The sequence below is a fragment of the Mytilus edulis genome, chromosome 1 (genome assembly GCF_963676685.1).
Source record: "Mytilus edulis chromosome 1, xbMytEdul2.2, whole genome shotgun sequence".
Lineage (NCBI taxonomy): Eukaryota > Metazoa > Mollusca > Bivalvia > Mytilida > Mytilidae > Mytilus > Mytilus edulis.
In genome coordinates, this window is record NC_092344.1 from 73,550,701 (window position 1) to 73,672,306 (window position 121,606).

The 121,606-nt window shown below is 31.9% G+C and overlaps 2 protein-coding genes and 1 long non-coding RNA gene across 3 annotated transcripts; 1 reads left to right on the forward strand and 2 right to left on the reverse strand.

Moving 5' to 3' along the window:
- Positions 1-9,488: 9,488 nt before the first annotated feature.
- On the reverse strand, positions 9,489-45,064 carry LOC139489706 (uncharacterized). Its single transcript, XM_071276440.1, has 20 exons — positions 44,978-45,064; positions 43,869-43,965; positions 39,716-39,925; positions 38,145-38,369; positions 37,620-37,820; positions 36,065-36,238; positions 33,220-33,420; positions 32,090-32,224; positions 30,356-30,461; positions 29,235-29,302; positions 28,291-28,358; positions 27,217-27,415; positions 24,703-24,834; positions 24,338-24,450; positions 19,047-19,107; positions 18,098-18,179; positions 17,225-17,414; positions 16,261-16,401; positions 11,131-11,246; positions 9,489-9,719 (listed from the first exon to the last, which is right to left on the reverse strand). Exons 2-20 carry the CDS (start codon positions 43,921-43,923, stop codon positions 9,638-9,640), a joined length of 2,559 nt encoding a protein of 852 aa, XP_071132541.1. The 5' UTR covers positions 43,924-43,965; positions 44,978-45,064; the 3' UTR covers positions 9,489-9,637.
- Positions 45,065-59,498: 14,434 nt separating this feature from the next.
- LOC139489721 (receptor-type tyrosine-protein phosphatase F-like) lies at positions 59,499-121,144 on the reverse strand. The gene is made up of 27 exons (XM_071276460.1): positions 121,029-121,144; positions 119,974-120,071; positions 102,766-102,975; positions 100,823-101,047; positions 100,442-100,642; positions 99,193-99,366; positions 97,957-98,157; positions 96,704-96,838; positions 93,238-93,375; positions 91,484-91,601; positions 83,373-83,440; positions 82,221-82,462; positions 78,290-78,377; positions 77,811-77,878; positions 77,386-77,422; positions 76,094-76,191; positions 75,104-75,241; positions 74,462-74,607; positions 74,077-74,212; positions 71,290-71,439; positions 70,506-70,605; positions 69,511-69,584; positions 68,931-69,056; positions 66,817-66,927; positions 63,626-63,774; positions 61,796-61,931; positions 59,499-59,966 (listed from the first exon to the last, which is right to left on the reverse strand). The coding sequence occupies exons 2-27, from the start codon at positions 120,026-120,028 to the stop codon at positions 59,895-59,897; spliced, it is 3,396 nt and encodes a 1,131-aa protein (XP_071132561.1). The 5' UTR covers positions 120,029-120,071; positions 121,029-121,144; the 3' UTR covers positions 59,499-59,894.
- Positions 84,448-87,670, forward strand: LOC139489715 (uncharacterized). Its single transcript, XR_011656227.1, has 2 exons — positions 84,448-85,296; positions 87,101-87,670. It is a non-coding gene; the product is annotated as an uncharacterized lncRNA (long non-coding RNA).
- Positions 121,145-121,606: the final 462 nt, after the last annotated feature.

The window sequence follows — 121,606 nt, forward strand, 5'->3', positions numbered from 1 at the left end:
AGAAACATCTATTTTTAATCTATAAAATAAAATCAAACAGACCTATAAAAATGCAATTGCACGTGTTGGTTTAATCTATTCGTATCTTTATTTTTGTTTACATCGCTTATATGGTCATCTGAGGTCAAATCGATAGTTAATTAGATGGCGTCTGGACTAAAATACACACGAAACGAACCGTTATATTATCTACCCCATGCTCTTTAAACTGTTTATTTTAGACTTTTGATAGTTTGGATAAATGTTTTACATTGTTATAAACCAAATATGAGAATTTGAGTCAAATCGGTTACAATGAATTTGACGGCTAGTGCCCCTTTAATATTCAATGGATATCTTTCAACTTTTGATTTTGTGACACAAAAAGTTCAATATAATGATAAAATTAAAAAAAAATATGAAAAATACCATTTGGGTGTGAAAACTCGGAACTGAACGGAAAATTAAGTAACATAAATTTGCTTGAAAAGACTGCGGTCAGATTTATTCAATATCTTTAACTGTTTTCAATCATTCTCCTTGAAATATGAATTTTGTTATAGGAAAGGTATAATATATCATTGAAATTATAAAGAATTTTATCGAAAATATATAGGGATTATAGGGGTAGTTGTATTTAAACTCGCAAAACATTGTTTTCCTATTTGTTTCTATTTTAGACAAAAGTCTATTGAAGAGAACGAATGACTTTATATTTATACAGGAACATATTTGAAAAGAAAGTACATTGTTATTGATGAATCCTGAACCTTAAGGGAAAAAAAAGGAAGATTGTCCGTTGAAATTATTCAAACTAATACAACTTGCTTAAACTACATTAATATATATTTTATTCTTATTCTATAGTAAAGCTGGTCGTAAACTGCTTTATTTATAAAATGAAAGTATTAGTATTGCTTCCCCATAAACCATATGTAATTTAAAGAGTTCGTCGATTGGAATGTTTTAATTACATGAACGTGTGCCGGTTGTAATTCACACCTTGTATTGATAGTAGGTGATAATTGGATCATTAGTCTAAATAAACATTTCACTTTAATCTTTTAATTGGATAATCACTATATCTTACACGAACTAAACATTGCTCGGTCACCAATTCAAGTATAAACTTTACAAATTAGAACATACTCACCCCTTCTCGTCCAATGAAAAGTCAGTTTTTTCCCCCTCTAATTTTCATAGTACTTGGTTTTCCATGCACTATGAAATGCTATACATGAATGACTTTTCATTGTCAGTTAATTATGAAAGTGAACTCTTAATAACTGCACTAATGAAGTGTACAATCCCCTGAGGCATTTTCCCTGGGAAAAGAGCCTACTGATTAAAGATGAAAGAGCAAAGGTTAAAACAAAACATTTTGAATTTTACAAATTTTTATAATTTTTCTTATGGTACACATATATAGAATAAACAAAAACAATATGGGGGTAAGGATGTAGGTAAAATAATATTTATTTATTATATACCGGGCATTTGAGGGATTTTTTTTTCTTTCAAGAAAACAATTCCAGACTGCTGATATAGAAAGCAAAGGATTTTTTTTTGGAGACACATTAATACATATAAAGTTATCAATAAAAAAGTAAGCATTTACCACTGAATGGTCTGGATTTAAATGCTTATACAGAGTTTTATATTTATAAAAAAAAATCAAAAAGGGGATTTATATAACATTGTGTTGCTTTTTAAAATAAAAAAATCTCAAGATATATAAGTATTAAATTTTACCTGAAGCAGAAGAAAAACAATTTATCCATTTATCATCACAAACTATGTCAGTGCTATTTCATTCCATCCATTGAAATGATGATTACCTATGTTTTACATTTGGTTAATCATAAAAAGTGAACTCTTATTAAGGTTTGAATATTACAATGGGAAAGCTAATTTTGTAAGGTCACTCGAAAGTGTGAATATGTTCTAAATTGGTCAGACAATACTTGGTCATGTTTTATGAAGATTTAAGCCCTCGGCTTCGCCTTGGGCTTAAATCTTCATAAAACATGACCAAGTATTGTCTAACCTATAATTAAAAATATAAGCATATATCAAATAATCAGTGAATTCAGATCAACGCTCTTACTTTTTATAAATAGTCAACTTTGAATCGTTTTTTAGTCAGAATAAAAATGTCTCTTGCATTGCCATTACCTTTGCTAAGATGACGTGTATAATTTGGTTTTATTGGCTTATCATTTGGAAGGATTTATCCATGAAGTGACTGTATTTCCAGACTTAACGTCAATTATTGCTTTATCAGATATGATTTCGATAGTGAACCAGTTGCTGGATGTGAATACCACTGATGATATTCCATTCGTGTTCTTTTACGATACAACTTTCAAGCTTGGTGACTTTTATGTGTCACCGCTAGTGTTTCGAAACAAAATCTTTGAAAATGAACCAATCATGCCAGTTGCATTTTTGATACACGCGAGAAAGAAGGAAAAAGTACATTCAAAGTTTTTCGACATTGTAGCATCGTTATTTCCGAAATTGAACAAGAAAGCTATACCATTCGTAACTGACAGAGAGCCAGGACTGGTTAATGCTATAATGAAGAACTTTTCAAATTGTGACGTGGTAATGTGCTGGAATCATCTTATAAACGACTTTAAGTTTAATCTACAGAAAATGGGAGCTGGTTCTGATAATATTGCCGTGTACGTTTCTAACGTAAGGGAACTATTGAGATCATCCAGTGAACAAGGCTATGAAGAAAGAAAAAAGTTATTACTGAGCAAGTGGTCACAAGGTGTATATTCGTACTTCATGAAAGTTGAAAAAGACATATTAAAACATTGTGGCAAATGGATTATTGAGAAATATCCGAATTTGTATGATCCTTTTTCCGGATTAACAAATAATCCTTGTGAAAGCATGAACGCTGTGATCAAACGCTTAAATAAGTTTAAAGAGTTACCAGTAGATTGTTTTGTTTTGAGTATGTTCTATTTACAGACCTATTATACAACAGAAATTCAGCGTGGATTAGCTGGGGTTGGAAACTATTCACTTCGGGTACAATATTTGCATGCTAAAATTCCAAAAAGATGAGATATCAATTCCCAAACATTTGTTAAAACCAGACGATATTGTGCAACATGTTATGGGAGAGATTGACACGATTAGAGAAGATTGCACTACAGAGCAAGACTCGAAAAATAAAATACTTACTAATACATGGCTTTGCTCAGACATCATAAACACTTGTACCGATATTGTACAGTTTCCGGGAATTGCTGGCTTTCAGGCAACTACACTGGCACCAAGATTCAATGAAAATACAAAGAGTTGGACTCAAGACTTTGGAACTTTTCAGTCAAAACAAGCCCCGTGTGTTGTGCAACATGTTATGGGAGAGATTGACACGATTAGAGAAGATTGCACTACAGAGCAAGACTCGAATGCTGACAGAGAAAAAAAATCTGATTCCGTAGAGAATGAATTGGTTGACACTGATTTGGTTGACACTGATATAGTAACGACTACAGATACCATATTACAAAGTGAAGAGGTTGAAGAAGGTAAAATTGTTTCAAATGAGAACACTCTGCAGGATAAAGACCTTACACAGAAATCTTTAGCCAGATTGACAGTGGAAAACGGACACGTTACTTTTGTTCAACAGCAGCGAGCCTTCATGGTTAAAGGAACACAGGGAACAAACTACGCCGTAACACTTTTACCGAAGGAGACATGTCAGTGTCCGTCAACCACACATTGCTATCACATTATTGCAGCAAAGTTGTTTATAGGAGATGAAATTGACAGCAAAACAAAAATTGTCAACCTACGAAGGTTAAATAGGAAAAATTTAAAAAGAAATGATAAGAAGTCCGGAAGAAAGAAGCCTAGAGCAAATGACTATGACATTGATGTGGTACCAGCTCCAGATTCTGAGGCAGTCGCAACAGAAATTTCATCTCCTCCTTGCAGCCCTGTTAGTTTGTCACCAAGGACACCTAAACAGCTTAAAACACCTACGGTAAAAACTCCATGTACAGGAAAACGACTACGCTTTGCAGACAAACAAGCAGATATACAACCCATTTCACCTCGATTTACATGCCCACTACCAGTGAAAAAAAGAAAACTTTCGATGCAAAATTTTTCAGATAAAACACCATGGGTTAGTGGTCTTACGCTCGAGCACAAAAATAAAATACTTACTAATACATGGCTTTGCTCAGACATCATAAACACTTGTACCGATATTGTACAAACACAGTTTCCGGGAATTGCTGGCTTTCAGGCAACTACACTGGCACCAAGATTCAATGAAAATACAAAGAGTTGGACTCAAGACTTTGGAACTTTTCAGTCAAAACAAGCCCCGTGTGTGCAAATACATCACACAGGAAAATCACACTGGGTTACTTCACTTCAGCAAACAAGAGACACCACAGTTTACGTTCTAGACAGTCTTAACTCTTTACACACCATAACAGCGAGTCTAGAAATACAGTTGGCAGCAATATATGGAGATAAAAAAAAAAACTTCAACGTGAAAATACCAGAAGTGCAACAACAATCGAATGGAAATGACTGTGGATTATATGCCCTGGCTAACTTATTGGAATTTTGTGTGAATCAAAATTTTAACCCTCGTTTAAAGATCGATTACGACGAACAATCAATGAGAACTCATCTTGTAAGTTGTTTGGAACAAGGATCTCTTATTGAATTTCCCAAGATGTTAGGCCTTCCTTCTGACATTCATGTTAAAATACATCAGAGAAAGATTGAATGTGTTTGCTTATGTGGGAAGCCTGATTTATACGAAAATATGATAGGGTGCGAAGCAAAAAGAGGAAGAGTTACATGTAGCAAATGGAGTCATCAAACGTGTGCAGGGGTTACCAGTGATTGGTTTTGTGATGAACATAGGCAGTGTATTTAACTTCATGAATATACAAATATTATATTAGAGTAAGAGTCAAGTTATATGTGATTAAAGTAGACTGTGAATAATATTGCATTTTAATGTTTTTTAGTTTTAGTGTACTTTTACAGTATGTAAACGCATTTTTCTAAAGGCAGATTTTCTTAATTTAATATTTTAATTAAGTATTTTTTAATACGCAATTATTCTAAAATATTAACACTTTTACAGAAAGTTGAGTCACTCAGTTTTCTTTTTAATGAACAAAAATCATTTTTTGAGTATTTTTAAGAGGAATATTAATCTAGGATTAAACTTGTTTTAGATTTGTATTATCATTTTGTTTTTATAAGCGTAATTACATGACAATTAATAAATTTGTTCTATAATATTTGTTTCAATTAGTGTTTTCATTGTTATTTATAATGTGATTTAATTGTGTATAATCATGTAATTATGTGTAACTGATAAAAAATCATTTTAAGCTAATCGTTAACATTAAATATTTTTATCACAAGTTGCTTTTGACTCTTCTTGAATGAAAATGCAAATGTTTTATAAGCTATGTTGAATTAACTATATATATCCAGGTTCATTCAGGACTTCATTTTTCATTCAACAGGTCCGACGTTTGTCACAAAGTGCAGGTTCCAGACTTGGGACACCACAAAAATTGTGACGGGGTTATTGTAGTTTAAAGACACCAAACCTTTTTTTCAATTATTTATTTCTATGGTATATCTCTTTGACTTATAAGTTTTGACATCCGAGTTTTGATTATTCTTTGGTATCTTCAATCTTTATCATATTAGTATCTTCTGTCAATAAAAATTAGAGAGATGTGGTGTGATACCAATGAGACAGATCTCTACAAGAGACCAAATGACATCGAACATGAAAAGTTATCAATCATATTTTTCGTCTACGTTTATAATTTTCGTTTTAAAATAATGTGGAATTTTAGGCTCATTCAGATTTTGAATTTTCCGTTCAGGTCCGAGTTTTGACACCCCAACAATATTTTTCACATATTTTTTTTCATATTATCATTATATTGAACTTTTTGTGTCACAAAATCAAAAGTTGAAAGATATCCATTGAATATTAAAAAAAGTTATTGTAGTTAGAATTAGTCCGACATAGATTTTCAGGTCCCTTCAAGTCTTTTCATTTCTCCGTTCAGGTCCAACTTATGGCATCAAAAAATTGTTTTTTATTTAATTATTTTAAATTTTAATGAAATATAAATATTTACAATAAATAAAATTCCAACTTGAAGAAATTCCATCCAATAATAAAAAAGTTATTGCAATTTGAATAATTTTAGTCGTATATTTTCAGGTCTTTTCAGGTCCACTTTCAGGTCTTTAGTGTAACCCCGTCCATACACCTTATCGCTATTGTATGTATGTATGTATGTTCCGTATCTCCCTCCTTTAGTAGGAGCACCACCATGGGTTATGCTGTAAAAAGGAAGACATTTAACACACTGTATCGATACAGATTTAATGTGAGCATTTGCCTATCCAGTTTCCCAGCCTGGCCGTGACGGGTCTTACTACCAGAAAGTTAACCTTCCCCAAAACAATAAGTACAATGTAATAAAGCATACGAACACACCCACTCACCTGACTCGCTCATCCTCAAAAATATAAAAAACATTATATACAAAATAAAGGATAAGGTCACCCCGGATGCCGCACAAATGCCTAGACAACGAACGGGAAACCGGAGAGGACATACTTGGAATCCAAACCGATACCGTTAAATGCCCAGCTGTATTCCTGGTAGAGAAAAGCCGAAAATCCTATGATAAAGGATCTCGGAAAGAAACTACCGATCCATTAGGGGAACAGCTAAAACCCTCAGACATCAAATAGATTGGTCTGATAGTTACCCACATGGAAACTACTAATGGATCCCATCTGACTACATGTCTCAAACAAACCTGAAAATATCTGCAGAAACCTTTCTCAACAAAAAAATATAATCCAAATCATAAAATATACGATGTAAGGATAATAATATTTATCCATGAAATCAATTTGACAAAACAATTTCAATGATGTTGAAGGATTGTCTCTGCAAAAATTTTCACGTCCGCTCTCATCGGCATGCTCGACTATCAAAAAAATTACTTTAAAGTTGAACGTAAGCGGCCCGCGTCAAAGGTCGACCGGATTCGGAATCGGTATCGTAAGCGGTTATTTGGGTTGCACTAATGAATGGACCGAATGACAGGACCGAATGACAGGACCAAATGAAAAATGATAATAACTTTTTCATTTCTCAAAGGATTGATCTCAAATTTGAAATATAATAAGATTTCATCATTAGATAAATAGATTTAAGAAAAATTTTTGTAAGAAACTTTAGAAAACGTGACATGACCAACTCTGATAATGACAGGACCAACATCGAGAATGACAGGACCAAATAAAAATGCTAATAACTTTTTTATTTTTCAAAGGAATTATCTCAGATTTGAAATATAAAATGATATGTCATATTTTGAAACCAAAATGTTATAAAAAAATAGATTTATTTTCAAAAACTTTCGAAAACGTGACATGACCATCGCTGACTGACAGGACCAACCTCGACAATGACCGGACCAGAGGAAATTGCTAATTTCTCTTTTATTTCTCAAAATATTTTTCTGAAATTTGAAGTATAATAAGATTTCATCATTTGATAAATAGATTTAAGAAAAAAATTTAAAAAAAATATGTAAGAAACTTTAGAAAACGTGACATGACCAACTCTGATAATGACAGGACCAACTTCGACAATGACAGGACCAAATAAAAATGCTAATAACTTTTTTATTTTTCAAAAGAATTATCTCAGATTTGAAACATTAAATGATATGTCACATTTTGAAACATTTATGTTATAAAAAATATAGATTTATTTTCAAAAACTTTCAAAAACGTGACATGACCAACCTCGACAATGACCGGAACAAATGAAATTGCTAATTACTCTTTTATTTCTCAAAATATTTTTCTGAAATTTAAAATATGTGAAGATTACCATTTTATATATAAATATAAGAAAAAGGTATAAAAAGCTTGCTGAAATGTGACCTGGTTAACGTTGTCAATGACATCTAACAATCCTCGACAATTAATGACAGGACCAAATAAAAATGCTAATTATGCATAAAATTTGTCAGAATATTCCTCTCAAATTTGAAATAATGACAATTAAGATCATTTCGCACATCATATAACAAAAATATAGAAAAAAACGTATTGAAAGCTTGCGGTTGTGTGACCTGTCCAACAGGCTATGATCTGGCCGATGAAAAATCATAATTTCTTTCTTATTTTACTGAAATTGTTCAATTCTGATCCATAATAAGTAAGATATATCTTATATATTCAGGAAAATATATTCTATTGTGGTTAAAAATCTTTACCTAGCTACTAAACGTATGTTGGCGGAGAGTCACAGGACAAAAAGACACGAATGATCACTATATTTAAGAAAGAGATCTTGAAATATTTATAAGTTCCCAGACAACATGAGTATGTTGGCCCAACATTGGCGCAACGTATATCATTGCATTGGCCCATCGTTGTATTTTAACGTTGGCCCAACGTATAAGTGCAAAGTGGGCCTACGTTGGCCCAACATGATGGCTTCATGTTGGCCCAACGTTGTACGGTTATATGCAATACATAGAGCCAACGTTGGCCCATTGTATGAAAAACGAAACTCCATGTTGGCACAACGTAGGTCCAACGTAGAAATATCTTTTCTTATGTTGACACTACGTTGGTCCAACGTAAATATGTCTTATTTCTGTGTTGGCACTATGTTGGTCCAAGGTAGATATTTCTCATTTTTATGTTGGCAATACGTTGGTCCATTGCATCAACCAAATCACAATGGATGCTGCATGAGGAGCTGGATATGATAAATATACCGGAGCACATGATATTTGATCTTTTTTTGTGTTCCAAACTGCCAAGGTTTAAGGTAGCAATTTTGTATTTGTGTATTACTTATTGTTGTTAATGTCATATTGTTAATTATACATATAATCATTTTACAGTTTAAGAGATAGTAATATTTCTTGACATCATGAAGCCCAATTTAAGCCACTTTGGAAAGGTATCAAACCTTTTAAAGTAGTCCGTGAAAATGTTTGATTCAGTATATATTTTATAAAATTATTTAAAACTACCAAGAAATCATGCATGCAAGGGTCGGATATACTTCAAGAAATGTTTATTTGTTTATTTATTATGAGGGGGAAAAAACTATCAAGATATACCCTGCATATACTCAAGCATACATGGAAATAATTATTTACTGTTCTGAAAATATTAATAAAACAACGACATGATCATCAGACAAACAAAAAGGACCAGTAGAAATGTCCTTTTCTGTTGTCTTAAGGCGTTAAAACCCCATCTAATGGTATGCTGTATCTAAGAAAATGGATATTTTTCAATTTTCACATTTTGTACAGATTAGTGCTTTATATATCCTCTCTGATTTTAAATTAATGTCAATATAAACTTCACCCCTAACTAGCTAAAACAATCAAATCTAAAATAACGATATTATAAGCTATTGTCAATAAGACGTATAGTTCCAGTAATTTTATTAAATCAATTACAAAATTCTAGCAATTGCAGTTCAAAGATAAGCAACATATTTATATGTACAGATTTTAACATTAAGATAATTGGATCAATTTTGGTATAATATTATTCCATTATTTTCTAAAACAAATCACTTCTTTAAACTCAAAAGTCTTTGTTGTTGGTATTTCATCTTCTGGACTATTTCTTTAAACGTTGGTCGTTTTGTTTTACTACAAACACAATAAGAATACATTTAAAAGTTAGCTGTTTTTTTCTTCAAAATCTTCAACCTATTACACATTGTTTTCCGTTCTATATATATGATGAATGAGTTGACAAATGCATTGCAATTTTAAGAACCACCAAAAAAACAAGAATGTGTCCCAAGTACACGGATGCCCAACTCGCACTTTCATTTTCTATTTCAGTGGACCGTGAAAATGAGGTAAAACTCATTTGAATTAGAAAGATCATATCGTCGGGAACATGTGTATTAAGTTTCAAGTCGATTGGACTTCTACTTCATCAAAAACGACCTTGACCAAAAACTTTAACCTGAAGCGTGACGAATGGAAGGACGATCGGACGAACGAACAGAAGAACGACCGAACGGATACACAGAGCAGAAAACATAATGCCCCTCTACTAGTGTAGTTGGGGCATAAAAAAACGTGCTTGCACCGTCACAACAAAGGCTTATTTCATTGACTTAAAAACCCCACTTAATATTATACAGTTTATATGGAAATTATGTTCCTGTTTGTTTAATTTTGTCTATATTATTAATTGATATTGTTCGCAAAATCAACCATACCAGAACTTTTCGATTACAATTCAAACGCAATTTAATAGTGCGTCTAATACACACTGATAAGTTACTAAAACCGTGAGAAACACATCAAGTATAACAGGAAAACAAACGAACAACAGGAACATTGAAGTGACCATTCTCCTGCTTACATATATAGAAACGAACTTATTGATAATAACTGTTATATTTGTAACTTTTTACATAACATTTTAAGGAAAAATTGTGGCTTGAACTTGGTCTAATAGCTAGTCAAACGTGGTCTAATAGTTTTATGTAAATGTTACAAAATATCGCTGAAGTTCCAAAACATTTATAAATCTTACGTTAAGCATCACATTTTATTAAGCCTCGCGAGGTTTTTATAAACTGTACGATGTGTGCTGTTTGACAATTTGTCCATTAAAACTAGCAATATCCGTACAAACAAGGTATTTATTTCTTATAGACGACTTCTGTAAAGCTGATAGTGCAATTTCGTTTAGGGTAAGGTTGACCTGAAAAATGATTATCCTGGCTATAAAAACTGATATATTTATATTGTGATATACATGGGTTCGAATCCCGGCGAGGGAAGAACCAAAAATTTGCGAAAGCAAATTTACAGATCTAACATTGTTGGGTTGATGTTTAGACGATATATATGACATCTCAAATAACATTTCATACTTAATTGACCATGCTAATTCATACTATTTGATATAAGCTAAATTAGCTATTTTTGACAAAACTGAAGATTACTAGTTTGCAATGGCTGCTGACAAATAATGGTTCTAGTCATATCTCTTCCTTCGTCATACGAATACTAAAGAAATACCACACAATTCACTTACTCATATTGCCAGCACTCTAACATAATTTCATAAACTTGTTCATCACAAATATCTGGCTTCTTTAACCTCATCTTGTCGTCTACCAAAAACTTCAAGATATCATTTCCTTTCATTGTCTGTAAAAAATCAAAACATTAACATTTAAAAAAATGTGACTGACATGTGGAAAAAATGGGTATTGTAATAGAAAAATGACGTTACATAGGAAACCCGCACTACTTTTTCCTTGTTTCCTTGTTGGGTAAAAACAAAGCATAACACACAAGTGTAAATGCCGTGAGATTCCAATCCAATATGTTTTTATACATTAAATAGGATATCAGATTTTTCTGTCATTAATTTTGCGGTTTTTTTTTTGTGGAATATAACTTTGTAGTTGTTAGTTGTTCAAACGTTTTACATCTGAACATAGTTTTGTGTGGACGTAGCGCGCGTCTGACGTATAAAAAATTGTTGTAACCTGTTACCTTTTGATGGCTATTATTCGTTTGCTTCTCTGTCCTATATTTTCTCCCATTTATCGATATGTTTATTTATTGTAACCCTGTCTTGTAATGTTGTCATTTTAATGTTATAATTAACACTAAAGCGGGAGGTTTGGCATGCCACAAAACCAGGTTGCACCCACCATTTTTTCATAAAATGCCCTGTATCAATTCAGGAAAATGGCCATTGTTACATTATGGTTCATTTCTGTGTGAGTTACATTTCGGTGTTGTGTCTCTGTTGTTTCGTAGTTCCTTTATATTTGATACGTTTCCCTCAGTTTTAGTTTGTAACCCGGATTTGTTTTTTTCAATCGATTTATGAATTTTGCACAGCGGTATACTACTGTTGCCTTTTTTCTGCATTATATATTTAACTCGAATATAATATAATTGAAGTCACGCAGTGGTACAAGAGACAATACAATGGCTTAAAGTTATGATACTTGAAGGTTTTTCTTTCTTTGATGGTCTATAGATGTGCATTCTTTTTAATATGTGCACCATTTTGTTTTGTTGAAAGCAGGTCATTTACAGTAAGCGTGTTTTTGGTGTTTTTTTTTTTATATAGATAACCGGTTATCTTAATACAATTTGATGTACCAATAACAGCTTTTAAAGTACTTTTTGTTGGTATAGTTTTTAAATGCCGAAAAATAGTCTTCACGAAATTAACTCTATGTTTTTTGGCCATAAAAGTTTTGTGAAGGCTATAAATTTAATCAGACATATCCTCAAGACATTGCAAACCTATTGTTTTGAATTGAATATACGCTTTTTATCTGATAATTTGAGTTTTTAAAGCTAACACTTAGCACAAAACTATCGATCTTACAATTTAATAAATTGTCTGTCAATTCTTTTTTTAACTGAAATATTACAAGTTTCCAAATTAAATTTCCCCTCGGACATTTCATTTCATCCTACTCTTTTCAAAATATCTATGCAAATTTGAAATTGGAGGCAGCCACGTAAACCATTACTGAAAAACATCACATCATAAAACGTTCATGCAAAAAAAGAGTAAACGGTTTTTTTTTCTGATATTCTGTGTCTTCCGATGCCAATGAATATAATATTTGTATTTTTTCTCTATCATAATGTGAAAATGTATTTTCATATATTATTTGACATATTTATTTCAGCATATCTAAGAAAACTTTCCTGTCAAATATTAACTTTGCGCTATTTTTTTTTATGGTAGTAGCAATATCTAACGTTTCGACAGAATTGTGAAATCCGAAAATTACAGACTTTTCATATGTGCAGAGGCCGACTTTCAAACGTAGATTTATATCAAAAGAAGCTTATTGTTGCGTGAAGTACAATTATGTACATTTTGCTAACATATTGCTGATGCTGATAGTCTGGAACAGTGACCATGTATTTTACCTACAACTAGTAACATATAAATCAAATGGGATCATCATTAATCTAAGGGACATGGTAAGGGACGTTGTGTTTCTTTTGTGTCGTTTGTTTCCTGTTATATTTGAGTGTAAATTCACATTATTATAACACATGTCACGGTACTTTTCTATCCCAAATTCATGTATTTAGTTTTGATGCTATATTTGTTATTCTCATCGGATTTTGTCTAATGTTTAGTACGTTTCTATGTGTGTAACATTTAAATGTTGCGATAGGATTCTGTTCTTTGAAAGGAACAATTTCTTTCACAATGGAAAAGAGTTATAAATGAAAATTTGCAAGTTAAAATAATGATATTTTTTTTTTTACAATATACTTTAAGATCAAACTATAAGATGTGTTCTTTCCCCTAAATTTTTCAATTCCATTATAAAATATTTAAAATAGACTGTAAATGGAAAGTTGAAATTTAATATAGGTGATATAATTTTGATTGAATTATATTCCAGTTAATATGTTTTCAACAATTATTTAACATTTTTACTTTTTCATGAAATAAAACCCCTAGCAAAATTACATCTATTAATAGGTTAAATTTATACATTTTCTAGTATATTTATATATAAGATGAATGCATTAAATAAATAATTATCATCATTCTTTAATATCAATTAGAAACTTGAGCCAATAACAGTGATTTAATAGCAGTAGTCTTGTAGAGAGTGCCATCTGTTTTCAATTAACCTCAGTCTGGACAGGTCACAGGAAGTAGCATCTATACAGAGGTTGATCATGAGGCCATTTGAAGGATAACACATTTCTAAATACATATATCTGCAATAACTATCACTTTTATTAAACATTTCATAATTGAACAAATTAATAATTGATTTTCTTTTTTTTAATATATCACATATTCAAAATTAAGACATATGCAAGAAGTCATAAGAAGAAAAATTTTCACAGCTCCTCAAACAACCTCATGTAATGCAATACAACAAAATTTGAATTTGGAAATAAACAGGAAGATGTGTCTTCTTTCTTGAACAAAATGAGAATTTAACTTTGGATGTAAAGCAAATGTTTGGAAGTAGTTCTTTTCACATTAAATAGAGAAGATTGATCCTTATGACTGGTATCAATGGCAATTTAGGAAGATTGTTGTTTGCTTGTAGTTTGGATTGCATATTCTGGTAAGTACAATCTGACATGCTCTTTTTTCTTCAACATATTGATGAAATGATTACAACATTATAAAAAGCTTAATTTTTATTTTTGAAGAGTAAAAAGAATTAAAAAAATACTACATTAAATACTTAATTATGCAAAATATTTCAGTTTAAGTGATTTTCAAAGCTTTACCTTATTTTATGCACTTTAAATTTATTTAGTCTTAATATATAATTATGATAATTATAACCACACATTTTTAGGCGTAAGCATTTAGCTTCACAATTCCTTATTTCTTGATTTTGCCAGTAAGACAGTAGAAAAAAGAAAAAGAAATAAGCAGTATATGCATAATGCCATCTGTTTTTTTTTTATTTTCAGATTATAACAAGGGATGCATATCAAATCAGAAGAATCCACCATCTGAAGAAAAACTACACAGTAGTAATCAAGAGGGAGGGTTCTGCGGGGATGGACCCCCACCTCATTTTTTGTGGATCAGTCCCTGCTGAGATCCTCTTTAAAGGTCAAACAGAACTTTTTTAAGTCCAGCTGAACTTTTATGAGTTCAGCTGGACTTCTTAAAGTTCAGCCGGACTTTGTAAAGTCCAGCTGAACTTTATAGAGGCCATATTTTTGCCAGAAATGCCGGCTGGATTTTTTCAGACGTACTTTTATGAAAGTCCAGCTGGACTTTCTGAACCGGACTCCTGCTAATTTAAATATTTCGAGCCGGTTTACGGCTAATTTCGCTGAAAGTCCAGCCGGGTTATCCATTATAAGACATTCAAAGAAAAGTCCAAATGATTATTATAAGTACGGTTCTCAGTACGGCTACTGTCCAGCTGAAGTACGTGTCATGTTTTTCGTACGGGTATATCAAGAACTTTAAAATCATAAAATCATAGCATTTACAAGTTAAATTATTTGTTTTATGACCCAGGGGGTAGGCAATTTTCTATGTTTTTTGCCCCTGGGGCCTCAAATTTCTTAACTCATTCTGCTGTTTCTAGCAATTTGGAATATTTAGTACATATTCAGGATAGAACACACTATTGTAAGTTTTCTTGAGATATTTTTGTTTTTCTAGCTTGTATTTATTATGCCGTGGTGACAAAAAAGCAGTTTTAGGTGTTGCGGCTTACTTTTGGGTTATCGAAAGGACACAAATACCCCATAAATAATATTCAGGAAGGATCTATGAGTTTCAATGACTGCGAAGAGTAAATATAAGCACTTCTTAACAATTTAACTTACAAATATGCAAATATTATGATTTAATTTTGTATCCAGGACTTAAAGTAAACTATGCATACTGTAAACTGTGAATTTATGCTGAGTCATCATATTTAAGGCCCAGGATTCTATCAATCTTCATTAAATATTTATAAAACTTCTTATTTGAGTTAATTTCTTTAAAATCTGTGAAAAAAAGCACATTTGGTTAAATTCTGAATGTTCCCCTTTTTCACCCTATATAGGTTGCATTTAATTTCTGTAAATATTGACAATCCAATTTCCCATAGGAACTCCTTTTACGGCTAAAACTGTACCACTTTTACTATGAAGTTTTGAAAAAAATCTTATCCTAGAATTGAAAGTTCATATGCACCACAATTTTTTTCAAAGGTCAAAATATAGGGCTGTGCGGCATATTTTCAACGTTTATATGCCCTGAACTTCTCAGAGTTTAAACTTACACTAATTTTCTTAACTACCCCTACCTCGAATGAAAGGTTACCACAGATTTCAATGTAAACAATATACACGTGTTTATTTACTGGAAACATTCCCAAGTTCCGTCTCTGCGATATGGAACACAGAGAGCATAACTGGGAACCAGTATGTAAACAAAATTATTTTTCTATGAATATTCAATTACTCCCCAAAAGAGGCGTGTTTTGAGAAACAGCTGTATTTACAAAGTGCAACCTAAAGGCATTCCTTATGACTTAAAATAATACCTTTTGAAATTGAGATGTTGTTTGGTCTGACAGCCAGTCGACAAGGTGACATTTATCATATCGTAGGCCTACATTGTAGTTTGAATTTCTTGCAACTCAGCTTAATATATCATGGCGTTAAAATCAACCTTACCACTTACCTTGTAAGGTTTTTCCCCATATGAAGTTGCTTCCCACAGGGTAACGCCATAGCTCCATACATCAGATTTTGCGTCAAACTTCCAAAAGTATACACATTCCGGAGCATACCACTTTAATGGCCATTTACCAGCTTCCCGGGCCTGTATACGATATACACAATCGTTAGAAATTAATTGGTTGATAACATGACATCACATTTCAACCTTGAAGAAATGAACACTAGGTAGCAAACGACACTAAACCACCTTCGTTAACATTTCTCGATAAAATTATTATAAGTCAATATAATAAATCTAAACCTCAATGTTACAATCTTATTTAACATGTTTAACAATAATAATATTTAGAACTATAAGAAAAGAACAGCCTCAAAACAATATTAAGATCGTCCTACTTTTATTAGTAGGCATCTTATTACCCAATAGATCGAATTGTTAAGAAAGAATTATATAATGTGGTCTTTTGGTACCTTAAAAATCAATACAGACAAAAAATATAGTGTATAAGTCATTCGAACTTGTGTTCGTTACAGTTCGTAGTAGATTTAAACACTATACAAAACCGTTTTTACTCACTATTTATCAACTGGTAACTGAATTCAGACAGACTTTAAATATCACCGAAGTTTGAAACATTGGTTCAGATTGGCCTTCATTTTAATTCCTATATCAATTTATATGACTGCATGCCATTCTTTATTTACTAATGAAATGTTGTTTTATATTAAGTAAAATGTAAAATATTTAACATGTGACCATGCATAATGGTCAGTCTTAAATTATAATTACAAATGCAATATTAGTTGACTCAATGCTAACGGAAATTATTATATCAGATATGGTTTTTAATTGTGATTCTTTTAATTTCAAGGACTTTTCCATAATTTCAAATAAACTAAAGAAAATCTAAAAATTAATTCCTCAATCTGATAATAATTATATGCTATTGTAATTTCATATTTACCTTGTAATAATCGTTTCCAATGTTGAATGCTTTGGACATACCAAAGTCACTTATTTTAGCCGAACTTTCGGACACCAATAAAACATTTCTGGCAGCTAGGTCTCTATGAACGTAATTTTTAGAATGAAGATAAGCCATGCCCTGTGCTACCTGCCACATTAAATGGACGACTGCTGACTGTTTCATTTCCCTGTAATTGTTTTATTTGATTTAATAAATACAGATGTTAAAAATTCACATGATAGTCATTTTCATTTTTGATTATTTCTGTCGTTCTGTTTTTCTTTATTTGCTAGTTGAGTATTTGAATTTATGTTTTTTTTTCAAATTAATATGTTAATACACGAATGGTTGTTTGGGAAAAACTTGAATTGATATGGTTTTATTAACATTTATGTAATTATCTGTACTGGGGGCATAATGTTTTGAAATAGTGGGAATGTGAACTGTCGTTCAATAAAAAGCAATAAATAAAGGCAACAGTAGTATACCGCTGTTTGAAATTCATAAATCGATTGAAAAAAAATCCGGGTTTCATACTAAAACTGAGGGAAACACATCAAATATAAGAGAACGACGACACAACAGAAACACAACATTAAAATGTAACACACACAGAATCGAACTTTGATATAACAATGTTAAATAAATATTTTTTATTTTCATTCAATTAAAAGCAATAAATCTTTTTATTGTCAATCACGCATTAAAAATTCGGTTTCTAAAATGCATCAAATTGACGACAAGCATTGATTAAAATTTATAAATTTCAAAATTATAAACAACTAAAGTATATTATTTTCTTTATCGACTGGTTTTTCTTGATTAACACTATATATGTGAATATATAAATCCTCCTTCTACTTTACTTACTTGTGTTTAGCTAAAAATGAATTTAAAGGTCCGCACGGACATAGTTCTAACACTAACATTATACAATCCGCTCTACATAGACCTAAAATAATCAATATCTAAATTTAATTCCAATATCAAATAATTGTTTCCAAAAATGTTACTTTCTTAGAAGCAGCAAATCAATAATTGTCAATCGTTGCAGAACCAAAATATCAAATATATCTAAGAAATCATTTTCTTTTTTTCTAAGTTTTAAAAGTTTCGTACTTGTAACATGTGTAAGTAGCGAATGTTTTGTTACAACGATTTACCAGTCTTAACTCGATTTGAAAAAAATACCTAACGATAAAATGATCACGAAATATATACGTCTTATTTCAATCCTTGACTAATTAGGAGATATCTGTATTGTATCTTAAGCTTGGCCTTCGTAAAACGTAGATTTTATTGTCGCAAATTGAGTTTACCTAGCTACGCTGAGCGTAGCTGGTAAACGGATATTTGCGGCAGAAAAAGCAAGTTTTACGAAGGCCAAGCTTAAAATACTATACAGTTATCTCCATTCTAATGCCACAAATTAAAATAAATTCCATTTTATAAAAATTTTGGGTTAAAAATGTCATGAATTGAAAAGTCCGCGAAACTGTTGCATCGTCTTTAGCATCTTTACTATGTGACGTCATGTGTATACTCTGGATTTCAAACATAAACACTAGACGTATTTTTACTTTTCGTACGCTTCAGAATTGTTTCAATATTAACATAAAGATGATTTTAATGCTTAAAATGTGACTTTCTTGCTTATCTTTTGCGAAATTACATACTAAATAGAAATTAAAATTAAAAATGGTGGCTTTCTTAGTTACGGACTGGTAGAACATGGAATCCAACCCTTCAAAATATTTGTCAACGTCCAATGAATATTTTCGTCAAGAACGAATTGCATTGATTTACACTTTCTTCTCACCTATCATTCGGACAATCCTTTTGTGAGATAAATTTTTCATCACATCTGCTTCTTTTAACATCTGCAAAGTTGAATTTCCATCCATTAAAGAAAAGCAATTAATATTAAGAGTTCATCAACTTGGGACCCATTACATTTGGATAGTATTATAAACCAAAGGGTTTCTACGGGGGGTCATATAAACATAACAACACTAATTAAACTTGAAAATGAGGTAAAAACAAATCTCCATAGAAACCAGGATTAGAATTTTATATTAACGTTAGACGCTCGTTTCGTCTACAAAAGACTCATCAGTGACGCTCTAATAAAAAAATGTTAAAAAGGCAAAAAAACAGGTACGAAGTTCAATAGCATATTCCTAAAAGTTTTTCCAAATACAGCTAAGGTGATCTATTCCTGAGGTAGAAAAGCCTTAGTATTTCAAAATTTCAAATTTTGTTAACCGGTAAAAAGTAAAATCACAAAAATACTGAACTTAGAGGAAGATCAATTGGGAAAGTCCATAATCACATGGCAAAATCAAATAACAAAACGCATCAAAAACGAATGGACAAAAACTGTCATATTCCTGACTTGGTACAGGCATTTTCAAATGTAGAAGATGGTGGATTAAACCTGGTTCTATAGCGCTAACCCTCTCACTTTAATGACAGTCTCATCAATTTCCGAAAATTTTACATTGATGCGTTAAATAAACAGACACAATAAATATAATAGTCAAAAGATGGGTACATCAGTCATCATCGTTTAACAACTTTAAAAGGGACAATTTAACAGAACACAAAAACATCTACTATCTACGAACACATTTATTGATTTGAGTGTCTGACGTCAGAAAATTTTATACGTCACATAAATTTGTCGTTCAATGTACGTACAAACAATTTTAAAATATTCATGGGAATGTTAGCATACAGGGTTAAAAAATCAAAAGTATGTAAGAATAAATTTAAGAAATAGACCGAGATTTAAACTAGTCCAAAAGTTATATATAGAATTTATAAGAATCCAAAAATAGTTAATTCCACTACGCGATTGAATGATTTTGACGTTTGTGGTTCAACGTATATTGTATTTCATAACAGAAATATATCATAATGACATATAAATAGAACAATATCATACTGACGGGATCTTTTAAAGTACAGAGTCACATTATAAGAACAAAAGAAATACAGAAAGTCGCAAATACAAAACAAACCACAAAAAAATGAAAGCCGATACAAACACATTGACGAGATGTATAAGTACCGAGCCACGTGAAACGGAAATCACATGAAACCATTCAACAGTAAAAGTAATATTAATAATAGAACAAAGACAAATGAAAGAACTATAAAACACGTTGTTAAGATGATAAACAATATCAGTACGAAGAATCTATACATCAAGACCATCGTGTATTATTTGAGAAGTTGATACGGAATATTTATCAACAAGGTCTTGATACCTTCCGATGAACTTTTTTAGAAAAAGAACGAGACGTTCTTTGGCATATCCCTGTTTCATCAACTTTCTACTCAGACACTGATGACGTATTACAAAGTCTGAGTAGGAGCTGCAAGCTCTTGAATATCGAATAAGTTGGGAAATATATGTAGGACTCTAAAGTGCGATGGGGACGCTAAAGTACGATGGTCACGCTAAAGTGCGATGGTCTTCGCTAAAGTGCGATGCCTCCATACGCTAAAGTCCGATGGTCCGCGAAAGTATAGACGTAAGAAACGCAGTTGGATTATGACGTTTTCAGTCTTTTATATAAACCAAAAATGTGCATGCCGTTAGATAAATTCTAAGAATATTTGATCAACATATTTTTTAAACCAAATGTCTATGACATTATTTTAAACATAATTGTGATTTGGTCGGCTGAAGCAAATGCGTTTTTTTTTTAGTGCTAATAGAAGGATCTGCATGTATCCTGCAACCGACCTGGCATTTTACAAAATAGAATACGCATAGGTTCCCTGTGTCCTGTTTCTATTGGAAGCGAACAGATCCAATTATATCTAGTAAACGTTGCAATTTATTTTGCGGTCCCCTTTAAAATACTGTCGATTTTATTGAAAATTAAGCGTAAATAATAAATTGTCGGCTAAAACATAGTTTGTACATTGTAGGTAAATAGAACATGTATTTGTACTCGTTACGAATATGGAGAAAGCTTGGCGAATATTGATTTTTTTCTTGCATTTATATTAAAGCTTGTACAAATGAATATTACTTATTCCGACTTTTGTATTTGTAATTTACGATGACGACTGTAAAAGGGGAAAAAAGGGGGGTAGACTATTGATGAACTGTGAACTGTGTGAACGGCAAGCTACGTCAATTATCAAAATATTTCCAAATACGCCTTAATTGTAAAAAAATGATTTAACAGGAAATACAGTATTTTGTCACAGTTAATGTTTTTTTTAGCAATTATTACGTTGTTGGTCTTCTATAAACAATCATTTCATCCTACAGTCCAGTTTACTATAAAGCCTACATGTTTTACATATGTTTTGCCCTAACATACTAACCATTTTACTTTAGATACAAAATAAGTATGTATTCTGCTTCTGTTTGAAGTGAACGGATACATATGTATCATTATAAATATTACAGCTTACTTCGCGGTTCACGTTAAAATATTGCCAATTTTATTGAAAAGTAACGGCAGTAAAATAAAGGTTCATGTTTTCATTGGTAAATTGTAAATTGTCGGCTAAACATTTATTTGTACATTGTAGGAAATATAACAAGTAAGGCCTACTATAACAAGTATATGTACTCGATACCAAAATTGAGAAAGCTCGGAGACAAATAAATTTTACGTATGCCGACAATGATCGATTGTGTTTGTATTTGTAATTTTCAATAACAGCTGTAAGGGGAGGTGTTCACATTAGTGATAGACTGTGTGAACGGCAAGCTACACCAATTATCCAAAATGTCCGAATTGTTAATAATCATTTACAGGAAATATAGATTTTTTTTTACACTTAACTTTTTAGTAGAAATTACGTGGTTGGTTTTCTAAACTTTGTTGGTCCATCGCACTTTAGCGTAATACACCATCGTACTTTAGCGTAATACACCATCGTACTTTAGCAAACAAACAACCATCGCACTTTAGCGTGAGACACCATCGTACTTTAGCGTAGACCTTCGCACTTTAGCGTGACCATCGCACTTTAGAGTACCATCGCACTTTAGAGTCCTACATATATATCCCATATGCAGGTGAAGTTGGTATATTGCTACTAAGGTGGGGGAAATTTATGATTTCAAAATTAAAATCGTCTCGTTTGTCATAGATTCTGGTACTGAGATGACTGTGTAAGTCAAATTCGAGATACAAGTCTAAAAATGAGGCGGAGGAAGCCGTGCATGTTGTTTCTTTAATCTCTAGTTCTGGGGGATATATTAATGGAACCCAATCAGAAAAGTTCGGATTGTTTATGGAAAGAACATCATCAATATATCTGAAAGTGAAATTAAATAATCTGGTTTCTTTGATTCTCTTGTTTTTTACAAGTGTCTGGAGGAACTCATATGAAAATAAGAAGAGGTCGGCAAGAAGAGGCGCACAGTTTGTTCCCATAGGAATGCCGACAATTTGTTGGAAAAGTCTACCTCCAAACTCAACAAATATGTTGTCGATAAGAAACTCCAGCATACTGACCACTTGTTCTTCTGTGTAGCATATTTTACCTTTTTGTTTGTCACTATTTACGAAATATGCCTTATGAAATCCCAAAGTAATAAATTTATAGCGTATGCTACCATTTTTATGTTGAAAGGCATTGTGGATTATTTCTTTTAGGCGATTTTTCAATTTCACATGGGGAATGGTGGTATACAGGGTTGAAAAATCAAAAGTTTTGATGGAACTAATTTCAGAAAAAGACCGAGATTTAAAATTGTCTAGAAGTTCTTTAGAATTTTTAAGAATCCACATATGGTTAATACCACTACGCGAGTAAACAGTTTCACAGTATTTCTGAAGACCCTCTTTCACTGCGGACAGAATTTTAGTCAATTTAATGGACAATTCTTTAGTAGAACATGAAGATGAGCCAGCAATATACCGTTGTTTGTACGGAATTTTATGAAGCTTTGGTATCCAATACAAACAAGGTAAGTCCTCCGATTTGGTGTTCAATGCAATGTTTATTGAAGCCATGAAGGACTTATGATTTGCTAAAATCTCATCCTTGTCAAATGATATGTCTTTGTATGTGGGATTACCTGAGTGCTCCTTTATACCCAATTCTTTTGCAAGACATTCGTAGTAATACGATTTACATACAAAGACAATATTATTTGAAGCTTTGTCCGCAGGAACAACAACATACTTATCATGAAGAGTTGATAGACATTTCATGGCCTCTTTGTCTCTGAAAACGGACTTTGGTCGATCGTTCACACAGTTTTTCAACTTGTGAACTAATTTATGATTATGAACATATCAATGATAACTCAAGTCAACACAGCGACTTTACCACGACCTCTCTACGACCATCTCGTTCTTATTGCATTCAAAACACGCTTCAACGACGACTATACCACGTGTATACCACGCTTATACTACGCTGTTTACGATCATATTACGGTTTTAGTACGCCTATGCCGTCCTCATCGCGCTGTTCATACTACGATCATCATACTCTTTTTCATTATAACATAAAATTTATAAAAACTCTCCAGCTTATGTTTGTCTGTATGTATAATTTTGAACCTTTTGTCCTTTAACGCCAACGGCTCAATCATTTGTGTCATTCCTACCATCGTTCACTAGAGAAACGTCATTTGATCTTGCCGGCACAGCAATAAGTTGTGATTCAGGTTGGATTGGTCGCTCCGACATATATATATATATCTTCTGGATCAAGATTAATTACTATCAGATATACTATCAGATATCCCTCTGTCTCTCCCCTCACACCTACGTAGATTTTGGAAGTATGACTGCGTTGTTGACGAGAAACTCTACGTTACAATAAAAAATAGAAGGAATGGTCGTGGTAAGATTGTGTTGCAATTGAATAAATCGTGGTATGGTCAAAGTGATGAACGTAGAAAGATCGTGATAATCGTAGTGAGGTCGCAAAATAAGCGTGATGAGAATGTAGTATAATCGTAGCGGGATCGTTGTAGAAGCGTACTGCGATCTCATCACGATCTGATTTTATTTTAGATTGCTGTGAGCGTGGTGCGATCGTGGTCTAGTGGGACTGGGGCTCTAGATAGGTACATAATTGTTCTCTCTCTGATATCATTTATTTAGATACAAATATTACCTCCTCTTCTGCTGACTTGTCATCACTTTTCAGTTTCTTTACAGCCACAGGAAATTTTCCTTTTCCTTTTAATGTACAATAACCCTTCTGTACAGATCCAAACTGCCCAGATCCTGTTTACATATTTAAATAGAAATATTTCAAATTGATACATAAGCAGTATAACTGATCTTGTCTCTTATTTCAACTTTATTGACATTTAGCGTATCTTTCTTTAAAAACTTGTAGCCTTTGTTACGCATACACCTATTTATTTTTGTCATATCTACATATAAATTTGCATAATATTTGTCACTAGCCGTTCCTGAAGCAACAATCAAGCAAACAAATGTAAGATTATGCTTCCATGGTTTCGTAATTATTACCTAGTTCTTCGTCTAGTTCAAGCTGCGATTGTCTAATGCTAAAAGTCTTTGTAGTTCTAGGGAGGTTATCATAAATATTTTCTAATTGTGAACTTTCCATATCAATTTCAATTGTGTAATAATGGTCATCATCTACAAAAGAAAACATTACTTTAAATTATTGCATTATAATTCACAATTGAAAACATGAAAATGATCCCAAGAAATCACAACATATCTTAATGCTCCATATCTTGTCAATTTTTCAATATAATATTTATAAATGGTTGTTGACAGCTACATTTTGCCATTATTCGTTTTACATTATTTCATAGTGTGGATCTTTTAGCTTAATTTGGGAACCTGTCGTTAAATGAAACTAGTGTAAGGCAAATTTAAAAATTGCTGTACAACAATGGCGCTTTTAAACGTTTTAAGCCGTTGCACTTATATGCACTTGTTCAAATTCAGGAGACTGTTGTTCAGAGGTTGGTGTTAGTCGGTAAGGGTTAATTGGTATGTCTCGTTTTCCGTTGTTATATAGATTATACCGTTGATTTTTTTTTATGTTTGAATTGTTTCAGGATAAACATGTTAGTGCCGTTCATTGGCTTGCTGTTGAAATGTATGTATGAGCCAATACCCTGTATTGATGGCAGTACTTTAACCTATAATTATTTATCTTTTATACATTGACACTTAAATGGAGAGTTTTATTATTGCCATTCACAAAAAAGCCGTATTCGCTCATGAATACAAAATATTCATGTTTTGTATGCTTGAACTAACCGGACGGATCGTTAAGTATAAGATAACTGTGTACCATATTTTGTAGTCTAAGATAGCAAAAGAAATGTAAAGTTCATGTTCCGTATTTTGTTACTATTTTGATAAATACCACAGTCTTTCTGAGTTGTACTTTTTATTATTTACTTTTTTTGAATATTAGTATCAATTGCCAAGAACGCTGATGATTTTTTTTAAAAAAGAATGGTTACAATGTATGATTTCAAAAGCTTTGCTGAACAAAATGAACTACATTAGCACTGATTAAGTATTTGAAGGAGAAATAAAGAATTTCGTGAATATGGATAACAACACATATGTACTGAGAACAGAACAGTTCAAATATGAATGTCTGTACTTCCTTCATGTTTTGGTTTATACTTAGTATAAAAATCATTCAACAAAATGGTTACAAAACAATGTATAAATTTGCTGTTTCTGATTGGCATGTTATAGATAGATTTTCGTTCAGCTGTATAGGTCCTCGACCCGTTTAATCTCGAGGCAAATACAGCCGTCATTAAATCTATAAAAGAAATACAGAAACCAGAGGCTGTATGATAACATTATAATATATTAGTTTATATTTCATTGAAATACAGAGGTTTTTTTTCTTTAAATATGATATAACAAAACAGTGAAAGGAAACGATCTTCGACAACAGCTGTTGTCAAATATCAAACGCACACTTTCATCCAGAGAATGAGGGTAACAGTTTATCGCTGATAGTAAAACAATATACAGCTATGGCTCGCTGATCATGAGGAGTTGAACACCCATAATTGTTAACCGGAGTAAGGATTATTCAGCGATGGCTTTAGCCCGAGAGATAAAACCGTTATTCGGATTGACAATTTTAGATATTCACCTACTCAATGGGCTATAACTGTTTTATTGTACCGAACAATCAATTAAAAAACTGTAAAGTATTGTAACAGATTGTAGACTCTTCCTGTACCATTAAGAAGACCCTGAATAGGGCCGTTTACAACAGATATCCTCGGCACACGAATGATTGCTAAGTCTTGTTTGATTTTGTTTGTTCGTCACATGTTTGGTTTCTAACCTAGGTGTTGTCATATTTGTTTTTTTTATTTGACGTTAAGTAGCGTCTTACTTTAAATGGATTCAACACGTGATCTTTAAGGTACGACATCGGTTATACACCTGCGAAATAATAGGGTTGCACGATGGAGGCTTCCATTTGTCGGTTTGTTTTTTTGTTTTCAATTTTTTTTCGTAACACATCAAATTAAACTATGACACGTTTTTCCGTATCAGCCAATCAAATAAGTAATATTTAATTTAAGAAATGTTTATCATTTTAATCGACTGTTCCCTACTGACAACTTAAATATTGACTGATTAACATAAGTTGATGTATATTATTGTTACACATGTTACACGGTTTGCATATATAACATAACTGATTAATCAATGATTGCTCTACACATTGTGGCAATAATTTAGAAAGCACATTTTTTTGTCAGAAATAACCAACCTGCATTTTTTAGAACACTATGCATTTTAAAAATAGCCGTTTCTTCATTAATAAGTCAGAATGTTATAATATCAACAACATATAGAAGACTTTGAAACAACTTAAAAAAATAATACGTATGAATATGTGATAAAAGGTTAGTTCTTGTTACTATATATATATATATTAATCAATTTCTAAATAACAAAGAAGTTGAAATATTTTTATCCTATATTGTATAAAACCTGTTAGCTACTGAATAGCTGTACCTGGTTGTTCCCAGTTTCCACCTGTCCAATTTGTCCTTTCTGCTCCAGTAGGTAGTGGGTTAGGGGATCTCCCTTTGATACCTGATATAGTCCGTGAAGGAGGAGGTTGTGGTGCTGACTCTCCATGAGGAGGAAGGGACAAAGATCGATCTTGAGTAATGTAAGACCTAGATTGGAAGCTATTAGCTGTAGGAGAAGTCTAAAATAAAGAAAACGTTTGAATATTTCCTTCAAGGCTATCTTAGCATATCAAACCATAAACTAATTCATATCATAGAAATAAGAAGATGTGGTATGAGCACCAATGAGACAACTTTCCATCCAAGTTACAATGTGTTAACGGTAAACAATTATAGGCCAATGTCTAGTGAGATATTGAAAGTATTTTATCAAAAAGTACTGGCATATGTTACAACTAGGACATCTGTAATTTATATGTTTGGTCATCCTGGTATGCAATTACAATTAATCATCTGAATGATGTTTGAATGATCTTTATTTTCTTGTTATATTTCTATAGCCCAAAATATTTATGATGGGTATTGTAGAATTTAAACAAAAAAATGAAATATACTGAAGAGAAATAAAAAATGTGGAGCATCGTTTAGACATTTATAATTTTCCCGAGGGATGAATAAGCAAATAACAATAGATATTTCTCTGTAAAAATGACAAAAAAACATGTGACTGCTTTAGTAGTTCATATTTGTCTCGTTTATCAAAAACTAAATAATTCTATATAGGTTTCAAAGTCTGATATTATCCTGGATATTTTCCATGGTATTACTGCTCTTAGTATATGACATGGTGAAATAAACCGAGATGTCCTCAATGTATTAGGATAAATCCAGATGGTCTGTTTTTAATGACCTTTAGTTAATTTTCTGAGAAAATCTAGGGTTTTTGTAACTGTGACCCTTATGATAATCAAGGATTATGTTAAGAAAATTTAACATTGTGTTATACATTTGTACATGTATTAACAACGATTTTTAATAAAACTGGTGACTGCGTGATAAATATCATCGTTTTCCGCTGATTAGTTTTGTCTTTGTCGTTCATCTGTATAGTTACCTCATCTGCATCCGGTGTAATTACTGCAAATGCATATTCTTCTCCATCCTTAGTTTCTCTTTTTCTATCTATAAATAATATTCTAACATTAAAATGACTGTATTGTATCATAATAATTATTGTTTATTTTCATATAAAATGAAGAAATAGAATGAAAATAAAATGTTAATGAAGCAACCCCAACAAATAAATCATAGAAATAAACTAATTTCTAAAACGAATCGATACCAGTTCACGTCAAACAAAATACTGCCATTTTGTTTTTAGAAGACTGTAACATGTGTAGTAAAGTAAGTTTAAAGTGCAATAGGTCACCTAATATCTTTGATTGTTTGTCATACTGTATATATATATATAGTCAACAGATAATCAATATTTAAAACACACACTTTCATTAAAAACAACTGGATGTTCAGCAACCAACAATCAATCAATTATTTAAAGTGGAAAAGAAGTTTCACTCAATGTCATGCAAATTCTACCACATTCGTATCTAAATACTGATTAAAATGCAATGTCTGTTGACATTAATGAAAAATAAACTAACGTCAAACACGTAATAATTGTCTACAACAGGTCACATATGAAATTACAATCCAATCAAAAGAGCATTCCTCTATACAAAGGATGAGCAATTCTAAACGAACAATTCCATGCCAAGTGGATTGGTATAATAATTCAAGGTATCATCAAATAGAAAATGACTGCAAGGCTGAACTGAAAATAACTTATAAGGTGGATTTCTAATTTCAGATCAAATATTTAATCCTTAATTCAGAATAAAATGTAACGTAAATAATGAATGAACGAAAACATTACCTGATTGAAGCTACTGAATACCACCCATAAACATATTTGTATTTATACATGATATATATCTCTGCGGATTGCGTAAAGATAAAATTGTCTTGCTGTAAATCTTTAAAATTGTTACATGGACTTACTAAATGTAGTCTTTGTTTTTGGATTCGATTTGTCTAAATAGTTATCTTTTTTTGCTTTTGAGTTGCGTCTGTAATTAAATAATAACACATTACAACATGACGAAGAAGTTCAAATGATTATTTTGCCTACATAGTTTGGTAGTTTAGCAGTTTTGAATATTATCAAGTGTTGTCCAAAACATGATCATTTCGATTTTTATGTTCCATATTTTGTTTAGCAAATTGCCTTTTGATGTTAATTTTCTTTGCCTTCACCTCATTAGTCCATCATACTTCTGCATCTTAGAACGGTTTGATTAGTCCACTTCAAGGCCATCATAAAGGCAAACTTTGTAGTATTTCTCCCATTTGCCAATATATATTTGGTATCATGTTAGACATTATATATCAATCTACTAAATTTTGTGATTGGGTTAAATTAAAGTTCTATTCTTTTGACATTCATAAGACTAATCTTTTAATACTAATGTTCGTTGTATTGTTAAGAAAACAATCAATGTACGTCATTCACATATTGCAAAAAGCCACACCGTACGGTTAAGCTTAGGGAAATTCTGTCTACAAAAGGTATTTCTTTATGTTAATTGATCTAAAAATACACCAAAAGGTATAAATGTAACGAAAAGCTTCCATAAATAACGTATATGAATTGAAGCATGAGTAAAACAATATTTGTAAATAAGTCTAAAACCTATTACAAACGTTGCAAAACTGATTAAGAACCCACGGTATACAAATATATGGACAAACAATTACAGCGATGCATCAGGGAATTACTTTTCTTAATTTCAAATAATGTCCTTGAGAAAGATTTATTTTATAAAAGCTATATCCTTATCTTCATTCTATTACCGAAGATCTTGACGTGCTCTACTACATTATTCAATTAAAGCAATGGAAATCACAAATTGATATGTTAAATAAGTACATGAGAAGCTGTCCATTAAAATGTATAGTCATGCTAATATTCATGTATATGTGTAATGCGAACTAAATTTACAACTGTATTATGCTAATCTATACTTCACTAATGCATTTTTTCCCGAAAAAGTTTTTTTTTAATCAAAAACTAAAACGGTTATACTTTTTCAGATGTTACTTTCCATAAATAATAAACTTACTTGTAAAACACAAATGCTATAATTATCAAAATAATAAACGAAACAGAACCAATGGTCCCACCTATCGCAGGCCACCCTCCTACTTCTTCCTGCATTTCAGATCTCACTGTAATAGAACAGCTATGATTACCGATGATAGTATTTTATAGTAGATTAGTATATACAGCATTTTATATTGATCCTAACCATAATGGCCTGATACTATACAGTTCGTTGAATGAAAATAGTGCTGTGTAAAGTTGACTTTTCAAATGTGATAAATGAAGTGATAGTTTTTCATTATATCCTTAAAACATAAAAATCGACCTAAAGATGTTATTATTATATTATTGTCACCTTTTTTATCCGCGAAACTTTACTTTGACGTTTGATCATTGATACTTATTGAAAAAAACGAACCCAATGAAAAATGCGATGTATCAGGATTGCAGTACATGCAGTTCTGACTTTAAAGTGGTGCCCATCAGTTTGTTCGTTACAGTACAGATTTGATGATATTTTGTCATCCGACGATGTCACTGTCGCGTAAAGGAGAAAAGTAATGTAACGCCAATAGATATGGTAGACTTATGATTGAGACATTTCAGATCATAACCACATTGAAAAGTAAATGTGATCAATGTCGTGTTGCTCATTGGTCTGAATGTCTATTTATTACTCTATTCATAAATCAATACGCATAAATATATCAACCTTTTGTACAATTAAATCCATTCCAGTCTTCATTACACCCACCAATGCATTCTCCAGTTATATGATCACATGTTGGCGTTAAACAGTTTATTGAACAATTTAGAAGACACTCACGTCCATGAAAGCCAGAGCTACACGCTGTAAATTTAAATTACTATTTATTGACCTATTGTCACGAAAATAAATGATTTTCAATGAAAACCATTATGAAAATACTGTATTGTCTTTTTTCTGATGGATGTATAAATATAGATATATGAGGTAAATCAAATGACCTTCTTATACTTTTCGATCCCTAACATCATTGAAGAGACATTGATTGTTGAAATCCGGATATGGTGTAAAACAATTAACGACTCATGCTGTGGTTTACAATCTTTGCCGCAAGTGTATTGTTTTCTACTTGGTATCAGATTAATATAGAGATCCATTTTGTTACACCTTGTGGTAAATTTATTTGGCACTCGTCAATGGCAGTCAGTAGGGTTTAAGAAAATCAGTTGTTCAACCTATTAGTCAAATGCGATTTGTTAAAATATATTTTTTTACTCTTTTGGTCTTTTGGAAAATGTTGTTTGTGCTGTATTAAGACCCCTCTACAACGAAATTTGTTATATGCACACGTCTAAAAATTGTGGTTTTTATCCAACTCAGTCATAAGTTTGAACGTCGTTTTCAATTTAAACTTGTAAATATATATATAGATATATAAATTGTAGCTACTATCGTGAACTTTCATTAAATGCATGATTTAGGGTAAAAGATTCATTTCAGTTGGCTATGAACATTAATGGCACATCGTTGGTGTGACAAGTACTGGTAACAAATAATGTGTTTTGAAGTTTAAAGTCAATTTCAAAGAAAAGATTGTTTAGATATGGATAGCTATATGGTTGGAAATTGTATTTGTAATATACATGAAATTGTAATTAAAATATTCTTCCCTCCTGTACTTTTGATTTACACTCACATAATTTAAAATAAATTCAAATTTTAAACATTTTACAACATATAGAAATACAATATATGTTATTTCTATACCCTGATCACATATTTCACCAATCCATCCATTTGCACAGCCAAATAAGCATCTTCCAGTATCAAGGTCACACGGTCCACGACATTTTGCTGGACATGTTCTTTCACAAAGTGCGCCATACTGCGTAGAAGGACATCCTTTAAAGCAGAAACAATCAGATGTAATATGGTTTTGTATGATATCTTTAATTGTATAATTTCGATGAGCCTGTTCCTTATTCATTGTGTTCAATAACTTTTAGCCAATAGGTCACAGCTTGTATTTTTTTAGATAATGAACAATAAAAGAACTAAAGCTTTGACATGCAAATGATTAGTTGAAGTAAAACAAAAGTTATATAGTTATACAATATTATAAAATTATAGTTTGATACCAGTTTTATACGATCTTATATTGAACTGAAAGCAGCATATCAGCTGAGGACAAAGTCAGCGATCTATATAATTCTTTTGGTCAATATATCCAACCCACTTCTTTATAAATATGAACAAAGCGTCGGAACAGGTACCAGTACTATTTTATACAAAAAGTACATACATGTATGTTTCTAGTAGCAGAAAATGTATTATACAGTTAAATTTTTATAACAATTTGGCTTTATGAAATACTGTTACAAAAGCGTTTCAACTAATTAACATATGCTCATTTTAGATAAAAAAAAATATCGTTTTATCAAAATAATTCTTAACTATATAATATTACTTTCTCAGCAATATAATGTAGATAATGGCTATTTATGTGAACATATTTTTGGACATAATTAAAGTGGTATGTACATGTAGCTACTTTGCTTTTTTAATCAAATAGTCATTATTCTGAATAGTTTCGCATTTAAAATGCATGTGTTTCTTTCACAACTGTCAAAATTAAGGAAGATAACACAGTTTCCAAAAATTTCGAACACAGTGGACAGATTTTAGCTTGATTGGTTAAAGCCGACTACAAATGTCGAGAAACGAATCAAAGATTAACTTTGAAACGCACATCATGTTTTCAACAAAATAGTATATTTGATTTGTTTTAAATGATTTGTCTTATTTGATGGATTGTGTAACGTAATTATGACTGCAACCTTTTAGTTCTTCATTAATATTTCAGATGTTATATACTTCGTGTCGATTTCTATACTCACCAACGATCCCAATGTCACACATTTCAAGTTCTAGTGATGCAGTCTTAATAGCTGGAATATATGTCAGGTATCTGAAAACGGCATAGGTTTTGATATTCTGTGGTAAAAATTTTCCTTGATACAAAACAGTTCCCTTTTCCGGCTCTGCACTAGAATTTGAAGCGTAAAATCTATGCATAAGGCCGTTTGTTGTAGTGTTCACTGAAAACATGATATATAATTTGAATATGGAAAAAGATGAAGTTGACCAGTAGCTTTTGTAATCACAAAAAAAACACCCGCGACATCGCGTCTAAAGTATTAATGCCTTAGTTTTAGTCATGCTTATTGAAAGGTGCCCAATTTTCTTTTTTTAAATATTTTGTTTTAACCCGTCCTGGTTTTCTTACTGCAATAACTTACTATAAATTAAATTTAAAATTGTTAACTAATGGTATCGGTATCAGATTCGACCCGTTACTTGTTAACTATATTGCTTTAATTCATTATGTGGAAACCAAAAGGGACTGGAACGGCGTAATCTTTACACAACACCATTGTCCTATATTTTCATATATGAAGTTGAATTCTTTGATTTGTATTTTTTTACGTCATGCCGGCTAATAAATTGGACCTTGTCATTTTAGTATTATAGATAGATATATAGATGATTTAAAGTCACTTAAATTTTGAAACTAAATAAACACTAATTCTTTATTAAATATTCTTTTTGCAAATATTGATATCGAAATAGATAAGATATAAAACTGACAATATTAGTCATGGACTTTTTCGTTCCGTCTGTTTCAATGGGTTGTTTTGCCGAGTCTTGTCCAAGCCACCCCAATGCAAAGGAGAAAAACTTTAAAATGTTGAAAATATTAAATTCTTTACTTATTTAAGATTATTTTAAAAAATAAACATACATTTATCTGTTAAAAGGAAGTCAATCATAAATTAGAATAAAATCAACGGTACCAATTTTGTTGCACCAGATGCGCATTTCGACAAAATATGTCTCTTCAGTGATGCTCGTGGCGAAAAATGTTACTGTTGTGGTATAAAAATTTAGAACATAACCATATCCTAAAATATTACAACTTGTTGAAATAAAAATTGAATTAACTTATACTGAATTGGATTGTTGTAAGTTACCTCATTTGATTTTATATCTGTCCTTTATTTTTATCAAATATTGTTCACCACAGATGTAAATCCCTACGTTATCATTATTCAATACTTTAAATTTTGATTTTTTTTCACCTGATATTTTTTATCAAAACTATCTGCTTCAATTTTATGACATTGAGAAAATCCCTTGAAAAAAATGTCGTTTGTGCTTGATTTTTCTTTTTTATTTTAATTTAACTTAATTTATTTTATTAATTTGCAAATCAAAATGAAACTCATACAAAAGCCAAGCCTAACATCAACTGTTCATATTTGGCTGAAATAGTATTGTTTAGTCCGCTGTCATATATCATAAAACAATATTCATTTCCCTATCTCAAAGAAGAATTGTATTCACCTGATCCAAATAGTAAGAAGAAATCCGAAGAATCTTTGTGATGAAGTACTAATTTTTATTATCATTATTTTTAGAATACACAATAACTTCTGTATTGCTTAAGATTTCAACTGTAAATGCATTTTACTATTTGCGTAACAAGAATCAAAATTCAACGTTGTTCTTTGTTCATGAAGATTTCATACAACAACTGAAGCATGAAGAGTGTAGAAAATATTCAATGCGTATAGCATGGAGTACAAAACAAAAATGACAAAATTCAACACATCATGTGAACGTTCAGAAAGAACTTATAAATCAAATTTCTAAAATGTCTTCATTATGGTGGCCGGTTAAAGCCATTCGCGTTTTCGTGTTTTCACGTTTTCGCCCTTCATAATCTATAGGGCAAAAAAGCGAAATCGCGAAGTCGTAAAACGCAAAAACGCGAAAAGGAGAAATATTTTTTCTTTTCGATTTCGCGTTTTCGACTTCGCGATTTCGCATTTTCGTTTCACGATTTCGCGTTTTCGCCTATAGTATACGAAGGGCAAAAACGCGAAAAAGCTAAAAAGCGAAATGGCCTTAACCGGCCACCATACTTCACGTATTCCGGCTTATTCTATTTTACACGAGCATCAAGACAGAAACCTGATTTTATTCCTGGTTCTCATGGGTTTCGTTTAAAATCTATAGTTTATTGTGTAATTTTCTGCGGACCAGTATTGTCTTTCCGCCCATTTTCACTTGAAATGGTAATCAGTGATTCTTTTGCACTTCTGATTGTAAAGTTGCGGTGAATTTAATTTTCCCGGTTTAAAATCTTCATTTTGAGGTACGACCAAATAAATCATCCACAGTCCTTTAGATTCTGAGACAGCGAATTGCTTAACTAATACCTTTTTTTTAAATACCAGATGATAATATTATCAATACTGTATCGATTGTCATTGTTCATCGTGTTGGGACGTTCTTTTGCTCAAAAACACCAACGTCAAAATCAAGTTTTAGTCATTCAACACTTTGAAATACATGTATGAGGATACTTAGTTCAAACATTTTACTAGTATATTGTTTATAAATTAAAAAAAAACAATGTAGTAAATGGTAAAAAAACATAAATACAGAACTCCAAGGAAAATTTAAATCGGAAAGTGTCTTATCAAAGGGAAAATCAAACACATCAAACGAATAGAAAACAATTGTCATATTCCTGACTTGGTACAGGTATTTATGTATGTAGAAGATGGTGGATTAAACCTTGCTTTCAAGGTAATTGAAGTAAACAATAATATTGTAGTGGTAGTTGATTTATATTTGATTTAAAATTGACCCTTTAGAAACTGTTAAATGATATACCATTGCCTGTAACATATAAATCTGTCACAATTCTTATTTCCGTCATATCAACCTGAAACCATACGTCAGTTCCCTTTGTTTTGGAACATGTTGATTTATCTCCATCCTTAGCTAGATTTGCCGATTTTAAACCAATAGGATTCTGTGATACTAAAGCGTTGGTTGCTATGTTATCTAAAATAGAGAAATTCAGAGAAGTAGAATGGTGTTTGCGCATGAAGAGATTTCAGGTAATATCCCTATATAACCTGTATGTGGTGGTCTGAAAATCCACCAAACGAGACTGACAAAGAACATCAATGGTCTGTTTAATAAAAATATCATGACCAAAATTAAAACATAATTATAAAGTAAAGCATTACAAAGTTCGTGTCTTGGATATCCCATTGATTTTATTTGACAACTGGTAAGTCTTTCCAAGAGTTGTTATCACATCACGCTTTATTTCACACATAATAATTGAACAAATGTTTAGTTTCCTAAGACTGTGTACGATTTACAGCCTTAAGTATTTATATAGTCCTGTACAGTTTTAAATATGTCTTTTGTTTTTTTTAGTCGTTGAGGTTGCTGTCATATTAACCTTAAATACCTTACATCTCCCTATTTATAAATAGAAAGTGTATTCTTTTTTACAGAACAAAGTACTTGAAAACTCGATGTAAAAGACGGAATTCCCTGCTTCCTGTTTGCTGACCTTGAATCAACTCAATCGAAAGAAACTTTATAACATTATTAAACTGAAATAATATTTAGCTTTGAAGTTTCACGAAACTTAATCAGTGATCTACTGGTATTGTGTGTTTGTCTCAAATTTAGTCATCTATAGATACAAGTGAAAATATCTGCCGCAGTTGGATCTGTTAATAATGGTTTTAAAGAATAACTACTTCAATTATTTTAATAGTTAGTACAAGAAATAAGAATATAAAATTATTGGTGGTTTTTGTTTTACTTTAAAAAAATCAATGTTTTTCATTTCCATCAATTTAATAACTATATAATAATGCAGCATTAAGATGGATGAAAAGCTCTGCTTAAACCGAAGCAATCAAAATCATGGTTTGAGATTCGGGAATGCTTCTGTCTGGATTAGGAGCAGTAACTTGCACGAAATTCTATGATACAGTACAGGTTAATGTTTCTATTAATTTAGGTTCAAGATATTTCAATATATTCTCATAAGTCGAAAATAAACTGACAACGCCATGGCTAAAAATGAAAAGGACAAACAGACAAACAACAGTACACAAATCACAGTCAACCAACTCGTGATGGCTTCCGTAAAACATACGAATAGATGATTTTAAATTCTCTACTTGGATCTCTTGGTTTTATATCCCTTGTGAGCAGCAGCTCTCTATAAAGGAAATTTTGATAGGAAATACAAGCCCTATAATATCGTATCAACTAGGAGATATATACTGTGCATGCAGGCGCTGCTGGAGTGTTGCTACATAGAAATGGACAATTCACAATTTGGAAGCTGAAATAATCTCTTCTATCGTAAGAGTGCTATGTGATGTCGAAGTGGTTTTTTTTTTAAATTACTTACATTTGTTGCAATAAATTCCAGTTCGTGTTTTCTTACAACCGTAAGTACAAATTGAAGTATATTTATCGCACATATCATTCAAACAGTTTTTAGTGTTACATCCCCATACACACAAACCAGTTTCAGGATAGCAATGTTGGTCTATACATGTTTCTCTACAGAACTTAGCACAGTTACTTCCCCAAAATGTCTTCTGACAACCTAAAATATGTTTAAATACTGAAAATATTGAGTTATTAAACGTTAATGATACGAGTTGATTTGACGTTGATTGTTGTAAATATTTAATGAATGTCCTTCTTGTAAAAAACATAGTCCATAGGCGGAAAATTCTTAAAACAAGCCCTCTATCTTAAACGGTGTTCTTTGAACAATAAAGCAAACCAATCAACTTTAAATATCAATAATAACATTTTCTATCATTTTATATTAAACTTTTGGTTTGACATATACCTCACTCATACATGTATACCATTATTGTTTTGGAGAATTCAAACCTTCTATACACAATAATATATAACTTACCATTAATGGAAACATAACATAGATCAATAATACTCCCAGTTTCCCTTGGTCCCGGTACATCATCATAATAAATTACATATTGTCCAAGTTGATTGCATGGAATAGTTTGAATAACAGCTGGATAAGGACCACCTAGAGGATCCTTGTAGCAGAGATCAGAGGCAGAAGGGGGAGTTGTCGATGAATTAGACACATACAGTTTAAATCCATGCATCCGTCTTGCAACTAGAAGAATATTATACAGTACAATAAAAAAAAAGAAGATGTGGTATGATTGCCAATGGGACAACTATCAACAAGAGTCCAAATGACACAGAAATTAACAATCTGTAGGTCACATTACGGCCTTCAACAATGAACTATGCCCATAATAGCTGGATAAGGACGACCGACGATCCTTGTAGCAGAGATCAGAGGCAGAAGGGGGAGTGGTCGATGAATTAGACACATACAATTTAAATCCATCCATCCGTCTTTCAACTGTAATAATATATACATATTCTCCACATTAATGTATGTATTATATATATATATGTCGTGCCATACACGTTTTATACAAGACACCAGATCAGAACTATAACGGGGTTACGTTCTATCATAAAATGTACGTGTTTAAATCGAAATTTATGTTTCTACAATATTCTTCACAAAATTCGCCTGTTTATTAATATATGAAAAAAGGGTATTTCTTGAAATTTACGATGACGTTGTTTACCAAGCCTGAATATTTAGATCCGATCCGGGTAAACCTAATTGTTAATTCTTTAAATAAATGTATTCTAAAATCGAGGTTACAATTACCATACTTTTATTAAATCTTTAAATCTATTGGAAGTTGAATGTGTTAAATAGTTGTTATTGTTTTTGAAATAACTTTCAGTAACTACGAGTATTCTCAGATCTGTACTAACATATTCCCCATTTTCGTTCTCAATTTTATTAGCGTCTTTTATTTTTTGTTTTGGGAATATATAAATATATTGTCCGGTCTGTGTTTTTGTCACATGTGTTTCTGCTTTGTATCGAAAAGATGTTTATATAGTTTGTTCTTATGGTGTACTGTTACACCACTGTCCAAGGTTTGTCTTTCAAACATGTTCAACCATCCCACATTCTATGTGTGCCTTTCCAAAGTCAAGAGCCAGATTCTTTCAATGTCGTTCGTTCATATCTGTCATTTTGATGTTTCTTAATTTGTTTTGTTATTCATTAAACCGTAAGTTTTCTCAATTGAATGGTTTCATATTTTCCATGTCTGGGTCTTTTATAGTCAACTATTCTTTAAGGGTTTTGTTCATTGTTATAGGCTTTAAGTTGCCTACAATTGCTTAAACCACTTCAACTGTGTATCATTTATAATCCTACCACATCTCCTATTATTGTTTAAACATGTTTACTTTTAGGACTTTTCGGTCCCCAATGCTCTTTAACTTATTACTTTGTTGGTCTTTTTTACATTTTTTGATTCGAGCGTCACTGGTGTATATATAAAATTTTAATCCTGGTATCTATGATGAGTTTATTATCAACACCATAAAAATATGAGTAAAAGTAGTTTTATGTATACATACAGCCTTTTCTATAGTATATAGTAATATCTGTGATAAATACAGTTCCATACGAAATATTAAACATCCACCAAGCTGGAGTTTGATTAGGCGATGTGTGTGTACATTTTGTATAACCCCATTCATTTGATATAGGTGGGTTAACTGCATTTTGTGAACCAGCAATACCATATAGGGAACTCTGTGTAGCAATACCAAATCGAGCAAGGTTCTCTAGAACAAACAAAATAACTATTAATTCAAAAATATTCCCTTAAATCATTTTGAATGTTAATAAAAATAAAATAGTCCAAGCGTGAGAGTATTTAAATATTCGTACACTTTGATTTATCAAACTGGGTAATATCTGAAAAGTATTGCAGTTCACCGTGAACCTAGCAATACATAACATACCTGCTGTCAAAACACAGGAACCTCGAAGTTTTCGTATATTATATCTTAATTATTTCGTTATTTGGAGAGTTTGGTGTGAATGATTGCAGATTTGTATTGTTTCCTTTAAATTTGTTTACAAATGTTATCAAATCGGTACGTGTTTGAGCCTGAAATATTAACTTCTGTTTATTATCTAAGACTGTATGTTCATCCTTAGATATATTATTAGTTTAAAGTCGTAAGGCCGTCTCGTTAATGTATACCTCAAAACTCCTTAATACATTCATATGAACACATTTACATATATATAAACAAAAATGTTGTATGATTGCCAATGAGACAAATCTCCACAATAGACAAAATGAAACAGAAATCAACAACTATAGGTCACCGTACGCCCTTTAACTATGAGCAATCCCCAATTGCATAGATATATACATTTATACTGCAACTAGTTGTGTTTATTTCCTAAATAAAGGAACACAGTTATAATCTGTGCAATGTCAATTTTATCATGAAGCACCTTTTCTACAGTAAGGGGTTTTAAATCAAGGGATGAAAATAAGTTTAAAATGGGTGTTCCACTCTAACCAGCTATCAATGTATTAATTTAAGTTTCAGTAGAAAAAAAAAATTAAGTCAATGTCAGAAAAATATTAACTTTTTGTACTCGGCTCAAAACTGTGGAAGGGCTCGATAGAACCTCGCCCTACACAGTTTCTCAGCCTCATACAAAAAAGTTTATATTTTTCTTTCATTGACCTAATATTGTATATTTATCCTGCAATTGGGTGTTCTACTATACAGATACAGCTCTACAGATATTGCTATGCTGTATCTGTATAGTATACAGATATCGCTTTAAAGCTCCACCCACTGCCGGACTGAGTATTGTATGAACCTGCGTGTGTATTGCAGTCGCTTTTCCAATGACGTATCAATTGCGAATTAGCGATTCCTTGTATACCTTCTGTTTGTTTTCAAACATTTGTTTAGAGCAATAAGAATCTTTAAATATCGCTAAAAGCTTCCATACACCTTGTTTCCTAGCCTCGTACAAATACAGCTGATATGTAAAGACACTAAACAGTTATTGTCTATGTATAAATGCTGAATTCCATGATGAAAAGCGGCAATCAACAACCAAAGGCTATATTTTATTAAGCTTATATTGTCCGATGATCTGGTAATCTATGGTGCTGGTTTAAGTGCAGAAGATGTTCTTACGATGTTACAAAAGCATGGGTCTCCCGCTCATGAGGCACACACAATATCAAATTCTAGCATGATTTTTGCTTCATTTACGACAAACTATATTTATGTATTTTAGAAATTTATGATTTCGCCAAGTGGAATGGGGAATATGAAATGTACAGCCGATTTCATTGAGTGTGTAGGCAAAGGTAATATCTTTGGTTAGCTTGCTTTTTAGCTGAAACGTGAAGTCATTATTAGGTCAGATATACTACTTTCCTTTCGATGTAGCTGTAATACATTTATTTAAATGTATTCTGAAAATGTACATCTGAAAGCTTCCACTCTTTCTTTCGATGTCAAAAAGATTTTAAAACAAAACTTTGATGAGTCTGTTCAAAAACATAATTTGTTCGTTTACCTATAGCTACCATATAACGTCTTTTTTTCTTCTTGTGATATTTCAAATTTCCTGCCCCTCTTTCCACTGAACCTTACATATTCTATCTATTTAATTTATTAATAATTTGTTCTCGTTCTGAATTTGCATGACATACTTGTCACTGTACGTACGTCAAACAACAATCAAGGAATCTTTAAATTGGCCACTTCTTACAAATCAGAAATCAAAAACGTTAAATCAAAATAACACAGAGACACTTTGTACATGACAGACCTGTGATTATACCAAATTCTACTTTTATTTATTTGTATATTTTTTCTATGAATAAGGAGATGGAATGCTTATGATTGCCACTAAAACAATTTCACACCAAAGACCAAAGACAATGATGTTTGCAATTATAGCTAGGTTACAGTAAGACCTTTGCTAATGAGCAAAACCCATACCGATAGTTAGGAAGAGTAAACAAGTTTGTCAAAGCTGAGCCACATCCTTACTTAATATAGTAGTGTAACAGTACAACCTAAGATCAAACGGTATACATCCATTGGAAAGGATTGTCTCTTCAGTGGACACATAGTATAAAGTAAACAAACAAAAAGCTAGAAACACAAAGTACCGATCTAACAATCTTACAAAAAAGTACTAACGTACAATTTATATGTGGTGACACAATCCTTGAATTAATAGTTACCAGTCTATCATTGAAATCTAAAACGCAACCACATACACAGGCTAAGCGAGCAAGTCGTGACATACATGTATCAAGTGTATGCACACCGTAGAAGGGCAAAAAAATTCGCTGTATGTAGTAGGTTAAATAGTTCCGTCTCAATTTCAGAAATTTTTTATCATTTAAAGCCAAAATATCATCAATGTAACGCTTAACTTTAAATTCATAAAAGTGTGGTAACACAGTTCTACTATTAATGAAGCACAATTGGTTGACACAGGAATGCTTAGGTAAACTGTAGTGCCTAGACTTACATAGATGCTGTCAAGGAGAAAATGCATAGCCTTAATTATCTCATCACAGTTTTAGTTAAATAATCTAACATAATTTCATTTAATCAGTGCAGAAAAATGAAAAATACAATAAATTGTCAAAAGAACACAACAATTGTCTGTAATGTATACATTATAGATCAACTAATATAAACCGTAAATATAAATAAAATCAGTTTTTCAATGAATTGATGTATACATGTATAGGCATGTACAAAAATGCATACCGGAGTCGCATACAATCTATAGAACGTATGATTACAAAAAGAAACATGTTAATTAACCCTACCGCTTGTTTTTGCGCTTGTTTGTCTTGGTTAGTCGTATATGTTGGGTTTTTTTTCTTTTTTACTTATATATCTCGGAGTTTAGTGTGACAACCATTTACGCTGAACTTATCTTAGTTCTTAGTCTTAGATGCATGATTTGTTTTATTGGTTGTTAGTGGCTTTGAACTAGCAGTCAGATAACCGTGAGTACTCTCAGATCTGTTCCTACTGTCTTTTTTTGTCGGGATGTACAAGTACCCGGCCACGTCCACTGGTATTTTTGTCCATCTGATGAGTTGAGCCTTTTTCAACTGATTTTTATAGTTCGTTCTTATGTTGTACTGTTATACCACTGTCCCAGGTTAGGGGAGGGTTAGGATCCCGCTAACATGTTTAACCCCGCCACATTATTTAAGTATGTGTCTGTCCCAAGTCAGGAGCCTGTAATTCAGTGGTTGTCGTTTGTTTACATTTGTATGTGTTACATATATGTTTTTCCTTCATTTTTTTATATAAATAAGGCCGTTAGTTTTCTCGTTTGAATTGTTTTACATTGTATTATCGGGGCCTTTTATAGCTGAATAAGCGGTATGGGCTTTGCTCATTGTTGAAGGCCGTACGGTGACCTATAGTTGTTAATGTCTGTATCATTTTGGTCTCTTGTGGACAGTTGTCTCATTGGCAATCATACCACATCTTCTTTTTTATATTATACATAAAAATTATTTTCATTTAGTGTCCAGCTGAATCCCGTCTCCGTGTTCAGGATTTTCTCTCTGTGCTGAAGACCGATTCTATTTTAAAAAGCGGGTCTTTTCTTAAACTTCTTCATTCATCGATTTGTTACGTTTGCGTGAAAACAAGAAACATGTATTAAGTGTTTATATTTTACAATATAATAAAAACTTACGTTGTGCTGTAACAGTCAACACGACAGCCACGTGTAGAAGTAACAGACATAACATAGTACCAAATCTAATCACGCACGTGCTACCAAAACGTACTATCTGCTAATAAAAAAGTATGTAATAAAACTATGCAATAATGATATATGTAATGGGTATGGGTTTTTTACTACTTCAAGATTGATATTATATACAAGAAGTTGAGAAAAAAATAGTGTGCATGCCTATGATATAAGTTTTGATTAACCTTTTACATGATCGGTAATATCGTTCGATAAACTAGTACTCGTCAATTCCATACATAATCTAAATGTTAACACATGCAATGGGTAAACTTTCTTTGTTCTTGCTGTGCTATAATCTGGATAATGCATAGCAAAGGTGTGCATTAACTACATCAGATATACTACACAGTTAAAAAAATACTCTGATCTTATGGGGCGGACTCTGGACAGGACAAATACATACATATGTCTTCTTTTAGAGAACCACTAAATGGAATAAAACCAAACATGACATGAATGTTCCTCGTGAGGTGCTGATTAAATGTTGATTCTTTGTTGCAGATTTACTGTTCAAATGGCCACTATGATTTTTTCTTTAATTGCGGGGCCAAAATTAAACCAAATTTGGCCTCAATCATAATTTGGGTATCTGTCATAATTTTTAATTTATTTTTACATGATTTACAATACCAAAATAGAATCAGATGAGCAACAAAGGCTCTCCAGAGCCTCTAGTTACATATCCTGGTACGTCAAGCATGCCTCGGTAACATTAGTTTCTGACTCGTCAATTTCACTTTCACTTAAAATTTAATAATTTTTATTTGCATTATAATACTCACGTTATTTGAATTGTTGGACTAGATATTCTTTTTACTTCTATTGTTCATTTCCTACGTTGGAATAGACCCCTCCCCCAAAACAAAACCCAAACCTAAACCAAACCCCAAAAATGTAATTCTATAAATAAATGTTCCGAGACAGAAACTGCACTCTTTGATATTAACTATATATTTAATTTATAACCTCAAAAGCCTATTCAGATTATTTAATAACAATATTTATTTTCTTAAATTGACTTAATCAAAGATGTTTAATTGATTATTTACCTGGCATCCAGATACTTTATCATCACGTATTAGATAAATAAAGTCACAAGATAATATTTTAACTACTACAAGAACCACTTGATTAGGTGAGACACTTTTTGATAGAAATCTATATATTTACTGAAAATTTGAAGGGAAACTGGAAGATTTTTATCAATTACATTTTGCGAAACACTTGAGAGTTTCATAAACCTAATAATAAACTCTTCCTCGTCGTGTGTGAGAATTTTCTTTATCTAATTTTAAAACAAACACTTAAAAATATTTTTTTTTTAAATTGATGAGAGTATGTCTCCAATACCAAACGGAGTTACATGTTTGTATGTAGTTCGTTCACAAATGTCATTAAAAAATGATTTTCACTTTTTTCCCGAAAATCTAAATTCCTCAATGACCCAGATGAATAATTTTCAAATTAGTAAAATACTCGAGGACTTTAGAAATGCTTTAAAGCGCAATTTTGTTATGTTTTTGCTTTTTATGCTTTTTATGCTTTGAAAAATTCATTACCTATTTATAACTAGAATGGGGTAATTGAACATACCGGATAATTTATGTCGCACCAATTTCTAAAAGCGACGTTGTCACCAATGCATATTTTTGTAGTTTATTTTCTTCATGTTAATCTTTTAATACTTTAATTAGAAATACATGTTGCATTTCCACATTGCTCAGACTGAGCAATACAAATCTGAACCAGGCCGTTAGAAGTTTGCAGGCAGGAATACGTCAACATGTCGTTGCTAAAACTGCTGAAGTTTTTGGATGTCCTGGCAGAAAGATTGATCAAATACGAATGTAGTTGTATCCAATATACTTTAATGTCATCAGTCGACTACTGTTAAACATTTTAGAGCTTACAGTTAAAACAGCACAACTACACAAATTCCAAAGCAGACTGCAAGATAGATGCATTATCCGATGTAACAAAACAAAACGCAATGCATTGCCGCAAAGAAATAGCTGAACTTGTTGTCAATCCTTTAGGAGTTACTTACACGTACAAAAAAAATGTAGACTTCGATGTTGATGGTGAAACATATATCGACTATATTGATAAGGAGAGTAGATGTGTGTCACTATAAACAAACAACGTGATGCATTTGATTTGACATTCGAACTGTAAACGTTATTAAAAAATGAAGTGATGAATGAAATTTATACATATAGTTTCTATACATAATTTATAAAAATTACAAATCAATAATTGAAAATTTGAAATGAAGATCAAAAAGTATAGTCTATGTACATGTACTATAACAACATGGTTGTGAACAGTACTTTTAATCCATCCTTATTCGAACGCTTATCAATAATGAAACAAAATGTAGATAACAAGATGTGCCACAATGCCCAGAGGGTGTACGGAGGATCTAAATGACAGTCACTATGTATATATATTCAGGAAAAAAACATCCGTTGATAAAATGGTAAACAAAAACATATAGATATACGTAATAATATTATAAAAATGTACATTAAGAAATAACAAATGTTTAATAATGGAATAAAAAGCTGAGACCCTTTAGCCCATTAGCCCAAAATTACACAGAAACCTAACACACTATTCTAACACTGAACAATGGAGGAACAAAATATATATGATCACTACATTATGTGCCGCAATGCTGTATTCGAAGCATAATGAGGACTAGAATCTTACAAATATGCTTGGCAAAATACCAGAAAAGTTGGCACTACCAGCTGATGCTCCCTGAACTACATTTTAAAGAGATATTAGTTGTATTTGTATGATTTAATATGTTTGAAATTAAAGTGTGAAAGTAACATGAATTTAAATTGTTAATTTTGGCTGTTACATGTGTTTCAATTAATAGTGAGATACTGTATCGAAAACCAAACTAAAAAAAATATTATTTGAACAAAACAGTAATCTTTACATTTGACTGCAAATTTAAAAAAAAAAATCCATATATCAATTAAATGACTTTGTACAACACAGGTGGCATTCGTTATAATAGAGCTTTCTTACAAATTGACGAAAGGTACGTACGCTTGACGAATCATACGTTAGACTCGTTTTAGGGATCCTTTATTTTGACGACATTTAAATTAAAGCCATGGAACCATTACCCTACATGCATCGACACTTATTAAATAAGATTTTTCTTGAGATATATAGGATTTCGAGATGTTTGAAAGGCGGCTACAGGCTACAGTACAATACCACCAGGTGGAAAGAGATAACTCTTTAAAATATCCTAAATACAGGGTAGTCAGAAGAAAAAAATGCCCCTCAAAACTAAAAAAAAAAAAGTGTTTCAACCCCCCTTCCCCCACTCTTCAAAATAACATTACCTTTTTTAACATTTAAGATATTACAAAATCTGTTTTTTCTAGATTTATTTCACATACCTTTTTCAAAACATTGTAGCATCATTGTTTTGCAAATCTCGAAATTCCACGTTGACAATTTACTGATAGTGTACTATAAAAATTAAAAAAAATGTGAATCTTGCCGTTAATTTAGACTTATGTACGTCAATAATGCCATTTAAATTTTAATCGTGAAACTCGTGCTTAAACTATTCCCGCGAAAATGTGTGTACTCGTGGTTTACGTAAGTAACGTATCGGACGTACATTGTAAGTGTATTAGACTCTATTTTTCTTTGTTTTCTTATATTAAAAGCGTGTATTACTTTCGATATGCTTATTTTTGAAAGATAAATTCGATTTAGAAAAGCATTCTGTTTTACCGGAAAAAAACAAAGACTCTAAATTGTTATTGTGGAAATGAAATACGCGCTCCCTTTACGTTCGTTCGTACCTTTCGTCAATTTGTAAGAAAGCTCTATCGAGAGAAAAAAGATCGTGAAAGAATACTTAACAGTGGACAAGTATTACGATTGAATCGTGAAAACTCTGGTACATAAGTATCGAGAATTCAATCTTATCGAGAAGACATATGCAATATCAACTACTTAATCTAATATAATGAATTATACGGACAAATTTCCAAAACTGTCAGTCATAATGGTTCAACATAATGATCAGGGCCCGTATGCATAAAGCTACTTAAGTTAAGATTTTCCTTAGTAAACACTTAAGTTAAGGAAACTCCGCCCTTTTTATCTAAGTGGTATGCATAAAAAATCTTAAACTAAGTATTTCCTAAGTATAATCTTAGTTGTTTTAAGTCACGCCCACAAAACTTAAGTGGTATGCATAAAACTCCTTATACTAAGGAAACGCCTAAGATAACACTTAAGTCTAAGGTACCTATAGAGCTACCTTAAATTTTCAAAAATAGTTAAAAATCAGTCGAAAGTATGCGTTTTTGGCAGAACATTAATAGGTTACCTTCAATTTAATTGATTAAATAACTATATCAGTAATAAAATACTAATTATTCGTTTATTTATTGCTAAATATTAACGATCATCGTAATTTTCTTCAAATCACGTATTAATAACAAATCAAGAGATAACATTTGGGTAGTTATATATACTATTTCCCAATCTCGTTGTTATGTATACCGAAAAGTACTCAGTTTTTACACTCATGTAATTCATGGTAACTTTTTTTCTTTTGTTAAACCGGTACGTATGCACGTTTTCTTTTTTAAATTGTTAAATACACCGCGCGGTGTCAATTGTCTCACCGTAAGTTAAAACCGAATTAAGGAATGAAGAGAGAGAGCATACAAAACCACATTTTATTTATGTGTGTGTGGTTTTTTTTTTAAATTTGTTTTAGGGGGGGGGGGGTGTCATTTGAATTTTCAATTTAGTTTTATTCTAAAGATGTAGGGCATGACCTAATATTTTTTCACTTACAGGGACAAAATCGAAAAGTTTTAAGAACTACCCAGAGGTGGATTTTTTTCATAAGGGGGAATGGGGAAGCATGGACCTCTATTTTGTTGCAACAATTAGGTTGATTGTTTAGAATCACTGTTAAGGCAGTCAGCAGTCCCTAATTCTACACCCCATGGAATTCCACGTTTATATAAGGTATTTATGATACCGTACTCGTATTAAATTATTTTTTCATCGATATCCTTATATATTCAGTGAGATATATTGCGGTTTCGAAAATATTGCTAAGTACGTTAAGATGTTGAGAATATACTTACTGTAATAATTTGTTTTAGTAAAGACTGTAGGAGTTTTGAAAAATGCCTTAGTTTGTATATGGATTTCTGGAAAAAAAATTGTACCCGCCCCCTTTTTTTGTTGTAAAAGGGAAGTGATAAAAATGTTAATTTAACATCAAAATAGATTTTTTCTAAACCATAAGCAAATGTAAGAAAGGGGTCTGGAAAGGGAGATGGCAGTGCATAATAAGTTGAACGATTAGTAAACATTTTATTCAAAAAAGTGTTTTGTAAATTTATTTATTACCACGTGCTTACAATGCTACACTCAGTCTTGTGCTACGCCACTGAAACCGTGATCATGTTTTGTTAGAGTTTAAAACACATTGTTGTTTCCAGAAAATATTACGCCCATGAAAGATAATTAAAGATTAAGTAGAAGAAAGTTTTGGATTACCGAAATATATCAACCTTAAAAAGCGTTGTCTTATATGCGCCAATTGTTCATCATTATACTATGTTACGTTCTATTGAATTGTTTTACATACCAATATCAATTAACGCCAGCTCTTTAAATAAAAGCATGCGTTGATCAATAAATTTAAATAATCATAACAAACTTTTACACGGATGAGTACATGTGATGATAATATATATACGGTAACTAGAGAAAGGTTCCGATTTAAGTATTCCTTAGTTAAGTGAAGACTTAAGTAAGTTTATGCATACCACTTAAGAATTTTACTTAACTAAGGAAATTCTTAGTGAAATCTAAGTTTAAGGAATACTTAAGTTAAGATGTTTTATGCATACGGCCCCTGCAGTATCTGATAAAAATCAAGTTTTAAAAGTTCAATGACATTAAATATGTAAACAAACAAAATGGTTTTTTCATAATTCGAATGACTAAACACTTTTCTTTAAAAAATGTCAATCCATTTTAATGATTCGAATCATGGTTATTACAGTTATTTTTTTTTAAAAGAAATGGAAATATTTACAAAAAAATGATTTTATGGATCGTGAAACATCGTGTACCGCTTTTTGAAAAATCGCGACAAGGATCGCTAAAGATCTGATGCTTCGAATACGTTCAACTCATTATTTAATTATATGGACAGGTTATTTATATTTTTAATTGGTTAAGCAAATAATTGATTTCCATGACTCATTCCGGTTCTCTTTTGTTGGTGAATAAGGCTCATAATAATCGTCCAATACCATTAGATCTGATTGTCTTACAATACCAAACCGACTAGGTGTCTTACAGCAAAATCAGTTCTGTTTTCTATCCTTATATAATTAAACATTTATAAACAACCAAAAACCTCAACCTTTCCCCATCATTCTTGTGTCAGATAAAAACCAACATCACTCCAAGAGAGTTTATGGGAGTAAATTCCGTATAACAACCATGACTTTTTCTAAAAAAATCAACAGCAGGTGGTTTAACAATAAAATGTCGGTCTTCACAAATTGAAACAATCTCAGAATTTTGTGGGTTCTACGTACATGTACCAGGATCACCAGTCCTTCACCTTTCATCCGATACCTTAATTACTTAAGGAATGACTGTAATGTTTTTTCTGTCTGTGAAGAAATAACATAAAAAATTTGGTGCACACTGAATAACGCGCGTAGCGGGTTATTTAACAGTGTGCACCACATTTTTTTTATGTTATTTTGAATAGACAGAAAAAATATTACAGTCATTTCTTATAATTTAATTCTAAATTCCATTTTAAATCGTAGAAAAACATGAAAAAACGTTGATGACGTCACGGTCACATGACGTAATTATGTCTATGGGCTGATAATAAAATAACGTCAGCAAATCAGAAGACGCGTTACATCCAAAATTAAATTATTAAAATATATGCCCCATTGTTTAAGATTTACACCTACATGACTTATTGGTAGGAACTATTTTGTTTTAAATATGTACTGTTTTCCAGTGTGTTCTTTTTTGAACGAGCCCGATTAGGGGGTGTTACACCTTAAAAGTCTATCAACATTATTTTTGCAAAGAATTCCGCTAAAGCCGTCTTAAATTTGTAGTGAGGTGAGAGTTCTTTTGCTCCATGTTAAAGGCCTCACTGTGATTTTGAGATGAAGAACAGCAATAAAAGCGCTCTTCCCTTGCTTTGTGTGTGTGTTTTATTTTGCTATGTATGTACTGACTGTGTATTATGGAAGCTTATTAAAGAATTTCGGTCAAAATTCAATTGTTCTATCCATAAAACATTTCTCTATCGTATACCGAGAAACCGGTAAATTAGACTTGCGAGCATTTACATTACATTTGCGCGCAAAAATCTTTACGTTTGCGCACAGTTTTTAATTTGCGTGCATTCAATTAGAGCTTAGCTCACGTAAATTAGGAAGAGTATTCTTATTTATTTACCTAACTATTATTTTCGAGCAGGATGAGTCCGTTTTATTACGCATACGCACTTAGTCCTTGAACGTTAACAATATACAGATCAAAATGCAGAAATATAGTAAATCTAAAGATTAAAAGTACTTATTTCACACGTAATAACATGTTCAAAAATATACGTTGTGCTGGATGCTCAAAGACTTGAAGGAAAATGGGAATCAGGTAAAATACCTATGAAATTATTTACGCTGCATTTCTATGAAATATACTATAGATCTATACGGAAAGTAAATCCATCGCACACAAATCATTCCCCCTCCCCCCAATTTGTTTCTTACAAAAGAAACTAAATGTGTGAGTCTTGATGCAATTTGGCAAACTGAATTAAATCATTCATTAAATTGCCATTCGGTGGAATAGTGAAAGAGAATGCTATTTATTCTGAAATATTCGCAATTGTAAGCAAAGGCGGAGCTCAAACGGAAACAGAAAGTAATCCCCAAATGCACACAAATCTTATCAAAAGTATACTTTATCCTTAATAATATAAAATTGAGAATGGAAATAGGGAATGTGTCAAAGAGACAACAACCCGACCATAGAAAAAACAACAGCAGAAGGTCACCAACAGGTCTTCAATGTAGCGAGAAATTCCCGCACCCGGAGGCGTCCATCAGCTGGCCCCTAAACAAATATATACTAGTTCAGTGATAATAAACGCCATACTAATTTCCAAATTGAACACAAGAAACTAAAATTTAAATTTCTAAGACTACTTTATCTGAAAATTTTATTTCTGAATTTCGCGTTTATTCTGATGAACTTTTAAAGAATATGTGAACATCTTTCCAATGTCTCGTAAATCGTGTTCAGGTGCATCAAAGTTAAAAGCGCAAATGTCCTTTACGTACATTTTTTTTTACGTCTTACAGGTTTAACAAACAGCACAAACATCCTGTGTATTTCTGTTCACGTAGTGCCTTTCACGATCGAGATAAAGCGTTGCTTGATCTTTTACCAATAATTTTAATGAAAAATCAACAACATTTAGTTTTTTTTTTAAATAAACTTTTGCGTGTTTTTGTTTTACTTTTTTATCTGTAACAACAAAGATTCATTTTTAAATATAAATTATCATTATATTGGAATGTAGTTATTATAGTTACAAAACGTGTTCTTTTTTAATGAATCACATAGACTTGTGTGGCGCCTTTTGTGTTTTCTAAAAAAGTACTGCGTTTCTTTTTTTTTCTCTCCTATTGCACATTATTAATAAGAAAGTTGAATCATTTTGATAAACTTTGTTTTCGGATTTGTTCCGCGTTTTGAAAATACAGCAGATTTTTCACAAATTTTAAAGTAGCATTTACATTAATTACATTCACGATCCGATACCAGATCGTTCACGATCCGGTCTCAGTACTTGACCACAGTAAGATATTCTTTCACGATCATTTCCCTCGATATAATTATTGACAGCCGTGTATAAGTTTCGGTCGATCAAGCAAATCAAATCTGTGCTACTACATGTATCTAAATACCATTTTTAACTCATTTAGCTTAAAATGAGGTTTTCCGACCGGAACACTTTTCCGTCGTCGTATGTCGTCGTTTATTTTCCCGCAACAAATATAATAAATAGAGAATATCATATGGCTTTTTCAATATCGCATCCGTATCAACCCGAGACACCAATATAATCCCAAGAGCTCTGCTCGAGGGATTATATTGGTTGAGGGTTGATACGGTGTGTGATATTGAAAAAGCCATATCATATACACTTTATTATGTACATATACCTGAAGTAGATGTTTTTTATGTGACATGACGTCATACAGATAAGGTGGTTTGAAATGACGTCATACAGATTATAGGTTTGACATGACGTCATACAGATTAGGGATTTGATAAAGCCTTTGCAACAGTGACTGCAATCGATGACGTGACGTCATACAGATTAAAGGTGTGATAAAGCTTTTACAACCGTGCTGACATCGATATCATCACGGGTGGCTGATACAGCACTCTTGCCTTGTATTACACATACAATTTATCTGTATTTACTACTAAGTATCACTACAAACCATTAAAGTCTGAAATGGCCTATATCTGTACTCGACTGTACTGATTTTTACTCGACCAGTCTGAATTGGTCTGATTTTTACTTGACATTACTCAACCCCAGTCTGAACCATACTTGACTGTACTGAATCGTACTTGACCCTTATCTTTGCCGTTGAAAATAGTCTGAACTATTACTCGACCAGTTTGAAACAGTCTTAACCCATTCTTGACATGTACTCGACCTATTTTTCCAGTCTAAACCATACTTAACCAAAGGTCTGAACAATACTCGACCAGTCTGAACCATACTAGACCAAAAACCCTCTACTTTTTTAACTGTTTAAATAAATTTCTTTTTAACTGACATATATAACAACAGCCAACAAAAATTATAAAAGAAATATATCTCTGATTATATTTAGGATAAAAAAAATATATATAACTTATATCAAAAAGGGATAAAATTAAATAAATAAATAAATTATTTTTCTGATTAGTGGTGAAATATAAAGTATAACCTCTGCTTGGGGTAAACTCATAAATAAGATCACACCTGGTCAGAGGTATTAAATTCTAAATAACATTGATTCAAAATTGCAACATCCTGTTTAAATCAAATAACAAGGCCTTTCGAATATACATGTATGTACTAGATAAGTAATACACGAATTTAAGAAAATAGGGCTTTCTTTTTACCTGTAAAACACACATGTACTGAGTTTATTAGAATATATTAAAGTCCTTTATGTATGCCATGTTAATTTGATAAAAAAAATACTTAAATTAATTTAAAAAAATTTTACTGTTACTTTGGAATACATTTCCTTTTTTAAAAAGGTTGTCAAGGATTGCTAGGGAAACATTATTATAATGTTTATATTAAATTCTTTGTTTAATAAAACAAAACAATTAAGCTCTCATTTTTTTTAAATTTATTAAGTTGTTTTATATACTATTTTATATATATCTTAATAAAAAAACATTCACTGCATTATAAACTAAAGTCAACTCACAACATAAATCTATACTAGGCTTAAGTTAATGGTGAAAATAGTCCAGTTACCATAAAATACTTCCGAAATATTCATAAAATTTGAATAATATTGAAAATATTTGTCACAATTCATTTTTTTAGATTATTTGATCAGCTTGTTTTATTCATATTTTAAAAGTTGATATATATCATTATGTAAGTGTTGATTAATATTGAGTTGAAGTTATATTATGATTGATAATGGTGAAATTTTAATTTCAATACTGTATTGAATACATTTTTAATTTCAAGTTGTTGTTCAAATTTCATTTTTATTAAAAAAATTCCTAAATTGATAAAACTCAGTTAATAGATACAAAGAATAGGTCGAGTATGGTTCAGACTAGGTCGAGTATGGTTCAGACTAGGTCGAGTACGGTTCAGACTAGGTCGAGTACAGTTCAGACTCGTATAAAACGGTTAAGTACTGGTCAAGTACACATTAAGACTGTTAAGTATGGTTCAGACTACAATCGAGTATTATCAAGTAAATATCAGACGAATTCAGACTGGTCGAGTAAAAATCAGTACAGTCGAGTACAGATATAGGCCATTTCAGACTTTAAATGGTTTGTAGTGTATATAATAAAAAAATATATAAACTATCGAGAAAGATAGAAAATATAGTCGGTCGTTCATCTGCAAAGTATATAATTGACAATTAATTGTCATAATCAAAACCATGAAAAATATCTCAAATCGTAAGTTTGATAGGTACATGTATAGGATGTGTGTTTATACGTGATCTTACGTCAGTGAAATTAAAGGCAGGAATCTGGAAAACCTCTTGCTATATAACATTGCAAGATTTCTATCATTTTTCGTCATGTAATAAAATTATTTTATATGCACGAACATTCCATGGTGTGATTTCAAGAGTCACGGAAAAATTTGTTTAAAATTGAGCAATTTACTTAATCAAATTCATCGATTGGCCATAACCAGTCACAGTACATGTAGGTTCAATTTTACACTGAGTTACTTACTTACAGCCCGTAACAGAGTAGTGATCGAATTCGCGTTTCTTTACCGTCAAAATAAGTTACGTTATCGACAAACTTATTTCAGAAGTGACATAATTTAATTTTCTTCATCGACAAAATATTTCATGTCCAACGTGTAAGATTTCATTGTTTAAGTCGAAGTTTTTTTTAACACAGTAAAACGTTTTTTTATAATCAACCTCTGTCATTGGCATTTTCATTTTAACGGTAAAGATAATGTTTCTCAATGTAGATATTATATACTGCTTGCACTTTGAATATTTATGGGATTCAACACTGTAATAGTTTTTCTTTCGTCTAATACAGAATACCCCATATCTTTTCTTTTTCATACCTAACTGTTTATTATGTCCCCGGGATTATCCCAATCATACATTGTTGCAATACCGACATGCTTGTACTTTGTCGCAGAAAAAATAAATTTCCTTCAAATCGAAGTAAAAATATATAAATATACCCTTTAACATTTGAAATGTTGAAGACAAAATTGCTCTAAATCTTAAGTTATTGACGAATATTTGAAATTTAAACCTCTATAAGATGTGATGTACGGCATTTCATTTTATCTTTGGTAATGATCCATATCTGACAGAGAAGAAATATTTATAATTCTCAGAAAGTTTTCGTAAATATTGTTAGATACCCCTAATCGTTCCAACAATTAAGACAACAGAGACAAACAGGGGACAAAATATGAAAATGAAAAGATATGACTTAAGTGTTAGCATGTTCAGGGAGACGGCATTCAATTTACAAAAAAAAAATTGACGTTTTAAGGAACTGTAGAGGTCTCCACAGGTTTTCAACAAGGATATGAAAGCCTCGAAATCCATGATACTTTTTCTGTGCGGTAGTTATATCTACAAAATCCAATCATGAACACAACATATAATACCTGTATATTCATACATGTATATTTATATATTGGGAATTTATTTTTGCTTCCAAACAGAATTATAAGGTTATGTATAAGTGCCTCCGTTCACTGCACAATTGTAATTGTCTTCCTAAAGACCAGCAAAAATAAATGGCACAAGTTCACGAAAAGTCAAAGAAAAATGTTTTCCCCGATACAAACGTTTGGTGAACCAGCTTTGTGTAACCTTTAGACAAATTCGACTGTATATAGGGAAGTTAATATGTTTACTCTGATTTGAAATTATCTTTTAGAACTTTTTTAGTAATTGCGAACCTATGTTGTTTATGGGTAATAGGTGAAATGTTGCATGATCCCTCAAAATGACAGCAAGCGGAGTTTTCCGGACGATTTTCATTTGTACACTGCTAAAAACTGTCAGGTCCTGGCCATGGTATATTTTGGAGAATTTTTTTTTACTGATTTTTACTAAACAAATTATTCTCTGTGTGTGCCATTGCAAGAAATAGTTTTGCTCGTTATTTTGTCATATAAAAAAAAAACTCTCAACAAAATTTTCCTGTTTAAACTGTACTAGAAAAAAGTTTGGCATGAGAAACGGACGAAGACATATTCTAACAGAAGTACAAATACCAGTCCCTTTTGTGTATACATTTGAGAAAAATTTCAAAGTTATTGATTACATTCAAATCCATCACACATACGGTACACATTGTAGTCCGAAAAAATAAAGGACTTCATTCCTATCAAACACCTTTTTAATTGTTCATCACTATATTTCTTTTAGTTTTGGGTAAAATTGTAAAGGAAATAATACTATCAAGACGTCCTTCCATAAATCTTTTGTTTCTGTTCTGACTAAAGAAATGACTACTTTTCGCCCAATCGAAATGGTGCATGGACATATTTTGTTTCATATTATTAGAATTATTTTCAATAGTATCGGTATTAAACTTGATTATCGTTACATGAAAGTTAGTCAGCATTGTCAATATTTTTAACGTTAAAGTACCAATAGTTCGGTCACTACTCAATTAAGTTTGTCGATAACGTAGCTAATTTTGACGGTAAAGAAACATCAATTCGATCACTTCTCTGTTACGGGCTGTATGTCATTTTAATTGTAATCTTCATTTTAAGAAATCTTCGTAAGATTTTAATATTATGTGGGATTAATTAAAATTAACTTACGCTTTTTGCCCATAATGTCATCAAAGTAAGAAGAATACATTTACCAATGTTGGATATAAGTCAGTAAGACATTTTGACCTGGAACACTTTGTTCTGGTATCTTGTTGTACAGGGGACGTTCAATTCGTCTGTTTTGAATATATTCATGGAAATCCTAATTGCATCTTTTCTTATTCGGTAGACATATTATAGAGGAGGCCATACTCGTTTTACGCTTTAGTATTGGTATGCTTGGCATATTTTGGAATCACTATTGATTCAATCATATGGACCTTTTATCGTTAATAAACACATTAATTCTAAAACCATTTGTTCGCTTTTATGATACTAAACCCCAACGGTCAGGGATGTGCTTGATTTTCATATGATGAAGAAATGCTATTTTAATTGATTTGGGGAGCTGGCATGTCAGTAACTGCTAGTAGTCCTTTGTTTATTTATGTATTATTGCCATTTTGCATAATTTCTTATCTTACTTATTCTCACATCGGTTTCGGACTTCTTTTAAACTGAGTTTATCTGTGTATTGTTGAAATGTGTTTGTTTATTTTACATTGACTAGATGTGTTGACTAGAGGTATAGGGAAGGGTTTAGATCTCACTAATCATGTTGAACCCCGCCACATGTTTGCGCCTGTTTCAAGTCAGAAGCCTCTGTTAGTCTGGTTTGTTGTTTTTTTTTTTAATTTTAGTTCATTGATTCATTTCGAAATTAAGTGTGACTTCCGTTTTCATTGAACTAGAACATATGTGTGTTAAGGGGACAGCTGAAGTCCGATCCCTGTAGCGGGATCTTCTCACTGTGTTGAAGTACAATTGGTGGCCTAGGGCTTGTTTCTGCGTTTTTTTCTATTGATTTCTATTGATATGATTATCTTACAAAACCCGAAAGAAATTATGATATTCAAATGTTGGTGTCCATAAAATGTGAATTGTAATAAAAACAAACAAGAAAAGATTCACCCAAAAGGTGATCATCAAAAATTATCAACAATACCAAAATCTTGCCTGGATCACTCTTTTTACAGCTACTTATATTCGTTTTAAATTGGATCTCATGTTACTCTAACGGCCCAGTTTTTCTTCGACACATACAATTTTTTTTCTACGTCAAAAATGAAATAATAAGGTTTAGATACATATTGACATTATGAAAGTCCAAAATAATCTACAAGTACCTTCTGACTTCATCATTATTTTTTACTTATTATAAGCGACATAAAAACGGCTTTCAGTAAATGATGATCTTAGACGCGAGGTACTTGGTTAAACCGTCTCAAGCTATAATACTGATAACGTAACATGAATGGAAGGAATGAATGGTTTAAAAATAACTCATCCAAGATTATAATTTAGAAGAAAACAAAACGTGTTTAATAAAGCTTTTAATTAAATAAATGTTTAGTAACAATTAAAACAAACCTCCATAGAATTAACTGCTTGTTAAAATGATGCAAATTAAGGAGGACGCAATTTAATGTGTTCGTTTTATATTCATATTTTCTTTATTAGTTGTTATTGTCTCTGAAATAGCTTTTAGAAACTGCGAGTACTCTCAGATCTGTATATTTTTTTTATACTCTATTTTAGTTGTTTTTGTTTTTTATCGATCTGTTGAGTAAAAACCTTTTTCATATGTTTCAAAAGTTTGTCATAAAGTTGTGCTGTTACAGCACTGTCTTGCTTTAGGTAGAATTGAGGGCACACAATCAGGTTAACCACGTCAAGTTCTGTATGTGCCTCCTGCCCAAAAGCCAGTTGCTGTCATTTGTTGCTGTTTATTATATTTGCATTTTGTTAATATGGGCCTTCTAAGATTGCTGTTCGGGAAGGGTTTTGCTTTTGCTCATTGTTGCTCATTGTTGAAGGTCAAACTGTATCCTTAAATAACGCCAATAAAACAACAACTCAACGACATCAAATATGTTTATTGTTTTACTTTCCCTTATTTGCAAAAAAATAAATATTGTTTATTTGTTTTAATGTTGTATAAATTATATTTTGTATACCCTGTTTGCACAAGTTACCAGAATTGTAACACCCCCTTTTTTCATTCAGTTACACAAGTTTGTCGTAAATATATCTGTCAAGCTAGCTCGGGTTAAACTCTGTTGATATTTGTAACCTCATTCCAAATTCTAGAAGTATAAAATTATCGAATACAATCTGTTTTACAAACTTTGTAGCCGTGTTATATACCAAAATGTTATATTAAGTTGTAAAAAAATGAAAGTCGATAGCTAAATCAAAGACAGCCTGCTTGTGTCTTAAAAATAAAACGTTTATGTAGCCAAGTAAATATTGCATCATCAAGTATTTGCATACAATGATTCTCCTTCCAGATATTCTTTGATACACCGGTAGCAGTATTCATACTGTTCCTAAAATAAAAAAAAGTGCAAGTTAAAGTACATGTTACAACACATTTAAACTATAAGCAAAGATCACAAATTAAAATGTTTACCAACACACATTAGTTATACGTCATTGTTTAGGACGTTAACTATACGTTCTTGGCTTACCTATGAATAATTTGATAAAGAGAATTATAAAAAAATATTGCTTCCTAAAGTGATTTTCATAAAACGGATGTTTGCCTTACAATGTTGCTGCGATAGAAACATACCAGAAAAAAATAAAATGGAAATGAGGGTTCTGTCATAGAGACACCAACCCGACCAAAAGAAATAACACAACGAAGATCACCTATGAGTCTTCAAACCAGCTAGAAATTCCTGCAACTTTTGATGAGCTTCATATGGACCTTTAAGTTAACAAAATCTGTATTAGTTCAGTGAAAATGGACGTCATACTAACCTCTTAATCATATAAATGAACTATAATCAAAAACCACTCAGAGTTTATTTTAGATACACTTGCCATGTGTACTGGAAGTTAACATGATATAAAACAATGTGGAAGATATGTCGGAGAAAAATTTAAAACGTGATGACAAAAATATTAATATGACAATAAGAAAAACAGCAGTTTACAAAACACTACATCGAAAGGTACTAAATGAGGTTCACCTTCAACTGGGTGTAATTACAGGTGGTGCAGGTGGTGCAGGTGGTCCAGCATGATTAAAAGATTATACTCAATATTTTACAACCGTCATGTTAGTTTTTTATAATAGAGTTGCGAAAGGTACAAGAAGAACAGTGATACTCATAGATCGAAAACAAACTGACAACGCCACGGCTAACAAAGAAAAAGACACATAGACAAATAATAGTACACAAGACACAACATATACAACTAAAGACTAAACAATATTAACCCAACCAACAACTTAAAACGTAAATACGTTGACAATTCATGTTAGAGATTTTCAATAAACTGGCATTACTTGATATTACCAATCTATCTAAAGGTATCTCAGCATTTTTGTATCTTTCATTAAATTCTTGATACGTTTATTGACAGCCACCTTTCTGGTTCGTCCGTTCGTTCGTTCGTTCGTTCGTTCGTCCGTCCGTCCGTCCGTCCGTCCGTTAGTCTGTCCCGCTTCAGGTTAAAGTTTTTGGTCGAATTACGTACGTATGTCATGTTATTCGAAATATTTATCAAGTAATTACGTACTAAGTAATTACGTATCAAGTAATAGTGGGTTCTTGATTAGCTTGTTATCTTGTTTGCGATATAAGAAAATGCATGTACCAAGTCAGGAATATGACAGTTGTTATATACAATCGTTTGATGTGTATGAGCTTTTGATTTTGCCATTTGATTAGGTATTTTTCTTTCTAAATTTTCCTCGGAGTTCAATATTTTTGTAATTTAACTTTTTCCAACAAAAAATTCAATAACCATATAGCTATGGTGATTTCAAGTGCTCTGAATGGATAAATAGACCCTGCTACATATTGTTTTCACTGTAATGATGATCAAAGTATGTACAAATTGGGTAATTCGTCTAAATCGTAGTTGTCAAATAGCGTCTTGATATCAGAAACCTTGTAGAAGTGTAACCACAAACGAAACAATAGATCTGGGTTATAGTATGAAAGGAGAGATACAGACTCTATATCAAGATGATACTAAATATTGCTATAGTACAAAATAAACAGTGAAACTGGAATATATTTGTTTATAAATATACTGATGGGTAGTTATGTTGAATAAGAAGAACAAAAACACTATTAATTGATAAGTCGTCAAAGTAAAGTGCAAAAAAAATTACGCTATAATGTGTGGAACGGTTACTTACACACATCTTCAAGAATTCTGGACGTCTAGTTTGAATATTCCTTACTACTTGGAAGATATCGATTTCTTCGTCTATTGCCATTTTATCCAAAATAAGATAAAGTGCAACAAACAACCCACTTTTGGTGCATCCGTCTCTAAAAATGTTACAGAAAATATAATAAATCATAAAATAAAAAGAAGGAATGGCTACATTATGAGGTAAACACGAACGCTGTCGTTTACTATTTATATTTACCCATATAAACACTAAAATATTCTAGACGTGCAGTGAGAATATGCTTTACTACTTGAATGCATTAATCTCGATCAACTTCTAGTGTAATAAATGATGTTCTAAATATGAAGTCCTGTTTTATACGTTTGAATACTATGAATTTTCTTTAATGAATACCAAATTTTGTGATTTGAGGAAAATTGTTTTTTGTGAGTTCTGATTTCGGGGTTTAAAAAAAAATATGTATTCCAGTTAAACGGTAATTTAAATCAAAACAAACACTAACATGCCTGATACCACGGAATCAAGGAATAAAAAACTCTTTATGTTGTTTCCAATATGATGTATGATTAGTATATATTTAACTTTTTAAATGGCGTCAGGTTACAGAGAGATGTAGGTGATGCCAGAAAATGTTTTAAAGCGCGAGGAGATGAACCAACAATGGACGCTCTATCTGAGTGAATCAAAGTTGTCCGGTAATGATCCAGAAATGCATTCAATATCGTCGAGATTAATGCCATTTTCATGACGCCTACGGTTGAAGAAGTTTTATCGTCTCAGTATGACAAACATTTCCCTGAGTCATAGTTTTAAACAACAATATTTTTAATGCAAAAAAACATGATTTGGAATATCACACTTTACTTGGAATTTTAGTAAAACTAGGATTTCTACATACATTTTTACATTATTCACATTAGAGGATATATATCTGCCCTTTCTCCGTTTGCTTAACATAAAAATTTAGATTCCAAAAACTTCATACTTCATATCTTGATTATTTCCTCAATTTTAATATAGATTGACGGCTTCAAGCAATGATTCATGCCAAACGTATTGAATTCGACATTCCAATTGACAACGTCTATTTCTCATGTGTCATAGATTACCCTCTGTAAACATCGTACGATGCTTACATACCTTTTATGCAATATGATCGTGCCTGGTCACATATAACACATTATCATATGAAGTTCGTTAACAGGAGTGTGCTCCTAACAAATAAACTAGTACTGTTCTAACGGAGTAATTGGGAAACATTACTTAAATCGACACTACATCAGTTGTGTGGTCACGAACTGGTTGACCAATACGATAAGTCAGTCTCTTATTTCAATAACGAAATGTTTTCGCGTTCTTTAAATACCACCTTTGCATCCGATCAGTAAATATTTCATTGCGTTCCGCTTCTCATTGGGATATTTTGACTAAATGTTAATTCGCATGGCAGTTGATATATGCTTAGTAGCAGACGCATATCCGTCGACGCAACCTGTGTTATTCCTTTAGTTCAAATGGCTCGTTTTTTATTTGTTTGTTTTTTTTTTATCCCAGGCATAGATAACCTTAGCCGTATTTGGCATAACTTTTTGGAATTTTGGATCCTCAATGATCTTCAACTTTGTACTTGTTTGGCTTTATAAATATTTTGATATGAGCGTCCCTGGTGAGTCTTATGTAGACGAAACTCGCGTCTGACATACTAAATTATAATCCTGGTACCTTTGATAACTATTTATACCTTGAAGTGTATCTTTAAAATTGATTTTAAAGATCTAAATCTGGATCAACTCTTGTCAACTTCATATATAATATACAAAAAGTGGGTACCTGCATACGACCGTAATAGGACCATTCTGTGATTTGGAACAATTAGCAACACTTTTCAGAAGATCCAAAATAATTCTAGTTGAAGGTATTGTTGCACTTTGCCAGTCGCTCGTCTTCAATACTTTTATTATTCTTTTAACGTGGTGTTTCTAGAAGAACAAAAATGTATAACGAATTAAAAAGATTATGGTGTTATATTGATGTATGTGCTTGTAACTTGCCTATGCAATTACAGTTTTTCTCTGATTACATTTATAAATGACAGACTTTGAGGTCTTGACAATCCCTGTAGGAATTTTTTAATGATTCTACTTCTCATTGTTGTCGATTCATGCATACAGTACTACCTGTGACTTTATCTTATTAATGGTGGCCATAAAAAATATGTTCACCATGGTGGCCCTATATGTTCATCATCATACCCCCTGTTGCTTTTTTAATACACAAGGTATTAATCAAAAACTAGTCATGGATAAAGGGAAATCTTGAATGCATTGAAGTGTTAAAATTATGTAACTTACAGGTCATGTCTCAGGTAAAATATACATGTATGTGTTTGCCAAATTTAATAACTGTGTTTATGACAAGAAATCCAAAAATAAAATGAAATAATAAAACTAGGTGAACAAACAGCTCCAAAAAAAATAATTGTCTCATGACTATTAGTTTTAATATTAGACCTTTTAAATAATTTTTAATCAATTTAAGTTATTTTTTATATTAAGTCTATTTTTTGGAAGAATAAATGAATATCATTTTCAAATATAACTGCACACATTTACAATGCCTGCCTTTTTCTAATGAAAAGGTGTTTCTCAAATTAATTTTCTTAAATCAAAATTGTTTATTATTGTAGATAGACTGATCTGCATTCAACATTGTTTAACATATATATGTTTAAGATTGTCTTTAGGACTTACGCTAAATAAAATTTAGGCAGTTCATTTTTTCTCTATTAAATAACATATAAATATTAGAAATATTCATTACAGCAAAATTTGATAATATTTTTATTGTCATATGATATTTTAAACATAATCCATGTTTTAGAGGTTAAGCATTTCTTTTACTTTTTGTTTTTGGGTAAGAGACATTATTATGAGAAGGTAAATAATTTTCAAATAGATTATCTCGAAGTTGTTTTGTTAATTTTACAATCAAGGAATAGGTGTTTTCGTTGACCTACAAGAGACACTGTTTACATATTCTATTCTTTCTAGGAATTTTATATTGTCCATTATTTTCCATTTCTAAATTATGACCAAAAATTCTACCTCCCGGTATTGACACAATCAAGTTTACAGTTTTTATCATAAGTTTTTATTCTTAGATTTTTCTTTAAATTCATTTTTTATTAAGGACTTTAAAAGTCTTAATTCATTCAAGTCCCTGCAATTATTAACTTTATCTAAAAGGCCTAGGTTGAGTGAAATATTCTTTGCAAATGTATTCCAAGAATATGTATCATGGCAGTCCAGTACTTTCGGCAATATAATACACTGAAAAAAAAATATGATTTAATTAATAGACCATAAAAGTGTCACCATTTTTAGAAGTGCACATTATTTTTTCTGGAGACAAATTTTGAAAGAAATTAACCAAACTGAAGATAACATATTTAATAAATTTCAAGACAATTTCTTAAAATAATTTCTTTTCATAAGATTCACTTTATTCAGAGATAAGAACATTTTTTATTATGATTAGTATTTTCAGTGATTGTTTGTGCACAACTCCTGTTTTGAGATTTGAAAAAAATGTAGATAAACAAAATTAGTTTTTTTCCTAAACCATATAATGAAACTTGTAGTTTTCCTGAATAATATTAGATGTTATCAAAATTTGTTGTAAAAGAATTGATATTGATCATCTTATTTTGTTAAGAAACCGACTTGTTAAATTACTTTAATTTTTTTTAAATATCATTTGCATGATTATTAGTTATTATTAATATGTTAATAGTAATAACTCATTTAATAATGCTAACAAACAATTGAATACAATGTACATCATGTACATTTATATAAACCTTATATAAACCTTCTACTTAAAAAAAACATTATTAAAAGTGTTTATTGCAAATGCTAGTCAATAACTTTATCTTTGACTTTTTGCCATTTCTACTCAAGATTCTTACCAAGAAGAAATTGAAAGAATAAGAAACAAAAAAGTAATGAAAAAAACATACAAAAATGAAAAAAATAAAAAAATAAAAAATTTAGATAACATTAAAACAAAAAAACAAATAATAAATTAAACAGACTAAAACTATATTTTATTCTACAATTTCAATAAAAGGTGAAATGTCAATTTTAAAAGAAACCTTAGTTACCTGTACAGGTAAATTTTAATGAAACATACCAGCTGAAAACTTCAACCCTGATTGATTTTAACAGGTAACATAATGAGATAAAAAATCTACCTATGTTTTATGACCCCCAATAAATGGCCAACATCTCAAGATTGAATACCCCAATAAATGTTCACCATTGGATGTTGACCATGCAAGAGGGTGGACATAACTAAGAGGATGTCACAGGCTGTACTGTAGCTTAACAAGTCGACATATCCGGTATCGTTTGGTATGAAGTTCATATAAAACCCTCAGATTTTTATTATACCTTGTTTTTTTGTTATCAAAATAGATGTACTAGATATGATTTATGCTATTGTTTACTGGAGTTGTCAGATTATCTTTGACTTATGAGTTTTAATATCTTTTTGATATCTTTTATCCTTCTTTCGAAAAAAAAAATCATTCAAAGAAAAATCCTTTTATCAGTCCACTGGCAATTATCAAGCTGATCATCAGAAAATTAATGATACACTACAGTTCATTGCAGCTTATAAAGTCGAATAATTGGATTATTTGCAAATAGCGCTACATGTGTGTTTACGTATGACTATCACAATTATTTAGTGGTTTATTGTTTATAAAACGCTGTGAAAGAAAAGAACTATGCTGACCAATATAATCTATTAACTTAGATTTGGATTTGACACATTTAAGGCAAAAATGAAAAATGAGAAAAAGTCACAGACTGATGGATATCAAATTCAGTAACACTGCATACATTTCTATTTGACAGCGTTTTATTATATGAAATAGAAATATGTATATACATATAAATTCAAAATTCAACATTCGCAAACACAAATAGTGTATAAACTGCATATTCAATATTGTTTACCTTATGAAACAAAGAAATCTTCAGTTCATCCTGATCTGACATTCCTTCTTGTGTTATGCTAAAGTTGTCAAATTCTAACGATTCTAATCTTCCTAACCATAACTGTGCATTCTAATAAAAGAAGATTAAACAAATAACATTACAAGCAATGTTTAAAATGCACAATAAAATCAATAGAATACAAGTACACATACAATGTTTCCGATATAAATAGTCAAACATGGGATTTATTTTAACATTTGTAATCGTTTCACTCATAATTAAAACAAAGTGAGTTGGCTGGATAAACAAATGTTTTCATGCATACACTATGTACAGCTACATCTATGAGGCGTTTCAAAAGTGAAATCGTGCAATAAATGACAGATAATGTATGGGGACGATTGTAAACAAAATTACTAGAAACCCAATACTGACCAAAGTATTGAGACGAAAAAGTAAACAACGGAACACAAGTATGTAACTGGATTTTTTAAAAATAATTGAGCAACGGTAGTCCTAATGCTATTCAAAGTGACCTATTGTATTCACGAAAGGAAAGAGGATCATACAACCTAGTTGTGGAAAGTGAAATCCGTCATGATGCTCATAGCTAGTTGAAAAATTCCAAGACTAATTGCAGTTGGTGATTACTTTTATTAATCAAATAAAGAGGACATAGTAGCTTTAACATGTAGAACATATCCATTCTTATCTAAGATAAAAATAAAATTGTTTGCTGTCAGTCATCATCTTCAATTAAAGTTTAAGGTTCTGGACACCAGGTTGAAAGTACTTTTCTAAATTTAAAGTTGATGTAGATAGTTTAAATTAATTGCTACATGTACGTTATAATGGTATTCAATGCAAAAAAATGGAGTTTTTATTATTCTCTTCTCTTTTTACATTAAAAAATGGAAAAGAACCGATTATGATTTATAAAATTGAGAAAGGAAATGGGGAATGTGTCAAAGCGATAACAACCCGACCATAGAGCAGACAACAGCCGAAGGCCACCAATGGGTCTTCAATGTAGAGAGAATTCCCGCACCTTCAGCTTGCCCCTAAAAATATGAATACTAGTACAGTGATAATGGACGTCATACTAAACTCCGAATTATACACGATTATGATTTGTACATTTTATTCTACTTGAGCGTTGGATGTTCTTACGAGAGATAACCCGATTCATTCTTGATTCAAACTAAAATTTAAAGATAGCAAAAATGGACTTTTCAAAGTTTCGAAAATACTATCCACATGTTCTACAAAATGATAAATAGGCAAAAGTTTCATTTTATTTGTGGCACAAAAGTCTAGCACAAAGGCAACGTTTCAAGCCTGATATCTATGATAATATAAAAAAAGATGTGGTATGATTGCCAATGAGACAATTATCCACAAGATACCTAATAACACAGAAATTACAGGTCACCATACGGCCTTCAACAATGGACAAAGCCCATACAGCATCGTCAGCTAACGGCCTTATTGATGTACAAACAATGAACAGAAAACAAATATGTAACCCGACAACAAACGTGTATTCAAAATCAAATTTGAAGAAGGAATAAAAGAGTGGCGAAAGATACCAGATGGAGAGTCAAATTTAATTATGAATGCACGTGAGTTTTAAGTGTTGTTCTTTTGTATATTTTTAGTAATTTCTGTGATGTTTAAACCGGTAACAGCCGTCTCTATTTTTGTCATGAAATACTTTTTCAAACAATTCACACTCGGTCAATTTTCAGGGAAAGACAATTTATATAACCGACGGGTATTTGGTGCTGTCTTAGGATAACATAGTCAAATACCAATCCACTATTGCATAATGACTAATCACGTGATAATACTTCACGTTATTTAAAGTAGTAACACGTCGGGTGTCGCATGAAGAGCTGTAGTTTGGGTGTCCCGAGTTAGCACCTTGGTTACAATATTCGTTATATTTTTAAGGTCTTTATAAAATTGCAGACACATATAATATCTGTCCTTACAACATATGTAAAAAATATACAAATGAAGATGTTAAGCAAGAAACCAATATCTCTCTCCTCCCCCTCAAGGAAACAAACAAAAAACGAACGTGTACTGAAAAAAAGACGTTTTTAAAACCATAGAAAATGTCACCTTACTTTAAAGACTTGATCCAATAAGACAACGATTCTGGAATTATGGTCGTATATCATTGTCCAGAAATCCACAACAGTGTCTTTCAAGGGAGATTGTGTTACGAAAAATGTACTTTCTTCTCGGTGTCCCTAAAAATTATTAAAAAGCAGAATTATAATAAAACATAGCTAGGAAATTGATTTAGCTTTGTTTTGATTACAGGTAAAATGTACCTATAGAAAGGAAATGTTCAAGTTGTCTTTTAAATCAGCACCATTGGATAAGCAATTCAATGTTTAAGGCGACACCCAGATATCATTCACACGTTTTACAAAAGATTACAAATAATGTTATTACTAAATATCAATTCAAGAAGATGTGGTATGACCAATGAGTCAACTCTCCACCAGAGACATAATGACATGGAAGTTAACAATTATATGCAACTGTTCAATCGTCATCAATGATTAAATCTCTACCGCATAGTCAGCTATATTGTGACCATTTCTTAGTTTTGAATCTAACAAATATACAAAATCGCCAATAGGATTTACTTTCCTTTAGTTTGAAACGTTCGAAAAAACGAATAAAATATAGACTCACAGGTATTATTACTGCGTTTATGTAATCAGTTCTTGCTCGTCCGTATGACATTAGGTATGGTCGAAAGTTGTCATCTTCAATAAAATGTAAATGTTTATAGTTAAGAAATGAATAATTGATTGATTTAATAATTAAAGTCATACAACAAGTTGTATGTTCATATGCAGGGCAATAACAAAGTTGAAATTATGATTTTTTTTCCGAATTCCAATACTTTTCTTCATTAATTTAACTTTTTTTTTATCTGTTTGTCTTATTAATTGTTTCAATTCCAATGCAAAAGAAAGTACTTGGTATCACAGTTTTTAAACATTTGCTTGTTAACTTTCGAAACATTATACAATTTGTCAAATATTTTATATAATTATTACCAGAATGCCAACAGAAGCAACTAGGTAAAGTGTGAATTTTTACAACGGCGGTACACAATGAAAGTCGAGCTAATCGAAATTTCCTTCTACAAAATATGCACTCGTCATAATTTTTTTTTTGTGGTGGAGTTTTGCCCTGTCGTTAGTTTTACGTTGTGTTTATTTAATGTTATTACTCTTAAGTTGTTTTTATTATTTTTGTCATTTCATGCAGATTGTTTTTTAATTCTCTTTGACATATTTATATTTTTTAGATGATAAGACGTTAAATAAGGAATGGTTTATGTAAGCTGTATAGATCAGATAACCCAAAAAATACAACATACAAAAGTTTAGCAGACGCCATCATGATTTGATTTACCGTTCCTGAATATCTGCGACCACATAAATATTCTACTTGTCGTAGTCGAAGCCCCGTTCTTATTCCTCGAGGGTCATTTAAAATATAATTACACAAATACGTTGGTATCTGGAAGTAATCTCAAGTATGTCCTTCGATTGCCCAAAATGTGTTGAATACTTTATACCTAATATACTAAAAGCTAAAATGAGTAAACTATTGACAGAAAATAACAACCTCAATTTATACGGATACTCAAATAAAGTCAATCGACGTGTACTTACGTGGAAGTATATTCACTACCCAATTTTTCGATATGTTTTCTTTCAATTTTGCAGCGGAGAATTTAGATTCATGATACGCTGGCCGCAGAGTTTCTAGTCTCTAAATCAGAAGATAATATTGAATAAAACATTAAATTAAGGCGTTAATGAAATAAAAGAACTTTAACACTTCGTAGACCACATGTAAAGAGTGTTCAATTTGACTTAATGGCACAAATTCATTTGTTTTTGGACTCTTTTTATAATTTGTATTATTCTTTCCGGTTGAATCGTTAAAATGTGTATAGATTGAAAGCCTCTAACGTAGGATAAGACTTTATGATGAAAATTATAGCGTCACATGTTGAGCAGATTCAATTTACCATTTAGGCGTACCCAACATCGAACAGCATCGAACAGCAATTTTCAGTAGGGTTTATTTTGCTCAGTCTCTAGTGCTTTGTAGATAGTTTGTCTCTTTGTTGCCATGGTGCTGTCGATTTATTTACTCTTTCTGGTGTCTTGTGGTATCTTCCACTTTTAATGGTTTAAGATTTGGTCTTAAAGAAATCTGTACCGACATAATTTCATTTATATTGGTTTTTACAGCTTGTTTTATTTCTTGGTGTAAACAGTAATTGCTCAAACAAGTGATATTCTAACACTGTTCTTGTTTGTATGTTAGCGGTTATATAATACCATTTATTGCATTTTGGTGACATAACTCTTTTATTGTCTTAGAATGTACATTTGGTAGTATGCAAGACAACTGCTACAAAAGTATTGAGTTGATTATTTCGCTTACCTGAAACTCTAATTTGAACATTTTTCGGTTTTTTGGTAAAGTCATACATTCTTGATCACCAACGTGTTTACAGAAAACACTTTTTTTAATTGATGTATTTGGTACTGTAAATAATTCTAGCAGTGCTTCGAAAACTGTCGCATATTGTTCCTGCAAAATTCTAATCAGCTTTACTACATGAAGTAAATAAAGACAACAGTAGTATACCGCTGTATAATGCATTCTTCTAACAGAAAAGACAAACGTGATATAAAGTTAGCCGTTATCTAAATTATCATTTACTAATATAAAACCTATGACACGATTAAGGTTGTATCTGATATAGCGAACGTGACGAAGATGGTAGAAAAGCATTATTAATGTCCAATGTATATTACATACAATCAATATATATATAAACTTGATTTAAACTAAGTCTATTTATAAGTAAAATACGGAAAAACTTGATTTTATTTTTACCAAATTTACGTCTTGAAATTTATCGTTTGATCATAAACACATGATACATATAGATTCTACCACTGCATCAAGTGTTATACTATATTTATCCACTTGAGACAGTAGAAATCCAGGATAATTTAAGAAAGTTATAAAAAAAAATTAAAAACTTGAACCACAGAGTGAATATTTGTGGACGTCGCTGGCGGTGGAATTAAGGTTGGTTCGCTATGTCTCGCTTTTGCGACAAAGGTAGCAGGCTCGACGAAAAGGAAAAGAATGTCAACATTGAAAGTCAAAGAAAGGGATAGACCATTAGTTGACTTATTCAATCCACAAAAAGATCGTTCTTATACAGGTAGAAACGATGATAAAATTTTGTTGCAGGTATATAAGCTTTAGTTTGGAGGTCTTGAAAAACTCATAAAAAAGAGACACACAGAAACACGGAAATATGAAAATGTGACTCCTAACGCCGTCAATTTATATAAATTTGCTTGTGAAGAATGTCATCTTCATCGCAAATGTCTGACAAAAGAAGTCATAGTTAAACCTATTTTGTAAAAGAAATTTAACTCATGTCATTGGCCAAGTTGAAATGCAAAGTATGCCTGATGGAGATTTGAATTTAACAAAATTGTGAGATTTTAAGAATTATTAAAATCATTTAACCAAATTTGACATAATCTAATGTATATCTTAAAAAACAGCTGCCTAAGTTGCCTATAAACTTCTTAAAATGTATTTCTCAATTTTAGATTGATATCATTGTCTTTCATGCTGAAAATGATTGTTAGGGAGTTTCAAAACTTATAAAACAACCATTTTCAAGTTTCAATTCACAAACACTAAAGTGTATGCACTTTTAATGTGCCTTATAATCCTAAATCCTCAAGTAAGCCCTTAAAATCCCTACCCCTTTACTTTCTTATTTGATGTCTTGAATTATGTCTTTAATTTTTAAACAAAAATATGAAGTTAGTAAATAGCTGTAAAAATGACAAAAAAAATCAGTGAATACCAGTAATCACTGAAACAACTAGTAAATACATGTAATTACTAAATTGACTAGTAATTACAGGTATTTACTGAAATGTTTAGTAATTACGTGTAATTCCTAATTTCACCTATTTACTGTAACATATATATATTTAACGGCCTACATTTTAACATATAATCATTGATTAGCTATCAGTGTGATATTCATGTAAAAGTTGATATTTTGGCTCCCGACCTCTCTCTTACAATCCAACTAAAGAAACATTAAGGTCACTCCAAATTGATACAGATTTTGTTTTGATTTGCTCGCACCAAGATTTTGGAAACATGCACATTATCACGGGAATTCTCTGAATACTTCCTGAATCATCGCTTTTTTAAAATGAAATCAAGCAAAAATATTTTCAAGACGTTAATTCTCGCCATTTTCGCAAAAATGACAAAAACAATGTTTCTCAAAATATCTCTCAATCCCGAAACATTGATCGAGAACATTACCCTCCTTCTTCTCATCAAATTTGGATATTGATTGTTAAAGTACTGTTTAGGTCAGCATTTATTATTGCAAATCATTAACCACTCACAAAAAAAACGAAATTATTGCGAGATAAACATCTTATAAGGAATTACACGCCTGGAATTATTAATGTTATGGGTTTTGTTTGCTGTTTCACAGTACCAATTTTACCACTAAAGATGCACATGCCGACTGTTTTTGTCTCTTTCGTCTCTAACAATTTTTTTCATAAAATCCCGAAAGGCAATCAGAACTATACATGTGTGAGAAATATTCCCTTATATGCGATGATTTAAATAATAGCAAATATTTACTAAACACTATCGTTCGCCCAAGGCACTACCAAACTAATTTCATAACTGTTAATACCATAATGAACTAACAGCTTACTCGCAGAGTTAAAGGTCGAGTAAAAACATTTAATTTAATGTTTACAATAGTACGTGTACGTGTAGATTGTGAACACTTGTTGATCCTTTAGATGTGGTCGAGGGCAATAGATTACAACAAAAATTCCCGATCTACAAATACACATTGGGATATACGGTTCTCGTTAAAAGTTAATCAAGACTTGAAAAAAAGTAGACACTGGGTTAGTCAATCCATCAACGTATTCCACAATATTAATAAAGGTGTTCTTCTTTCCATTATTTTATAGTGCATTTTACTCATTATTATTTCAATAAGTGTGAGGAATAAAGACAACAATAGTATACGAACTATAAGCTACAGATAGAAAACAATTTCTGATTTCCACAAACTGCACAAAGTGTTATTGTTTATTTGTGACATAGACACTCAACATATGTATGGCAGGAAACAAGGCAACTTACATGTGTTTGAATCATATTCATTCTATCCTTCCTCATCATCTGAACGTACTCCATTATATTAACATGTTTGGTCTTCTTTCCGTTCTCATATAGTGCATCTATAGCAATAAATGTCCCCGTCCTTCCAATTCCAGCGCTAAAAATTTTTTATCGAAACACATGAGCAAAATAAAATAAAAACTGTTAGTGCTTAAATTGATTCTCTACAAATATTTACTCATTGTATATCTCTTCTACAAATTTATCTTACTCATTTACCAAAATGAAGTATTAGATACTCAAAACGGCCGTGAAAAAATGTTGTTGCATTTAATAGCTATTATTTCAGTATGGCAGTATTTGTTACGCATGTCTGAACCATCCAAACTAAATGTCAAATTCTTACCTGCAGTGGACAACCATTGGTCCATTTTGATCACAATGTTCACTTTTCACGTTCCTGTAAAAATGGACCAATTTGATGCTGTCAGGAACACCATGATCTGGCCATTGAGTGAAATGAAATTGGTGAACTTTTCTTTCTGTTCGATTCTGAAATAAAGGCTGATTTTATAAAATATATTCAGGAATATGTCAAAAGAGAAAAAAAAGAGACTACACCATAACAAATAACTAAATATAAAAAGAAAAAATAGAAAAATGACGATTGAACATCACTGACCGAGTGAAATACTTTTTTGACGATTATACGACATGGATGGGTAGACATTATTAGATCTTGCACAGAAGACGAAGTTTATGATACATACATGCGTTGGTTCAAGAGTTGGATTAATATTATTTTCAACCAGTCACTCGGTTCATATGGCTTTAATGTCACTGTTTGATGAATACCTGACGGTGAATTAGAGTACGGGAAGACATCTGAAGATTTTAGAAAAAAGAAAGATTAAAATTAAACAAAAGTCAATTGTAGCGTGTTTCTTTTTTTTTTTTTTATCAAAACTACGCTATTTTCATAAGCATATTAAATATGCTCCTCTTTTAATAAGAATCGAAGGATAATATGACTAACATTATTCATTACCGTATCATTATGGTTGAATATCGTTATAAGTCTGTAAACATAAAGTGTATGCTCTTTTTCTTTTGTCAATGTCAGTCGGTAATTATCTACTACCATTTGTTCATTGACTACATCAGGCCAATATTGTACACATTTGTTCTGAAGAAAATTGGTAAAATTGAATATACATAACATTTATAACAGTACAAAACAAATGAATTATACATTAACAGACATTTTTCTTTTCGCATTTAAACAGGCATTGTTACATTTCTTTTTTTTATTATTATTCATATAAGCGGTGAAAACATTAGACGAAACTGATAAAGTAGTATCAAAAGACTATTCTTAATAAAAAAAGGCCTTTTAACTATAATCGTTATTATTGTTCTGTCTTTTATTCAGAAAGGAATTTCATATTTCTCTGGTTTTTAGTAACAACATATCAATACACCTCTGCTTGATATCAATAATGAGTTAATATTTATGTATATAACGACTTTTGTTTATTCGAACACTCATGAATAATCAATCTCTGAAATGTTCAACAGATAACGATGGTGAGTTGGTGTTTAAAAACAGATATTGTCAAATATACCATGCTTATTTGGACGAGAACATGTTCGTGATATATTTGCCCTATACTAGATAGAAACACTAATTCACTATAAGGACGCAAATAGATATCATCCTACCAGGACACATTATGCCAACGCCAACTAGTCTTTATTTCTTACAAATGAGTAACAGAAAAGTAGAAAATATCAATGTTATGGTCTGGTCTTACACGACCGGCAATCCAAGCAGCAATTTCCTGCACTCTAGTGTAAACGATACGTAGAGAATAACATGATAAAACAGCTTTTTTAAAGCACAACAAATCATGTTGTATACTACCCTAAAAGCCGAGTGTTCTAAATTGGGCTGTTGTGAAAATACTTTATAATAATCAAATTATATAATTGTATTTAATTGATTGGATATAATTTATGTGATAATGCATTTTTTTACCCTTCTTCCCTCTTTCAGCTGTGTAACCATAACAATTTTACCAACATTTTCTTGCCATATCATATGCCAGAAATCTCTTACGGTGTTTTTCTTTGGACCTTCATATTAAATAAAGAACTATAGTTTAAATATTAAAGACAAGCACGAACAGATGTGCTAGAAAACAACCATCGCAAAACCATCATAAATATTGGTTTTAAAATTTCAAACCTTAATTAGTTTGTAGATCTATTTATTGATTTTCAGATTATTTTCAATAGAAAAACAGTCTAACATAACATAACAAATATGTATCCTCTCTTTGATTATAAAACTCACGACCAGTACCAGTAGCGGGACAGAGACTCTTAACCTTTTATTATGGAGCACATCAAATTGTGATACAATATTATCTGCCCTCGAAAGTGTTTTTTTTTCTTTCTATGCCTTGTACCTGTCATATCAATTTTATTTTAAATTTCACTTTATAAGAAACGAAGTATTTTTACCTATTCAAACAATAAGAATTATACTTGTGATTTGTGTTTTCACACGTAAATACATTTCAACAACATATTGTGGATGATTGAGATAATACACAATTGAAACACACTATAGACACCAAAATCTCTAAAGATCTGTAAGTCCTTGATAAATATTGTATAAAATTCAAACTATAAAATGGCATAACAATAAAATCTCTCAAAATATCAGGCGCAATCATTACTAAAATAAGACGTTAGGGTGTAATTATAACCGTTATATGCAGAATATTGGCATTTGTGTATATGATAATGACTTTATCATCAAGAATATCAAGTGAGCCCGCAAGGGCACGCTGATATTTGAGCTGATTAAGACAGTATAAAAAAAACATGCCATTTTTCTTTTTAGTTTTTTTTTCTCTGATATTTGTTTTGACTATGTTTTTTGAGAATATGCGGTAAAATGAGATAGTAAGTGAAACTACTTTTACACGTACAAAACATTTGGATAGTTGTTCGGTTGTATGAATGAGTACGTGTGAATTTCTTGTGGATTTAAATGAGGATGTGACGTTTCTGCACAGATACATGACTCAATTGCCTAAGACTCCCGAATATCAAGTCCTGTCCATGTTCTTCAAAACATTCGGCAGTAAGATCAAAAGAATAATGTTCAAATTGCTGATAAAAATGTCTATAAAGCAAAACGCCAAAATTCTAAGATAATTCCTAGACATGTTTCCGTTCTAAATCAATAGTATCGTTGATCTTTGTGTAAAGAACTCGCTTTTAAAGACTTTATAGATATTAAACTAAACCTTTACAAACCTTGGGTTGCTATGTAGGCCTTTTCTTTGTCGTAATTCTGGAAAAAAACATAGTATTTCAGTATCAAAATGATGAGGTTTAGTGCCTAGAGGTGAAAGGTATTTATGTGATCAATAAACGAAATTTTCAAATGATTTGACGATTAATTACGAATTCGAATAATTGGATAACAATACTGCTCAGTTGAAAAGTTAATAAAAAAAATGTTGGATTTAAATACAAGAAGAAGAAGAAGAAGAAGAAGAAATGCGTATGTGACAAAACTGCATTATTAGGAAAGTAATTGTATTTTCTTTTTATTGGTTTTAAAAGATTTTTATCAACCTTGCTATTGAAATATTTTTATATGTTAGTTAGAGGTATATGCCTATATATATATTATATATATATAATATATATTGTAGAAAAACAAATTGAAAACCTACATTAATATAATTAGCATTAATATAATCCGTCTTTTTGTTTCCTTTCAATACAATGCGTGAATGGTCATCTACAACATGTACAAGAAAAAATTAAATAGAAATTAATAGATCTTGCGTCATGTACAGTAAGTTTAATAAAACAGGGAACGCAAACTAATATGTTCGAATAGATTTCATTTGTGTCATTAACTTTAGATAAAATAATGTGTTATCATCTCCAAAATAATGTGTGAGTTTTACGTATTTCATTCAGTTGATATGAACTGTGAATTCATGTTACATTTGTGCATTTTGACCGACTTGATAGATTTGATAATCTCACAATAATATGGCAACACAAATAAAAAACACACACCAGAGATTTGACTTATGTATGTGTACAAATTGTATTGTATAATTGTATCTGATTAAACATAAATTGTTCCAGTATTGCAATTATTTCAATTGTATTTTTTTTCAATTAAGGTATTTCAACATACAAGGCCATAAGTCGCGGAAACGATTTTTGTCTTTATTTACTTCGTTTGAACCTTCTACGTGTGCGTGAATAAGCCCTTTAGGTAATATCTGCAACAAAAAATGAAGTGTTAATATTTTAAAAATTCAATAAAAAATTGTTAATAAAAATAAGAGGTTTTATAGGTAATTAATACAAAATTGTTTTTCACAAAGAAGTTGACTAGTTATAAAGATGCATGAACCCACCTAAAAAGTATGGTGTTAGCTCATGTGCTCTGTAAGGGTCAACAATCCCTGATTTGCAAGCGATACAAGCCGTGCATGTATTACCTCTTTTCAACAAAGCAACAGTAGTATGCTAACATACATATAAACGGACTATTTGATAACAACTGCCATATTCCTGTCTTGGTTAAGGACATTTTAAGAAACAAATGGCGGGTTCAACCAGATTTTATGGCTAGCCATACTGTAATGTTAACAATACCGCTAAAGATACTACATTTTGTAACAGTACTACAGTACAAATAAAATCAAGAACACCCAGGACAGAAAAATACATAAATGAATAAAATAATAGTACATAACAACATGTAAACCCAAGAATATGATGATCATCATCATGATTCATAATTGGGGATTAAGTTTTGCACCGGTATGTTAAATTTCTTTAAAATATCAAACATTTAAGAATACACTTGAACCGCATATTTATACATCAATCCTTTGATTAAACACTTCATATTTCCTGTTTCGCAACGAAAAATCGCTGTTTCTAAACCCCCAAAGTCATCACTGACATTTTTTATTTTTTCTAATTTACTAGATGCATATGTCGTTAGAAAAGTCGTTTTAATTTCGACGATTCTCATTAGCATATCTATTCTTATCGTATCTACCTACCAATTGATAACCAAATTTCCGTTATTCTTAGTCGATTTATCTTTTTCCTGATTTGTTGATTTTTGTATTTAATGAAAACAAAGAAATGGAAAAAGCAATATCTGATTTAAATAGAAATAAAGCAGTTGACTACTTTGGCATTAATGCAGAAAACATCATACATGGTGGAAAACAACTTCAACAATATTTACAATTACTTTTTGATAAATCATTTGAATTTGGCTGCATATCTGACATTCTCAAAATTGGAATATTGTTCCCAGTATATAAGAATAAGGGTGATATTAAAAGTGCTAAAAACTACCGTGGTATTACCGTAACTCCAACATACTCCAAGCTTATAGAGAAAATAATCAAGATAAGGGAAAATCCAGTTATCCTGAAAAATCAGAATCCACTCCAAAGAGGATTTACAGAAAACACCACCCCTCTATTATGTGAACTTATGATCGAAGAGTTTGAACGTGAGAGCAAAGATTTAAAACTTCCAACATATATAGCTCTTTTAGATGGTAAATCTGCATTTGATGTAGTTGTTCATTCAAATTTAATACGGAGATTATATCAAGCCGGTATTTCAGACCAATCTATAATATTAATAGATAGCTTATATAAAAATGCAACTTCATGCGTAAAATGGAGAAACAACACTTCACAGATCTTTGAGATAGAACAGGGTGTACGACAGGGTGGAGCCATTAGCGCTGATTTATATAAACTGTATGTTAATCCGCTATTGAATATTCTAAGTGGAACAGGACTGGGTGGACATATAGGTGACATTGGATGCTGTGCCCCAACTTGTGCTGATGATGTAGCCATAATTTCAAACAACCCTATGGAACTTCAAATGTTGATAGACATTGCTGCCAACTTCAGTAAGAGAGAGGGCTACACGTTGCAACCAACAAAAAGTGTAGTCATACCAATTAGTACCTCTACTAAATCTATTGAAATCGATGAAAACTATTGGAACATCAATAAAAATCCGATGCCAGTTGTAGAACATTCCACACACATTGGAATACAAAAATGTCAAAAAAATTCTGCAAAACTTACTGCTGAGGAGAACATGAAAAAAGCAAGACGATCACTCTATAGTCTTATGGGTACAGGTCTACATGGAAAGAATGGTTTGGATCCTGGAACAGCTATAACGATCCTATATACTTATGTCATGCCTATTTTAACCTATGGCCTTGAAATCTTACTTCCATCTGGCCGTATTTTGGATACTATACATCAATTCCATAAGAAAATGATAAAACAAATACTGTCATTAGCCAAAAATACAGCTGATCCTGCGGTATACATTTTAAGTGGATCTCTACCTATGGAGGCTGAACTACATCTCAAAGCATTATCTCTATACGGAAATATTACAAGAGCAGATAGATCTACCATTGAATGGAGACTAGCAGAAAGACAACTACATTTAAAGACAAACCAAAGTAATAGCTGGTTCATCCAAATCAAGAAAATATGTTTGAAATATGACATTTTGGACTGTCAGGATTTTTTAAATAACCCTTTAGGAAAATTACAATGGAAAAGTTTAATCACCAAAAAAATACATACCTATTGGAATGACAAAATTAATAAAGAATCAGAGAAATACTCCAGCTTAAAATACATATCTGGTGAATATATGGCAAAAAGAATACATCCAATTCTTACAACAAATACATCAAATTGTAGAGACATAATCAAATTACCCATTAGGACCAGATTTGCAACTGGCAATTACATCTTACAGACAAATAGAGCAAAATTTAATCAAAATGATGTATCTGCCGTCTGCAGAGTTTGCGGTAAAGAGGATGAAACTATTTCACATTTTCTGATTTCATGTACACCTTTAGAAGCTGAAAGAATGTCTCTCTTGAAATCTCTCCGAGAACAATATATCAAAGTGCTAGAACTACTAAACATTAATATGCATGATATAGATGTAGACTTCATCCATGTTATTATCAATCCATATCATCTAGTAAATTATTGTGGTACCTCTCTAACCAGTGAACTTTGTGCTTTTATTAACATCCATATAGAGCCTGCTTGTAGAACATTAATATATAAGCTTCATTTACACAGATACAAACTTTTAAATTTAGATCAGAAAAGATCTAGAAAAAATAATTTAAGATCATAGCCCTATTTAATGAAAAAAAAAAAGTTGTGTGTGGACTGCAAATCCCATATTTTCTATTAAGGACTCATTTTTAGATTTTATAGATGAGAACGTGTGTGATTTGTGTGTAAAGATATACCGACATTTGTAAATAGTGTACATCGTTATATATATTCTATTGGTGATTGGATATTGTAATTCACTACTGTATGACATTCTATTGGTAAAGGGATATATTGACTTCATACTGAAGGTGTGCCTATATTGGCAGAAAATATACAGATACAGATACAGAAAGCGTAGAGTGGTTCGTTTGTTCTCATTTCGTTTTTAATCAAATGTCAATTACGACTTCATATGTTTTTTTCTTTCCTCCGAATTTTTTATTGCCATGTCACGAAAAATGCGTTATTGTGATTTTTTTGGTTTTATGTTACTATGTATTTAATAAAAATGAAATCGTGTATTAAACATTATTATCAAGTGTCAGAAACGGATAACTCAGCTCATTTAGTTGGCATAAGATAACAACTACATGCGTCTGTATATACTTCAAATGAGGGGCGATGTACATGATCAACGAATGGTTCTTGAATAAACGCATAATTATTAATCTTCGAGTATTTGCTCTTCAATGCTCTACAACTACGTATTTTTTTGGCCTTTTAAACATTTTTTTGATTCAAGCGTCACTGACGAGTTTTGTGTAGACGAAACGCGCGTCTGGCGAATATATAAAATTTTAATCCTGGTGTCTATGATAAGTTTTTTGCTATTAAAACGACGTGTAAGCGATGCCAATTTGGAATAAAAACCAATAAAAAATATATTTGCAGCAACCACATGTCCTTTGTGCTACTAAAACCGATGACAATATGAGAAATATCTTATTTCAAATATGATATTGCATGTCTAACCTGGTATTCTTTTTCGAAACCTTCATCTTTCTGTTTTTCAATAATAGCCTCTTTCATTTTTTCAATGTGTATCTTGTTGACAGAATTTTCAATTGGTGTTTGTCTGTGCTCAAAAGTATCTCTTTCATGTAATAGTTCAGTTTCTTCTGTGGTGGCTTCAAGGCGAACAGTTCTCGCCCCTGTATCCGATGTAATGGCTGCATTCACATATTCGTGGACATGATTGCTTTCTCTATTCCTATCTATATATAGATTTTTAACAGTTTCGTTGCACATATTTAGAAAATGTATTTATATTTTCCCTCTTCAAATTATTGATGTCTATTTTCATTTAAAAAAAACACGTAGAAATAAACAAAAAATGTTCGATTGCATGGAAAAGTTTCATTTAACAAGAAGTGCAAATTATATCGCCATTTATTTTGAGACATTTAGGAAAAGTCTTTGCTGTTGAACGTTTAAAAAGTGATAAAACATCAAAGAAGAATTGGTTGTCTGACTAATTCATAACTTACATACACGGTACAACATAATATTATATATAAACTAATTCATTTAAAAAAACTTGAACACGTCGATACAACAATTATTCATGTCTAGTTTGTCACAAAAAAACAAATTATCGCAAAATACAGATAGGTGCGGTCCTATGGTAGGACTGGCTCGAAGTTAATTTGTATCAGTAGCGGACCTGATTCCAAGTAAACTGTTTCGGTAGACATAAAACAGTTCTAGAACCAAGTTTGCTTTTTAAGTTAACTAGATTGAGGTCCTATGACTAGTCAGAGCAGTCTTAAATGCTGTCACTGGTTAACTTTGACCAGTTCAAATGACAGGTTATCCAGTTAACTTGCTGTAGAGGTGAGGACTGCACCCATCTGTTGGACATTACTGCTAGGTAGAACTGCAAATCGGTTATTATATATAACAGGTACAAATAGGAATTACAGATCAAATCCACAATGTTCCTAAAATCAAAACAATATGACTTTTAAAGAAAATTTTACTGGAAAGAAAAAATTAAAGGAATGAATTAACTGTATAACGCCCAATCCTTAGGTGGATGTATAATACATTACAGATATCTCTAAAATTTGTGTAAAATGCAAAATAATAAAGTAATACATATCTGACAGTGTGACTTTCACTTACTTAAGGTACTCCGTAGACTTGATTTTGACTGGTCTGAATATTTATCTTTTGTTAATTTTTTGTTGTCTCTACAAAAACAGAAATAACACATTACAACATGTTCAAGTACATCTATAACTTTTTTCATTAAATTTTGATTTTGTTTTTGTTAACTATCGGAATATCTTGGGTTGTCTTAAAACTAATTTAATTTTTCTTTAATTGTCATGGTGTTTGAAATTAATTTCTATGCAAACACTTATTTAGTCAATCGAACTTCTGAATCTTAGACTGTTTCATAGCTAGCTATATATAGTTTTTACAAGTAAATTTTCGGTCATTCTGATAAGCGAGTTGATAAGAGTTCTCGCCAATATGCTTGAAATCATTATGTTTATGGTGAATATATACAACCATTTATCAAATTTTTCATTGGCCGTAATTAAAACTTCTAAAGACTTAAATGAGAAGAAAAGTCTATAAAAAAATCATTTGTTTAAATGACCTGAAATTACATCGAAATTTAGTAATGTGACTGCACTCGATGTGCACATTTCGACATACTGCGTCTCTTTTACTGATGCCAGAGGCCAAAATAGTGGAACATTTAAGTCTAGAGCATAACACAAACCGGTTGTAGAGCAATTAAAGGATCAGCGGTATATATGTACATTGTATATGTATGAGTGGCCGTTCGTGTCATTGGCGGTATGAACATACCGTATGAAATTTTCAACGCGTTGGTTTTTCATACCGTATGCATTACGAATCAACTCGTTGAAAGACCAACGCGTTAGAAGTAAAACCAACGCGTTGAAAGTAAAAACCAACGCGTTGAAAATTTCATACGGTATGTTCATACCGCCAATGACACGAACGGCCACTCATATTTATGAATATCAGGACACTTAATCAGAGCAATGCTTCAGTAAAATGTTTTTTTATGTTAAATAATGGCTTAAAATGGTTTTATAATATCAAATTTCATATAGGCTGGCCCATTTTCCAAAGAGACAAGGTAAAGTTCAAGGTGTTATTTAACATAACTGAACAAGATGGTGCCCCTTAAAATAAGATTTATAAATAAATGACTTAAGGTGGCTCACCCCAATAGTGACCCCCGGTAGAATTTTTTTATTTTCACATATTCTGTAGATTTTTTTATGCTGAATCCAAAAATGCAAAGAAAAAAGGGGGTCACCAGGCTCGTTTTCTCCTCAAATTGAAGCGAAATGTGCGACTTTGACCCTATTTCCAAACATGCCCACCCTTCCAACAATAACCGTTACATCAAATTCAAAGACTTTTAAAACCAAGTCAGTATGATTTTTATGTGAAAAAACATTAGAATTTGAAATGTAAACCTTTCCCTTGGTTGTTTTTGACTTAAAAATCCTTTTATTTTCAAATTAATGTCTAAATTTTGCATTTTCTAATTTTAGTTTAAGGCAAAAAATATTGGTTTAATCGATTTTTCGTAAAATTTCCCCGGTAGATTTTTTTTAAAAACAGATATGTCAAAGCTATGAACTTTTCGAACATTTTAAGGTAAAATAAAATGGGGGTCACCAGGCTTTTAAAAAAGTTACGAGCTTTTGTTTAACCCCTCTACCCCATAAGGTCTGATTTCATTGCACTCCATTAATTACTTAATTGTGAATTCTTTATTGATGGCTTTAATAAAATAATGTTTGTAATTATATCAATAAACGATTGCTGAATATAAATGTGGTTATCGTATTACTGTTTGTTATCAAAAAGTGAAATTTTGATTATTTTGGTGAAATACGGTAATTTTGTCTGGCGCGAGTTGCTTCCCTCTAATTTGGCGCCATTATCGGACCAGAGGAATTTCAAGGTCGCCATTGCCGAGCAGCATACTATATTGATGAATACGACCATGTACATGCATAACAGACATTGTGGCGAATATACAACGATGAAGGTAGAGTTATTACATAAGAAAACATAAATTTCGATATATTAGGCAGCCAAATGTTATCAGTATAACGAAAAATACAAACTTGGGGGTTGTCTCAAAATACTCGCTACTGTTGAAAATCACTGCGGCTGAAACCTTGCACGGGCTCAATTTCTGTTCCATGTTTAATATTATAGATCGTCATAGCTGGTATCTTATTTATGTGTTTATTTTACCTTTTACAGACAAGTTGTAAACTTGTCTGGCCAGTTTTGCAAAATATCCGTGTGCAAACGGCCGAAGAGGAAGGGATGACATCTACTGTCATTTTTACGCTACCGTTAGCAATGGTTAGTGTCAATGAATTAGTCTTTTTTAATCATCATTTTTAATAACTTATTTCGTAGCCAAGTTAGGTTCATATTAGTCCGAGATTAGCCCCAGCTTGTCTGGCAAAACAGCCGTTGGACGTCAGAGAAATCTCGGACTAGGGTCATATCTATGTGGGGTACCCCATAACTTCCATCGGGACAGTTTCTACTCCTTGACCCCAACTATATTTCCCTTCCCATTTTATTCTAACCCCCCCTCCTTTTTACTTCAATTCTTCCATCTCCTTGCCCCAAGACAAAATATATTTCAAAGATACCCCCTTTTCCCTGATCCCTCATTCCCCTGTCTCCTTACCCCTGTCCACCCCTCTATTAAGGTCTGGGTTTGATTGACTTCTTTATTTTCTTGAGAATATGATAAAATTGGCCTAATTTGTAAATGATAAACCCTACAGTAGGAGGCAAACGAAGGATTCATCTTTATCAATCACAATTTGTTTACCATTAACCCCCCCCCCCCCCCTAATTCTGTTAGGTATACAAAAATGTCTTAAGGTCTAGTAATAGAAGTATCAGGGTTAAACATGTACAGAATGCGGCCATAAGTATTTGTCACTTGAGATTTTTAGCTGTTCATATATATTGTATATAATATAAAAAAGAAGATGTGGTACGATTGCCAATGAGACAACTATCCACAAAAGACCAAAATGACACAGACATTAAAACAACTATAGGTGTATACATTTTTTCAAAAAAAAATTATTTTGGATTGATTTTAAGCATCCTGGTACCAATAGAAGCAGTATTATCACAGGTTTATTTTTTGGTTATATTTTTTTTGTGTTTCATTTTCATTATTTTCTGTTCAGAAATTCGATATACATGTATATTCAACCAAATTAAATTATAAAAAAATGTTTTATGTTTTCTCAAGGGAAAACAAAAATAAATGAAAACGAACCTATTATCAAATAAACACATATTAATTTAGACCATTTTAGTTCTTTTAAGGTTACCCTTGCATTGTCAGTCTTATCAAACTTGCATGTACCTCCCAAATTTGGTTTCTGTTCTCCAACTTCAGTTTGCCTCTACCAACGTTATGAAACTAATACACAATTAATGCATATATATATGCTTACTACATTGTACCAACAAACACACATGAAGTTTGAATTTTTGGTGGGGTCGCTTTTACTTTTCTAGAGTTATGCCCCTTTACAAATTAAAAAAATGCGGAAATTTTGTTCCTTTCTTTAACACAAGTTTGCTTCATCCAAATGTTCTGAAACTTATATGCAATGCTTACTACAACAACACTCAGATCAAGTACAAATTTGGGTGGTGTCACCCTTTTCATCCTTTATAAGCAAGCGGCTGCTCATCTGTGTCCCATGGACACATTACCATTATGAACTAGTCTACATCTATATGCTTTTGAATGTCAATAATTGTTGATTTTCTGACAGAATTACTCTGATATTTAATTTCAGGCTGCAAGTACATTTGTACATGTACATTGCAAATGGAAGGAGTGAGCTTGGAATGTTCAACTTTACTTGGAAACTATTGGCAAAGTACTGACAGAATTTCATGAGAAGCCAGTATCATATTCTAGTCTTGCAACCAGAAACTATGCGTAAAGTGCTGAAACTTAAGAACAACATTCTACATGTATATATGCAATATATGTTGCCACAATCCACTTAAGGAGCTAAGATCAACTATAAATTGGAACTACATGTATATGCTTTAGTGCTGTCAAAATCCTTTAAAAAAATCAAATCAAAAGGACCTACTTCACCTATATATATAGCTACCTGTCCCAATGATGAATACAGATCATATATATGAGTCTACTCTTATAAATAAAACAGTGAAGGAGAATAAAAATAAAGAAAATATAGAGCTGATCAGCTAATGATTGTACATGTACATGATGTATAAATGGCAACAATTCTTACATGTATACTAGTACATTGAAATTAATTATATTAATAGATGTTTTATAAATTTGATCTCATAGATATTAGAGGAATAAAATCAATCACGTTTCAAAAATTTGATTTAGTTGAGCCTTTTTTTTAACACCAGTTTTCAGGACATATTATGGTATACCATTGACTGTCCGTCGTCAGCATGTCGGACATATACTCAAAAATAATAAATACTAATAGGTACATGTACATGTAGTAGTCAATATTGTGTAATCAATAGGTCATATTCATGTATATTTGGTGTATGAAATGATTATTAAATGTCTTATCACAAATTAAAATATCAAATGAGAGGATGTGATATGATTGTAAATGAGACACAACAGACCAAATAACACAGAAATAACTATACCTGTAGGTCACCATATGGACTTCAATAATGAGTAAAACATATTCTGCATAGTTGGTTTTAAAGGTCTCGAAATGACAAATGAACAATTTAAAACATTTAAAATGAGAAAACTAATGGGTGATTTATGTACAAAATAATAAATGAATAACAAATATGTCTGTCTTGCAGGGTTTATCTGAACTTAACCTCATTTTCATGGACTTGTCTGTTTCTTGAATTCTAAATATGTTTCAAAATATTTGGTTGATGGGATGATTGTTACAGAGTCTGACATAGGGTGGGGGCTCATTGGTGGATTATATTGCAAATAACTGAAGCCAGCCCCGCTTTGGCAGTCAGTCCCCACATTGCCACTAGAGAAATAAAATAACTAAGAAAAAAAAATTAAATCACGATAATTTCCTGTCGATATGCACATCTACATAGTATGTCCTTATTATCTACAAAGTTTCCTGAAATTCTGTTGTGTGGTTTCAGAGGAGTTTCGATGACAAGCTGTTTGCAGTTGTATACTGCAGCAAATAAGTTCAAAGGGGCATAACTCCTAGAAAAATAATTCGTAATTTCCTGTCGATATGCACATCTACATGGTATGTCCTTATTATCTAAAAAGGTTTTATGAAATTCTGTTGTGCGGTTTGAGAGGAGATGCAGTGACAAACTGTTGCAGTAGTATATTGAAGCAAATAGGTTCAAAGGGGCCTTACTCCTAGAAAAAAAATATGTATATCTAAATAGTATGTCCTTATCTAAAAAGGTTTCATAAAATTCTATTGTGCGGTTTGAGAGGAGATGCGATGACAAACTTGCAGTAGTATATTGAAGCAAATAAGTTCAAAGGGGCATAACTCCTAGAAAAAGTTTGAATCATAATTTCCTGTCGATATGCACATCTGCATAGTATGTCCTTATTATCTAAAAAGGTTTCCTGAAATTTTGTTGGGCGGTTTGAGAGGAGTTGTGATGACAAGAAACAGGACTGATAGACTGGCTGATGGACGGACGGACGTTCAAAAATGTTATACCCTGCGCCTCTTTCTTGTGTAGGGTATAAAAATAGGAAGATGGGGTGTCATTGTTTATGAGGAAACTCTTCACCAGAGACCAATTTACATAGAAGATAACAATTATGTCCCCGTACGGACTTAATCAATTACTATAATTATAAACTGATATACCACATAGTCAAACAAATAAAAGTCCCAGAAATTACGTTTTTTTATATGACTGCACATAATGAAAATTAAAGTTGTGCATACTGAATGATCACTGGCAAGTATTTCAAGCATAATACGGATGAGAACATGCAGATAAGTATCAATTATGAAAGTTATGCAAAGTAAGACGGGAGCTAGATATATGGACTGCCATAAAAAAAAAAAACGAATGGACAATTACGCTTGGTGCATGTGTAGGCAAAAATCCCCCTTTTTACCCTACGAGGCTTCGTATGTATACATCCAGCTGTTTGAACACCCTGTATAATCAAGGGGTCATCTGTCAGATTAGTCATATTTCTATGTTAACCATACGATATGAAAATAAGCAGATGTGGTATGATTGCCAATGAAACAACTATCCACCAAAGTTCATATTTAAAATTCAATATTATAAATTAAAAAAACATTATCTCCTTTTATCATCACGCATAGATCGATGATTAGTTATGCATTTCTTTGCCACGGTAAGATCAAATCAGTGTTCACAAACAAAATTGTCATTCACATTTTTTGCCGCATTGACATCACTCAACTATATTTGTGATCATTTGTTTTAATCAAGAACTTTCCTTATTAGCTTACCTTTTAAAAAGCATTTCAAAAATTAAGATTAAAGTTAAAGTTTGCCAACATCACCGGCTAATATAGCGTTCTTCAGGGAGTAGCTTTTAAATTACAATGCAAACTTTTCCTGAACCTAGTAGTAGTATATATTTTTTTTATATATAAAGTCTTTTGTAGTGTTTAAGACTGCCCGGCACGATGCGGGTGTATGTCCTAGCAAAATCCCGACATGGTGAAACCAAAAATTTTGCGGTTCTCCGCAAAGCGTGCAGTATTTAGGAATTATATCATAGACCGATATATAAGGTCGGAATACTAGGCCAGTCCCGGTTACTTTTGACAGTGATGCATCCAGGGGGAGAGTTCCGGGTTCCCCCCTTTTTTGGACGATCAATGCCTTTGAATGGGGAAATATAGTTGGAACACCCCCTTTTTGTCCTGGGTTGGGAACCCCCTTTTAAAATGGCTGGATCCGCCCGATTGATCGTTGCTGGTTCCATTAGTCTATTTTAATAACATTCAGTGCTCTGATTTAATTATTTTAGTTTTAATGCTGATATTTCTTTTTTTTTTTAATATGAACTCGGTTGACATATTGATAGATACAACAGAAAATTGAAAATCAACAAAATAACAATTCACAAAATAAGTAATAGAAAAGTATCATAAAAATAGAAAACATTGGTCCCGATGTCTTAGATTATAGGACTAAGTCTAGTGTTCCGGAAATCATGGAATTGTGATACGAGAAAAATTATCAGATGATTTTCGTGCAGGTAAACATATCTTTAAATGAAAATGTTAAGTATTAAGTCTGTTAGAAAATTGACATGTTTAAATTTGTTTTGGTATAACTATAATTATCAAAATTTTGCAGTGGAAAAATATATCGCATACTCGGGAATAAACTCCTAAAGATACTTGGAAATAAAGATATTTCAAGTTTTAAATATATTTATGACAGAAACAAACTGTTATAAAACGCCAAACGGATTATATCATGATAACAAACCCGCCCCGAGGCGATGTTTTAAACCATGTATACGGGCAGAGACATATATACACATATATGTCTCTGATACGGGTCACAAGTTTACCTGTTTTTGAAAGCTGTACGATGACATGAAGTTGTTTACATCGCTATCATTTGTTTACAGTTAATCATTGTGTCATTGGCAAAACATTTTCAAAAATAAATATCCACGACATCATTTAATTCAACTGGTATTTAAGTGAATTCAAAATATGGTACGAACGGACCCAAGAGGCGACCGTGTAAGATGAGAATGCGTTTTGGGAGCGAAGCGGCACCAAATACCGTCGACGTCATACACGTGACTTTGTCAGTATTTATATACTAGTATTCTTTTTTTTAATGTTATGCTTAAATCATGTATATTTTTCTCCTTTTAAACTTTTATGCGAAAAATGAAGAAAGCACTGTGAATTTCTGACCGTTCGTATTTCCTGTTTTGAAGAACGTTTAGCGTCACTTGTTTACATCGTCAAGGGTGCTTTCATACACGCCCGCGTTCCAAGGTCGTCAAAGCTATTTTTGAGAAGACCCCTTAAAGCGACCGTTTCCAAGGCACTCGTCGTAAGAAACATGCGTTAAAATATGCGCATTGGTAAAGGGCCGAGCCACCTTAATTGCTAAAACTTTTATTTAATTTAACAAATGGTCGTATTACTGTAACAAAAAATGTGATTTAAGATAGAATTATCTATAAATGATAAACTTACTTGTAAATACCAAATCCTGCGAACATAATTAAAATAACTGCAATCATGGCACCAATGCCGCCGCCTATTGCTGTCCCGTAATATTCTCCCTGCAATTCAGATCTTACTGAAACAAAACCTACAATAAAAGCATAAACATTCAATGCATACGACTTGTGATGAAAGTAGAGAATCAAATAGCATATATGTATCAATCAGCAATCCCTGGGTGAATCCGCAACTCTTCTTCTATTCAGATGAAGGTACGGAATCGGTCGAGTTGTGACAAATGATATATATTATCTTGTATGTCATAATTTAATTCCGATACTGAAAAGTAAATACATTTTGTAAATTGTCAAAATGCGCACACAATTAAAACTGATATAGTAACAGTCATTTTCAACCCAAAACTTGTGTTACTATTTAAAAAAAGATAAGAAAGGCCAGTGGGATGGTACTATAGCTACCGCATAATATGGCTGTTAAAATCGTATAACTGTAATTTGTTTTGTTTTATATCTTTTTTTTCATCTATTTCATCAACAATTTAAGATAGAACTAACTCTTCATTTAAGAATGACATGTTTTAAATATCATTTCACATTTTTCTTATCCATGAAACTTTGCTTTCATTTAAAAGTTGATTGTCCTATTAAAAACAATTTAATTCGAAATACACAGTCATATTACGTACAAGATAGGCGAAAGATACTAAAGGGATATTCATTCAAACGCTCATCTTAGTCGAAAATAAAACTTCATTGCTTAAAACGAAAACGACCAACAGACAAACAATAGAGTAAACAAAACACAACATGAACAGTGTTAAAGTAACGACATTAGGAACATATTAGCCATCATCTGGTAAACAGATATTAAGCAACGGTCAACCAGTTGATGATGACTGCCGTAAAATTTACGAAGTGATGATTTCAACTTCACCACTTGGAGCTCTTGGTTTGATAGCTTTCTTGTGAGAAGCAACCCTCTATCAAGGAAATCATGATAGGAAATACTCGTTATAACCTCTGGAGTATCGTATGAAATCGGGGATATATATACTCCGTATGCAAGCGCTATTGGAATGTTGCTAAATAAAAATAAACAAAGTTGACAATCGAGCAGCTATAATCATCGATTTGGCCATAAAGCCGTGTTTTCAACAGACCCTCATTGTCAATTTATATAGTTGAGACAAGATATGAGGCAGACTTAACTTGTGTGTTGTATACTTTATCTCAAGTTCGATGGGATAGATGCGTTACAAAAAGTCTCTTATGATTTAACTACATATATATTTTTCCCCTTAAATTGTAAATTGTGCTTAACACAGGAAATCAAAAGAACATTTTGGCTTTTTTTATTTAGTATTGAAAAAAGCAATTGAAATAATTTCATGTGACACGCCGAAATATAAAGGATATACATGGATATAATCAGACTTAATAATTGAAAAATTGGCATGGCTATTTTCATTATCTGTCTTTTTCTGTTCATTTGATACAGTAATGAAGGTTCCACATCCGTTCATTCTTCATAGAAAAGCATAATCTAAAAAACGCCTTATCATATCACAGTTAATTTTTGAACTATACAAGTGTATGTATCGAGTGAAGTGCGCAATCTTCCAAATGACTGAATGTTCTAAATAGAAAGCGGATGTTGTATCTTTGGTATCTCTCTATTAAAGGTATAAATGTTTGGTTTGTTGTTACTGATTTGTCTATTTATCGTGAAATTCATTATACAAACATATACATAAAGCTATAAACCTTGTGTACAGTTGAATCCCTTCCATCCACTGTTACATCCATCAATACATTCTCCATTCGTATGATGACAGGATGGATTTACACAATTTAATGAACAATTTTGAAGACATCCACTTCCATAAAACCCAGCACTACAAGCTGTAAAATTAAAGTACAATGTGTTTTACCGAGTGACACGGAAATAAGTGTATTTCAGTGAAAATAATTTGAAACAAGAATGTGTCCCTTGTACACAGATGCCTCATCCGCACTATCATTTTCTATGTTCTATGGACCGTGAAAATGGGGGAAATCTCTAATTTGGCATTAAATTAAAAAAAATTAATAGCATAATGAACATGTGTTCTAAGTATCAAGTTGATTGGACTTCAACTGCATCACAAACTACCTCGACAAAAAACTTTAACCTAAAGCGGGATGGACGCACGGACGAACGAACGGACGCACTGTGTATTGTAATAAACGAATAAAACTTGATACTTTGCGTTGTGTTACTTTTATGCTCAAAATCTATATCGAAGGCCCCATACAAAGGGTACAAAGTAACGTCATAAACATAAGACGTAAATACGGGAAACATAACGTTAACATTTGCATTATATTCTCAACATACTGGGGGGGCCGCAAAATTATATCTTTGTATAAAATTAAAATATTTCTTTAACTGTCCATATGTGAAACGAAAAAAAAATGATGGGCAATTACTGTCTCTAGAAATCACTGATAAAATTAACAGTCTCTGTAACGATATTCAAATCAGACACAAAATTAATGTCTAAGAAATTTGTCCAAGTTCTCCTTTGCACGCATAGCTGCCTTTCGCATAGGAACTGTTTTTCTGGATCAACTTCATTCGTCTCATCTGCTGTATTTGGTAGCTCCTCTTCGTTCATCTCTAGCCAATAAAGTTTGACCATCGGGGCGTGGCGTACGACCACTGTTAGATCTGATTAATCCATCATTTCCAACAACTAATTCTTCATCAATTTTTCATGTTCATGGTTTTTCGTCATTTACTTGTACAATATCTCCGACTCGGATGTTCATTTTGTTGTCCTTTCCCTTTTTATGAAACTCTCTAACGTTATCAGTTCTCTGCTTTGTAATAACATCTATTGGTAACGTCTCGTGGTCATGTTTCCATGGCAACTTCTCTACGTATCTATTTTCATCAAATTCTACTGATGTTTTTTGGTACATACATGTATTTTCATCATCATGTTCTGTGCCGACTTCTCCTAGTGATTCTACTTTAAACTCTTCCGGTTTGTGATTAGTCAAAATATTGAACATTCCTACGGCTCCCAATTTACGATTCATATCTGGCGATGTCGGACCAGACAATAAGTAACCAAGTTTGGACTTAACAGCTGTCGGACCTTTTCCTCTAATAACCTTATCTTCTATAAAATCCCAATAAAAATCAGATCCTATCAGTAAAGATATACTAAAATTGTTGTCGTTCGTGATCGGGTGTGCTTATCTTAATCCTTTTAGATGTTTGAAATCTCGGGTATTATTTGCACTATAATTTGTGATCGGACTTGCAATAAAAGGAACAACTAAAACTTCAATGGGTATTTTCTCTCCTTCTATTGACTCAACGTATATAATTGCTTTCGGTAAGTGTTGAACTTTAGTACTTGTATTTCCAAATGTAGAAAGATTAATCGATTCGGTACCTTCTGTCTTTATGTCTAGTTTTGAAGCTAAATTCTTGGTCACGAAAGAACGCTTCATCGAATAATATAATCGTGATCCTTCCTTGATGTTCACTCCAAACGGGTGCTACGGCGGTTTTCAATAATACGCTTGAACGGGAGTGTATCGTGGACGAATGAAAACTTGTAGCAGTGGCAACACTTTCATTGTTGACTACAGTGTGTACTGCCGTTTCATATTTATTTACATTTGACGGTTTATCGAAGTACGATCTATCGGTATGTTGGGTACATATACTAGTATGGTGATTCTTGTTACAGAATCTGCAACAAAATTGAAATCTACATTCATTTGCGCAGTTCATTCCCAAGCAATTAAAGCATAATATCTTGTCTTTAATAATTGTTATTCGGTGTTCATAATCTGGAACATTTAAGCTTTTTGCAGGGTCGTGCATATCGTAGCAATATATGCAAGGTTTCTGACGAATATTTGTGCTTTGGCGGTATTCTTATCCATCTGGTATTTACGGGTTATCTCTCTTATCGGTGCTTGTCAAAAATGACGCTATAGACGGTAAATTTATATTACCTTCATCGGTTTCAAATCTATCTTGTAATTGCGTGTAATCTCTATTTTTGGCGATAGTAAACATTGACGCTGTAGACGGTAAAGTGTCAATAAATACATTGGTGCGTTTCACTCCGGCTTCTAAAATTGTGATTTCTTTCAATATCCCGTGTCTTAATCCTTTTAATTACCAATTATCGGTTCCGTTTTCCCTGGCTAAGTTTGGTCTTACAGCTGACGGTAGCTTATTTAAGATGATTGGGATGAACAGTGCCCCATATGAATCTCCCGATCTGCCTAACGATTCTAGGCCTCTTATATATGCTTCTTGTTTGTCGTAATAATTACGGAGGCTGATAAGATTGTATTGTGGTGCAGGAAGTTCTAATATGGCTTGCATGTAGGCATTTGTGATTTTATGCAGCTGACTAAAACGTTCTTTTAATAATGTTATAGCTTCCGTATAATTATTGTTTGTGAGCGGTAATCCATCAATGCATCGAACGGCTTCATTACTGAGTTGCGATTTCAAATATGTAAATTTCTGTATGTCGGTTAGTATTGGATTTGATTGATTAGGCAAGGTGATAATATTCGAAGTTGGTGAATTTGAGTATTTTTTACGTATGTGTCTTATTTTTGTATTCAGAAAGAATTTATACTCATCTGTCTGTAGAATTTCATCCTCAACATCCTCATCCTTTGTTAAATTAAGAATTTCTTCATTCAAGGCACTAATAATCTTCTGCTTTTGCGAAAGTGTTTCTAATAATTCTGCACTTTCTTCTATCTCCAAATCTTGCTCTTCGTCCGATTTTCTCAAAAGTCTGGTCGCGGCACCAAAATGAATTGTAATAAACGAATAAAACTCGATTCTTTGCGTTGTGTTACTTTTATGCTCAAAATCTATATCGAAGGCTCCATGCAAAGGGTACAAAGAAACGTCATAAACATAAGACGTAAATACGGGAAACATAACGTTAACATTTGCATTATATTCTCAACACACAGACCAGAAAACATGATGCCCATTAATGGGGCATAAAAACTGTGTCTTTTTTGTTATCAGAATGTTGTCTTCCTTCCAGTATTATGGGTTGGAATTACTTTAAGCATCCAATTTCCAAACTATGTCTGCGATATACAATGATATACATTCTCAAAATTTAAAATAAACACAAAATATTGTTCTTCTTTAAAAAGATAGAAATACAGTTATATTTTATTTCTATACCTTGATCACATTTTTCACCAATCCATCCATTTAAACAGCCAAATATGCATCGTCCTGTATCAAGGTCACACGGTCCAAGACATTTTGCTGGACATCTTAGTTCACAAAGTGGACCATACTGTGTAGAAGGACATCCTTTAAACAAATCAGACATAATGTGGTATCATATGGCATCATTCATTTGATTATTTAGATGAGAAGTTGTATAAAATGGTTCTTTATCCGCAATAAATGTTGCTCGTATATAAAAACATCTTGTTTTTTTTAAATAAAGTGTAAAGACAAATACAAGAATTAGAAAATATAAAATGCAAATGAATTAAAAGAATAGATACAAATCTTTTCAGGACAATACTTCACAATAATAGCATTCCTATGAGGTTAATACATCAGTCTGAAAGTAGTACAAGTATATCGACTGAGGACAAAGTCTGCGGTCGATATAAATTTTTGGTCGATATATCGAAAATGCTTTTTTTGCAAATTGACTAAACCTAGAGATAGGTACGATATTATCTAAAAATGTAAATATTTATATTTTTCGAGAACAGAAAATTTAACATATTGGTAAAACTAATGTTTAAAACGATATGGCTATGGGCTTATGACGTACTATTAAAGTTACGTCTGTTACAAAGGGACTCATATCTATAAACATATGCATATTTATGAAAATATCGTCTTATGAAGATAAGTCCTAAGTGTCTCATAGCGGCTTTTTTCGCCAGATAGTGTAGCTTATGAACATTTATAAAAATCTTTTCTTTCGGACAAACTCATCAGGCTTTGTACATGTAGCTACTATGTCTGTGTCAATCAAAACGTCAGTATTTCGATTGATTTCGCCTTTTTTGTGCATGAATTTCTTTCAGAAATAAATAACTTTATGGAAAATATTTTAGCAGTAATTGTAATAAAAAGATTAAAAAGTGAAAGAAGATAACACAGTTCCAAATAATCTGTAACTTATCCCTCTAAAAACATTTTCAAGAGCGAAACGTCTATCGTATTGATAAAACATAACTTCATATTAAACAGATTTCGAATGAAGTGGTTTAAGCTACTTCAGATGTCGAGAAACAAAAAGTTACATAACAAAAAATACAGAACTCAAATGAAAAATGAAAGAATACCTTTGAAACTGACATTATGGTTAAAACAAAATAGTATGTTTCATCTGTTGTTAAATTATTTGTCTTATTTGAATGTTTTAGTAACGTAATTACGACTTCAAACTCGATTCAAATACTCACCAACGATCCCAATGTCACACATTTCAAGTTCTAGTGATGCAGTCTTAATAGCTGGAATATATGTCAGGTATCTTAAAACGGCATAGGTTTTGATATTCTGTGGTAACAATTTCCCTTGATACAAAACAGTTCCCTTTTCCGGCTCAGCACTAGAATTTGAAGCGTATATTTTATGCACAAGGCCGTTTGTTGTAGTGTTGACTGAAAACAAGATTCATAATTAAAAGACGAAAAAGTTTTATCTAAACAAATACACATAGATATCAGGCTGACAATACTTTTTCTCTCCGTCGTTACTTCTTTACTTCTGAAAGATTATTTTAAGAAACAAACATGCACTTACCTGTGTTAAAAGCAATGCAATGATACTTCAGAAATGTCATTACTGCCAAAGATCATAAAGATTTTCATTTCCCTTATCCCTCTAGGTACCAGTCTTGTATTACATTTCCAGTTTCCGGTGCATGTCAAAACATGGAGGGGAACAAAATAGTTCATTTTTTTCTGAATTTTTTTCTGGACTCAATTGTTTCTGCTGAGTTGGAACATACATGTAGATTGAAAAAAAAAATCTTGCATCTTTTTGGGGATATCAATCCAGAAAAGTGGAAGGATATCATGTTTACTGGAAGTGGTGCGGCCTAGGAAAAACAGCAAACAGAAAGTAGAAAAAAAAATTGACTTCAGGGTTACGTAACTTTTTATTCTTCGTAGCATGACCCACTTTTTTTTTTCGATAAAATCACAATTTCACATTATTACATAGTACATGATATGAACATGAATTTTTTTTTTCTATGTAGCATTTTTTATTTTTTTATTTTCAAAAATCAGTTGTTTTGCATGTAAGCCTATGGAGCAGTCAATTACAAGACTGCAACCTCTAAAGAAGTTTAAATTCCCACATTTATTAGAATGTGTAAATATATTAGGCCGCTTGTTACATTTTTTATAGCTGACTATGTGGTATAGGCTTTGCGGTATGAGCTTTGCTTATTGTTGAAGGCTGTGCGGTTAACTATTATTGTTAATTTCTATGTTGTAGTGGTAATTGATTAATATTTTATCTAAAATTTATATTTAAGGATGTGTGATCCTCTTGCTTTTGAATGTTTGCCAGATATTTGGAATTATCTTGTTTTATCTATATACAAACATTAGAAAATTTTCACGCTAACCCGTTATTTTTTTTAAATTAAGTAGCAAACATCCGTAATCTTCTGCCAAATGAAGTACCTTTGCCTGTTATATAAAATTCTGTTACAATCCTTATTTCCGTCATATCAACCTGAAACCATACGTCAGTTCCCTTTGTTTTGGAACATGTTGATTTATCTCCATCTATAGCTAAATTTGTTGGTTTTGTACCAATAGGATTCTGTGATACTAAAGCGTCGGTTGCTATGTTATCTATAATATAGAAACTTTGATTTATAGAATAGTGCTATGGTAAGAAGAAATTCCCAGTGATCATAGCTCAAACACTTTTTTTTAGATTTTCGATGCTATCAAAAAAAAAAAATTCCTTCAAAATTAAACACTATAAGGTATGGAGAAAATTAGTATTCAGATAAAAATATTTCGTCATTATTGAACAAAATATTTGTTTTCATCAAATTGACTAGAATATGTGTTGAGCTTAGACAGTGAAAGTGAGTACAGCAATCGAGTTGAGATGACCAATAATGATCTGTTTATCGCTATTTTACTTAATATGACATGCACTAGTTAATAGCGATAATGCTGAGAATGGAAATCATCGCTATTTTACGAATGTTTTCTTTGATCTTACTGCTTGATAATCTATTTTCTCAACACAGTAGAGTAATATGGAATATTATGAAACTAAAGGCCCACGTGCCCGTTATCAATGAAATTAACAACGTCGACATAGGAAATGAATAGCGATAAACAGATTATCATTGGTCATCTCAACTCGATTGCTTTTCTCACTTTTGCCGTACCGTCTTAAGCGGGAAAACCAATCTCGTTGAGATGATCAATGATAATTTATAATTATCAGTCAGTAAGATCAGAGGAAAATTTCGTAAATAAGCGATAATGAGCAAATACTAGAAAATTGAAGACAGTTGAAGAATAATAAAAAGTCAAATAATAAAATAATTGTTCACTTTTGATTTCAGTTGGTTGCAATGACAGTCATATGTCTGAGGTTGCTAAAACATTGTATTAACCTCATCAAAAGTCAATAATTGTATAATGGTGTCCGTAAAACTTACGAATAGTTGATTTCAAGTTCACCATTTTGAACTCGTGGTTAAATAGATTCCTTGTGTGTAGCAACACTCTTTCAAGGAAATCATGATAAGAAATACAAGCCCTGAATATATTATCAATTGGGATATATGTAATCCGTATGTAGGCGCGTCTGTGATGTTGCTACATAAAAATGGAAAGTTCACAATTGGCAAGCTGAAACCAAATGTGCTATGTTCTGTCGAAATGTAATTGAAATATTACTTACACTTGTTGCAGTATAGTCCTGCTCGTTTTTCTTTACAACCATATGTGCAAATTGCAGTATTTTTATCGCATCTATCGTTGAAACAATGTTTAGTGCGACATCCCCATACGCACAAACCAGTTCCAGGATAGCAATGTTGGTCTATACATGTTTCTCTACATGACTTAGTGCAGTTACTTCCCCGAAAAGTCTTCTGACAACCTACAAAAATGAAGTGCTTTTTCTAAAACAGTGGACGTCAAACAATAAAGCATACCAATCAACGTTCGTTTATCAATATAGCATTTTTTTCTTCACATTGTGTAAACTTTTGGTTTATCCTATAATATCATTATTTTGTAAAAAAAATCAGTGTAAAGTGAAAAGTAAAATATAACTTACCATTTATTGCAACATAACATAATTCAATAACACTCCCACGTTCTCTTGGTCCCGGTACATCATCATAATAAATGACATATTGTCCAAGTTGATAGCATGGAATAGTTTGAATAACAGCTGGATAAGGACCACCTAGAGGATCCTTGTAGCAGAGATCAGAGGCAGAAGGGGGAGTTGTCGATGAATTAGACACATACAGTTTAAATCCATGCATCCGTCTTGCAACTAGAAGAAATATTATACAGTACAATAAAAAAAAAAGATGTGGTATGATTACCAATGGGACAATTATCCACAAAAGTCCAAATGACACAGAAATTAACAAACTGTAGGTCACCTTCAACAATGAACCATGCCCATACCGCATAGTCATTAATCAATGCATTAACGGTCGACAAACCATTACAATGGAACGCGGATATCAGATTATTAGATACTAAAGCCTCGGTCACACCTTACCGGATAGCACAAACGGACGCCTAACGGATGCATAACGAACACACACCGGATATGTAACGTACGCGAAACAGACAAGTACCGGACAGAACGGATGTCGAACGTACATCCAACGGACGAGTACCGCATAAAACGGACACATAACGGAAGCGTACCGGATAAAACGGATGAACAAGATATAAGGAAAAATCAAAGGCGACAATAATAATACATGTAAATCGAATAAATATTCAAAATGTTTCTGTGTAACTGGTTTTGGTTTGTTCTTCAAAATTCCGCCAACGGGCAGTGTCTGGCCTGAATAAGAACTGCTTGATTGTGTTGACGTGCCTATACTCTAAGATCGATTATGAATAATAAGAATTCATGAACCTTAAGAAATCTGACATACCAATAATTGGCATTTCTGACGCGAAATTTTCAATTGGCATTTATCCGTTTCATATCTGTTTATCGTCCGTTTTATCCGTTATACGTCCGGTAGAAGTCCGTTTATCATCCGTTCAACACCCGTTTTATCCGTTAAACGTCCGGTAGAAGTCCGTTGGTGAATTTATCTTCCAGACCTCCAACGGATGTATAACGGACAAGAAACGGATACAAAACGGAAACGAAACGGACGAGTATCGTATAAAACGGACGCCTAACGGACGTTTAACGGACATTTTATCCGTTGGACGTCCGTTCAAAGTTTTGAACATGCTCAAAATTTTCCACCGGACAGAACGGAAGTCGACGAATAAAACATACGCTTAACGGACATGCAACGGATATGAACAGACGTCTAACGGATAAGAACGGACGTCTAACGGACATGAACGGATTGAAAAAAAAGTTATCCGTTAGGCGTCCGTTCGAGCTATCCGGTAAGGTGTGACCGAGGCTTAACAGTTTAACAGGGGTAATGATAGTTTAACGGTCGATCTTTACAGATACTCGGCGTAAAGTATATATATATATACTATCTAGATTTGTGATAACGCATTAACGATCGATAGTATGAACTGTTTTGATAATGATAGTTTACCTCGATATAGTGACTTAAAACAAGTCGTTAATTTTAAAACTTCGATTGAAACTGTCGAATGCTTGCCGATTGTAAAATAGCTTTTGATTGACGGTCAATATTTCCATACTTTCGTTTTTGCGAATTGATGTATGTAGCATTGGTACAACAATCTATATGTTTTAGAGGTGTGTGACAGCTGTAAATAATAATTATTTAAGAACATAGTTACTGTTATGTGAAATAAAATAAATACACCTGAACCAAGCGATATTCCTCAAATTTGCCATTATAAAAAAAAAGGAAATTGGAATAAATAAATGATATTGTGTATCAATTCATGACACAATATCCTTACACACATTTCACAAAACCCAAGCAAATAATAAGTGTTGTCTTTAACAGTGACTCAAAGTTAAAAGACATTTGTAAAATAAGTATATATACTACATTGTTTGAGTAAATAAATATGTATACGTACATCCTTCTCTGTAGTATATCTTTATATCTGTGATGAATACAATTCCATACGAAATATTGAACATCCACCAAGCTGGAGTTGAAGTAGGCGATGTGTGCGTACATCTTGTATAACCCCATTCATTTGATATAGGACGGTTAACTGCATTTTTTGGACCAGCACTACCATATTGGGAACTCTGTGTAGCCCAACCAAATCGTGCAAGGTTCTCTATACAAACAAAAATTGTTAATTTAAAAAATATTATAATCGTTTTGAATGTTTTGTTGATAATAAAAAAAATAGCTAATATGTGAGGGTATTCAATTATACCATTTCTTTGTTTTATTGAACTGAGCAATTTCTGAAAAGTGTTGCAGTTCACCGTGAACCTAGCAATGCATATAACATACCTGCTGTCAAAAGTCAGGAACCTTGTACTAAGTAGTTCCAGTATGTCATATCTTAATATTTTCGTTATTTTTGGAGTTGGATGTTGCATGATTTGTATTGTTTCTTGTAAATTTGTTTACAACTGCTAACGAATCAGAACGTGTTAGAGTCTGACATATTGACTTCTGTTCATCGGGAAAACCGCAATCGACAAACAAAAGCTATATCTTATATAGCTTAGTTTGTCGAATGATCTAGGGTTCTGGTGGAAGTGCAGGCTGGTTTCGTACGATGTTACAAAAGCATAGGATTAAATTCCGTTCATGCAGGGACAAGCTATCCCAAATTCTAACGTGATTGTGCTTCTTTTCAGACAGGATATATCGATAATTGTTTAGAATATTTTAATTTCACCAAGTGAATTGGGGTATATGAGATGTAGCGAAATGAAACGGAACATTGTAAATTCCGATGTTTAACGTTTAATACAAAATAATATACTGCAAATGTCCATCCTTTTGCTTCCACTCTTCTTTTCGATGTTGAAAAACCTTTTAAATAAATGTCTCACGAGTGTGTTGAAAAGTTCGACTTTTTCCTATACCCACCATATATACCGTCTTTGTCTAATGGCAATCCAAATTTCCCGCCCTCATTCCACTGAACCTTACATATTATACCTATCTAATATATCGTTTATTTGTTCTCGTTCTGAATTTGAACGAAATACTTGTCACTGGACGTTTAGCTAACAACAATCAAACAGCAATCAAGCAATCTTAAAGTTGGTCACATCTTACAAATAAAAAAATAAAAATGTTAAATCAAAACAATACAACGACATTTTGTACACGACACCTGTGCATATACCAAATTTCACCTCATTTGTATTTTTTTTTTTCTATGAATGAGGAGATGTTATGATTGCTAATAAGGCAGATTTACACCAAACACCAAATGACAAGGATGTTTGATAATATAGGTTATCGTACGGCCTTCGATAACAACCAAAATCCAGGCCTTACAGTAAGCGAGCGTCCAACCACGCCCTTTCTTGCGACAGTGGTGTAATAGCACAACTAAAAACTTAAGTGTAAAAAACTGTTGGAAATAGTTGACTCTTAGACACGTAGTACACATGTATAAAGTAAACAAACAAAAATACAAGAAACAAAAAGTATTGATCTATCGTAGGCATTCTCAATCTTATAAACAAAGTACTGACGTATAACTTATATTGAACTTATAAATCGTCATGAAAACAAAATAAAGTTGACAATAAAAAATAAAAAATAAGATAACTGTTTGCCATGCTATTAATTGTATATCCATGTACTTAAATTGAATTATCAGAGACAAAGGAAAAGTGATTATTTTGATGTTCTTTGTTATGTCTTAAGGATAAAAAGAATCGTGCAAGATTTTACCACGGTGTTAAATATCTGTAAGAAGTAAGTAAAGGATCAATGAACTTACATGAACTGTATCTAGACTAATGTACCCTATAAACAGCATCAGCGTAAACATAAGGATGTGATTATTTTATTTTAACAACATTTCTATGTACAGCCTAAACTTTCTATCATAATCTTTGTATCTTTGAAATGATGAAGTACATGTAAACTTGTTAATTGATGTTTGGTAACGAAATCAGTTTTACACTGACTTAGTAATTTGCCAGTTATATAAAATTTCCGATCATTGAAATTCAAAACGCGACCACGGACATTGGCAAAGCGAGAAAGTCGCGAAATAAAAAAAAAGTAAGAAAGGCCAAAGGAACATCGCCGTCAAAAGAAAATTAACAATAGAGAAAATATAATTGTGTGTATATAATTTTCATCATATTGCGGAAAAGAAAAAAAAACGCCTATCCGTAGCACATTTTGATGGTTGACTTCAACAATAACGTTACCATTTAACAATTATTGGAGCAACACGCTTTTAAGTATGCAAAATCCATCTATCAATAGAATCAAAGTTACAAAGACAAGTACTTGAGTATCATATCGCCTGGGAGATAGATACTTTGTAGGCAGTGATGATGGAATGTCCACCCCACAAGCTTTTATTTGGCAAAATATATCACACATTTATAAATAATTACATTAGATGTATGTTTCATTATGATACTTTATTCTGATTGGCTAACTGCACATCACGTGTTATTCCGTAAGCAATTGTATTGCTCAATAAAACTTTTCATTCATGATAACACGTGGTCCCACAATAAAGTGCACAGGTGAATTAAATAAAACAATAATAAAATTCGTGTTTTCATGATCATTGCTATAAAAATGGAATTATAAGTATTGAATGCTGCTTTTTGTAACTTCATAGGGTTGTAAAAGCGTTGACCGTGCGCACATTTTTAGTATGAAGCGCTTCCGCGCTTCATACAAAATGTACTTCGGTCAACGCTTTTACACCCCAACGAAGTTACAAAAAGAAGCATTCAATTCTTAAATACATATACTCGTGATACTTATATATATAAAAGCATTTTTTAACAAAGGGTTTTCTCATGGATTTGAAAAGAAATATGTTTTAAGAACTCGGAAAAGCGGGCCTTTTAAGACATTATATTTAACACAAACCCATTTTCCCCTTTCATTCATATTCAATCGTTTTCTTTAAAAAAAAAAAACATGAACTATTTGTCACTTAACTTGACTCAAACACCAATAAATCCATCATTTAGTTAACCGCATCTAACAAATGGAAAATTCAAATACCAATAATACAGGGCACACCACAACAGTTCTCAGTAATTTATACATTATAGATCAACCGGACATAATACGTAAGTAGAAAGTAAATCATTTTCCCATTGAACCGATGTATATCAGAATGTACAGAAATTCCATTCTGGTACAGGATTGTGTAAATGTTCGCTAACGTCGCCAACGTCGCCAACATTTACGAAATCATTACTGTTCGCCAACGTCGCCAACGTCGCCAACATTTATGAAATCAATACTGTTCGCCAATGTCGCCAACGTCGCCAACATTTATGAAATCAATACTGTTCGCCAACGTCGCCAACGTCGCCAACATTTACAAACTCATTACTGTTCACCAACGCGCCAACGTCGCCAACATTTATGAAATCAATACTGTTCGCGAACGTCGCCAACATCGCCAACATTTACAAACTCATTACTGTTCGCCAACGTCGCCAACGTCGCCAACATTTATGAAATCAATACTGTTCGCCAACGTCGCCAACGTCGCCAACATTTACAAACTCATTACTGTTCGCCAACGTCGCCAACATTTACAAACTCATTACTGTTCGCCAACGTCGCCAACATTTACAAACTCATTACTGTTCGCCGACGTCGACAACATTTACGAACTCATTACTGTTCGCCAACGTCTCCAACGTCGCCAACATTTATGAAATCAATACTGTTCGCCAACGTCGCCAATGTCGCCAACATTTACAAACTCATTACTGTCCGTCAATGTCGCCAACGTCGCCAACGTTACCAACATTTATGAAATCAACACTGTTCGCCAACATCGCCAACATTTACAAACTCATTACTGTTCGTTATTGTCGCAAACGTCGTTAACATTTACGAAATCATTACTAATGACTGTTCGCCAATGTCGCCAACATTCAGGAAAACATTACTGTTCACCAGTGTCGCTATCATTGCCAACCTTTACGAAACCTGTACTGTTCACTAACATTTACTGTTCGCCAAGTGTGCGTCAACTTCATTGTTCGCCAACCTTAACATAATAATTATTGTTTACCAAGTTCGCCAACATTGTTTTAAATGTAATGTTGGCCAACTTACTGAAGTTTGCCAACTTAGCCAAGTTCGCCAACATTTATTTTTGTATCTGTTTATATTCACCAACATTTCCAACATTATTCTTTATTTACTGTTTGCACAGTTTGCAAAAAATATTTTTTATGTTTTGTTTAGCATGTTTGAAAACATTAAATTTACTGTAGATATAAATATATTATTATAACTTTATGGCGAAAAATTAAATTCGGATTTTGGCCTTATGTATCCGTCCTTGTCTCTGGAAATACACAAGTTGTCAACATCCGTTTTCTCTAACTTTCCCTGGAAATTGACCGCTAACTTTTTAATGAGTATTACTTGGTCATGTTGGTGCTATAGAACATTATAATGCTGTGAAATGGTATACAGTATGTCCCTTAAGTTATTTTTGTAAGTTTCAAACATTAAATACCTACTAAAAAATTGAATTAAATTTTAGTACAAAGGTGATCACATTGACACATACTGTATTTTTAATTTAAATTATTTGCGAATATCCATGACCAGCAAATTCAAATTCAAATATATTTTATTGCTAATCAAAGCGCCCACAAGGAGCAGAACAATCAACATTAATTACATACAAATGATTACAAGTGATTCAATATGATTAAGACACAATGTTATAAAAAAAAAAAGAAAATTTTTTTTTATTAAGACAAGTAGAAGAATACAACAAGCACAGTGTTTAATAATATAATTAGGTTAAAAAAGGGGGGTCACTGGACATTGCTATATATATATATCATTTAAGGAAACATTCCTATATGAGAATAAATATTCCAATAATTCTCTGAGTTTCTGGAGTATGAAAATATCTTCAGAGGACATTAGCCAAATAAATTGTGATTTAATATCTAAACCAATAAAATTTTTAAACCGTAGTTTTATTGTCGAGCCTGCAACTTTTGTTGCAGAAAGCTCGACATAGGGATAGTGATCCGGCGGCGGCTACGGCGGCGGCGGCGGTGTTAGCTCACTTCTTAAAAGCTATATATTTTAGAAGGTGGAAGACCTGGATGCTTCATATTTTGTATATAGATGCCTCATGTTACAAAGTTTCCATCAGTCACATGTCCATTGTGCTTGACCTCATTTTCATGGTTCAGTGACCACTTGAAAAAAAAGTTCAGATTTTTTGCAATGTTAAATTCTCTCTTACTGTAAGTAATAGGATAACTATATTTAGTATGTGCGTACTTTGCAAGGTCCTCATGCCCGTCAGACAGTTTTCACTTGACCTCAACCTCATTTCATGGATCAGTGAACAAGGTTAAGTTTTGGTGGTCAAGTCCATATCTCAGATACTATAAGCAATATGTCTAGTATATTAGGTGTATGGAAGGACTGTAAGGTGTACATGTCCAACTGGCAGGTGTCATCTGACCTTGACCTCATTTTCATGGTTCAGTGGTTATAGTTAAGTTTTTGTGTTTTGGTCTGTTTGTCTCATACTTTATGCAATAGGTCTACTATATTTGTTGTATGGAATGATTGTAAGGTGTACATTTCTAGCAGGCAGGTGTCATCTGACCTTGACCTCATTTTCATGGTTCAGTGGTCAAAATTAAGTTTTTGAGTTTTGGTCTTTTTATCTAATACTATATGTCATAGGTCAACTATATTTTGTGTATGGAAATATTTTATGATCTATATGTCAGTCGTGCAGGTTTTATTTGACATTGACCTGGTTTTCAAGGTTCATTGCTCAGTGTTAAGTTTTTGTGTTTTGGTCTATTTTCTTAAACTATAAGCAATAGGTCAACTATATTTGTTGTATGGAAGCATTGTTAGCTGTACATGTCTGCCTGGCATATGGTTCAACTGACCTTGACCTCATTTTCATGGTTCATGTTAAGTAAAGTCTATGTGACAGTCGTAATAAAGCTTTAGATTTAGGAGTATCAACATAATATCAATGATTAGTAAAGAAGGCGAGACATTTCTGTGTGTGCACTCTTGTTTTATTTAAAAGTTGAAACGAATATTTGAATGTTTTTGGCACTGAAGAAGAAAATGAATTTCATCCTCAACCTCAGTACCACACAATTTACAGATACGTTCTGACACTGTTAGATTTTTGTACCTTCCCCTCTCAATTTCTAAATCGTGAGCACTGATACGGAATTTCGTTAAATAATGTCTATATCTAAAATTTTCCTGCAAAAGGTAATTTTCTAAGCAAAATCTGCTTTTAAAAAGTCTATAAGTTCTTAGCTTGTTACCATATAATTTATTGCCTCTGAAATCATTATTAAGCTCAGTTTGCCATATTAAATCATATTTTGATTGCATCTTTTTGCATAAATAGTTTTTTTAACTTCGTCTTTAAATGAAGTGCATAATTTTCATTGATGCTAATCTAAAGTATTTAAAAAAAGTTTGAATACTGGTATACCAGCTCTTTTTCTGCTCAATATGTAGAGATATTGAGAGGTTGAAACCCTCTTTTAATAATAAATCATCGAATTTTTTTAAGCGTATATAGTATTTAAACATAATTAATAAAACCTTCAAAAATAGAGTATATATCTGCCCAGTTCACCCATAACTGCAATATTGTTGCTTTTTTACTTACTCCAAGTATAAATTTACAAAAGCTTAAATGAGCGTTCTCTTCTGCCAGGTCTCCACATAGTTTTTTTGAAATAGTTATCCCCTTGAGTGTTTAGTTTGTGAAAGTTAATGTCACCCCATATTTCACTGCCATACAATAAGACTGATTTAACTGTATGGTCAAAAACATGAAGTTAGTGTTTTTAGCATGTTTTAACTTATAAGAATATTCCTTTTTACTTCTATTACTGTCAGACCACTCAGGAACAAATGAGACATTTTTAAAAGAGGAGTTCCAGCCTTCACCTGTTCACGCTTAACTTTTGAGTCCACAAGCCAGACACTCAATTTTTTGAAAATTTTAGTTGGATTCTGTTGGCTTGTAGAGAGAATTTTACAAGCCCGAGAGCAATTTTACAACCAATGCCGTAGGACTTGTGGTTAAGCTTGAAGACTGGGGATGCCAATCTAGGATAAAAGGGGGAGGGTCCAACTAAATGTTCCCATTTTAATGCATAGTTTGTAAATTTAAACCCCCCCCCCCCCCCCCCCCCCCCCTAACCCTGACGCCAGTAAACTGGTTAATATAAAATAAATTAATGTTTTTGTTTTAAAATTATTATTTATTCCTTTTCTTATTTTGCTAGTACTAGTATTTTTTGGCTTTTAAACTAGCCTAGAAACATGAGGTTTAATCTTTAATCTTCAGTGGCGGATCCAGAACTTTTCCTAAGGGGGGGGGCCTGCTCCAGTCATGCTTCAATAATTCCCTATATAATCAACCAAATTTTTCCCACAAAAGGGAATGATTCACAGTGGACAGGTGTAGTTACTGATAGTGTCAGAGCTACTAAGTATAACAACTCAATATACATTAGGATTAAGACTAAGTTTAGTAAAATGGGGGAAACAGTTAAAGAATTGTGATATATTACTCTTTTTAAGGGTAAATGATATTTATGTAAAGCAAAATTATATTCGGGTGAAATTTGATCCGGTGGAAAAAATGTCACAGTAGTTGTTCTTATTTTTTTATCCGGAGGAAAATATTTTCCTTGGATATTTTTTCCTTTTTAATTCTATCTGGGTAGTTAACTTATAGAATAGTTATTAGAAAAAACTTTTCCTTTAAAAATACCAAGGATTTGAAAATACTATGAAATAATAATAGTGTATTTGAAATAAAGCGAAATTGTTAAAAAAAAATGTATTATAATGGGAAATAATTTCACAAATTATCCTTGAAAAAATTTCATGAACATAAGGAAGAAAACCAGAAGTTATTTCAAAGGTGGTAATTGTGAAAATAATATCATGATTAAATAAGGTTAGTGAAATACATGTAAAAGTGAGTTGTTTTCAGATCTTAGTACAAATATAAATTTAAAAGTAAGGTAGAAATATAGTTGCATTACTACTGTAAACAGTAATAGAAGAATTTGCTTATGATGATATTTTTAACTATATAAATAGTTTTGTCTGGGGACAGAGATGTAGTTGTTGATTATATGGAAATCAGATAAATCATAGCAGAACAATATATTGGAACAAAAGCATGTTTAACAGCTGGATAGTTTTTACCTGTGAAATGTAATCTGTCTTATTAAATCAAGTTTTAAGTTATCTTTTTATATAAATGAATATATAAAAAATAAGATTCAATGAAAAATTTCACTATAAAATAGATTTAGAAATATATTATATTAATATCTTTAAAATTTAAATAGCTCACAATTACCTCCGTTTGATAAATTATGCAAATTTGGTCTACCTTTGTGAAACATTTTATAATTATAGTCGGGTATATATTGATTGTGAATAACTTACATAGTAGTTAATGGAACTCTATTTTACACGGTTCTGTGAAATATAGTACGGCAAATATATACCGGTACATACTATCCGCATAACACAGATAGATTTTCACTCCTCTGGAAAAAATCAACCCGTGAAATACTATGCCTGGAAAAAAATTGCCCGGACAAATTATCCTCAGGATAAAATATCACAGAGGAAGAAATAAACCGTTACATTTACACTAAAACTTATATTTTTTAGCATGATTTATAGGGTAAAAGTTATAGTTTTGAAGGATTGAAACTTAGAGAACTTATTTATAAATTAAAATGAAGGCATATATAGAAACATAAATGGTGTTTATAATTTTAAACACATTTATTAGGTCTTTCCACTTTTCCGTGGAAAGACCTATTGGTTTTCTTCTGATTATTATTATTTTTTTGCGGCTAATTTTTTTCCTTCCCTGTTTTTTTGTTTCGCAAGATGTCGCTTAGATTTTTGGAATATCATATCGAACAGTTTATACGCTTTTGAAACTGACCCTGCTTAACCGAACACTTTCTCATATAAGAGTTATCTCCCCAAACACTGTTTTTCTTGTAATCGCTTAATATTCGCAACCATATTTATTTTACCAAATTGTTCGTTATATCCTCAGGATGATTTGATTAATTTTGACCGAAGCTATCCGGAGACTCCATATGAGAGTTATTTCCCCTTTTATATTTGATATTAGTGATATGCATTTTTAACTGGAAAACCATAAGTGTTAGAGGCCTAGGGTCTTTTGATTTGAGGTCCTTGGTCCCAAAAAATGAAAATGAGGTAAAGGTCAAAGGTCAAGGTCATGATTAAAATTTTGATTTTGGCTTGTTATCTCTTATTTTCAGAAATCATATGAGATATCGACAAAATATTTTCACAAAATTGTTAGTTAAGACATGTCCTAACACATAAATCTTAGTCGAAAGGGTACGTAGACATTTGGCGCGAGTTTTCCCCCTTTTTATATCTAATATCATATGTATGCATGGCAATATAACTCATTAACAATATAAAGTAGAGGACTAGAGTCTTTTTATTTGAGGTCCTTGGTTTATGACCTTAAAATTGAGCTCAAGGTCATATGCTTATTTAACGCTCTAGATTTTGACCTTTGCTTTTACCTCATATGTACACATGATAAAGCCATGGGACTTTTTGCATTAGGTTGTAAGCAATGTGACCTTTAAAAAAACAACCGGAAGTGACATTTTGTCAACCGGAAGTAGCTATTTTTTGTACTAAATCAATGTAAAAGTATATAGAACCATATATTTTTGGAATCAGTGTCAAGTAAACTATCAAACAATACCAGAAGTAAACTTTTTAAACCGGAAGTATACGATTATCTCCCTTTTTAGCTCACCTGACCTGAAAGGTCAAGTGAGCTTTTCTCATCACTTGTCGTCAGTCGTCCTGCGTCCGTGGTCCGTCATCCGTAAACTTTTACAAAAATCTTCTCCTCTGAAACTACTGGGCCAAATTCTACCAAACTTGGCCACAATCATCCTTGGGATATCTAGTTTAAAAAATGTGTGGCGTGACCCGTCAAACCAACCAAGATGGCCGCCATGGCTAAAAATAGAACATAGGGGTAAAATGCAGTTTTTGGCTTATAACTCAAAAAACCAAAGCATTTAGAGCAAATCTGACATGGGGGTTAAATTGTTTATCAGGTGAAGATCTATCTGCCCTGAAATTTTCTGACGAATCGGATAACCTGTTGTTGGGTTGCTGCCCCTGAAATGGTTATTTTAAGGAAATTTTGCAGTTTTTGGTTATTATCTTGAATACTATTATAGATAGAGATAAACTGTAAACAGCAATAATGTTCAGCAGAGTAAGACTTACAAATAAGTCAACATGACCAAAATTGCCAGTCGACCCCTTAAGGAGTTATTGCCCTTTATAGTCAATTTTTAACAACTTTTCATCATTTTTTGTAACTTTTCTAAAAATCTTCTTCTCTAAAACTTCTTTGCCAAATTTAATCAAACTTGGCGACAATTATCATTGTGGTTTATAGTTTAAAAAATGTGTCCGCACGATTTTTCTAAATGAGCAATATGTGTCAGGTAGATTGATTCAATAATGAGGATGTTAAAGTAAGGGTCAAATACGGTACAAAATTACGTAATTATAAATGTGAATGATTTGCAATTATAAATGCTTATATTGTATTTTTTTTTCTATTTGTAATTGACTAACAATCAGTCAGATTATATTATAATTAAAAATGTATGTTTCAAACACAAATTAAACTAACAAATACTAACAAAATTTATTATATACTGCTAACGGTTAACGAGGCCGGGATAAGGTACCGGTATTTGATGTATCAACTAACAAATGTGAAAAACTATCAATAAAACATGAGAACTGTTAAAAAAAATGTGTCTGATGACCCAGCCTACCAAACAAAATGGCCGACATGGCTAAAATTAGAACATAGTGGTAAAATGCAGTTTTTGCTTTATATCTTTGAAACCAAGACATTTAGGGCAAATTTTTCAAGATTTTAATGTCCATCAGAATAAGATATATCCTCTCACAAATTTTCAGTTGAATCGGACAACCTATTATCTTGAATACTATTATAGATAGAGATAAAATGTAAACAACAATAATGTTCAGCAAAGTAAGATCTACAAATAAGTCAGCATGATCAAAATTGTTAGAGAACCCCTTAAGGAGTTATTGCCCTTTAGAGTCAATATTAAACAACTTTTCCTCATTTTTGTAACTTGTATAAAAATCTTTTCTAAAATTAAACTACTTGGCCAAATTTAACCAAACTTGGCCACAATCATAATACTAGGGTATCTATTTTTAAAAAGAGTGTCTAATGACCCCGCCTACCAACAAAGATGGCCGACATCAGTAAACACATTAACAGGTGAGCGACACAGGCTCTTGAGAGCCTCTAGTTTATATATTTTTCTATATGGAAACCATATATTTTTGGAGTCAACGTAAAATAAGCTGTCATTTGATACTGAAACTGACATTTAAAATCAAATTTTAATATTTTCATTTTTAAATAGATTCTTACTGGTGGAAAGACCTTCAATTGTTCTCTGAACAATTGGTTTTTAATTGTATCATGTTATGGTGTTTTAATGGAGATGAAATTATAAAACAAATATTTGATTACATGTGTATTCATTGGTCTACACTATATTTTAATTTTTATCATTATCCGCATGATTTTGATTTTTTTTTTAATCTGATGTTCAGTAATTGTCGTTTGTTTATGTGGTTCATAAGTGTTTCTCGTTTTTTATGTAGATTAGACCATTAGTTTTCCTGTTTGATTGTTTTTTTCACTAGTAATTCTTGGGGCCCTTTATAGCTTGCTGTTTAGTGTGAGCCAAGGCTCCGTGTTGACAACCGTACTTTTACCTATAATGGTTTACTTTTATGAATTGTGACTTGGATGGAAAGTTGTGTCATTGTAACTGATACCACATCTTCTTCTATCAATCATGTCTATGACATCCTGTTTGATATAAAGTTAAAAAAAGGATAGAAATATATGTTTTCTTGAATTTGACAGTTATATATGCATATGATGTCAAGATAAACCTGCTTTTCATTTAAGATTTTTTTTTTAACATATATCTTGGGAGTTTTATAGCACTATTTTATTTTTATTAAGTTTTTTTATAAAATTTTAAAATGTTTTTAAAATTTGAGGATACATGGTTAAATTAATTTTAAAAGCTTGTAAACAGGAGAAAATTTGTTTACCTCCACTCTTCCAGCTTTGTGCAGTGATGGTTATTTTTTTTTAAATATAATGAAATCTTATGTGAAATTTTGCTGATTTACTGGACAGGATAAAACTTTATTCATATCAAGTATTTTTTTATTTGAATATGTTGACACAAATAAATTATGCACACTTTAAAAAAAAAAAATTAACAAAGACTGATATCATAAATATATAGGAAAACAATGGTGGTATTAATTCAATAATAATACAATAGTAAACATGGTAAAGTTAAATATATGCATTGAAATTTTGACAATTTTTATTTTTGACTTATAGTTCTCTATAGATTGGAAATTTGCACTTTATGTTGTTTTTATGCAATTTACCAATGAACTTATAAGCCAATGCTTTATTATGTTTATTGATATGCTTTAACCATTGTTACTGCATTACAAAACAGTGATCAATTTAAATATTTGTAATATATTTATTTTTCTGTTTAAGAATTATGGTACTTTATAAATATGAAAGTAGGCATAGAATGTTGAAGGTTATAAATGCCTGAAAACGCGAAACCCAATTTGATGTTAATTAAATTTTACAACTTAATTCTTGTTACCTTTTAATGTATTACAATGTACCTTAACATTTGTCATAAATGTACAACATGTACATAGATAAAAACTTTAATAAAGAAAAATTATGAGTAGGAATAGTTAATTTCCGTACATAACTTTAGTTTAAGTGAATGGATCTGTATGAAATTTAAACTCAAGGATGGAAACTTGAAAAGTAAAGTTGGGATTGATTTTGGGGGTTATGTTCCAAACAGTTTAGGAATTAAGGTCCTAAAAAGGGGTCCAAATAAGCATTTTTTTTGAAGATATTAATTTGATGTTTGGTTTTTTATTTTATCATTGCAAGTTACAAAGAAGTTTGAATTTTGTTGCAGTGTAACGATTTTGGGCAGAGTTATGGTCCCTTTACTTTTGAAAATTCACTAAAATAATCAGTTTTCCCAGGAACATATATATTAACGTTAGATATACTGTTCCCAGGTTTTCCTCACCTTTTTTGTCATTTTTGAATATATGGATTTGATAATTAGTATATAAATTTATCATAACAAGTAACAGTTCAAGTTTAAATTTTTTATTTGGTCTGATAATTTTGTGCAGAGTAATGGTTGTTGGGATTAGAAAATTATCTGAAATAATCAGTTTTAAACATTTTTTTTGTCATGCTTAAATACATTGACTTGATATTTGTTTTAATGTTTACAATTTAATGTAAATTTATCATAACAAGTAACAGTTCAAGTTTAAATTTTTTATTTGGTCTGATAATTTTGTGCAGAGTAATGGTTGTTGGGATTAGAAAATTATCTGAAATAATCAGTTTTAAACATTTTTTTTGTCATGCTTAAATACATTGACTTGATATTTGTTTTAATGTTTACAATGACAAGTTATAAATCAAGTTACAATTTTGTTCCAATACAATGAATTTTTTAATTTGTAGGGGATTTTGCATTGCCATGCAATACTCACAGAATGTTTGTTGTACGCCCGTTTACAGTCAGGGGTACTACTTGTACAATTTATTTTTATTTACTTGAAGAAGTAAAAAAAATAAGTAAATAAATAATTATTGAATAATCTCCCCTTAATTTTCTTAAAAATTTACTTGTATAAGTAAATTTTTCTTACAATCCCACAAAAGTCATTAAGTTTTGAGATGTAAATTTATGCCTTTCATGATTTTTCCCTGGTTTACTGATTTTTTTTTATTAGAGTTCAATGTTTCATCTCATTAGTTCAACAAAGAAACTGATTGTGCAAAGATCTTAAGTAATTGCGCAAGGCCTTCAAAAATTGCTCCTTGGGAGCATGTAAATGAGCAGTGTTCTGAAGATAACAAACAAATGAGATTTTCATTGTCTATTAAATTACACTTAAATGATTAGTAAAGACATCTGCAAAGGGCAGATAATTTAAAATTCTATTACAGCAAAGAAATTATAAAAATTTAATAAAAGAAGACAGGATGACTTTTTTACTTTCAAAAGTAAAAAAATCTGAATGTTTAAGGGACATATTTAAATTAATATTACTTCTGCAAGTAATTAAAAATAACTTGTACAAGTAATACTCCTGACTGACGTATTATGGTTTATCATTGAAAGTTTGTCCGTCTGTGTGTTCGTTCGTTTTTAACATGTTGGACATTAACTGAAAAACTCTTTAACTAATATGCATAAAACTTTGGTAAATTGTTTATATCTATTGACGTGAGTTGCTTTTCTTTTTTATAATGATATACTGGATTTACTGTTTCCTACTTTTATTTATTAAAAAAGGGGAGATTCTCCAGTTTACAGACAATAACCTTAAAAATAATTTCACCAACTTGCAAGAAACTGTGGTGAATTGTTAAATTCTATTTACATGAGCTTTCTTTTGATTTTTATAAATTTTATACTATACCTTTTTTGATTTATGGGGTTTAATTCTATACAAAAAGGGGGATTTTCCAGTTTTCGGACAGTAACTTAAAAATGTCAATTTAAATTGTTTATATCTATATTGTTGTAAGCTTTCTTTTGGTTTTTATAAATTGAAGATTTTACGTTTCCGAGTTTGGACAATATCCTTAAAGTGCTTAAAGCAGTTTTTATTAAGATTTGATGACTTATTTTTATTTATTAAGATAACCTCCCTTTAGTTTTTTTTATAAATTTTTGATGAAACATTGAGAAGTTATTGAATAAAATTGAGAAAGGAAATGGGGAATGTGTCAAACTGACAAAAGATTTACTAAGTATTGCCCAACAGCATACTAAGTATTGCCCAACAGCATACTTAGTATTGCGCAACAGCACAGTGTATTGCACAACAGCAAGAAATCTTTAGTTGAATATAAATTGAATTTATACAATGTTCATTTAAAATTGTCTATTTACATGGTTTACTTTAACAAAAATATAATCTGAAACTTGTAGGTAAAATTTTACCAGACATGGCTACAATAATAATTGGAGTATGTATTTTTTTTGTAAAATATGTACTCTGACCCTGTCCGCCCGCCAATGAAGATGGCAGACATGGTAAAAAAAATAACACAGTGTAAAATGCAATTTTGTCTATTATTTAGTTATTAACTGTAATGAATTGAGATAATCTGACAAGAGCAATGTTGGAGAGTATGTGTCCTCTGTAGAATATGCACTTAGACTAAGGTCAACAACACAGGCTCTTTAGAGTTAAAGAATTGAATGCTTTTAAAAAAAAAATTTATGCAGATGTATAATGTTACGAAGTTTTAAATGTCTGTCATATGTACATGTCATTGACCTGATTTTCACTGTTGAGTTACTGCTTTTTATTTTAAAAGCAATTGTTACATTTTATAATGATGTTTAAATGGCTGTTAGCAGGCTGGTAAGTCTTTTTTGAAGATTTTTGTATTCCTTTTTGGAAACTATTTATGGGCTATAGCTATTTCATTATAAAAAATGTAGCACTATTTAGTTTCTGGATAGGTTGCAATTGTTCAACTTGATTAAAGGTTTTAATACCAATACCCCTGTTACAGGGGTACTGTTAAGAATGTTGGTGACAGGGGTATGGGTTAGAATGTTGGCAAACAGGGGTACTGTTCAGAATGTTAGCGACGTTGGCGACGTTGCCGAACAGGGGTACTGGTTAGAATGTTGGCGACGTTGGCGACGTTGGCGACGTTGGCGAACAGGGGTACTGGTGAGAATGTTGGCGACGTTGGCGACGTTGGCGAACAGGGATACTGGTAAGAATGTTGGCGACGTTGGCGACGTTGGCGAACAGGGGTACTGGTTAAAATGTTGGCGACGTTGGCGACGTTGGCGAACAGGGTTCTGGTTAGAATGTTGGCGATGTTGGCGACGTTGGCGAACAGGGGTACTGGTTAGAATGTTGGCGACGTTGGCGACGTTGCCGAACAGGGGTACTGGTTAGAATGTTGGCGACGTTGGCGACGTTGGCGAACAGGGATACTGGTAAGAATGTTGGCGAACAGGGGTACTGGTTAAAATGTTGGCGACGTTGGCGACGTTGGCGAACAGGGGTTCTGGTTAGAATGTTGGCGACGTTGGCGACGTTGGCGAACAGGGGTACTGGTTAGAATGTTGGCGACGTTGGCGACGTTGGCGAACAGGGGTACTGGTTAGAATGTTGGCGACGTTGGCGAACAGGGGTTCTGGTTAGAATGTTGGCGACGTTGGCGACGTTGGCGAACAGGGGTACTGGTTAGAATGTTGGCGACGAATTGGTGAACAGGTTAGAATGTTGGCGACGTTGGCGATGTTGGCGAATAGGGGTACTGTTCAAAATGTTGGCGACGTTGGCGACGTTGGCGAACCGGGTACTGTTCAGAATGTTGGCGACGTTGGCGACATTTACGAACATTTCCCCAATCCTGTACCAGCCTGAGAAATTCATACCGGAGTCTCATAAAATCTATAGATTGAATGTGAGAAAAAAAAATGTTTAACCCAATCGCATGTTTGCTCCTGTCCCACGTCAGGAGCCTCTTGCCCTTGTTAGTCTAATATGTCTTTTACATTTTGTTTTCATTTTTTTTAATTATTTTGGTTCATTAATGTATTACAGAGTTTAGTGTGAGCTTCATTTTCGCTGAAGACGAACACATTTTTGTTTAGAGACATATGATGCCCGTCTTCGGTAGCGGAATGTTCTCGATATTGTGAAGACCAAATGGTCAGCTATTGGTAGGGTAATAATTTCCAAATCACCCCTTTCCATTTTCAATTCTATTTTAATGGGCGGGTCTTTTCTTAAACTTTTTCAGCCATCGATTCGTTACGCTTTTGTGAAATGGTGAGGAAAAGAAAAATAAATAAATGTATATAAAAAGACTTACGTTGTGCTGTAACAGTCAACAAAATGGCCACGTGTAGAAGTAACAGGCCTAACATAGTACCAAATCTAATTACGCACGTGCACTAAGTAACTTACTATCTGCGAATAAAAAAGTAAATAACAAAACTAAATAATAATGATATAAGTATAGGTACAATGTATGCCTTGTTTACTACTTTAAGATTAATATATACAAAAAGTTTTTAAAAAATGTGATTATCAAATAAGATGTTATCGTTAAAAAAGCATCTTTTTACCTTATTGAGGGAGTGATTATATGCATTAGTTCAATAACCCAGTTCTCAACAATTCCATTTATTATTTCAACGATGTTTTATATAGAAATAAGAAGGTTTATGATCGCCAATGGTACAACTATCCACCGAAGTTCAAATGAAGTGGATGTAAGCAATTAGGCAACAGTGAAAAAAGGAAAAAAAACTACATCGTATATTCGGCTATAAAAGTCCCCAAAATTTAAAAATATGAAACAATTCAAGAACTAATGCCCTAATGTATAACAAAATGATATACGTTAAACAAATAACAGACAACGGACCAGAGACAATCACTTCACTACAGGTTCTTGACTTTAGACAAATACAAATGCGGTGTGGTTAGCCAGGGGTGAATTCAGACACTTTAATTAAGAAGGGAGTTCCAACCATTCAAAAGCATTGATCGTCAAAGAGGGGGAGGGCCAAATTAACGGTACCCTCTTTAGCTCCGTCACTGTTGATAAACATGTTTGGTCTGTTTGTAAATTTTCCACGACCACAGCCGCTCTCTGTGACTGAACTTGTATCATTTAAATACTATCATAATGTCATTTCATTACATCAAAAACCTATTCAGAATATAATAATAATTGCTTACAACGACCCATAGTAAATGAATTACAACAGTAAATGGTTCTATAAAGTGTAACATGAAAGAAATTTAAACTTCTAAAAATACAATTAACGCTATATTTTCCAAATATTAAAGTTTGTCACATATTCTTATCATTTGAAGTCTTAGTATGACTTAATTTAAGATGTATAATTATTTATTTACCTTGTATCAAGACTAGATACTTTCTCATCTCTTAATTATAAAAGTCACACAAGGAAGTAATTTTTACCAATACCAAGAAGCACTTCATCATTTGGGCCACTTTTTTGCCGGATATCTATATATTTACCGACAAACATCTAAATATTATAAATATTATTGATTTGAACGGAAGCTGGAAGATTTTTATCAATTAAGTTTTGAGAAACTCTTTAAAAGTTTCATAAACCTAGTAAACTCATATCTATCGTTATGAGGAAAGATTTCAATAAGTAAATTTTGAATTTAACACATTTAAATTATTTTGTAATTAGTGAGGGTATGCCTTACAAATTCCACTACCATAACGAGTTTATATATATATTTCGATAAAAGATCATTTTTAGAAAAATGATTAATACATTTTTAACAAAAACCGATCTCTTGATGAGCCAAATTTAAAAATTGCCGACATGAACTTGAACATCTCAGGATAACTCTTAAAATAAGTAAACGTTATCTCACGAATTTTTAAAATGCACACAGACACAACAAACACTTTTGAGATTTTTTGCTTCGTTTGTTTTTTAATTTTCATTTAA

What these genes read in the sequence shown, in the direction of transcription:
- LOC139489706 (XM_071276440.1), bottom strand. Translation starts at nt 43,923, where the DNA reads ATGTTATGTCTGTTACTTCTACACGTGGCTGTCGTGTTGACTGTTACA. An exon ending in TATATACTATAGAAAAGGCT is followed by an intron (nt 38,370 to 39,715) that starts GTATGTATACAT and finishes ATATTCTTCTAG; the next exon opens with TTGCAAGACGGATGCATGGA. An exon ending in TTACACCGGATGCAGATGAG is followed by an intron (nt 27,416 to 28,290) that starts GTAACTATACAG and finishes TCTTTATTTTAG; the next exon opens with ACTTCTCCTACAGCTAATAG.
- LOC139489721 (XM_071276460.1), bottom strand. Translation starts at nt 120,028, where the DNA reads ATGTTAGGCCTGTTACTTCTACACGTGGCCATTTTGTTGACTGTTACA. An exon ending in GCAGGATTTGGTATTTACAA is followed by an intron (nt 83,441 to 91,483) that starts GTAAGTTTATCA and finishes CTGTTTTTGTAG; the next exon opens with AGACAACAAAAAATTAACAA. An exon ending in TGAATATGATTCAAACACAT is followed by an intron (nt 71,440 to 74,076) that starts GTAAGTTGCCTT and finishes AGAATTTTGCAG; the next exon opens with GAACAATATGCGACAGTTTT.